Source organism: Budorcas taxicolor, chromosome 5 (assembly GCF_023091745.1).
Source record: "Budorcas taxicolor isolate Tak-1 chromosome 5, Takin1.1, whole genome shotgun sequence".
Taxonomy (NCBI): domain Eukaryota; kingdom Metazoa; phylum Chordata; class Mammalia; order Artiodactyla; family Bovidae; genus Budorcas; species Budorcas taxicolor.
This window is the reverse complement of record NC_068914.1, coordinates 158,962,403-159,103,291: the sequence shown is the minus strand read 5'-3', so window position 1 is coordinate 159,103,291 and position 140,889 is coordinate 158,962,403. Positions and strand designations below refer to the sequence as shown.

The following is a 140,889-nucleotide window of genomic DNA, read 5'->3' as shown; positions in this document are numbered from 1 at the left end:
ACGCTGAAGAAGCTGAATGTCTATGAAGACCTACAAGACCTTTTAGAACTAACACCCAAAAAAAGATGCCCTTCTCATTATAGGGGACTGGAATGCAAAAATAGGAAGTCAAGAAACACCTGGAGTAACAGGCAAATTTGGCTTTGGAGTACGGAATGAAGCAGGGCAAAGGCTAATAGGGTTTTGCCAAGAAAATGCACTGGTCATAGCAAACACCCTCTTCCAACAACACAAGAGAAGACTCTACACATGGACATCACCAGATGGTCAACACCGAAATCAGATTGATTATATTCTCTGCAGCCAAAGATGGAGAAGTGCTATACAGTCAACAAAAACAAGACCAGGAGCTGACTGTGGCTCAGATCATGAACTCCTTATTACTAAATTCAGACTCAAATTGAAGAAAGTAGGGAAAACCGTTAGACCATTCAGGTATGACCTAAATCAAATCCCTTATGATTATCCAGTGGAAGTGAGAAATAGATTTAAGGGACTAGATCTGAGAGATAGACTGCCTGATGAACTATGGACGGAGGTTTGTGACACTGTAGAGGAGACAGGGATCAAGATCATCCCCAAGAAAAAGAAATGCAAAAAGGCAAAATGGCTGTCTGAGGAGGGCTTAGAAATAGCTGTGAAAAGAAGAGAAGTGAAAAGCAAAGGAGAAAAGGAAAGATATAAGCATCTGAATGCAGAGTTCCAAAGAATAGCAAGAAGAGATAAGAAAGCCTTCCTCAGCTATCAGTGCAAAGAAATAGAGGCAAACAACAGAATGGGAAAGACTAGAGATCTCTTCAAGAAAATTAGAGATACCAAAGGAACATTTCATGCAAAGATGGGCTCAATAAAGGACAGAAATGGTATGGACCTAACAGAAGCAGAAGATATTAAGAAGAGGTGGCAAGAATACACAGAAGAACTGTACGAAAAAGAGCTTCATGACCCAGATAATCATGATGGTGTGATCACTCACCTAGAGCCAGTCGTCCTGGAATGTGAAGTCAAGTGGGCTTAGGAAGCATCACTATGAATAAAGCTAGTGGAGGTGATGGAATTCCAGTTGAGCTCTTTCAAATCCTGAAAGATGATGCTGTGAAAGTGCTGCACTCAATACACCAGCAAATTTGGAAAACTCAGCAGTGGCCACAGGACTGGAAAAGGTCAGTTTTCATTCCAATCCCAAAGAAAGGCAATGCCAAAGAATGCTCAAACTACCTCACAATTGCACTCATCTCACATGCTAGTAAAGTAATGCTCAAAATTCTCCAAGCCAGGCTTCAGCAATATGTGAACCATGAACTTCCAGATGTTCAAGCTGGTTTTAGAAAAGGCAGAGGAACCAGAAATCAAATTGCCAACATCTGCTGGATCATGGAAAAAGCAAGAGAGTTCCAGAAAAACATCTATTTCTGCTTTATTGACTATGCCAAAGCCTTTGACTGTGTGGATCACAATAAACTGTGGAAAATTCTTCAAGAGATGGGAATCCCAGACCACCTGACCTGCCTCTTGAGAAACCTATATGCAGCTCAGGAAGCAACAGTTAGAACTGGACATGGAACAACAGACTGGTTCCAAATAGGAAAAGGAGTGCGTCAAGGCTGTATATTGTCACCCTGCTTATTTAACTTATATACAGGGTACATCATGAGAAACGCTGGGCTGGAGGAAGCACAAGCTGGAATCAAGATTGCCGGGAGAAATATCAATAACCTCAGATATGCAGATGACACCACCCTTATGGCAGAAAGGAAAGAACTAAAGAGCTTCTTGATGAAAGTGAAAGAGGAGAGTGAAAAGTTGGCTTAAAGCTTAACATTCAGAAAGCTAAGCTCATGGCATCCGGTCCTATCACTTCATGGGAAATAGATGGGGAAACAGTGGAAACAGTGGCAGGCTTTATTTTGAGGGGCTCCAAAATCACTGTGGATGGTGACTGCAGCCATGAAATTAAAAGATGCTTACTCCTCGGAAGGAACGTTATGACCAACCTAGATAGCATATTAAAAAGCAGAGACATTACTTTGCCAACAAAGGTCCATCTAACCAAGGCTATGGTTTTTCCAGTGGTCATGTATGGATATGAGAGTTGGACTGTGAAGAAGGCTGAGCACCGAAGAATTGATGCTTTTGAACTGTGGTGCTGGAGAAGCCTCTTGAGAGTCCCTTGGACTACAAGGAGGTCCAACCAGTCCATCCTAAAGGAGATCAGTCCTGGGTGTTCTTTGGAAGGACTGATGCTAAAGCTGAAACTCCAACACTTTGGCCACCTGACGCGAAGAGTTGACTCATTGGAAAAGACTGTCGCTGGGAGGGATTGGGGGCAGGAGAAGGGGATGACAGAGGATGAGATGGCTGGATGGCATCACTGACTTGATGGACATGAGTTTGAGTAAACTCCGGGAGTTGGTGATGGACAGGGAGGCCTGGCGTGCTGCGATTCATGTGGTCGCAAAGAGCTGGACACAACTGAGTGACTGAACTGACCTGAAGTCCAGTTTATTTGTAAGTGAAGCAAAGTTAGGTACGCAACTAATGCAATCAGCTATATAGTACTGTACTGTAATAGGTTTATAATGCTTTTGACACAAATAATAATACCTTAAAAACAAACACAAAAAATAAAGCATTTTGAATCTTATAGTCCAGTATCTTGAAAAGTACAGTAATCCAGTACAACAGCTGGCACACAGGGGCAGGCATCAAGTGAACAGGCAAGAGGAGTTACTGACGGGAGGAGGGACAAGAGGTGGGAGATGGTGGAGCTGAAGGATCGTCAGCAACAGAGACGGAGGGCGAGCTGCTGTTTCCCTCATGCCTGACCTTGATGCCCAGGTTCTGGTTCCTGGCTGGCACCCAGATGCATGTTCATCATTCGTATCTTTGAAAATTCACAACTTGAAGGTTTGTATGTAGGGGACTTACTGTATTTCACACATTGGGGTTTTTACACGCACGGGGACATCAAGGGTGCGTTCATTCATTCATTCACTCATTCTGTGCCTACTGTGTATGTGGCATCCAGACATCTGGCTGTGGCTGGCCGGGAAACTCTGCCCTCCCCGAGCATTCGGTCCAGAAAGGAGACAGACAGTCACACACACCAACGTGGTTTACAAGCTGACAAGCGGGCGGAGAAAGCACCAGAGTTATAGACGAGAGTCTGCTGCGGAGCCTGGATATTCAAGTAGCCCACTGCCCATAACGGTGCCAGGCACACAGTAGGGCCTCAAGGACCACTTGCAACAAGGCTGGCAGTGGGCTGACAGCAGGGATGAGCCCCATAGGCTAGACCCTGCGGCCCTAAGCTGGGGGGACCGGGGCATCAGTCTTTTGATGCTCATCTCCACCACTCGCTGCCTTGTGTGTCTTTACCTCTCCGCCTCAGTCTCTCCATCCACAAAACGGGGACAATCGCAGAGCCCAGCCTGCCCCTCCTCCGCAGGATTGTTGCAAGGATTCATTGGGAAAAAACAACTCACCGTAGAAAGCCACGTGCAGCACTTGCAAGTGGAGGGAGAGACGAGGCCTGAGCGAAGCTGGGCAGAAGGCCGGAGGTTTGCAGAGGCCTGAGCTGGGGATGGGGCAGCCTGGGGTGCATGCCGGGGTGTCCTCGGTGTTCGGGGAAGGTCGTCTGAAGTGTGACGTCAGCTGCAGCGGCCTCTTCCGAGGCCCTCCTAGGTCTTCAATAAGATCCTCTGGCTGCAGTGGAGGGGACCAGATTGGACAAGGGGAAGGGCAGAAGGGAGGGGGGCGTGTACTGGGGGAGGGGCAGCCATGGGGATGGGGAGCAGGCGGATCCCAGGGTCATTTAGGGCCATGCAGGGGACGGCAGGGGGTTCGTCAGGATGACTCTGGCGTGAGTAACTGGGTGGGTGGCACTCCATTTAACCGAGGTGGGAAGAGTAGGGGAGGAGGGAGCAGAAGTGACGGGCGGAAAGCACCGAGCTTGGTTTTGGGCAGTCTTGGAGACAATCCACAGAGACTAGAAGGAAGAGACGGTGGAGGGGAAGCTGTGGAGCTTCCGGGGTTCCTGACCCAGGGGGTGTCTCCTCAACCCCCACAAATGTGAGGGGCAGAGTGGGAAGGGGGAGGGGTCCCAGCCCTTATTCCAGAAGGACTGTGATAGCATCAAGGAGAACCAGTGAAGCTGCTCAGTCGTGTCCAACTCTCTGCAACCCCATGGACTGTAGCCTACCAGGCTCCTCCATCCATAGAATTTTCCAGGCAAGAGTACTGGAGTGGGTTGCCATCTCCTTCTCCAGGAAGGTCTTTCCGACTGAGGGATCGAACCCAGGTCTCCTGCATTGCAGGCAGATGCTTTACCGTCTGAACCACCTGGGAATCATCAAAGAGAGGAACACCTAATTGAGACTCTGTCCTGAGGCCACTGGAAGAAAGAGCAGGGTTTCTGGTCACAGAGAAGAGCTGGGAGGGAGGCAGGGACAGCTACGTGTTTCTGATGGCCTCGTGCTTTGCTAAGGAACCACCTCAACTCTGCGGAAGGTTCTAGAACTGTCCTGGTTCTAGAAACTGGACCAAACTCCCGCCTAGAGGCTCCCTTCCCCGAGCACTGCAGAGGTTCTCCTAGAAACCTGGGCAGCCGCATGGCTTCACCCCTCGTCCCCATGGAACCGCGCAACTCCTGCCCAGAGCAGATTTTTCCTCTCTGGCTCCCCTTCTGCCACTTCAAGGACACTGACCAGACATACACCCCCTACGCCCCCTGACACCGGGAGGTGCTGCCAAGAAGAACCTTGTACAGCTGCCATTGCCACCTGTCCCTGCAAAACCCGCCAAAGGGCGCCTTCCCCAGGGGGCGGGTGGGAGTGGCCACCATCTCAGAGGCTGGACACTGAGGTCCACCCTGCCCCCGCCAGCTGGACGGGGTGGGGCTTCCGGGCCGGTGTCTTCAGGAGGCTGTGTGCTCCCTCCTCCTCCCCTCCTTCCTCCTCCCTTCCCCTCCTGCCCCTTCCTCCAGCTCACTCCTCCTCCTTGCACACCCCACACTCACTTCCACCCTGCTGACCATCTGCCTGGAGGACAGGCCCCCAGCTCTCCTTCTGACCATTGTGACCGCAGCTCAGCCCCGCCTCCCTGACCCTCTCCCTCCCCACTGACCTGCCTTCTTCCCTGAAATCCTCTTGCCCCGCTGCCCCCATGGATGCTGCCCCGTGTTCTCCAGGCTATGATCAGGCAGAGACCACATCCTCGGGGACTGGAAGGGCTCCTGGCACAGAGTGCTTGCTCAGTCAGTGCTGGTGGCTGCACGAATCTCTACAAACAGCCGACAAACCTGGAGTGATTAGATGATGAATGCAAAGCCACGTGGTTTATATCTGATGTGGTGGAACAAAACTATCTCTCTAGAAAGACAAAAAAAATTAAGCAGGGAGAGAGAAGACAAAGGAGTGTATAAGCCCCTGAAATCAAAGCTGTATTTGTGGAAACGTTTGGTTCACTGGAGGGTGAGAAATGAGTTACAAAACTCTGTGTGTTGTGTGAACCTCTTCCTTTGTGACGTCTGCCGAGGATCCTGGGCACGTGGAGTGAGGAACCCAGGAAGCACCTACTACAGTCGCTCACTCGGAGATTTCATCTCTTCCTCAGCGGGCGTGCAGGACCATCGCATTAAGATCTGTTGCCTGGGAAAACTGCCTTCCTCGAAAAGATCGGAGCTGTTAAATTACACCCAAAATAAAAATAAATGCTTAGAGTAGGAGCCAACGGAGGGGGGAGCCCTCTTGTGAGTTATGTGTGCGAGTCTTGGAGTTTGGGGGTGGGCATCTGTTTGGATGTTTAGGAACCTGTCTTTGCTATTTCTGGTTCTAGAGGATGTTCCAGATAGTGAGGGAGCCTGTGGCGGGTCTCCCGAGGCCAGGGGTCCCTAGGGGTTGGCCTGGCCTTGAGCCTGCGCTGGGGGCCTGGCTCCAGCCCCTGTCCTCACAGGCCCCTAGAGGAGGAACTCATGCCTGTCTTCAGCTGGCAGTGGCGCCAGCCCCGGGGAGTCGGGAGTAACCAGCCGCAGGCCGTGGGATGGCTTTCTGCTGGCTTCTGAGCTGCCCACGGTGACTAAGAATGATGTTTGAAAATAGCAGCTGAAAATGTCACCACCCACCTCCCAACTTTCCAAGAAAAAAAAAAAAAAGGAATGTTGGCCCGGGAACAGCCATTTGCGAGCAAAACGAAGAAGCAACAGTTTATTTGTGGTCAGAGAGAAGGCTCTCCTGGAATGAGCAATCTCAGGCCTGTCTTTGTTCATTACCCACAGGCCCTCGGGTCTCGTGATGGGCGTCTGTGGCCGGAGCCCAGTCCATTCCACGTGGTAAGGCCCGTTCCTCCCACTTGAGGGCGGTGTGAGTTTGTGGTGACGTGGCACGTCGACTGTGCAATGTAGGACATGCCACGTACAGTCCAGCAGCCTCCAGTCCGGCCCCAGGCTGCCTTCCAGGGTGGATGTGTTTTGTGAAGGAGGAATAATGTGCTATCAGCCCCCACCTATAAACCTCTTTATCACGACTGTCCTGTCCTTGACTGCGGACCTATCTGATGGGTGGGAAATGGGGGCCACCATGTCACCCAAGAAGCAGTCTTTTGCCCACGTTCCCCACCCCCACCCCGACGGGAACCTCCTGGTGCTCCCTGACCTGAGGACAGCATCGTGTCCTCTCCTCATGGACATGGAAAGGGCTCCTGCCAACCTGGGTCCTCCCCATGAGGCAGGACACGTGGGAATACACAGCACCCTGGCCAGCACAGACCTTCCTCATAAAGGGCCGAATAAAGTACTGAACCATGAAGAAAGCTGACTGCCAAAGAACTGATGCTTTCAAATTGTGGGGCTGGAGAAGACTCTTGAGAGTCCCTTGGACTGCAAGGAGATCCAACCAGTCCATCCTAAACGAAATCGGTCCTGAATATTCACTGGAAGGACTGATGCTGAAGCTGAAGCTCCAATACTTTGGCCACCTGTGAAGAGCTGACTCATTGGAAAAGACCCTGACTCTGGGAAAGATTGAGGGCAGGAGGAGAAGGGGACGACAGAGGATGAGATGGTTGGATGGCATCACCGACTCAATGGACATGAGTTTGGGCAAACTCTAGGAGATAGTGAAGGACAGAGAAGCCTGGCCTGCTGCCGTCCATGGGGTCACAAGGAGTCGGATACGATTTAGAGATTGAACAACGGCCACGGAAGTACTGAAAAGTGTAACTAAGTGGCTGTGAGGACCCGGTGATCTCAGAGTCTCTGTGGGGCGGGATTGTTCATGGATGCAGAGGTGTGGCTCTGAGCCCCGCCAGGTTCCCTGATGCTACGACCCACACCCTGACCTCCTTCCTGGAGAAAATCTGGAAGATTTGGGTTGTAAGATCTCTTTTTTCACCTTTAGTAAACACGGTCATTTTAAGATTTTGATCATTAGTAATAAAACCAGTCAGACTATTAACTAGAACAAAGCTGCAGGGGGCAGATAGAGCAGCAGGATGGGGAGAAGATTGTGTGAAGCAGAAGGAGCAAAAGGGAGAGGGGGAGCAGGGGAGGTGGCGGAAGCGGACAGGCGCAGAACTCGGGGAGTAATCGGAATGCTGTCTCCAGGCACGACGACGACTTTAACACCGGTGATTGCTAATCTTTATTCAGCTATTACTGTGTGCCTGGTAATAGACTCAGGATTTTCTTAGTCTGCTTTGACTATCATATTGAGAGGGTAACAGGCAGGAAGGCCAGGGGTCTCCAAACGGAGGAAATAGGCTGCAAGAGTCAGACATTTTTATCTCTCCCTTAAGCGGCAGGAAGAAAGAAACGACGAGTGTCCGATGTTTTTCCTCCTCCATACAAAATCTAAAGGAGCTTTCTCTGCGGAAATGTTTTTCTTCAGCTATGTTAATGCAACTGTATTTGTTGGCATCTGCCTTTCTTCGAAATGGTTCCACCTAAAGACTAACTTTTCTTCTTTTCTCAAACCTTGGGCTAATAATAGCTCAACAAACCAGTATTCCTATCAATTGCTTTATGGCTGGGGGATGACACACCTCCTGTCATCCTTGTCTCAAAAATGCCTCTTGTGGGAGAGGGGCCTGGTGAAACTCCATCAGCCTTGACGTGTCTCCCTTATCTGATTAACAGCTTTCGGACAGACATAAAGCCGCTTGCTGAAACTAGCAGGGGGACACTCTCCATCCCCCTTCTGATGCCTATGTCTGAAGCTTTCTGTGTCCTTTGTTAACTTTAATAAAACTCCGCTTTACAAAAGCTCTTGAGTGATCAAGCCTGGTCCCTGGACCCGAAGTTAAATCTCCTCCTTCCGAGAGCACGAATCCGACACTGTTTGCCGTAAGCTATCAATGTTGCTGCACGTTGCTTCAGAGTCATTGTGGTGATTTAGTTGCTCAGTTGTGTCATGTCTGACCCTTCGTGACCCCATGAACTGCAGCATGCCAGGCTTCCCTGTCTTTTTCTGTCTTCTGGAGTTTCCTCAAACTCATGTCCACTGAGTCAGTTATGCCATCTAACCATCTCATCCTCTGTCTTCCCCTTCTTCTCCTGCCTTTAATCTTTCCCAGCATCAGGGTCTTTTCCGATAAGTCGGCTCTTCAATTAGGTGGCCAGAGTATTGGAGTTTCAGCTTCAGCATCAGTCCTTCCAATGAATATTCAGGTTGATTTCCTTTATGATTGACTGGTCTCATAGTCATTGGATTCGGTTCAAAAACAAAAACACAGCTCTAAAGATTCAGACGCAGCACACACAGCAGGGGACCAGGCTCGACAGTGCCTCAGGAGAGCGTCTTGCCCGCGCCCCTGTTATTTGATAGCCGGGGACACTGGGGAGGCCAGGCAGAACGATGTGAAGGGACGAGGGCCTGAGGCTGAGCCAGAGTGGATCTGAAGCTGGTCCCTGGCCCCTCCTCTGGCCACGGTAGCCCCTTATTTCTGCCTCTGTCCTGAGTCCCAGCTGGAGTTTGTTTCTTTCTAGGACTGTGCCCGGTACCTGCAAACGCCGAGCAAACTTTTGTTCCTTGAATGGACATGTGGACAAGAAGGGTCTATGTCTCCTGATGCCGTGTGAAAGCCCTTCCACACCACGTCATCATGTTCTCGGTGAAGGTCGTGGGGGAAAACGTGATGTTCCCATTGTACAAGGGGCGGGGTAAGTGGGTCCGCCACACCCAGGAGTCACGCGTGTGCCTTTCTGGTCCCTCTCTGGCTGATGGTTGGACTAGAAACACCCCTGCTTGGTCCTTGGTGGGGAGTGGACACCCTGATTCAGAGGCTACTGTTGCTCACAGCCACGGAGGAGGCTGGACTCAGGGCGCTGGCCGTGGGAGTGGTGTGGGCTTGGATCCGCGCCCTGGAGTGGGCGCTCCTGCGTATGCGGCGCCTCCTGCACGCGTGTCCAGCTAAGAGGACCACGGCTTGGGGGGCAGCACCATTCCTGGATGCAGGAACTTTCAGTGAGAGATACGTCCAGTCTGGATGCATAGATTTTGAAGGTCTTGTACATACTCAATGGAGGAGGAAATGGCAACCCACCCAGTATCTTTGCCTGGAAAAATCCCATTTCCCTGGTGGGCTACAGTCCATGGGGTCACAAAGAGTTGGACACGACTGAGCGACTGAGCGTGTCACCCTCTGGTGTGAGATTTTCTGTTGACAATTGGTAGAGCATTAAGGTGCTTTCAAATCTTAGAGTCAAAAAAGTCTGTTCACATTAAACTCTGAGAACCATGAGATAACAGAACTTCATGCTCAATAGATCATAACATTGTAACATACTCAAGAAAATATCTAAATATCTTCATAAGAACATGGATGAATCTCCAAGAAATTATGTCAAATGAAAGAGACGAGACACAGAAGGGTGTGCACTCTTTTATTCATTGATGTGAGTTTCCCAGAACAGGCAAGACTGAACCATGGGCACAGAAATCAGAACAGTGATTGCCCCTTCGGGGGAGGGGGCCGGCATCGAGAAACACAAGGAAACTCTCTGTGATGACGGGAATGTTGCAGGTCGTTACTGAGCTGTGGATTCCACAAGTGTGTTCAGTTCAGTTCAGTCAGTCGCTCAGTCGTGTCCGACTCTTTGCGACCCCATGAATCACAGCACGCCAGGCCTCCCTGTCCATCACCATCTCCCGGAGTTCACTCAGACTCACGTCCATCGAGTCCGTGATGCCATCCAGCCATCTCCTCCTCTGTCGTCCCCTTCTCCTCCTGCCCCCAGTCCCTCCCAGCATCAGAGTCTTTCCAATGAGTCAACTCTTCGCATGAGGTGGCCCAAACTCACAGTACCCTTCCCTTAAGATCTGTGCGTTTCCCTGTGTGTTGATGCCTGTGCTCTGAGTCGTTTCAGTCGTGTCTGACTCTCTGTGACCCTGTGGACTGCAGCCCGCCAGGCTCCTCTGTCCGTGGGGTTCTCCAGGCAAGGGTACTGGAGTGGGCTGCTGTGCCCTCCTCCTGGGGGCCTTCCCGGGAAATTGCCCTCTACATCTTGTTTATCTCCTGCATTGGCAGGTGGGTTCTTTACCACTGGCACCACCTGGGAAGCTCTGTGTGTTGATACTTGTATTTAAAAGATAAAGAAGAAAACCTCTGGGGGTCCCCTCCCCTCTATGTGAATGTGTCCCCTTTGGGGAACCCAGTGCGTGCTTCACCACCTGGTAACAGCAGGGACCCCTCTGACATGGCCCCAGGGGTCCTGCCCGGCTCCCCCTTCGCAGCCAGCGCCCATCCAGCCGCCACGCAGGTCCTGCAGGGGCAGGAGAGCCAGGGCCGCCAGAGGCCCGAGGGACCAGCGTTATGGGTTTGAGGTGCGGGGGTGCCGTCCCTGTAGCGCTCCTGCTGTCAGCGTCTCGCACTATTTCTAGGACGCGGTGTCTTCTGTGCCGTGATTCCCCCTTTCTCTGAAGTATACCAGCTCCCTTGGAACACAGCGCATGGCATTAAAACGAGCTCTGCACGTGCAAAGGGAAGGTGTTTACACTCCAGACCAGAAGCTGGCAACTCGGAGTCCTGGAATTTCCAAGTTGGAAGTTTGGGGGCCACTGAGATCCATTCCCCCTGCAAACACACACAGCCGCATGCACACACACCAGCCTCTGCTCCTGCTCAGGGGGCCTTACAGAGCCTGCAGCATATTCAGCTGGTCTGCTCACGGTCAGGTCTTCCTTGGTGGGTAGGTGCGACATGGGGGAATAAATAATGTGGATAATGTAATGGGATGATGCAGATGGGAAAGAAACTCAAGGTGTACAACTCCACACACATGACCGAGGAGGGACCCTCTCTCCCGAGGGGACCCCAGTGGGATCGCCCAGTGGGATCCCCTCTCCTTGGGTGTAGCTGTGCCCTGGGCTTCTCCCCAGAATATGGCAAAGGAGCCCGTGTCCCTGCTGTGTTAGGACAGCCACTTGTCAAGGTGCTGGGATGGCCCTGGGTTGCACCCCCTTGCCTGAGACCCCCTCAGGCAGAGGCAGTGGGAGACCCTCCCCCACTGGCCTTGGGGAAATGGGTTGCCGAGCTGAGAGGGTCTGCAAGGGGATGTGTGGTAAGAGGGGCAGAGGCCTCTGGGAGCCGAGAGCAACCCCTGCTGACACCCAACAAGAAGACAGGACTCCAGCCCCACAGCCGCAGAGCCCTGAATGGGCCTGGAGGAGGACCCTGGCCTGATGGGAGACCCAACTACAGCGCCCACACCGCCACAGAGCCGGCTCCTCCTGCACAGGAGCTGTGAGATGGTCAGCGCAAGCATCTCTGCCAAGTTTGTGGGATTCATCACAGAGGGCTAGAAAGCGAAGACCAGCAGTTCCTCCACAGGGGCGTGGGCGTCCGTATTTGCCTCTATATAAATCCTGGGAGGTCAGAGGGGGAGCTGGTTACCAAATGTGTGTGTGGTGGGGAGGCGACGGGGTGGTGGCTGGGAATCTCTGCTCTGCACCTCTGTTTACTTGACTGACTTCACAAAAACAGTGAGTACTGAAGCCTTCAGGAAGAAAGTGGACACGTTGACATTGACTGTGGCAGCCGACAGTGAAGGAGGCCCGGTCTGATGCTCCATATGTGAGATCACTCATTTAACCTTTCACTCTCCTGTGAGGCTGGAGGCTGTTACCAGCTGCACTGCACAGACGCGGACACTGAGGCCCGAACCTCGGGCTGAGAGAACCCCAGGCTCTCCGGGGCTGGGATCTGGGTCAGCTCGCTGGGCTCCAGGCCTGCGTCCTGCTCTGCTTGGCCCCTGGCTTTTGTCCAGGTCTCCCACACGGGGGAGGTTGGTGGAGGCCCCCTGCTAGGCTTGGGGCCGGGGTGACACTATCAGAGCTCTGTGAACTCCACACTTTATAGCCTGTGGCTAACTTTCAACAATCAGACCAGAAGGACACGCCTTTGCGTTCTGGATATTTCCATGCCATGACCTTGGTAATTCACATCTCTATACGTTAGCATCCACCACTGTCCCCTTCACTCGTTCCTGAGTCTCCTTTGGTAAAAATTCCAGTCAAAAAATCTCCTTTGATTTTAAAAAAATTTGTTCTTTGAAAGGACTGTATATTTCTAACCTCATTGTTTTACATGTATGAGTTAGATTTCGTCAGCAGATTCTTGGAGTTTGTGTATTTCATTATACTATTTTTGGAAATCCATATGCAAGCATTGTTTCATAAGTACCATTTCTGATCTCAGTGTGTTTTTCTTTGGTTAATAAAAGCCACAGTTTGTAAATCAGGCATAAAAGACGGCATTTCCGTCAGCTCCCAGGATGGTGCCATGGTGAAAATCCTGCAGCTTATGTCTTCCTTGACTTCTTTTCTTTTATTTCTTTTAATTTCCCTCAGGGAAAGCCCTCTAAATAGCTTCTTTAGGAGATAAGGAGACCTATGTTTCTGGGCTTCCCTGATAGCTCAGCTGGTAAAGAATCTGCCTGCAATGCAGGAGAGCCTGGTTTGATTCCTGGGTTGGGAAGATCCCCTGGAGAAGGGATAGGCTACCCACTCCAGTATTCTTGGGCTTTCCTGGTGGCTCAGTGGGTAAAGAATCTGCCTGCAATGTGGGAAGCCTAGGTTCAATCCCTGGGTTGGGAAGATCCCCTGGAAGATGGCCCCACTCCAGTACCCCTGGCCTCGAGAATCCCATGGACAGAGGAGCCTGGCAGGCTGCAGTCCATGGGGTCACAAAGAGTCAGACACAGCTGAGCAGCTTTCACTTACGTTTCTGTGAGTTTTATTTTCATGCCCAGAAATTCTTTCGCCTGCAGAATCTCTCCACTGGGTCTCCCAGCTGCGAAGCAGCATTCTTACGTAGCCACGCCGCCCCCATCCCGCGGCGTTTTCACTGTACTCCTCTTCTCCCTCCCTTCCCCTCCCTCCCAGTGGAGCATCTTGATGGAAAGGGCAGCAGAGCAGAGGGGTGGAGAGTTAAAGACACTGAACTTCCACTCCTGGGCTTGCACTGTCTTCTTCATATTGTGTCCTTGGGTAATCACTAAACCTCTCTGGCCCTTGGGTTCCTACCGTCGGTGGGGTCATCTCTGCATCTGTACAGTGTTGCTGGGACAGAGGACCTCTTTCCATTTCATTTTTGGTTGCGCTGAGTCTTCATTGCTGACCAAGGGCTTCCTCTGTTTGCAGAGAGCAGGGCTGCTTTGTTGGGCACACAGGCTTCTCACTGCGGGGGCTCCTCTCCTGCTGAGCATGGGCTCTAGGGCACACAGGCTCGGTATTTGTGACGCATGGGCTTAGTTGCCCTTCGGCACATGGGCTCTTCCCATATCAGGGATCAAACCTATGTCCCCTGCAGTGGTAGGCGGCTTCTCAAACGCTGGACCACCAGGGAAGTCCACAGAGGGCCTCTTTACAAGCGATGGCTGTTGTCAAGATTGTTGTGAATCCTCAATCAGCGCTTGGTGCACAGAGGCCAGCTGTCAGGCAAGCCTCCTGCCGTGGATCAATTGCCAGGGTGCTCAAAGGCTCATCGTGAGACAGTCTACACAACAGTGAACAGGTGGTCACGGCCAGGCCCACACCAGTCCACTAGGTTGCCTCCTAGTGGACTCGGGCAGCTTGGAGTCCTTCTTTGTTTACTGATATGATATCTTTGTGCTTCTGCCAATGGCTAGAATCTGCTGCAGAAAAACCCAGGTGTTCAGATTCTTTCAAGCTTCAGGAGACTGCCCAAGTGCAGGTCCAAGGGGTTGCAAAGAAAACACTGTTGGTCCTTACACGTCTCGGTTATGTATTTACGATGCGGTGGAAATTTCAGGACTAGAGGAAGATACGTTCCCTGCCTGGCGTCCAAGCGCACACGCAATACTGCCACGTGTGTCTTTGTGAAAGTTTCCAGGAGCAGGTCAATCAATGACCGGTCCAGACTCACGGCTAGTGGTGGCTCCGTCCATTGGAATATCAGCAGGTTGAATGGTCCACTGCTTCACTGGGGTTCCCTTCTGGCGATAAGCCTGACACACTAGGCTGTCCCCTGGGCCCTGGGAGTGTGTCCTGTGACCTGCCTGCCTGGGCACCACAGACGGGTCCACGCAGTGACATTTCACCCCAGTTACCTCCTTTCCCTCTGCATCTACGAGGATTAGCAGTGTGCGGGGACTGGTCACCCTGGCCCTTTGCTCCGCAGTCCTGCAGGGGGCCTGCAGCCGAGCAAGTGATGTGCGTGCTGGGCCCTAGAGGACAAAAGGAGGCCAAAGGAAGAAAAGTGAACATCCCAGGATGCTGGGGAGGACGGGGTGGGAGGGTGCATGTGTGCAGAGAGGCTGGGCCCCGCACAGTGGGCTCAGCGCAGGGCAGGGTCTGACCTCCCCACAAGGCTGGCAGCACCCCAGGCAGCGGCCGCCCCAGGCCCTTGGCAGCCTGATCACCTGAGCAGCTCCTGCGGGTCACGTGTGTGCCCAGTTGCTCAGTCTTGTCTGACTCTTAGCCACCCTATGGACTGTGGGCCTGCCAGGTTCCTGTCCGTGGGATTTTTCAGGCAAGACCCCGTTTCCTCCCCCGGGGATCTTCCTGACCCAGGGATTGAACCAGCGTCTCCAGCATTGGCACGTGGATTCTTTACCACTGCCAATTACCACTGCACAAAGATATTATATCATATTATATCACTACCTTTACCGTCACTGAGCCACCTGGGAAGTTCCCCTGTGGGTCACGGGAAGGTGTGAATCCCAGAGCCTCGCACACCCACCTGCTACTTGCTCAGCGCAGCCGGGCTGGAGTCAGCGTGCTGTCTTGACGCATCTAACGCTGAGCAAGCATTCCCCACCGTCCTCTGCTCTCCCTTCGCTCCCCCCCAGCCCCCACCCCCACCTTGTGGAGCTGGCGAAGCACAGCCCCCTCGGGTGTTTTTATTCCCCTGGAAGCCAACAGAACTAATGTGTGCTGTAGCGTGTGATCTTCATAAAACCCCTAACAGTGTTATTTGAAAACCAATTTCATTTCCTTTTGAATATGGCAAAGTCAGTGGTCTTAACTCAAGGACTCCAGCGTCTGAGGTTTGACCTGGCGGGTGAGTCACAGGGAGAGACAGGAGAGATAAAAACTCTGTGTGGATGTACTGAGATGCCCCAGGGCACACTAGCGGGGAGAGGTGCTGGGGGATCTGAGGTTTTGTTTCAGGTGAAGGATGTGTTTCTAAGGTTACCCTTTGAGCAAAGGCCCTGCTGGACTGGAGCCTCGGATGGTCCTGGTCCACAGACTCCTCTGGGATTTTCTGAAGCCCCCAGCACTCTCAACCCAGTATATCCTCCCAGGGGGGCTCTCCTCATAGACAAGGGGGTCCCCAGGATGGAGTCTGTGTTACAGCCGAGTGTGTAAATGGATCTGAACTTTTCGAATCTTAGACTCAGGAGACAGGGAGGGTCCTGCCTCTTGCCCGCTGAAAAACTGGCCCCACAGCAGGGCCTCTTACACCTGGAGGTCCTGTAGCCACATTCCCCGCCACCCCCTGCACCCACACCCCCCACCCCCGCTGGCCTCTGATCCTCCCAGTGCCCCTCTTTCTGAACAGACCGAGCCTCTGTCCCATACAGGGTCTGTCCACAGCATTAGGACAAGGGTCCAGGCTCTCCTTTCTCCCAGTTCCACCCCTACCCCCGCCACCCACAGTGTTTTTCCCTGATAAACCCTCATTCTCAATTTCACTTCAGAATTTTATTTTCATGTTCTTTTTTTTTTTTTTTTTTAAGTTCCCCAACCAGCGATGGCATCCATGCCCCCTGCATTGGGAGCTCAGAGTCTTAACCCCTGGACCCCCAAGGAAGTCCTCCTTTTCTGTTCTTTTGCTCAGAACTTCTCTCCCAGACTTCTCATATTTCAAATCTCAATTTCCATGCCACTCCCCTGGGGAAACCCTCTCTGACCGTTGGGAACGGTCGAGGCCCTGGGCCAGGGGCTGCAGACACAGTGCTCCACGGGTCCACAGCCTGGCGTGGCCGACGGCGCTGCAGTGGGGTAATGACAGGACAGCGGGAGAGAGCCCCCCGCACAGGCAGGCACAGCTGAGCCCTGAGAAGGGGGCGTGTCCCTTTCCTAGGAGGCCATGAAGGCGGGTGAAGGTGGATGAGGGAGGTGCTGAGGAATGGCCCTGAAAGTGGAGGAGCCAGACGTCGGGGAAAGAGACGGAACCTGCCCTATCCACACGCTTCCGCCAGCTCCTGCTCCGAGCTGCCTGACCGCTGGGCCAGCAGCTTACTTTGCAGCCCAGGCTCTGGGTGCCCATCACCTCGGGCGCCAGTCGGCAGTCAACAAGGGGCTTGCAAACTGTGCGTGTCACAGAGCCTGGTCCTGAGTCTGAAATGCAGCGATGTCCAAAACAGAGGTGACTCTGACCACAGGTGACTCAGGAGGACGACGCTGGCCTGGCTGGAGGAGGTCAGTGTTTCCTCCTGACGCTTCTCCACTGACCATCTCCCCTTCTCCGTAATCTGCAGGAATCCTCTAAGCTGTCGCCCCCTCTAAATCCATCTCACCCCTGCAAACCCAGGCGTTAGTTCTTTCCAGGTGAACAGAGAAAAATGACACCTAATTAAGAGTAGACCTGCTGATGGGGTTCTTTGAAACTTATTTCCTTCTGCAAGCCAGTAATCTCTATCGATCACCCCTTTCAGGGCAAATAATTCACCCTGGGAGACAGTGGCAGTGTGCATTGTACCTGATTCATCTTAAATGGCTTTGAACTTTTAAAATGTCCCCCTTTAACTGTGGAGTTGAAGTAGCTCAGAATTCTTATAATGATTGTAATTATAGCTGCTGTTTAGTTAGTACCAGTAATCTCCTAGACTCTTTACAGCCATTCTCTCTGCTTCCCAGAACTCCTCTGTCAGCCAGGGATTATTATTCCTGGAGTAGAGGGAGATTGAGAGGGACTGGGGATGGACATCTCAGAGAGGTTAAATAATTTACTTAAGGTCACACAGCTGAATGGATCTGAACTAAACCTGCCAGCCCATGCCTCCTCCATGCCCTAGTGAGGCTCTGATTCAAGGATCTCAGAGCTGGGAAGGACCTTAATCACATCCTTGTTGTTTTTTTTTTTTTTTAACTTTTAATTTTATATTGGAATATAGGAGGTCGAACCAGTCAATCCTTAAAGAAAATCAGTCTTGAATATTCATTGGAAGGACTGATGCTGAAGCTGAAACTCCAGTGCTTTGGCCACCTGATGTGAAGAACTGACTCATTGGAAAAGACCCTGATGCTGGGAAAGATTGAGGGCAGGAGGAGAAGGGGACGACAGAGGATGAGATGGTTGGATGGCGTCACCGACTCGATGGACGTAAGTTTGAGCAAATTCCGGGAGTTAGTGATGGACAGGGAGGCCTGGCGTGCTGTAGACTTTCCCGACTCTTGGCGCAACTGAGCAACTGAACTGAACTGAAGAGCCAGTTAACGATCCTGTAGTTTCAGGTGAACAGCGAAGAGGCTCAGTCATACATATTCACATATCCATTCTCCTCCAAACTGCCCTCCCATCCAGGCTGCCACATAACACTGAGCAGAGCTCCTTATGCTTTGCAGTAGGTCTGTGTTGGTGATCCCATTTTAAATATAGCTGTCCCATGCTGTTGGGTTACCCAGACCTCTCTGCTCTGCCACAAAACCACCCCTTTAGCCAGAGATCAAAAAATAGAAGCGGCCAGGCAGGCAGGAGGTGGGGGAGGGAGAGAGGCAGTGCAAAGGCCCGGGGGTGAGCACGGGTGAGCTTGGGAACTGTGAGGGGCTGCTGGTGGTCCACGTGGCAGGACTGATTGGAGGCCGGGAGGGAGGGCACCAGCTCTCAGGAGCTCTCCATCCAGGGGCCGAAGACTTTGAGCCGGGGAGGGACAAGTGCCTTGTTTGATGAATGAGCTGAAAGGAGGCAGGGCTGGGGCAACAGGGCCATGGGAGGCCTCCAGGGGAGAGAAGTGCCCAGGTAGTGGTGGATGCACAGAGAGCCACCTTGTGGTGGGGCCCGGGGACCGACTGTCTGTGAGGGTGAGCACAGCATGGGGGGGCCATTCACCCAGGCCCCCCGACGCAAGGGGAGGAGAGGGCGTGGGGCTGGGGTTCTGTTCTGTTCACTTCTCCTGGTGGACGACCCCACAGAGTGGTACCTGGACAGTGCGGCTGAGGGAGGCCACCTGAACAGAGAGAGATTTGGCAGCAAACGGTCATTTGGCAAACCTGGGACAGAAGAGTCGCTTTGGCATCCAAAGGCAGAGACTGGCGATCGAGAAGGGAGAAGCTGCTGAGTGACCCTGAAATCAAGATGGGCCCTCTCAGCCAGCATCCAGTCCTGGCCCCAGCTCTGTATTCCTTCCCTGTGGCTGTTGCACTTTGGCCAGCTGATGCGAAGAGCTGACTGTTTGGAAAAGACTCTGATGCTGGGAAGGATTGAGGGCAGGAGGAGAAGGGGCGACAGAGGATGAGACGGTTGGATGGCATCACCGACTCAATGGATGTGAGTTTGAGCAAGCTCCGGGAGATGGTGAAGGACAGGGAAGCCTGGCGTTCAACGGTCCACGGGGTCGCAGAGAGTCAGACACGACTGAGCGACTGAACAACAACATGGTTGCTGTAAGACATTATCCAAAATAGTGGCTTAAAATAACACGAATATATTCTCTTACAGGTCTGAAGGTCACAAGTCAAGTCAGTTTCACTGGGTAGAGGCAAGGTGTTGGCAAGGCTGTCCGCTCAGACCCCTCTCTCCTCTCAAGGCACGTGACATTCACCATCATCACAATCTAGGGTTGAGAGCCGCAGAAGGGTGCCTACGGCAGCTTCCCAGCCATGGCAGGACTCCCCTCTTGGGGCCCTGGAAGAAATCTCTTCCTGGGACTTTCTAGTGGTCCAGTCTAATGCACAGGGTCAGGTTCAACCCCTGGGTGGGGAGCTGAGATCCTACATACCTTGTGGCCAAAAAATCAAAACATTAAAAAAAACCACACACACAGAAACAATATTTTAACAAATTCAATAAAGACTTAAAAAAAAATTCTCTTCCTTTCTTGGTCAACGGCCTGCCTCTTGGGTACGTGCCCTGGACAGTGGCATAGGCTTTGGTGCTCAGAAGGAGTCCACCCTGGATTGAACTCTCTGCTCTCACTGTCTTGAAATTCTTTATCAGTTTTTTTCATCTTAGGGTTCACTTTAATGAAGATGGTGATGTTGCACATTCTTATCAGTTTGGACAGAAGTATAATGACATATATTTATTAAAATGTCATTTGAAGTATTTTCATTGCTCATAAAACCTTCTGTACTCTGTGCATTATCTCCCTGCAAACTTCTGGCAACCACTGGTCTTTTTATTGTCTCCATAGTCTTGCCTTTTCCAGAATGGAACATAGTCAGAACCTATTTTTTTCTTTTTCTTCGCAAAGTGAAAGTCGCTCAGTCATGTCTGACTCTTGGCGACTCCATGGACTATACAGCCCATGGAATTCTCTAGACTAGAATACTGGAGTGAGTAGCCTTTCCCTTCTCCAGGGGATCTTCCCAACCCAAGGATCGAACCCAGGTCTCCCACATTTCAGGCGGATTCTTTACCAGCTGAGCCACAAGGGAACAAATCCTTTACAAGACCACTCCTGGTCCCCCCATGCCGCCAGAAAGGCTTTAAGTGGCAAATCCCCCCCTTAACACTCCCAATACCGAGCCCTGTCCCGCTGGCCCCGCCTAGCAGCCATGTGGAGGGGCAGAGGGACACGTGTTGGATATTTGTTCGTAGGAAGCCCACAAATTTTGTGCCCCTTCTTACAATGAACCCAGATTCCTGTTGAGTGTATTGTAAATATCATTTTTGAACGAGCAGCTTGCATTTTCTTTTTGTCCCAAGCTCTAAATTATGTAGCTGGTTCTGACTCAGCCCTAACCTCTCACCTCCAGCAAAGACACCTAGAAATGGACTTCATAGTTTTTTTGGACACTTGACATAATTTTAGCTAATATCCCAGTGTATTTTTCTGGCCTAACCATTCATAGACATTATTATTGCCCTGGGAATAAAGTTTCTGGCAACAAAGAATGTCCTTGTAAGATGTTCTTTTTATTAAAAGAGGCAATATTGTCGATGAAGATTCAAACACAGGCGTCGTTTGAATTAGGGAATGATTATTCCCATTAAGAAGAGGTTCTTGTTTTCAGAAAAGCATTCCGTATGGAATTCCTTAAATAGCCGGCTTTCCTAATGCATTTTTAATGTGTTTCAACGTATTAAAAGTTACTTACACGCAGGCTTCTCAGGTCCGTGCACGGAGCCAGCGCACCCTGAGCCCTGCTCTGGTCCGGCCCCGCAGGGTTCAGGAGACACTGTGGCAGAGTGGGGGAAGGCGGTCCCTCTCGGAGGAGCTCTGCCTGCTGGGGGTCACCCAAAGCAGTGAAGATGCAGACAGACGAGATTCAGTAGGATGCCCTGGAGCAGCGGCAGGAATGGGAATTCCAGAGACAGGAAGATCCTTGAAGGGGCTGAGGTTTGCAGGTGGGCAGGTGGGCGGGGACTCTGGAAAGGCCCCGGGCAGTGCGTCTGGGGGAGGGTCCCGAGAGGAGAGGCCTGGTTGGCAGCACAACAAGGGCCCTCCTGCTGGTCTGAGGAGCCAGGCCTAGGGAAGAGAGGAGAGAGGCGTGCCAGCCCCGGAGCCACGAGGTGGGGAGATCACTGCCTGCAGGAAGGCAGGTCAGAGCTCAGGATCCCGGAGCTGCGGGTGGCAGAGCGGCCCTCTAACAGCCGTCAGACAGCGGAGCAGTGGACCTGGGCAGGCAGAGGCCCTGGGAGGGGGCACCAAAGCTGGAACGCGGGGAGACTCGGGGGCGGGAGGTGCCCTGAGAAAGGTTCCCCGTGTGTAACGTGGCCATGTCCAACTCTTGTGACTCCATGGACTGTAGCCCACCAGGCTCCTCTGTCCACGAGCTTTCCCAGGCAAGGAGACTGGAGTGGATCCTACCATTTCCTACTCCAAATCAAAGCTGGAGGGAGGGTCTATGGCTGAATGTGCAGGCAAGTCACTTGGACCGGGTGCAGACATGAGGATCCAGGAGAGAGACCCGGCCAGTCCCAGTAGGCTTCTGAGAGCTGATGCTGCTGGAAGCTTCCAGCGTGGGGGCAGGAGACACTACTCGGGAGGAAGGCCAGGAGAGAAAAGTTAAATGTGAAACTGGATGAGCCTGGCGGCAGGAGGGACAGGCTGAGGCAAAGGGCTGGCTGGGGGGATGGACCCTGCAGTCCAGGAGCACAGCCCTGGAGGGAGGGAGGTTTGTGGCTACTGATGCACTGCGGGAAGATGGGAAGTGAGGCTGGGGAGGGACGGAGGTTGGAGCACAGTCCACGGTCAAGGTCAGGAACAAGCCCACGGCGGTGACAGTAAAGAGACCAGCCTGGGAGCTCCCCAGTGGCCAGTGGTTAGGACTCCTCGCTTCCTCCACGGCCTGAGTTCAATCCCTGTTTGGGGAACTGAGATTCTGAAAGCCTTGTGATGCGGCCAAAAAAAAATTAAAAATAAAAGTTAAAAAAAGAGGAAGAGACCAGTTTAAAAGCCAAGGCTCTCGCGCAGCAGGGCTGCTCCGTGCCCCCTCGGCAGGTGCCCGTTGTGACTGCTGTGTTCAGGCTGCCACCCGTGTCGTCTCTGCATCCAGGCTAGCTCCTGGGGCCGTGCCCCCATCGGCCAGGCCAGACCGCTGTTCAGTAGAAGGCCCAGCTGCAGGAACTTCTCTCTGCCCTGCTGACACGCCCCCACTGAGGCCCATCATGCCCTGGGTGAGCTGGCATCAGCATCTTCGGGGAAAAGCCCAGGAGGCTGAGTCACTCGTTTGTAGTCTCGTGGGGTAAGTGGGACTGCATGCTGAGCCTGTCCAATTCAGGACCAGCCGGGATCCTTTCCAGCACTGGGCACTTCTGCCAACACCAGTGGACCACTGCCCCCAGGAACACTGTCACCCACCCCAGTAGATGACTGACACCCACCCATGGACTGGTACCATCCATGGATGAAACATCACTTGCCAATGGAACCCCAGCACAAAGGAATAGGCACAAAGGGAAAAGAGGTTCTTTAGGATGGGTTGGCCTTGAAACTCGTGTAGGACATCCAGACAGAGATGGTTAGCAGCAGGCTCTCTGGGGATTGGAGGGATGTTGGCACGTGGCTGACCACTGAAGCCTCGGCTTCACAGAGGGTCCCCGGGGAGACTGTATGTGGGGGACCCTCAGACGCCAGGGAACAAGGAGGGCCATCTCTTCACCTGGGTGGGCAGGACCCCACCTGGCCACGGCCCGTCCATCATCAGAGATGCTGGTGGGTAGGAGCAGCGCTGTCCTCCTTGGCCATGGGAGACAGGCTGGTGGGTGGTGTCTCTTCCCTTTCCTTTTTCATTCAAAAATAGCTGCTAGACTTCCCTGATGGTCCAGAGGTTGAGAGTCCACCTGCGAATGCAGGGGACACCAGTTCAATCCTTGGCCCAGGAGGACTCCACGTGCCACAGGGTGGCGAGGCCTGAGGATCACATCGACTGAGACGGCATGCCCTAGAGGCCACGCTCTGCGAGAAGAGCAGCTACTGCAGTGGGAAGTCCCCGCTCACCCCAACTAGAGGAAGCCCCACGCACCGGTGAAGACCCAAATAACTAACTACTTAAAAAAAAACTCAGGGCGGCCAGAATTTGATATAAGAAATCAGTGAACAACTGTTGTATATTAATGCATATATATGGAATCTAGAAAAATGGTACTGACGAACCTATTTGCAAGGGCAGGAATAGGTATGCAGACGCAGAGAACACACTCATGGACACGGTGGGGGAAGGAGAGGGTGGGCCGCACAGAGAGAGTGGCATGGGAACGTGAACATTACCATGTGCAAAACCGAGGGCCGGTGGGAGTTTGCTCATTACCATATGCAAAACAGAGGGCCAGTGGGAGTTTGCTCAAACAGGCGCTCTGTGAAAGCCTAGAGGCAGGGGATGGGGTGGGAGGTGGGAAGGAGGTTCAAGAGGGAGGGGACGCATGTTTACCTATGGTTGGTTCATGCTGCTGTGTGGCAGAAACCAGCAAAATATTGTAAAGCAATTATCCTCCAACTAAAAATAAGCACATTAAAAAAAGAAATCAATGATTTCTTAAAAATGAAATTGAATAATACATTTTTAGAAAGTAGCTATTGTGGGTCCCACTGGGCCAGCACAGGGTGCCCCTTGGCAGTTCCTGAGCTCAGTTTCCCCATCGTTAGCCAGGCCGTGAGAGAAATAAAGGGCTGGCCTGCAGGGCTGGGGAGCGGGCAGCCAGTGATTTTCTGAGTGCAGGTGCGTTTGGGGGGCGGGTTGGTCTGGGAAAATAAGGCGGGATGGCTGCAGACAAGGGGAGGCTTGTGGCTGAGATCCCTTCCCCTTCATTTTACAGATGGGAGCCTGGCTTGGGGAGGAGAACAGAGCAAGGAGGGTACAGGGACCCGAGGGGCACTCGGGCCCAGGGTGAGCCCCTCCGTCCTCAGCCGTGTCCTGCAGTGGGAGGTACGGTGGCCTTGAGCTGGCAAAAGCTGGACATGGCTCCACCCCACACCTCTTATGGGCAAGGACCTTGGCAGACGCTTTCACCTCTTGAACCTCGGTGCTCTCACCTGGGCAGAGAGGCTCAGAGGCCCCTCTGGCTCTGCTGCCTTCACAGGGTCATGCAGGGATCAGACCAGGTGAGGCGCCTCTTCCAGATTGAACCCATCCAGTCCTCCGCTCAGGGGCTGGCTTCCGGCTCACTCAGCTGGGACTAGGGGACCGGCCGTGTCCTCCATTAGAAGCAATCGAACAAGAGAGAATGCAAACATTTGTTCCAGAGGGAGATGGGTGTCCCTGGCAAACCAGAGCGTTTTCTTCTTGCAAACCACAGGTCAAGGAGACCCAGGATGAGCCGCCCCGCAAGCTGCAGGCATGACGCGCATTCTGTGGCCGCCAAGGAAAACGGCCTGGACACATGGCCCAGATCAAGGTCGTTCTCCAGAGGGCCTGGAATGGGGGTCGGCATGCATCTGCTGAGGAGTGTTCTTGGCACTGGGACTGGAGACGGACGGGGAGTGGGGCCAGCGATCCGGCTTCCTTGGAGGAAGTTTGCAGAATGTGGACAGAGCTGAATTTCCTTCTGTGCGCCGAGCAGAAAGAGCTCTTGACAAGGAGGCTCCTGGTGAAGAGGCTCCTGTTCCAGTTCCTGCAGCGTCCTGGGCAGCTGGGAGCCCCGGCCCCCAGGTGAGACCCCACCATGACTGGGTAAGAGAAGTGCCTACAGATGCCACGAGCACGGGTGCCCAGGATGGCCTGGCTCAGCTCCCAGTCCTTCTTCCCCCCTTGCTGGGCATCAGGACGTGAATTCAGCGTCTGCTCCACATCTTTGAGTGCCATGGGGTTCAGCACCCCTCCCTCCCCCAAAGGGAGATGAAGCTGACCTTTTGATGAGACCCTCTTATGCAACAGGCTTCCTGCCCACTGACTTCATTTTGCAGGAGTGGACACTAGGCCTGGAGGTTTAGGAAACCCACCCAGGCCCTGGGAAGGCTGATGTCCATGGGGGGAGTGGCCCAAGGGGAGGACGGGGGTGCGGGGTCCGGGGAGGCCAGATCAGGGCCCAACCCCACCGTCCACTCACTGAGAGGAGGTGTTAGACTCCCAGGATCTCAGTGCCCTTGGATGAGGGGGGAGGGTAGAAGGAAAGAATTCCAGACGCCTTACCTCACAGAAAGTTGAGAGCCTCAAGCTTCCCAGGTGGCTCACTGGTAAAGAATCCATCTGCTAACTCAGGAGACGCCAGAGATGCGGGTTTGATCTGGATACGGGTTGGGAAGATCCCCTGGAATAGGAAATGGCAACCTGCTCCAGTATTCTTTTTTTTTTTTAATTTGATTAATTAATGTATTTAATTTTTGGCTGTGTTGGGTCTTCAATGCTGCGTGGGCTTTTTCTGTAGTTGCAGAGGGTGGGGGCTACTCTCTGGCTGCAGTGGGTGGCTGCTCTTCATGCTGACTTCTCTGGTTTTGGAGCATGGAACGTAGGTGCATGGGCTCTGGGAGCTGTGGCTCCCGGGCTCTAGAGCACAGACTCAGTATGGGGGCGCACGGGCTTCGTTGCCTCGTGGTGTGTGGGATCTTCCCGGGCCAGGGCCCGAACGCGTGTCTCCTATGTGGGCAGCTGGATCCTTCACCACTGAGCCACTAGGGAAGCCCTGTTCTGCGTTTTTAGGAGATGGGATACATCAGCAGCTGTCTAGCCCTGGGTCAACAGCTGTGTTGAAATTCTCTCGCCGCTATCAGGCAAATTTTCAGAACTTTCAAATTCACATTTTTCTTGCATCCTTACCTTTCTCATTCCTCCCTGATTTACAAACCTTGAACCATCTTCTAATTCCCCAATAAATGAGTCATTATTGCCATTAACACTGGTTCTTGGCCTGTCTCTTTGCAATAGTAATGATCCTCATTTCATCACTGGAAGTGTTATTAATAACGCATAATTCCTTAAGTCCTATGTCACCAGTGACAGCCACACGACGGCTGAAAGATTTTTCACCTGTGTCCTCCGCAGAGGGTGACAAAGCTGGGCCTGGAAGCCTGGACCCCTGCCTCCCAGCCAACAGTGTTTTCCACTGGCCACAGTGGTCAGCCTCCCGGGCAGTATTCACCGGGCATCTTCTGTGGGGAAAGCATCTCTTCATTTTTTTATTAATTTTTATTGGAGTCTAGTTTGCTTGTAATGTTGTGTTAGTTTCAGGCATACAGCAAAGTGGATCAGTTATACGTCTACATATATCCGCTCTTGTTTAGATTCTCTTCCCATAGAGGTCATTACTGGGCATCTTTTGTGAGCTCAGCAGAGCTGTGATGTGGGCGGTTGGACACCAAGCTTGGACCTGGTCTAGTTTCAGTTAGAAACCATTACGTGTCAGCTGTACCTCCTTAGCTAAATTGTTAGATGAGTTGGCCTCAGTTTCCTCATCTATATAATGGGGTTGAAGGGTGAAGGATTAAAATGAGACAACACAGAAAGCCCTTATCTTGATGTCTGCCGTTTAATATGCACTTGCTCAACAAGCCCCTCGTTATTATAACTTGAAATGCGTGTCGGGTACCTGGCGCGGGCAGGGTGCTGACAAGGACTCTCTGATTTGGACTCTATAGGTTCAGATGAGATGCAGGGAGGCAGGGTGGGTGCAGGGTAGAAAGCGAGGCACTCTGCTGATGCTCTGGCATTCAGCTAACTGAATGGGTGGAGAATAAAAGAGGTTTGTTTTGCAAGTCCTTGAAAGCTTTCAATGAACTGTGGAAAAAAATCTTTGCTGAACATGCAAATGAATAATTGAGCTCACTTTCTATGCCTGCAGACACCAGCCACTGAAGGCTGAGTAGTTGAATTTCAGGACAGTGGAGCACCAAGGTTGAAGAGGTTTTTCCCCCATCACGACCTGAGGCAGAATGTGAAACTCAACTCCCTGGGGAATAAGAGAAGCGCCATCTGATAAAGCCAGGCTGCGTGTGTGTCAGTTGCTCAGTCGTGTCCAACTCTTTGCGACCCCATGACCTGCAGCTCACCAGGCTCCTCTGTCCATGAGATTTTCCAGGCAAGAATACTGGAGTGGGTTGCCATTCCTTTCTCCAGGGGATCTTCCTGACCCAGGGATCAGACCCAGGTCTTTTTCATTACAGGCAGATTCTTTACCGTCTGACCCACCAGGGAAGACGGAGTCAGGCTGGGGTGCTACTAATTAGGAGCGTTAGGTCCAGCTCCAACCCTCCAATTGAGGAGATTTAGGACTTCAATCGGGATGGTCCCGAGAAAGAGGTGGAATTCACAATAGGATGAGGCCTGACTGAAGAAGGAAAGATGGGGAGCACGTTGGTGTCCTGGGGTGGCCGTAACAGAGTCCCAGGTTGGGCAGCTTTAAATAGCAGAAATGTGTCCTCTCAAGGTTCTGGGAGCCAGACGTTCAAGATTAAGGCACTGGCAGGGCCGTGCTCCCTCTGAAGGCTCCAGGCAGGAATCTGCTCCACACCTCCCCCTTGGCTTCCGTGTGGCCAGCAGTCCTAGGCCCACGGTCACGTGAGGCTGTCCTGCACGCCCTCCTCTCTCTCATTCTCTATGTGTGTGTCTGTGTCTCTCCCATTATGATACCAGTCTTATTGGATGAAGGGCCCACCCTACCCTGGGATGACATCATCTTGACTCAGTGAGATGGGCAATGACCCTATTTCCAAATAAGGTCACCTTCTGAGGTTCTGGGGAGGTTGTGAATTTTTCGAGGATGTATCCAACCCCATATAGGAAGGAAAGTGAAGGGAGATAGATTGAAAGGGCTGACCACAAGCCTCACTCCCCCTGCTTGCCCCTGTACTGGACCTGGCCATTTGGGGTTCACAAAGTGTCCCCAGAAGCTTGGGGGAAGGTGGGGCCTTGACACCGCCGACCTTGTCATGTCCCCAGCCTCCCCTCTCCGGCTCACCCTACCCGACTCCGGCACCCAGTGTGCCAGGCTGGAAACCCGAGGCTGTCCTGGACGCCCTCCTCTTTTTCACCCACTCCTTCCCCTGTCTACCTGCATTATGCTCACCTTTCCCACCTCGAGGGCCCCACTGCTTGGCTCCACCCTGAGTCACCGTCCCAGCCTCCAGGGTCGGAGGCTGAGACCCCTGCGTCCAGTGGTGGCTGAGTGACCACTGATGACCGGCTGCTCCTCACCCCAAACCTTCAAGGCCCCTCCTCTTGGCGCCTGATTCCAGGACCTCTTCCAGGTGGCTGCTTTGCCACGGTGTCCTGTGGGTGTTGGGGACCCAGCTGAACCCAGCATTGGCAGTTTGGGGGGACCAGGCTCTGCCTCCCCCTATGACACCCTGGGCACTTGTCGGTCCAAGCACCTGCCACATGGCTCACTTGTGTTGCCAATAGGGAGGAAGTTCACTCACTTAATACTCACTTCAGCTGGCATGTAGCACTCTGGAACTGTCTACGGGTGGATGAGCCCCGTTTTATATGGAGGGGGAGACCCAGAGCAATAGCTTGCACTACGCCATGCAGCCAGTGGGGGACAACCAAGCCCCAAACCCCTAACCTCAGGGGACTCGAAGTGATTAAAACTTCGCCTTTCAATGCAGGTGGTGCAGCTTCGATTTCTGGTCGGGGAGTTAAGATCCCACATACTTTGAGGCCATAAAACCAAAATATAAAGCAGAAGCAATATTATCACAAATTCAGTAAAGACTTTAAAATGGTCCACATCAAAAAAAAATTCTTCTTAAAAAAAAGACATTAAAAAAAACCAAAAACCCAACCTCAGCCAGCTGCCCTTCCTGCTCAGGAAAGACAGGCAAGGGACCCCAGAGGGTCATCGTGGGGCCCCATCATCAGCCTCCAAGAGCCAGTGTCCGGGCAGACTTGGGGCAGCACTTCAGGGGCCATGGAGATGCACTGAGCTCCTCTCCACGTGTTCAGACCTGCAGCTGCTGCTCCAGGTCCCCCCCGGGTGCCCCCTTGATTGCAGTCCCTCCCAGACCTGCCCCTCAGCCCATCAGCCTGGTTTGTCTCACAGTCGCTGTTCGCCCGGGCTCACAGGTTGGATGCACAAGAGTCTTGGGGAACCCTTTCTGTCCTAGCAGTCTGGCCTGGTGGCCTCCGCCCTAACCCCCACCCCATCCTCAGCCCAGCTGCCCTGGGCTGGGACCGGCCCGTCCTCCTGGGGCAGCATCCTCGCCAGGGGCCCTGGCCTGCCTCTCCCCACATCTGGAGTCTGCAGACACCGACACCATCACTGCACGTGCGTCCACGGCTCCCCATCGCTTGCCGACCGTCCCAGCTGCTTGGGAAGCACTTGGACTTTGCCTCTGCTCCTTGTACATCTCTGATCCTCTCTGGATGGAGATGCCGCCCTGCTCTGTCCCTCCGGTGCACCCGAGGCTTCTGTGACTGCCTGGGGAGGCCCCTGTCTCAGGACCTGTGGGCTCGCCCTGCTCTCTCACCATTGGGAGCCCCGTGGCCCTCCACGGTAACCTGTTCCTTAAGTCACCTTGTTTGAGATTTCTTCTCACGCCCCACAGGCACTTCCGGGGATCATCCCCAGGGGATCACCCCCAGGGATCACCTCCCGGCTCAACTCCTTCATGGGAATCCTAGTTCAGGGTCAGCTTCTGGCTCAAACCCAAGCTAAGCTACCGCCTCTCCCCTCTCCCGGCGCGCCCGTGTCCACACCTACCTGTGCACTCCTGCCTCCGCTCCAGGGCTCACTGGGGACCTTGCCCTGCGAGGCCCTGTCCCCAGAGCTACAACTGGAAAGCAACAGAGCTCAGACTCAAGGATCTCAATCCTCATTGACAACTACCAACTAGGTGACTTGTAAGTGATCCAGCTGCTTTGAGCCTCAGCTTCCCCACCATGTATTCCCCATGCTTTTGAGCTGTGGTGCTGGAGAAGACTCCTGAGAGTCCCTTGGACTGCAAGGAGATCCAACCAGTCCATCTTAAAGGAGATCAGTCCTGAATATTCATTGGAAGGACTAATGCTGCAGCTGAAACTCCAATACTTTGGCCACCTCATGCAAAGAACTGACTCATTGGAAAAGACCCTGATGCTGGGAAAGATTGAAGGCGGGAGAAGAAGGGGACGACAGAGGATGAGATGGTTGGATGGCATCATCAACTCGATGCACATGAGTTTGGGTAAACTCCAGGAGTTGGTGATGGACAGGGAGGCCTGGCGTGCTGCAGTCCATGGGGTAGCAAGAGTCAGACACGACCGAGTGACTGAACTGAACTGAACTTCACTGCACTTCCCCATGTATAGTGGAGGTGATAGCAATCTCCCCACCCCTACCCCAGGGTCTTGTGGGGGCCAATGAGATGACAGAGTGTGAAGCCAGCAGTGGGGAGGGGGGCTCCCTCCTCGGCGCTCCCACCCTGCGTATGCCTCTTCTAGCGTCTCTTCCGGAACCTCCTGTGGGGTGGCGGGCTGGCAGTGTGGTTCCTCCCGCGCAACCTCCGTCACGTGGAGCAGGGCCCGGCCTTTCTCACTCTGTTCCCCAGTAATCACCCCTCACTCCCCTGGGTGCACTTCGGCTTGTGCACAGAAAGAGCAACCAGACTCAGGGTCAGACAAGTGAAAAATAACTTCCACTCTTGCTCTGCAGAAAGGTTCCAGGCTCAGAATCACTGCTGGCTTGGAAGTCTGGAAGTAAACCATCACCAGGGACTTCCCCGGTAGTCCAGTGGTTAAGAATCCACCTGCCAGTTCAGGGCACATGGGGCAACTAAGCCACAAGTACTGAGCCCCTGCTCTAGAGCCTGGGCTCTGCAACGAGAAGGCGCTGCGATAGAAACGCTTGCATTGCAGCTAGAGAGTGTGCCCTGCTCTTTGCAACTGGAGAAAGACTGCACGCAACTGTTAACAAATAATTTTCAAAAGCTGTCACCAAATGAGAGAGGAAACCAGAGAACAAATTCCACTCTTGGGTTTGTTGGGTCTCCCGGGTGCAAAGGTGAGAGAGACCAGGGGCTTGTCCCCCTTCCTGCCCACCCCCCACACTGTGTGTTCCCTTCCTCCTTACAAACGGCATCCTTCATGCACGAGCAGTCTCCAACAGGAACCACACAGCTGACTTAGAGCCGCTGAAGATATGGGTGTCAAAGCACTAATTAGGATGGACGCCAATGATAGAGGCTATGGGACAGAAGCACTCTCAGCTGGGGCTGAGGCTCGACTCCCGCTGGGGGTGGAATTTGCCTTCAGGGCACCCACAGTGAGGCTTGGGCCATCGGGGACACACCCCGGGGGTGGGGGACTCTGTCCTTTCCCGGCCACTTTCTCATTTGATGCCACCTCAACCATTTTTACCAAGTAAAGTGTGACGTGAAAGTCATTCAGTTGTGTTCGACTTTGCGACCCCATGGACTGTAGCTCGCCAGGCTCCTCTGTCCATGGGATTCTCCAGGCAAGAGTACTGGAGTGAGGTGCCACTTCTTCTGCCAGGGGATCTTCCCAACCCAGAGATCAAACTCAGGTCTCCTGCGTTGCAGGCAGATTCTTTACCATCTGAGCCAACAGAGAAGCCCCCCAAACTCCCAGAGGTGAAACCAGGAGCCTGTGGGCACCTGCCAGGCCTTGAAACTGGTTTCTTAGATGGCCAGTTATCACCTCTCCACTCTATCCTTCCCAGAGAACTTCATGCTGGGAGGTGGTGCAGAGATGCTCCACTGGGGACATGGAGACCGGGGCCACACCTCCCAGACTACCGCAGGCTTGCAGGTTCCCACTGCTCAGCACCCTCTCCTCCCGTTGAGGGTCCTGAAAGTCTTCCTTCAGGGCTTCCTATCTTGAGTTACTGAGAACTGGCATCTTGGGATCCAGCAGGCCGGATTCAGATACAGGGCTCCCAACACACAAGAGAGGTGACTGGGTGACTTCACATCATTGCACCTCAGTTTTCCCATCTGTAAATGGGGCATCACGTCCTGATTTCCCTGGGCTGCTGTGAAAAGACAATCAAATAATGCAGCTAACACACCAAGTCAGGGCAGGCACTTGAAAGCCCTCTGCAAGCACTAATTCTAGTCTCCTCTGCCACCCAGCCACCACCTTCCTGGTTCCAATACTCTACCGCAGCCCACTGGACATTCCTTTGAGTGAAACAGAGGTATTCACTGGGGCTGAGACAGAGGAACCAACGTGAGCTCTGTGGTGGAACCTAGGACCTATAGTTAGCAATGCTGCTTTGAAAACAAAGTTCTGCCAGCAGGGTAGATCTTGCGTCACGTGTCCTCACCATAAAAGCAAAAAGTAAATGAAAATACGCATTTAATAAGGAGACAGGCGAGGGACTTCCCTGGTGGTCCAGTGGCTAAGACTCCAGGCTCCCAGTGTTTGATCCCTGGTCAGGGGCTTCCCTTGTGGGGAAGCTCAGCTGGTAAAGAATCTGCCTGCAATGCAGGAGACCTGGTTCGATCCCTGGGTTGAGAAGATCCCCTGGAGAAGGGCAAGGCTACCCACTTCAGTATTCTGGCCTGGAGAATTCCATGGAGTGTATAGTCCATGGGGTCACAAAGAGTCAGACACGACTGAGTGACTTTCACTTTTCACTTTCAGGAAACTAGATCCCGCATGCTGGAACCAAGATTCATCGTAGCCAAATAAATGAAAGTGAAAGTAAAATTCAATCAGTTGTGTCCGACTCTTTGTGACCCCATGGGCTGTAGCCCACCAGGCTCCTCTGTCTGTGGGATTTCCCAGGCAAGAGTACTGGAGCGGGTTGCCATTTCCTCCTCCAGGGGATCTTCCCAACCCAGGGATGGAACCTGGGTCTCCTGCATTGCGGGTGGATTCTTTACCGTTTGAACCACCAGGGAAGCCCATCCTTCCTCTTCAGCCAACTTATCAAAAGTGTGTAGTTTAGAAATGCGATGTGGATCAGCAAAAGTTTCTGCAGGCAAAAGCTTTGAGACTTCTTAGAATAACCATATTTGAAACAAAAATGTCAAACTGCAGTCAATCAATGTCTGGCTGATATCTGAGAGGGGAACCCAGGAGGACGGAGCTCCGGGCTAGCTCCCCTTACCTTGAGCGAGGGTTTCCTTTGAGAGTTGGTGCAGGAAGGACCCTTACAGGTCAGAGGATAATCACTCAAGAATCCCTAGAGACTTTGTGCAAGTCAGAGCCTTCAAGGTATCATCCTGGCCTCAGTGCCTAGGGGTCTCTGATGAGTATCTTCAGTCAGTTCAGTTAATTGGTCGTGTCTGACTCTTTGCAACCCCATGGACTGCAGCACACCAGGCCCCCCTGTCCATCGTCAACTCCTGGACCTTGCCAAACTCATGTCCATCGAGTTGGTGAAGACATCCAACCATCTCATCCTCTGTCGTCCTCTTCTCCTCCTGCCTTCAGTCTTTCCCAGCATCAGAGTCTTTTCCAATGAGTCAGTTCTCTGCATCAGCTGGCCAAAGTATTGGAGCTTCAGTTTCAGCATCAGTCCTTCCAGTGAATATTCAGGACTGATTTCCTTTAGGACTGACTGGTTTGATGTCCTTCCAGTCCAATCTAGATTGTCACTGGATTGATGTCTACCTTCACAAAATCAAAGCAGCACTATGTGGAAAAGTTTGAAACAGGATTTGAGAATAGTATGGTGGTTCAAATAGCTCTTCACTTTAAGACTTTTCAAGTCTGAGTTGAAAATTTACAAGCACTGCCTTTCTGAAGTGTTGAAAGAGATTAGAGAAAAAGATTTCTCTTTGATATAATTTTTCTCATTTTCACTGTGTGGAAAAAAAAAGAACGTATTTCCCATAAATAGGAACTCTGCCCAGTGTCTCAAGAAACGTGTATTCCAGTGACAACTGTGAGGCCCTTTTGGAGATCAAGTCCAAAATTTACTCATACTTTTAGATTATACAACAAATAAAAGCTACCTTACTTTAATTACAGTTTTCTACACATGATAATATGGACATGTTTAGGAAGCTTTTTTTTAATAAGCCTACGGTGTTGTCTTGATTTCTGCAAAGCATGATTGCCTTTTCTGTTCTCCTCAGTTCAGTGTATGACTTCTGTTTTCCTTACCATGGGTTGCATTTTTCATTTTCCAGATTGGATCTTTTCCTGGAAATGTTTTCATGTTTTAACAAATTGTTTCAAACTGAAAAAAAAAAAACAACAACAAACAACAAAAGCCAGAAGAGGTGGGAGCTGCAGGGTCACCTGGGGTCCCCAGAGTTGGACCACCTGGTGATGGAGACACTGCAGCTTGTCCTGTGGTCAGCATGGGATAGAGGAGGCTGTGCTGAAGGCCACCCCTCACTTTATTTATTTTTGTTGTTTTTTAAAAATTTATTTGTTTTAGTTGGAGGCTAATTACTTTACAATACTGTAGTGGTTTTTGCCATATATTGATATGAATCAGCCACGGGTGTACATGTCTCCCCCATACTGGACCCCCCCCCACCTCCCTCCCATCCCATCCCTATGGGTCATCTCAGTGCACCAGCCCTGAGCATCCTGTCTCATGCATCGAACCTGGACTGGCGATCTGTTTCATATATGATAATATACATGTTTCAATGCTATTCTCTCAGATCTTCCCACCCTCTCCCTCTCCCACAGAGTCCAAAAGTCTGTTCTATACATCTGTGTCTCTTTTGCTGTCTCACATATAGGGTTATCGTTACCATCTTTCTAAATTCCATGTATATGCATTAGTATATTGTATTGGTGTTTTTCTTTCTGGTTTACTTCAGTCTGTATAATAGGCTCCAGTTTCATCCACCTCATTAGAACGGATTCAAATGTATTCTTTTTAATGGCTGAGTAATACTCCATTGTGTATATGTACCACAGCTTTCTTCTCCATTCGTCTGCTGATGGACATCTAAGTTGTTTCCATGTCCTGGCTATTATAAACAGTGCTGCGATGAACATTGGGGTACACGTGTCTCTTTCATTTCTGGTTTCCTAGGTGTGTCTGCCCAACAGTGGGATTGCTGGGTCATATGGCAGTTCTATTTCCAGTTTTTTAAGGAATCTCCACACCATTCTTCATAGTGGCTATACTAGTTTGCATTCCCACCAACCGCTTAAGAGTGTTCCCTTTTCTCCACACCCTCTCCAGCATTTATTGTTTGTAGATTTTTGTATAGTAGCCATTCTGACTGGCATGAGATGGTACCTCATTGTGGTTTTGATTTGCATTTCTCTGATAATGAGTGATGTTGAGCATCTTTTCATGTGTTTGTTAGCCATCTGTATGTCTTCTTTGGACAAATTTCTGTTTAGTTCTTTGGCCCATTTTTTGGTTGGGTCATTTATTTTTCTGGAATTGAGCTGCAGGAGTTGCTTGTATATTTTTGAGATTAATTATTTGGCAGTTGCCTCATTTGCTATTCTTTTCTCCCATTCTGAAGGCTGTCTTTTCACCTTGCTTATAGTTTCCTTCGTTGTGCAAAAGCTTTTAAGTTTAATTAGGTCCCATTTGTTTACTTTTGCTTTTATTTCCATTACTCTGGGAGGTGGGTCATAGAGGATCCTGCTGTGATTTATGTCAGAGAGTGTTTTGCCTATGTTTTCGTCTAGGAGTTTTATAGTTTCTGGTCTTACATTTAGACCTTTAATCCATTTTGAGTCTATTTTTGTGTGTGGTGTTAGGAAGTGTTCTAGTTTCATTCTTTTACAAGTAGTTGACCAGTTTTCTCAGCACCACTTGTTAAAGAGATTGTCTTTTCTCCATTGTATATTCTTGCCTCCTTTGTCAAAGATAAGGTGTCCATAGGTGCGTGGATTTATCTCTGGGCTTTCTATTTTGTTCCATTGATCTATATTTCTGTCTTTGTGCCAGTACCATACTATCCCGATGACTGTAGCTTTGTAGTAGAGCCTGAAGTCAGGCAGGTTGATTCCTTCAGGTCCATTTTTCTTTCTCAAGATTGCTTTGGCTATTCGAGGTTTATTGTATTTCCAAACAAACTGTGAAATTACTTGTTCTAGCTCTGTTGATAGGGATTGCATTGAGTCTATAGATTGCTTTGGGTAGTATACTCATTTTCTCTATATTGATTCTTCCCATCCATGAACATGGTATATTTCTCCATCTATTAGTGTCCTCTTTCATCAGTGTTTTCTATATATAGGTCTTTTTTTTTCTTTCAGTAGATATATTCCTAAGTATTTTATTCTTTTTGTTGCAATGGTGAATGGAATTGTTGCCTTAATTTCTGTTTTCTCACTTTAAGACCAGTTAAGGGGTGGGGGCTGTGATTGGAGCTCTCCAGTGAGCAAGCAGCCAACATCCAGGGCCAGGAGAAACTGAGTGGGTCTGGGGGTAAGCTGTGGTTACGAAGGCTAGGAGATGTTGAGAAACTTGCCCAAGATTGGAGCCTCTTAAGGAGTAGACCCAAGACTCAAACCCAGATATCCAAGCTCCTGTTCAGATGCCCAGTACACTTGACCACAGTGCAAGTGAAGAGACATCTGGAGGCCGGGTTGAACTGCAAACACTGCTCACATCTGTGGTCATGGTTAACAGCCCACCTTTCCAAAAATGAAATGTGTCTCCCTTTTGGAGAAGGAAATGGCAACCCACTCCAGTATTCTTGCCTGGAGAATCCCATGGACAGAGGGGCCTGGCAGGCTATAGTCCACGGGGTCGCAACAGTCAGACACGACTGAGCAACTAAGCACATCTCCCTTTTAGCATTCACTCATTCACTCATCCCCTCACTCACTTATTCATCAGGGAAGCATCTACTTGGCTCTAGCCCCTACTTTCTGTTCCTCTCTTCAATATCCATATATAGTCAGCCCCTTACACATGAATGAGTTATGTTCCAAGAGCATGTCTGTAAGTCCAATTTGTTAGTAAGTCGAACAAAGTTAGCCTAGGTACCCAAGTAACATAATCGGCTACATAGTACTGTACTGTAATAGGTTGATAATACTTATCAAACAAATAATACATTAAAAAAAAACAGAAAAAATAAAGACAGCATTTTCAATCTTTCAGTACAGTACCTTGAAAAGTACAGTGGTACAGTACAACAGCTGGCACACAGGGGCTGGCATCAAACAGTCAAGAAGAGTAAGATGGTGGAGCTGAATGATTTTCAGCAATAGGAGACAGAGGCTTGTGTGCCTCCTCAGTTGTGTCCAAGTCTTTGAGAGCCCATGGACTGTTGCCCGCCAGGCTCTTCTGTCCATGGGATTTCCCAGGCAAGAACACTGGAATGGGTTGCCATTTCCTCCTCCAGGGAATCTTCCCGACCCAGGGATCAAACCCAAGTCTCTTGTGTCTCCTCACAGTAGCAGGTGGATTCTTTACCACTGAGCCACCTGGGAAAGAAGACAGAGGGCAAGCTGCAATTTTGCTCATTCCTGATGTTGATGGCACGCATGTTCACCTCTTTGAAAGTTCATGCCGTGAAGGTTCTTAAGTAGGGGCTTATTGTACTGTGTTCTGCCCACACGCCAGGCTCAGGTTCAGCTCAGGCCATAGGAGGGAAGCCATGACCTCGGTTATGGGGCAGAAGTCCCCCTTGTACATAAGTTCTTCATGGTGAGAGGGAGGAGTAAAGAACTGATGTGTAGAAGTTAGAAGTTCCCAGAAAAGGCAGCATTTGAAGTCAATCTTGGAGAACCAAGAGGACTTTAAAAGGCAGGTTCTGAGAGAAAGAGCATTCTGATGGGGCGCGTAACATGGGCCCAGGGAGGATGGGCTCATGTGCTGGTCACTTTCAGGGTGAAGTGCGTATGCAGCAGCGGCCAAGGATTCTTGCTAAGTTTCTCTCCCTCCACGTAACCAATGCCCTCTCTCTCGGAGAGCACCCAGCCCCTGGCATTTGTTGCTGGCTCAGGACCTGGGTAACTCTGAAAACAACAGAGGGGCATGTACAGGATCATCACAGTAACTTGGATTAAATAATGTAAACTTGTAAACAGGACCAGCATCTCCCAGAGTCTGTGCAGGTTATGGACAACTTGAACGTCCTCTCTGTTGATTCAATTACATACATGCCCAATGAACTTATTATGAAATTTTACTAAAACCCAGTGACATTTACAGATTACAGTAGGCATCCTGTCACTCTGGCTCTTGGAACACAGGTGCCTGGGCAGTCCACTTTACCTGGCTGCCCAGGTAAAGCGCTAGGTAGAGGGGACCCCATCCAAGCTGGGCTGAACCTGGAATGGAAGGAGCCAGAGCCAGCCTTTTTGGATTGCATTTGGTGAGCCCTGCTCGACCAAACCCATGATGGTACTTAGGCCATAGTTTTGTGAGTCTTCAGCAAAGCTCACAAAGTAATCACAGCGATTCCTCACTTAAGGGCCTCCTAAAGGCTAGTACTGGGGTCGGGGAGAAGAAGCCCCCACACTTTCGAGGCCCAACAAACACAGAAGTCACTGCCAAATGCCCTGAATAGGAGGCCAGAAGGACCTTAGGGTCCTGACTTGAAAAAAAATTCCAACAACTTCTGCTGACAATAGAAGCAAGGGAGTGGCATGTTGACATACGCTGAAAGGCATTTGTTGCCTGTGTTCGCTGGGGTATTTTGTGTGCTGCAGAGGAACGTGAACCTACAGTAATTTATCAGTGTAAACGTTTAACAGTTTAGTTTGAGTAATATGATTGCACCATTTCTCCCCAGGTTCTCTCAAACATAGTAGGATGCTACCAACACGGCACAAAGCTTTCCAACGTTAATTGATGAAGATGGTAACTCCACGATGCTATGTCCACTCATAGACGTCAACCTCCTGGCTGCGGGGCTGGGAGTTCTAAAATGGGATCTCCGCAGCTGTGGTTATAATTGTTTCATGTCACATTGACCGGGCACGTCTACGATTTTTAACATCAGTCTTAAAAAATTCCAATGACATCTGTTGAGAGTTTAATTGTGAGTGTAAAAAAAAATCATTAAAGGTACAGTCAAGAGATCAATTTTCAGACTGTTTAAACAACACGGTGGCCATCAGGCGGTGGAGGAATCTGGAGACATGACTAAGTTAATCTCCTGAGTGGCCGCGCTTAGTGTACCGGGGGCAGGAGTGGATGGAAGACAACTTAAATGAAGTACGAGAAGACGGGCAAAGAGGGATGAGGCGAGAGCCAGAGGAGACCAGGAATGGGAAAGTGGGCCATCTCCCGTCCCATTGGAAAGTGTCCCTAACCTCGGGTTGACGTGGTCCCGTTTCCCGCTGGTTTGGCTGGAGGTGGGGGCGGAGAAGAAGAGCGGCCGGGAGCGCCGCCAGGAGCCACTTTTGTTCGGCGATCCCGGCGCCGGGTCGCGGCGGGGCGGCAGTGCGCAAGCGCGGGCGGGGCGGGGTAGGGGCGGCTGGGGGCGGGGCGAGGCCAGGGGGCGGGGCCGAGCAGGGGCGGGCTCGCGGTCGGGCCCCGCCCCCCGCCGCCCCGGCCCGCTGCATCCGGGCACTGCCCGAATTAGCATCGTGCCGAGGCACAACTTTGCCGAGGCCCCAGCGAGATCCAGGCGCGCGCCGGAGGAAATATAGTCCCTGCCGCCCCGCAGCTCGCGCAGGGGCTGCGCGGGGGTTCCCGGCGCCGGGGCCGGGAGTCGGGGGGGCCATGCGCCTGGCCGCGCCCGCAGCCCCGGAACTCGGCGCAACTTGCCGGGCTGCCTAAGGAGTTGAGGGGGCGCGCGGCCGCCTTTCTCTCCCCACTCCGCTCTCCAGACCCCCCTCCCTGCCTTTTCGGCCGTGGGGGAGGGGGCTCGTGTCCACCCCCCGCGCCCCGCCCCACCATCCAGGGAGACCCGATCTGCCCGCGTCCGTCCCGACCCCCGCGGAGCCGCGCAACTCCCCGGGAGCCGGGGCCAAAGTGAGCGCAAAGTGCTGCCCAAGTTGCCGAGATGGAGCTGCAGAGCCGGCCCGAGGCGCTCGCCGTGGAACTCGCGCGCCACCAGGTAGGCGGTCGGGGGCTGCTGGCCTCGGGGGGCGGGGGTCCGGGGTCCGGGGTCCGGAGCCCGGCGTCCTTTTCGTCGCAGGGCGCGCAGAGCTGGAGAAGCCCCCTCCTTTAAGCCTGCTGCCCCAGGGATGGGGGGAGTGTGTACATGAACGGACTCCCTTTTGGGCTTCCTCTCTGCGCCGCCCCCCTCCGTTTCGTGCAATCCTGCACAGTTTGAGGGATCGGGAGCACGTGGGACCCGAACCCAGTGTCTTCTCTTTCTCGGGCAGGATCTGCAGGACGAGGGGGACGTCCCGGGAGAGGGCCCCCTGCGTGCGCTTGCCCGGTATGTGTGTGTGTGTGAGTGTGAGTGAGTACGCCCACCCCCTCCGCCCCCACCCCCCCGGTGCAATCCTGCACAGTTTGCAAAAGTAGTTTTGGCAGTTGTTGTTTGGGCGAACAGCGGCTCGGCGGCCGGAGCCCGGGCGGTGTTGCGGCGTGCGCGCGCGCGCGCGTGTGTGTGTATGTGTTGGGGAGATTAGGACGCGACTTGAATATTTATGAGCTTTGCTCGACACGGACTTGCCGTGTTTACTTGGCTCTTTGTTCCTCCCCCCTACCCCCGGCACACACTCACACTCCCTCGCACACGCACCCCGGCCTGCAAACTTGCACGGCTCGGGGCGCGCCGCCGGGTGGCCGCGGCCCCCGCCCCGCCCCGCGAGCTGCCCCGATGAGGCGGCAGCCACAGGTAAGCGGCCCCGCGCGGCACTGCCCGGCCACCTCGCGTGCGGGACGCGGCCGGGAGAACTCGGGCGGGGTGGGGGCGGCGGCCCCGCGGGGCCCCGGGCGCACTGGACCCCTCCTACCCCGGGGCGGCCGGCCTGAGCCCGCGCCTCCGTGTTTCCGCAGAACGGCGACCTCAAGAAACAGCTGCACGAGCGGCAGCCCCGGATCGCCGCGCTCAGCGACAAACAAGTAAGCGAGCCAGAGCCTGTCCCCCGTCCAGGGTGGCGGGGTGGGGGGACTAGGAGGGGGTCACCGGGCACTTGGGTAGCACCCTAAAAAGTGCTGGCCTCGGCGCCGCGCGCTCAGACTCCCAAAGGAGTCTCTGCGGTCTTCAAAGTTACCCGCCCATCCCCTGCTTCTGGGAAGAAGGGGCCAGGGTCTTGGAGGCCGAGGCGAGGGGCAGCGCGGCTCCTGCCGTGGCCGAAGGAGAGAAGCTGCCCTTAAAAGGCGGCGAGCAGCCCGGCGTCCATTTTGAGTTGGTGGACATGTTTTGGGAATGTGGACATTTCTCCCGCTCGGTGTCCCCCCCCCCACCCCCGTCCCCGGCCTCCCCCGGGCGTCAGGGGGCGGAGAGAGGGGGCGGTCATTCGGGCCTGGACACCAAACTCCTTGGAAGTGGATTGGGGGGGGTGGTTTACGGCGCAAATCTGAAAGAAATCGTTCTTCCTCCGGGCTCCCCCCTCCCCTCCCACTTCTCCGGCATCACTTTTATTCTCGGAACCTGACGCCAGCCAGCTCCCGGGGAACAAAAGAAAGGCGCCCCCGGGACCCCTCGGTTCTGCCCAACTTTGGGTCTTCGGGCATCGGGTGTCCACTGGGGCCCGCGAGGAGCTGCTCGCCGTAGAGGTGGGGGGGCGGGGGGCCCGGCCACCGACCCCTCCCGGCCCCCTCGGTGAGGAAAAGTTGTCCATTGTGACTTAGTTGCGCGGAGCTCAGCGCTAGAGGGGTTTCAGCACCGCGAACAGAGGCCGCCGCCGCCGGAGCGCGGCCAGCCGCGCGCCCCGCCCCCTCTCCCTCCCCGCCCCCGCCCCTCCCCCTCGGCGCCCCTCCCCCCACGCCCCCTCCCCACTGGCACCCCCGCCCCTTTCCCAAGCCGAGAACTTTGAGCGGCGCAGCCAATGGCGCTCCCGGGGCTCCGAGGCTGGCGGGGGCGGGGGCGCCGGCTCCGTCCCCGCGGCCCCCTCCTCCCCTCCCTCCGCCCGCCCCGCTGGCCCGCTCCCCCCGCCCCGCCCCGCCCCGCCTCGCCCCCCCTCCTGCCCCCCGGGCCTTCGATCGCGCTTCCTTCGGAATGCCGGCCGCCGGCGTCAGCTTCAAACTTGGACCGCCCCCGCCCCCGCCCCCCGATCTGGTCCCCTTCTCGCTCCCTCAACTCCGGGTCGGGGGCGGGCTAGATCCGAAGTACCCCCTGCTCCCCGGAGGGATGGTCGGTGTAGGGGCGAGACGCGGACGTGGCTGGCGGGGGTTGGCGGCGACCCCGGCGAGGGAGAACTCGGAGGCCGGGTGTGCGTTTCGAATCTTTTTAAAGTTGCAAAGTGGTGGAACGGGGGGCGTGCAGAAGAGGAGGCGGGGGCCGGGGGCTGCGGAAAAAAAGACGGCTGCGGCCGTGGGTCGGCTCCTGGTCGGGGGCGTCGGGCTGGACGCGCCGGTGGGGACGAACGCGTTAACCCCTTTCCCGCGGTGCCGCGGCCCCCCTCCCCGGCCGCGCGCCCCCGCCCGGGAGTGGAAGCTTCCATTCCCGTCGGAGAAGGGGGGGCGCCCGGCGCGCGGCTCCGGCGAAGTCGGGGAGTTCGCGGGGGGGGGGGGAGCGGGGGAGGGGACCCAGGCCCTGCATTACCATTTTGATTGCTTTGATGCCATTTTTGGAGGGGGAGGGGTTGGGAGACCCTTCTGCGCTGAGCACAAAGATGTTTAATCACTGTGTGAAATCAAATCACATACTTAAAAATAAAAAATCCATCACCAAATCTGGTACCTTGTGATAGATGAGGGTTCCTAAGCTCCTTCCCCCCCCCCCCCCCCCCGGGTAAAACGGCAAGTTGTTGACTCTTCTGCTCCGAGTAGAAGGTTTAAAAGAGAAAATTCCACTAAGCCGGCAGCTCTCCTCGCAACAATGTCTCTTTATGTGTGCTTCTACAATACGTGGCAATAGTTTCACTATTTGGAGTGGCTTTTCGGAGCTTAGGTTTGCTCCTTTCTGTATTGTAGCAACTATTTCCAGGCTGTTTTAATTTTTATGATGATAGTAAATGAGTAGCTATTTATTATCTGTCATGCCTGAATTTAGATGAGGCCGGGGAGAGAAACATTTGAAAATCGTGTTTGAAGGTTGCGGGTGCCGCTGGTGGGGGCGGGGGGTGCGGGGAGGAGCCGTCCTACGCCAGTCTGCCTTTGCCTTTAAATCTGAACTCGGAGAAGGATGCTGCTGAACGGAATGTACCTCCATCTTTTTTGTGTGTGTGAGTGTGTGTTTAAAAAAAGGAAGAAAGAGAACAAGGAAAACTTTTGTTCCCTGACCTTTTAAAAATATTTCTGTCTGAGATGACTAAAAATAACGTCTGGGAAGCGGCCAGCGTTTGTCCTGGCCATAGGAACTTGTGTTTGTCACTGTGAGCGGGTTGTTTTTCCTTTTTCCTTTGTGGCATTTTATATAGCAGGGGCTCATAAAAGAGGGAGGGAGGGAGCTGGGGCCGTGGTGTAGCATGCTAATAAAGCTGCCTCGGCTCTCCCGAGCTCCGCGGTGGAATCTTTCAGAGGTCACCTATGAAATGAGTTAGTAGACTTAACATTTACTCACCTCTGTCTCCTTGGGAGAGTTTGGTGGAGATTGGCAGCTTGGCTGGGGAAGGGGTCGGAGGAATGAGCCCTTGGAGGTGATTAAGTGCTGCACCGGGGGTCTCTCGAAGAGGGGTGATGGGCTCTGCTTGGTTATCCCAGCACCTGCCCAAGGGGCTGGAATGGACGATCAGAGCTGAAGAAGCCAGTAGTGTTTCAGAGTTTGCTTTCAACTCAACAGAAAAGTAAGGGTAGTGTTGCTTGAGAGATTTGCTTGGGGGAAAAACTCACACCATCTTCCCCTCCGGAGATGTGTTTCTGTCCTGCTGCCGCTTGGACGATGGCATATAAAGGTTAAGTTTCAATTAAAAGTGCACCCGTGAAAGTGATGAACTGGATAGTAAAATGGACGGATGACCTCATTATCCACATTTGTTAGAAATACAATAGCATCGAGTAATATCTTTTGGTGCCTAGCCATCAATTTCCCATTTGTGCCCTTGGCACTGGAATTTTTTTCAGTTACTTCTGGAAGCACGGACGAGGGCTTGGAGATGTTTTTCCAGGACTTCCTAGGAGTAGATAGGTTGTTCCTTGGTCAGAAGTAGAGAGATACAAATTGTCTGTGAGTGTCCAGCGTTTCTTCCACCATTGCTGGACTAGAGGATAAATGGGAAACCAGCATCTGTAGGACCTTGCTGTTTGAAAACAGAGTTCACTTGTTTGTTTTTTTTTAAAAAAGAGGAAGCTGTAGGAGTTGGTCAGTAGCCCTTGGTGGCCAGGCTAATTGAAAACAGAGTTTATGTTTTTTCTTTTTTTAAAAAAAAGCCGGAGCTGTGGGTAGTTGGTCAGCAGCCCTCGGTGGCCAGGCTGCGTTCCGGGGGTGGCCCCCCCACCACTGGGGTGTGACCCCCATGGAGGAAGGACCTCTTGTCTTTAACAAGATATGATGTGTGAAGTCTCCATTAGTTGCTCCAGTGGTTTTACGCCATGAATTTGTAGCGGCATGCAGAGAAGCAGTAACATTTTTATCTAAATTGTCAAGCAACAAGCACTTCCGCGTAAATAACAGGCCCATCATAAATACCGCAGGGTTTTTTTTTTTTTCCTTCTTTGGAGTTCTCAGCACAACACAAACGCCATGTGAAGCAGGCATCTTCACCCAAGTTCAGCTTCACCTTGGAGTAAGAGGATCTCCGGTATGAACTGCAGGGCATGCTGGTCAGGCAGAGACCTTACTCCCCTGCTTCCCCGCCCCCCCCCCCCCCCACCACTGCACTGCCCAGTGAACTTGGGGCCTTGCATGCTGCCCGATGCATCGATTTGATGAACTCTGGATTCCGAGGGGCTGTCCTCAAGTGCAGCAATAAAAATATGTCTTCTTGAAAGGTATTATGTATGTGGCATTTGCTCAGGCACTGAATCACGTCTTCACTGTGATTCACTAGCTCTGGTGGACACCCGAGGGGTCCCACGGTGGAAGCGTTCACCGAACAGAACTGCAGGGTGGGTCTATTCTGAATGCTTCCCAGTTGCTTTCAACCCTTCCATTAAAGGATGTTCCATTCTCCAGGCTCTGACCCCGAGTCTGTGCTAATCTAGGAGGCTAAATGTCAGTCTCCCTCACCTAGAGTTCAAGATGTCATTCTTCAAATAGCACCTTTACATGGGAAGAAGAAAACATATTCTCTCCATCTTTTACAGTCTGGAAACGAGCACAGGGTTGGGGCAGAAGGGGCTCAGTCCTGGCTTTCCCCAAGTGCCCCCTGCTTGGCCGTGACCCCTTACTCCCCCCAAACCCCCTCCACAGCCAAGGGGACCCACACTTCTCTAGGACCCACACTTTTATCCAAGCCGCGTTTTCCCGGAGTCTCTCTTCCCGTCTGGTCCCTCCCCCATTATCTCTTAGCTGGAAGATTGCTGTAGCCTTCTCACTGCAACCAGTTAAAAAACATTATTGAAATAGAATTCAGATATTTCGTACTTCACCCATTTAAAGTGTACAGTCAAGTATTTTTTATACCTTCACAGATATTTGCAGCTGATCACCACCATCAGTTTTAGAATATTTTCAGAATATTGTTGTTCAGTCTCTCAGTTATGTTAGATTCTTTTCGACCACATGGACTGCAGCGCACCAGGCTTCTCTGTCCTCGACTATCTCTCAGAGTTGGCTCAAATTAATGTCCATTGAGTTGATGTTGCTATCTAACCATCTCATCCTCTGCCTCCCCCTTCTCCTTTTGCCTTCTGTCTTACTCAGCATCAGGGTCTTTTCCAGTGACCCAGCTCTTCGTATCAGGTGGCCAGAGTATTACTTCAGAGTATTACCCAGCCGTTGTTGTTCGGTTGCCAAGTCGTGTCTGATTCTCCGCGACCCCACGGACCGCAGCACACCAGGCTCCCCTGTCCATCCCTATCACCTGGAGCTTGCTCAAACTCATGTCCACTGAGTCAGTGGTGCCATCCAACCATTTCATCCTCTGTTGCTGCTTTTTCCTCCTGCCCTCAGTCTTTCCCAGCATCAGGGTCTTTTCCAGTGAATTGGCTCTTTGCATCAGGTGGCCAAAGTATTGGAGCTTTAGCCTCAGCATCAATCCTTCCAGTGAATTTTCAGGGTTGATTTCCTTTAGGTTTGACTGGTTTGATCTCCTTGCTGTCCAAGGGACTCTCAAGAGTCTTTTCCAGCACCGCAGTTCAAAAGCAGTGATTGTTTGGCACTCAGCCTTCTTCATAGTCCAACTCTCACATCCATACATGACTAGCTTTGACTAGACGGACCTTTGTTGGTAAAGTGATGTCTCTAAGAGCAAAATAATGCCTCTTGCGGCAACGCAGATGGACCTAGAGATCGTCATAGTGAAAAATCAGTAGAAAGATAAACATATGATATTGCTTATATGTGGAATCTAAAAAATTGATGCAAATGAACTTCTTTACAGAACAGAAATAGAGTCTCAGATGTAGAAAACAAACTTATGGTTACCAGAGAGGGAAGTGTATGTATAAAATGGATAGCTAATCAGGCCTGCTGTATAGCGCAGGGAATGCTACTCAGTGCTCTATAGTGACCTGTGTGGGGAAAGAATCTAAAAAAAAGTGGAGGTGTATATATATATATATATAAAACTGATGCCCGGGTGGCTCAGTTGGTAAAGAATCCGCCTGCCAATGCAGGAGACGCGAGTTCCATCCCTGTGTTGGGAAGATCCCCCGGAGAGGGAAATGGCAGCTCACTCCAGTATTCTAGCCTGGGAAATCGCATGGACAGAGGAGCCTGGCGGGCTGCAGTCCACGGGTCACAAGGACTGGAGACGGCTTAGCGACGGCTAAGCCACAAAAGCAGCATAACTGATTCACTTCACTGTACAGCAGAGGCTAGCAGAACATTGTAGATCGACTAACAAAAATCAAGAAAAAACGTTTAGAACATTTTCATCCTCTCAGTGAGAAAGCCTTCGGGTCTCGCCCCTTGCATCCCCGTGCCAGGCCGCAGGCGTCCACTCGTTCGCTTCCTGTCTGCAGGCCTGCTTTCTGTCACTGCAGAGTTGCCTGTTCTGCACCCGCGCACAAGTGGAGTCATACCATGTGGTTTTGTCTGCTGGGCTGCGTTCACCGAGCAGAATGTTTCAAGGTCCACCCAAGTTGTAGCGTGTTGGACTTGGTTCCTTCTTAAGTCTGAATGATCTTCCGTCGTACGGGAGATCTCGTCCTGTGCCCGTTCACCAGCTGATGGGCATTTGGGTGGTTTCCACCCCCAGGCTCTTGGGAACAGTGTACTACGTTTCCTTGTGCGTCTCCGGTTCATCTTCAGTTAGCGTGAGCATCTTGGAACCGGATCGAGATCACAGTGCTCCTTGAGGAAGCCCTTCTGGTGGTTTCCCGCTGCTCTGTGGGGGGCTGGTCCTGCGCCCCTGCTCGACCTCTGCACTGGGACCCTCACCTGCCCCCCACCCCCCTACAGTGCTGCTCCTGGGCTGCTCCACAGCAGGGGCCTCGGGTACCATGAGCATCTTCCGCTCTGGAGACCGCTGGCCATTACCATCGTCATCTCTTCATGGAAGTCCACTGTCCCTGCTAGACCGGAAGCTCCCTGAGGGGCAGGGGCTGCGCTCTCCACCCCTTTGCCCAGGTTCTGAGAGCAGTGCCTTGTGGTGCTGGATGTGTGTTGGTGGAACGGGCAAATGACTAAGAAGATGGGTGTGTGGGTTGGCGGGGACCAGCAACCAGCCCCAGAGGAGTCCCAGGAGTTGTCCTCTGTAGGCGTGCAGGAAACAGGTTTTTAAAATCCTGCGTTTGGAATGAGCAGCATAGAGGTGAGACCAGCAGCTCCTCTGGTCTCGGAAACCTCACAAGAGAGTGAGGTATAGATGACCATGTGTCAAGGGAATTCCAGAAAATCCTGTGAAAACCATGCTGTGCAGGCCCCTGGAGATGAGAGACAGTTTCCTGGGGGAGAAGGGGCTTCCAGGAAGCCTGGGGTCATGTTCGGGAGGAGCTGGTGTCCCAGCTAAGAGCTAATGGCCCAAGGAGACCTGCAGGTGTGGGCAAGTTTCCAGCAGTTGAAGCATGGAAGAGAGAGAGACAGGCAGACAGCAGAGAGGGCAAGGCTGGGGCTGGAGCCAGGAAGACGCTGAATGCCAAGCAAAGGGCCTGGGTTGTGTGCCAGGTCTGGGAGACGACCTGGGGCTTTAGGGCAGCTTAAGAGGAGGGGGAGTGAGAAGGTGTGTTAGTCGCTGGGTTGTGTCCGACTCTTTGCGACCCTATGGACTATAGCCCGCTGGGCTCCTTGGTCCATGGGATTCTTCAGGCAAGAATACTGGAGTGGGTTGCCGATCACTTCTCCAGGGGATCTTCCTGATCGAACACAGGCCTCCTGCATTGTGGGCAGATACTTTTAACTTATATGCAGAGTACATCATGAGAAATGCTGGACTGGAAGAAACACAAGCTGGAATCAAGATTGCCGGGAGAAATATCAATAATCTCAGATATGCAGATGACACCACCCTTATGGCAGAAAGTGAAGAGGAACTAAAAAGCCTCTTGATGAAAGAGGAGAGTGAAAAGTTGGCTTAAAGCTCAACATTCAGAAAACGAAGATCATGGCATCTGGTCCCATCACTTCATGGGAAATAGATGGGGAAACAGTGGAAATAGTGGCGGACTTTATATTTTTGGGCTCCAGAATCACAGCAGATGGTGACTGCAGCCATGAAATTAAAAGACGCTTACTCCTTGGAAGAAAAGTTATGACCAACCTAGATAGCATATTTGAAAGCAGAGACATTACTTTACCGACTAAAGTCCATCTAGTCAAGGCTATGGTTTTTCCAGTGGTCATGTATGGATGTGAGAGTTGGACTGTGAAGAAGGCTGAGCGCCGAAGAATTGATGCGTTTGAACTGTGCTGTTGGAGAAGACTCTTGAGAGTCCCTTGGACTGCAAGGAGATCCAACCAGTCCATTCTGAAGGAGATCAGCCCTGGGATTTCTTTGGAAGGAATGATGCTAAAGCTGAAACTCCAGTACTTTGGCCACCTCATGCGAAGAGTTGACTCATTGGAAAAGACTGATGCTGGGAGGGATTGGGGGCAGGAGGAGAAGGGACGACAGAGGATGAGATGGCTAGATGGCATCACCGACTCGATGGACGTGAGTCTGAGTGAACTCTGGGAGTTGGTGATGGACAGGGAGGCCTGGCGTGCTGCGATTCATGGGGTTGCAAAGAGTCGGACACAACTGAGCGACTGAACTGAACTGAACTTTACCATCTGGGCCATGAGGGAAGTCGGGAGGAGGGTGAAGGAGGGCTGAGTTCACTCCCTGTGTGGCCCGGCCGGCCGAACGCGCGCCCTAGTGTCTGTCACCTGTGTGGGAGGTTATTGCGGGGACAGTGACACCCATGTGTGATGTGGAGAGGAGGCTGACAGGCTTGAGGGCAGGGGGCAGTGTGCGGACCCTTCTCCTCCTGCCTTCCACAGAGCTCCTTACAGCTGAGAAGTGAGTGGGGGATGTTTCTAGAAGGCGACTTGGGGCAACTCTGCTCAGTTGGTATAAGGAAGAAAAGTGCGTATGTGCGTACATAACACATGGTTGCACTTTTATTACTGATCTTATTTAGACTATTTATAAATTGTATAATAAGGAATAGTATAGTTGACCCTTGAACAAGGGGGGTCAGCATATAGTCGGTCCTCCATATAAGATAGGGACTCGGTATCATCGGGTTCAACCAGCCATCCACGTAGGACTGCAGTGTTTACTACTGAAAAGGATATGTGTGCAAGTGGACCCAAGCTGTTCAAACCCACAGTGTTCAGGGGCCATATTGATCTGCGCCAGTAAATATGCACGCTGTCTATGCAGTCTGTATAAAATTAGTTGATCATTTGTCCAGGATTATATTACGAACATGAAAGGAGGGATTTGTGAAGAAAAATAATTTACCTTTCTCCCGCTGAAGTAGACTCTTACTGAGGAAGGCAGCAGTTAACATCCTTCCTATCATCTCTGTAACATTAGGAGCTCAGGGAGAATTCTGTTTTTCACAAAGTTTTTAGTGTAAAAGCAACACCTGCTTGTTGGGGGGAAACTTCACAGCGCGGGTGTGAGGCTCGTAGACCGTGACCCCTCTTCTGCCCGCTCCGGGCATATGGGCCAGAGCAGCACTGGCTCCGGGATGTTCGTAGGCTGTGGTCTGTGCACACGCAGCCTGTGTAACACGGAGAAACATGCTTCGTGGGCACGCTCCTGAGCATACTACTGCTACGCTTGCTTGTTACCCTTGACATTGTGTGCTGGGCACCTCTTGGAAACAGCTCGGTTTAATTCCACGAGCATTTCACGAGCCCCTGCCTGGCGAGGGTGCGGGGGTGATGTTGTTAGTAACAGCGACATCTCATGGTATGAGGCTTCACCCTTCCAAAGTGGTTTCCCTGGGTCTCTGCTCACACCAAGTCTCACAGGTAGTTGGGAGACAGGTGTAACCCCCGTGACCTGTCCCGGGAGCTCTCTGCACTGGAGAGGCTTCACAGTGGGCTCAGCCGGTGGCGATGTGCTGTGATGAGGTGCCCGGGGTCGCCCTGAGAAGGTGACATCCGCGTCTGCGAGAAGCAAGAGTCTGATCGCACACCCAGCACCCAGCTGTGTCCAGCACCCGTGTTCTCCAGCGAGCCTTTCCGACACCTCTTTGATACACATGTTGTGATTTTTTGGGGTCATCTCATGACTTGGCTCAGGCTGGGTGGGTGCGTCTTTCCTGTGGCACAGGTCAGAGAAGGGCAGCTCCCCAGGGTCAGATGGCTCGGGGCCCCGAGAGGGTGCCCTCTGTTTCAGCCCCGCCCCGTCTCTAGTTGGCCCCCTGCCTCTAGAGTAGAGCACGGCGTGGCCGGGAGAGCAGAGGGCTGGAGGTGACACCAGGGTTCCTCTCCCAGCCCCCTGCCTCTGGCGGAGTAGCTTCCAGCAAGTCCTTGTGTGTCCTCCATAAAGCGGGTGTAGTGGTTAAAACTGCCTTGCCGGGTTGTTGAAATGAATCCGGATCATAGATGAGCAAGTGTATGTAAACGAACAAGCAGAGCTAAGGAGTTGATTGGAAGAGAACTGTGCTGGCTGCGGTGACGCTAGTGGTAAAGAACCCACCTGCTGATGCAGGGAGGCATGAGAGACGTGGGTGCCATCTCTGGGTCTGGAAGATCCCCTGGAGAAGGAAATGACAACCTGCTCCAGTATTCTTGCCAGGAGACCTGGGTTTGATCTCCGGGTCGGGAAGATCCCCTGGAGAAGGGCATGGCAACCCACTCCAGTAGTCTTTCGTGGAGAATCACACGGACAGAGAAGCCTGTGGGGCTACAGTCCAAGGGGTCGCAGAGAGTCAGACACGACTGAAATGACTTAGGATGCGTTGGCGGCCTTGGTGCCCCCAGGACACGCCTGCCACACCCTACCCTGTGTCTGTGGGGCTGGAACCTTCGCTCTGTTGCTGGTCGCCCTTTGGAGCCTTGCTGCTTGTCACTCCTGGTAGAGGTGGACGATGGCGGTGCCATCTCTCCCAGTCCAAGGAGCCGACTTTGTTTCGTGAGCCTCTTAAAACACCTGCTGTCGGAACAGTACCATTGATTTCAATTAACTTGGAATTTTTTTCACTGCGATGACTCTGATAATAACTTTGGTAATCCCACGATGCCTCATTAGAGCTGCTGGCTATGATGAGCAGCTCTGTGGTTTAGCAAGTTTTTTTCTCCAGCGCCTTTGTCTTTCCAGGACCGAATCACGGGTTCATTGCAGGTTTTCACCCCATTTGTGTGAGTGATGCTGAACGTGGCCGCCACCTGGTCCGCCTGTTGAAACCCATCACGGGGCCGTGCTCGTGGTGGGGGCCCTTCCGCGGGGGCAGCGTCTCAGGTCACACACGAGGAGCTTGAGGGTTGTGTGTTGGCTTGCGCTCTGAGACCCTTGCCCCAGGCACAGAAGGACTTTGGGGAAACAGACAGCTTTCTGGGGAGTGGGGGCAGCTACTGTTCACCTCCCCCACCCTGTTTGGAACTTATAGCTTTTAAGGAAATAGGACCCTGGATTTGATTTTCCTTGCAGTCTCTGAGTTTCTTTAGATCTTAGTTCTCTAACCAGGGATTGAACCTGTGCCCTCTGCAGTGGAAGCGCAGGGTCTTAAGCACTGGGACTGCCAGGGAAGTCCTCACAAGGCTTTCAGCTTTTGTCTCCAAGAGGCGTGTAAGAAACGGGTTGAGCGCAGGCTCTACAATGGGGTGGGCTGGAGTTGTAAACCCAACTCCGTGCTTCGAGGGCTGTAAAATGAAATAACCAACAGCGCAGCATGGGAGGCAGCCATGTGCTGGTGTGTGGGGAGCGCTCCGGAAACCGGGACGCGGCACCTGCCAGGATTAAATGAGACGAGACGTGAAGCTCTGGCCACGGCGAGTCTTCAACAACTGGGACCTGGGCATCACAGGTCGCAGCTTTCCCATCCAATGCTGACCCTGGGCAAGACCCTGCCAGTGGTCTCCATGGACCAACTGGGTCCCTATTCGCCCCGCCCTTTGGAGGGGGGCCTGCCTTTTTGTTTGGGAGGTGGCGGAAGCTCAGGGAGGTTGAGTGGCCTGTCGAGGTCACACAGCTGGCAAGTGGAGGAGCCGCGGGCCAGCTCAGGGTCACTGTGGCCTCTCAGTCCTAGCCCCTATGCTGGACAGCCCTTCTGGCTCTGCATACGAAGAGTTCGGAGTCATGCCATGCCTGGGCGCAGGTCCCGGTAAAAGAAAACGGAGTTAGGACGTCAGAGGGAACCGCCCGCGAGTTCTCAGCCGTTGGTGATGACGGGTGGGAGCTTCACACTGCGGTGGAAAGTCATGGAACATTGGAGGGGCTGGGCATCTGGGTGGGGAGCCTGGGGCAGGCTGGCTGCAGAGAGGGGTCTCCGCAGTGGAGAAGCTGAGTCCACGGTGGGAGGTTTGGACTTGACCCCTAGCAAGTGCACCTGCAGCCTCGCCCTCTCATCCTGCTGTGGCCTGAGCCCCTCCCTGCTTGGCTGCTTCAGTTTTTCTTCTTAATATTATTGCTGTTGTTTTGTAAGGGGGAGGCATCTTCTCGTTTTGAAATGGCCTCTGTTCTCGAAGGGAACCAACATGTTTCCTTGAGTTGGGTTCCCTGGCCCCCTCTGCCCCCGCCTCTTTGGGTTCATTACTTATTGTTTCCCGAGTGTTGCAGTTTCCTGAGTGTGGTGAGAAATTGCTGATACAGCTTCCTTCCCGTGATGACCTCTGGGTGCCACCAGCGGGCGTCCCTGAAGTCTCAGATGGGCTGCGTTTTGCTTTTAGTTGCTTTTTTTTTTTTTTTTGCTTGGCACCTGTGGTGATCTTGTTAAAGTGCAGCATAAAGAGTACGTCCATGGGGGATATTTTTCTTTTTTCTGTTCAGGGCTGAGTGGTCATCAGCCCCCAGTAGCCTAGGAGGAGCCGGTAGTCTGGGTCCTTGGTTTAAAATGGGGGCGATGCTGCTTCCCGGGCAAGGCTGTCCTGAGGGTCTTGAGGGCACGTGTCTTGCGTGCTGGGTGTGATTCCCGCCTTTACTGGGACAGCTGTTAGAGGGAGATGTTATCAACAGGATATTAACAGTCATATGAGAAGCAGGAATCTGGTGGTGTCCCCGAGACGCTACTGCCTGGGTAAGCAGCCGGGCACCTGTGGCTTTTTGTTGGCACAGAAGCCCCGAGTTGCGCTTTGTCTCCGTAGACAAAGCTGGGATTTGTGTGTGTCCACAGCTGGGACTGGGACCGAAACTTGAGATTCGGTAGAGACTGAGGGCATGAGCCCCCCAGACGTGGTCTGACGGCATAAAGTGTAGGGTAGGCGAGACCCGGAGGACTTCGCAGAGTGCCTCCCCAAGCCCCCTTCTCCCAGCTGAAACTTTGGCCCCGAGTCAGGGGGGTGATGGCACTCAGGCACCCCCCATCGTCCTGACTGCAGCGCAGCCCCACGGGAAGTCCACTATTTTTGTTTAAGCCTTGAATTCTGTTCGCTGCTGTTTCAGAGGCTGCTTGCCCACACGGGCGGCTGCTGGGTGAGACGTTCTGGGGTCCCACACATGATGTCCTTGTGCCAACAGCTGGGCTGAGGGGAGCTCGACGCAGTGGTGTTCAGGCGGTGGTGTTCAAAAGGTGATCAGACTTTCAGAGCAGTTGCTCCGCAGGACACGGTGCATTCTGGAACTGTTTGTTTTCTGGGACGTAGTCTATCAGATTGACCTTTGATCTGTAGGTGGAGGTAAATTGCAGAAAGGTCCATGCCTGCACGTAACTCCGCTCTTGGAAGTAAAGAAGCATTCACAGACAGGAAAGCGTCTGTCGGGGTTTGCCAAGTCACCCTCCAACACAGAAAAGGCAATAAAAAGACAGTAATTCGGAGAAGGGGGACGTGTAGCTCAGTCTTCAGGGGAAATGATGGCTGCCTTTCGAGCTCTTGGGTGGAGGCCTCAGAAAGTTTCTTGAGATGGCAGATGTGGGGTGTCTCTTGGGGCCTCCCTGGGGGCTGCATACCTGCAGGCTGTCTGTGGGGGATGCCATCATCAACTTGGGGGGAAGCTTTTTGCTCCAGGAAAGAAAACAAGGTGGGGGGTGGGGGGGTTGGGGAGAGGAAGGGAGGGCGCTGCGTTTCCCTTTGATGTCACTCAGGCGGAAAGCCAATCTGCACATGTAAATGAACTTGAAAATGCAATTAAAAATATATACTTATTAGAGACTGTGATCCAGAATTTAATGTGAGATGCAGGTTACCCAGTGACAAGCCGCCTTCCCTGCAATCAGTGGTACCAACTCTCCTCTGTGATGAATGCGTCTCGGAGTGATAAATGCACCCAGATGAACGCAGGATTATTCCTTAAGCTAGTTTGGCAGCCCTCACCGAGCCTTATCTGCTTATATCACCCACCTCCTTCTCCCAGCTGTCGCTGTGAAGGGGACATGGGCTCAGGAAGGTCCTTCCCTGGGCTTGTCCTGGATGGACAAGAGATCGGGCAGAACAGTCACCCGTGTTGCTGTGGACAGAGGTCAGGGGGGCCCTGGACATTGTTACAGCCGCAGGCGCTGGGTGGTGGACACGTTGCAGGGAGCCCCTGCCTGGGGCTGAGAGTAGGAGCTGGACCTGGGGGCCAGGCACGTGTGGCGTCTGGGGCTGGAAGGGAACAGGGAGGCAGAGCCCTGTGTCTCGGGCTCTTGGGTGTTTTCTCCCGGGGCGTGCCCACTGGCACGTGCAGAAGAGAACGCTCAGATGGTAAGGGCGGCAGCCTCCGCTGAGGGCTGAATGGTGACAGTTTGGCACATGCCACGTGCTGGGCGCTGGGGACACGGCGGTGGAGAGAGGCGTGCTCACAGTCCTAGAAGGGAGACAGATAACAGGCAGGAAGCGTCATAGATGGGTCCCAGGGTCCAGGGGAAGGTGATGGGTGCTCCGGCAGAGGGGGCGGGGGGAGGGAGGGGGGTCGAGAGGGCCCTCAGGCGTGGCTCAAGGCCTACAGAAGAAGCTGGAGGATGGACCCTCATGATTCTCTGCAGGAAGAGTGTCCCGGGCAGAGGGAACAGCCTCTGCAAAGGCCTTGAGACGGGTTGTGCCGGGCGTTTCTAGTCAAGGCCAGTGTGGCCAGGCGAATCAGTGACAGCTAAGCAAGGAGGTCCCAGAGTAGATGGAACAGGGCAGGGACCGACCTCTCCAGACAGCTTGCCCCTGCCTTTAAACCACCAACTGGTTGCCATGAAGAACAAAAAATGGTTCTTTCTTTCTTTTTTAAAATATTTGTTTGTTTGGTTGCCCCAGGTCTTAGTTGCAACCTGTGGAATCTAGTTCCCTGACTAGGAATTGAACCTATGCTCCTTGTACTGGGATCGTGGAGTCTTAGCCACTGGACCACCGTAGAAGTCCCAAAGCTGCCCTTTCAAGGGGCAGAATGTAGAGTAGAACCTGGAAGGTACGTTTAGAAGGCGGATTTCAGCTCCCAGGCTGGAGAATTCTCTTCCTGAGGGCTCTGCCTGGGGATTGTTTGTTCTGAGACCTTCGACCACCCGTCCGGCACCTCACAGTAAAGTGAGGGGCGGGCACCAGCAGCGGCTGGATGGGAGGCCGGGCTGGTGCTGAGGTTCTGTGTTTCAGAGATGCCCAGGCTCATCTGGAGTCCGGTCCTGGCCCAGTTACCACCTGAGATGCCCTGACTCTAGCGGGAGCGAAGACCCCGACCCTGCGGGCGGGCTGGTGAGCGCCCTGGGCCCAGGGACAGCCAGGCCCGGCAGCACCCGTGTCGTGGGGCATGGGCCCCAGGCAGCCTGCTTTTTAAATTTTTTTTTTTTTCAAGAGAGGCAGCTGCTGCTGCTAAGTTGCTTCAGTCATGCGCCACTCTGTGCGACCCCATGGACAGCAGCCCCCCAGGCTTCCCTTTCCACGGGATTCTCCAGGCAAGAATACTGAAGTGGGTTGCCATTTCCTTCTCCCCAAGAGAGGCAGAAACCCATGCTAAGAAGAAATCTGCAGTTTAGATGTGGGCGGAACATTCAGGCTTTTTCTAAATGGGCTGGCCCGAAGGACACTCCCACAGGCTGGACCACCTCTTCTGATTGCCCTTCTGCGGCCCCTCCCCAGGCCCTGGACACCTGGCTCCTCCCTCATTGTCCAGGCCCAGCCGAAGCAGGCACTTGTCCTGACCTCCCAACGGGATCTGGTGTCCGTCCGCCAGCTCCATCAGGCTGGGGCGTGACCTAGTCATTTCCTGTGTGATGCTGACGTTCAGCGCTCCAGGGTGAGTCGGAGTCCTATGGTGAGCCCTGAGGTCCAGCGAGCCCGCCACCCTGGAGCCCCCCCACCCTGAGCCACCTGCTCCCCCTGACACCCCCACCTTGGAACCCCCAGCGCTGTTAGAACAAAACAGTTGATAGTGGGGCTGGAGGGCCGTTGAGGTTCCTTAAAAGCCTTCATTTCTCATTTAGATAAAAAGTGGCCCTCAGATCTATTTCTGTAAATAAAAACAGTCCCACCCCCCTGCCCCTGCCCCCTCTCCCTGGCTTCCCAAGCCCTGGCCGAAGCCGGTGGCTTGTTGAAGTTAGTTTATTAATGAGTCTGCTGAGTGGGCCTGAATGGAGGCCGCGCTCTCATATTGCGGATCTAATTATAAACACGAGGGACGGTACCAAATAAGCAGCATTTAAAGGGAGAAGAGTCTGGCAGCTCGGTTTAAAGTGTCCTTTAATGAACTTCTTTGGCACTTGTATCTTAGCAACACATTTTATTACATCCTGGTGCAGCTGGACTCGGGCACAGTAATTTATCCACCCCCAGCTCTCCCCCACCCCCCACTCTGACTTTCTTTGGCGACTGGAGGGAGGAATGTGCTGACCCGATTTTCCAAGGCTGTATTCGCATCTCTTCTGCTTTGTTTAGTTGATGGAAAAGGCAAACGGGGTGCCCGGTGCGCACGCACGATGCTGGCCGGCAGGAGGGGGACGGTAGCTCCGGCCTGGAAGGTGGGCAGCTGCCCAGCTTGACTGGGTGCTACAGGCTGCCCTGGGGATGGGCTGAAGCTCTCCCTGGTGCTCCCTGGGTTTGGGTATTTTTATCTGGACTTCTCTCCTGTAATGATACTAATTTGGCTACCGCGGAACTGGGGACATTTACAGATCTTTCCTTGTAATCAGCAGGCCTGTAAGTGGAGATGGGAGGTGTTCTAGACGCGTGTGGCAGGGGCCGGCAAGGAGCAGAAGCAGGGCCAGGGTAGGGACCTTCCAGCCTGGCTGCTCCTGAGCCCGGGGACCTCGGCTGGCTACTTCCCTTCCCGAGTACTAACTCTCGTGTCTGCTGGGTGAGGCGCCTGCAGCCGCTGTAACAGAGCACCCTATGGCAGGCGGGTCAAACGCACTCCCTCACGATGTGGAGGCCAGAAGTCTGAAATCAAGGCACCAGCACGGCTGTGCTCTCTCCAGAGTCCAGGGGAGGCTCCTTCCTGCCCCTTTCGGCTCCTGGGGACTCCAGGGGCTCCTGGGCTCGCGACGGCATCCCTCTGGTCTCTGCCTCTGTCTCCACATGGCCGAGCTCTCTTTGAGTCTGTGTCCTCCCTTCTTACAAGGGGGCTTCCCTGGTGGCTCAGCTGGTAAAGAATCCGCCGGCAATGTGGGAGACCTGGGTTCGATCCCTGGGTTGGGAAGATCCCCTGGAGAAGGGAAAGGCTACCCACTCTAGTATTCTGGCCCGGAGAATTGCATGGACTGTATAGTCCATGGGGTCTCAGAGTCGGACACGACTGAGCGACTCACTTTCTTGCAAGGACCCCACTCATTACATTTTGGGTCCCTCCATCCAGTATGACCTCAACTAATTATATGTGCAAAGACCTGATTCCTAAAGGTCACACTCTGAGGTTCTGGATGGAAACTAACCCACTGCGTCTGCCAGTGGGAGCTAGTCACGCCTTCCTCAGATTACGGGTGGGGGTCCCACTGCCCATTTCCCTCCCCTCCCGCTGCCCCCCTCCCGCTGCCCCCCTCCCACCAGCTCGCAGAGTCTGGCTCAGGCCCTGGCTCATTAGCATCGTTCTGTACCCATCACCACCATCCTCCTGAGCCTCTGCTCTGACTCGGCAGGCAGGGCAGCACTGTCCTGACCTGTCGCGCTAGGTGGCTCTGTCCAGACTCTTGCAGAATCCTCCCCTGGAGTGGGTGCTTCCTTCCTAAGACCGCAGAGAGCGTGGGGCTGGAGGGAGTTACATGGAGCTGAATTTTGGCTTAACCTCTAAGTAAAGTCACTCAGTCGTGTCCGACTCTTTGTGACCCCGTGGACTGCAGCCCACCAGGCTCCTCAGTCCATGGGATTCTCCAGGCAAGAATACTGGAGTGGGTTGCCATTTCCTTCTCCAGGGGATCTTCCCGACCCAGGGATCGAACCCGGGTCTCCCGCATTGGAGGCAGACGCTTTAACCTCTGAGCCACCAGGGAAGCGCACTTTCTAAGGATCAGGAGAGAGTGTGTGGAGAGAGCCCACTGCCCCAGGAGGTAACAAGCTCCCGTTGGGAGTGAGGGATGCTGGGGTGTTTGCATGTGGGGGGTTTCACCAGGCCAAGTGAGGTCCCCTCTGCCCAGGAGTCAGCCTCTCCGACTCGGCCCAGCAGTCTGTCCTATGACCCGACCACGGCTCCCTCTTTTAGGTTGCTCACTGACACGTTTACGAAGGGCATTTTGGAAGGCAGGGCCCAAAGGAGGTGAAGCTCAGGGTTCTGGCAGCCCCTTCCCACCCACCCCCTGGCCAGCTCAGAAAAACCCATGGGGCTGCCGTCCCATGTCCCCTGATGAGTCCTCCTGTGGTGGGCAAGCGCAGAGGCCAGCAGAGCCAAGAGGCAGGCTGCAAGTCCTGCCTCTTGGAGGCAGGAGGGACCTGCAGCCTGCAGTCCATGGGGCCCAGCTGAGATGCGGGGAGGTGATGGAGGAGGGGGAGGTGATGGAGGTGGAGGAGGTCAGGGAGGTCGTGGAGGTGGGGGACATGGGGGAGTCGATAGAGGTGATGGAGGTGGGAGAAGTCACGGTGGAGGGGATGTGGAGAAGGTGATGGAGGTGGAGGAGGTCAGGGAGGCTGTGGAGGTCATGGAGGTGGGGGAGGTGATGAGCGGCACACAGAGCTGCCAGCTGGAACACGGCCCCGGGATGGCTCTCTCCTTCTCTGGGGAAGTTCGTTCATTTTCACTTCACCTCCACGTTGCACAGAGGGGAAAAGCACCAGCATTCCCGACTGAATCGTGCCCCGGCTGCGGTGAAGCCCGGCTGCCTTGCCCTGGACAGTGGCCGAGGTCCCCTGTGAAGGCCTGGCCTGGACGTAGGCAGGGAGCCTCTGTTGGCTTCACCATTGACTGTTGGAGCTTCCATTCGGGGGCACACAGCTCATCTTGGATGAACAGTTAGAGGACTTTTGCTTGTTCTGTTCTTAATAGCATAGATTTGTTAAGTAACACTGAATTTTCTATTGTGGTAAAGTACGTATTACATAAAATTTACCATCTCAGTCATTTTTAAGTGGGCGAGTCAGTGGCGTTCAGTATGTTCCCCATGTTGTACAGCCATCACCCTCTTCTCCTCCAGAACTGAAACTCTGTCCCTACTAAACAGACACTAACTCCTAGTTTCCCTCCCCCAGCCCCTGCCGACCACCACTCTGCTTTCTGTCTCTGAAACTGATGGCCCTCGGCCCCTCATCTGAGTGGGGTCACCCAGTGCTTGTCCTCTTGTACCTGACTCCCCGCACTGAGCAGTGTCCTTGCGGCTCATCCGTGTGGCAGCCTGTGCTGGGCTCCATTCCTTTCCGTGGCTGGATAACATTCCGACCTGTGACTACGCCGCCTCTCGCTTATCCATTCACCCTCTGATCAGCAGTGCAGTCATTTCCACTCATATGAATAAAGCTGCTGTGAACGTGGAGTGACAGGTGTCTGTTCGGGTCTTTGTTCTCACTTATTTTGAACGCACATCCAGAAGTGGGATTGCTGGGTTGCACGTTTGTTTTACACCCTAGACAGGCCTGTGGCAGAGAGAAGCCTGTGGGGTTTCCCAGGTCGTCCCCGAGTGGAGACAGTCTAGGGCTAGCCCCCTCCGTCAGACTGACATCTTGTGACCCTGGGATCCCCAATTTTGACACCATCACCTTCCAGGGAACTTGTGTCCCTGCTGGCTTCCCGGCTCCTGCCGGATCTCTGCCCTGTGGGCGTGGGCGTGAGTGACATGGGTGTGGGTCGCGTACATGCAGCAGAAGCAGCCACCAAGCCTGTTGCTACTTCATATACAGCTTTACAAAGGGGCGGGCGCAGCTGCAAGGCGCTCCCGTAGAGTTCTGTGTTGACATTAAAAACACGGACACTAACAGTGTAACCTGCTCGTGGTAGTTTGTCCAGACCTTGTAGTGTCACAGTGTGTGATTTATTTTCTGTTTTGTGTCTTATGATGGTCAGTCAGTGCAGGTGTGGCACCGATTCCCCGGAGTCCTTTCACTCATTAACAGCTCACGTTACATAGCGGCATGTTTGCGTATCTGGTATTGCCACATACGTTAACCCACTGGACGGTCATGTTTCATGGGTGAAAAAGCCATGTCCATGGGCCCCACGGATGAGAACCCAGAGACAGGAGGTCCTGTGGGCTTGGGAGGCCGCTTCTTGGAGCCACTGTCACCCACCGCCCCCCACCACGTCCGAGTCTTCCTCATCCCCTGACCCGAAGGGTTCAAGGGTGTCTGTTGACAGGCTCCCCCAGTCTGCCAATCAAGCAGCCCTGTGAGTAGCCCCCGTTCTTTGCTGGTCTGGGTTGGCGCTGGGCTGGATCAACCCAGGCTCCTCCCGAGGTGCAAGGAAGAGTAGTGACCTGCGGACTCTTCTCCGTGAGACTTCTTCTTCTGGCATTGGATTAATATTTCTTAAACTTTGGTTGTTTGGGCTCTCACAGAGGACAAAATGACATCAAGAGTAGGGGACAAAAATGTGCAGTTGGCTGTGACTATTTTGAAGATTTCGGAGGATGTCTGCCAGTGTTCCGTTTGGTGTGCGTGTGTGTGTGTGTGTGTGTGTGTGTGTGTGAAGATGACTGCAGTTCTGTTTTCTACAGTAACTCTGACCCTGAAAATTTCTTTGTGGTTTCATCTCTCAGATCCCTTCTCTGACTCTTGTTCATCCTATGATCTTGAGCAAGTTACTGATGATCCTTCAGCTTCCTTTTTACTCACCTGAGAAGTGGAGGTAATCCCAACACTTGCTTGTAGAACTTGAAGGATGAGGCAGAGTGAAGGGTGGTAGGTGCTTAGCACAGAGCTTGGTGCATGGTGGGGGCTCCAGAGAGGCGAGTTCTCCCCCTGTGTCTTGCGGCCAGACCATTATCCTCCACTGTGACGCTTCCAAGACACCCATCCTCTCTGGGTGCCCCTGGCCTCAGCTCTCGTCCCCACCCCCAGCTCCCTACCATCATCTCACCCGTTTCACCTACTACATATTCCCCTCACTTTTCTCCACCTCTGCGCCTCTGGTTCACTTGTCAGCTGCCTCCTAACTGCCTCTAGGGTCTGCCTTCCATACTATCACTAAGATTGTCTTACTAAAGCAGAGCCCTTACATGACGTTTCTGTGCTTAAAAACCATCTCCCGGTCCCCACCGCCCACAGCAAGAGCTTCACGTCTGCATTAGCCTCTTGCCCCAGTGAGTTGAGTCAGAGGAGCCGCTGTGCAGAAGCTGGGGCCAGGCCTGGAGCCCTACCCTACAGTCTGCCCTCTGGCCTCAACTCCAGGACCACTGGCAGGTGGGAGACACCCTGGGCACCAGGGAACACGGTCTGTAAGTCAGTGCCTTAAGGAAGAAGATTCAGAAAATCTTTGTAGTCAATAGACTGGACCTTTCGTGTTCTGGGTTCAGATCACTTCTTCAACCTCATCTCTTCACACAAGGCTGTTGACTATTTCCCAGACATACTAAATGCCTGTGGGTCACTGGTCTTAGCCTAGGGTGTTGCTTCTGCCTGGACTAACCCTTTTCTTTTGAACAAGACACTGCTCATCCCCCAAAGCCCAGGTCAGATCCTTACCCTCTGGAAAGGCACCTCTGGCTTCATTTAGGTTGGAGGTAATGATGGTCACAGTGGTGGTGGTGGTGGCGATGATGATGGTGATGGGGAAAAAAGGGGTGACAAGTATAGAGATGGTGGCGAGGATAGAGATGAAGGTGATGGTGAGGATGGTGATGAAGGTGATGGTGGTGAGGATAGAGATGAAGGTGATGCTGGTGAGGATGGTGATGAAGGTGATGGTGATGAAGGTGATGGAGATGAAGGTGATGGTGATGAGGATGGTTATGAAGGTGATGGTGATGAGGATCGAGATGAAGGTGATGGTGGTGAGGACGGTGATGAAGGTGATGGTGGTGAGGATAGTGATGAAGGTGAGGATGGTGAATCTGAAGTGAGGATGGTGATAAGGGCGATGAAGGTGAGGATGGTGATGAAGTGAGGATCGTGATGAAGGTGATGTCAAGATGGTGATGGTGGTGAGGATGGTGATGGTGGTGAGGATGGTGATGCTGATGGTGATAAAGTGGTGGTGAGGATGCTGATGTAATGATGCTAGTGATGGTAAAGGTTGTGGTGGTTGTGGTGATAATAATGGTAATAATGGTTACAATGATGACATCCGTGATGATCATGGTTTTCACCATCAGCCACTTCCTGTGGCAGGTCTGAGTGTTTCCAGTGTCACTTGCCATCACAGCACGTCTCTATGAGGACGCGCCATGCCCACTACACCCTGGAGGAGCAGAGACGTGGCCCAGGGGCCGGTGCCGCTCGGTCGTGTCTCTGTCTCCACACAGGCTCATGGCAGTGACGTTTGAATTGCTAGATAGCGGATGTGCCTTAGAAACTGTGAATGGGATGGACGTGCTCTTGGTGCTATTCCCTAAAGACAAGAAGACAAGATGCTTGTGTAAGGAAGCAAAAAGCTTTCAAAGTCGTGAAGTTCCTGAAGTTGGTACCCAAACAGCAGAGCGCCTTGTGTCCCAGCTGGGAACCCATCCAGAGTTGATAACAAGATGGCACAAAATGCTGCTGACACTACTTTTAAAAGCTGTGAGGCTTAGATACCACATTTCAGTACAAGTATGTCTTTCCAGGCAGTTATTTTTGTGACATCTGATGTCACTCCGTAGGTCTGAGCATCCTGGGTCAGCTCTTGGAAGCTGTCTGCTCCTCTTATGTTCTGTTGGCCTCCAGCAGATACCACTGATGTTCGGGAAGGAAATCACAGGTGCCAGAAATGGTACATGATTTTTCTTGAAATTTAAAACTTTAAATGAAAAACGACAAGATTAAGTAATCCTGCCACCTTAAAAATGTACGTGATAAACTGTGGAGCGAGTTTTAATACAGATAAGTGTATGTGTGAAGTGCTTCCACGGATGTAATGGCCACGTAACATACATTTTTTTTAAACCCTCGGGTGGCCCTTTCCTCTCCACTAGTAATTTCAGACTTTGCGAAGACTCGGGCCCTGCTTCCACCTTCAATCAGGGTCCTCAGAGGCTGCCCCTTGACCGTCAGCATCTGCATCTCCCAGGAGCTCGTCTGCCAGCAGAAACCTGGCGTCACCCCGCACTTGTGGAACCAGGAGCCCCGCCACTGGGCCCAGGGCACACTCCCTGCAAGGTTCTGGGGCCCCTGGAGTTCGAGGACCAGGGCTCTGGGTGAGGGTCACCCTTTCCCTGGCCACCTGTCCAAGTGGAAAGGTATGGACGGCATGCTTCTTCAGCCTTATTGAATCTTTTCTTCTTTGTGGTGGTGGTGATGCTGGTGATGATGGTGGTGGAGATGATGGTGATGATGGTGGTGGTGGTGATGGTGACGACAGTGATTTTGTGATGCTGGAGGTGATGGTTGTCAGCCCTTGCCAACCTCAGGGAAAGATTAAGAATATTGGAGCCTGGAGGGAGAGACCCGGCCCCAATTACTCATCTCACACACTTGGATAAGACACGGAAACTTCCTGAACCTCATTTTCCTTGCCTGCAAAGTGGAAGCAAGCAAACGCCTTTACTAGCTGTAAGGCCTCTGCAAATATCAGCAGTTTTATTATTTAAACTCAGAAGACGACACTGGATTCTCGTCTTGTGACTTCTCTATGTCCAGGTGGAAGTAGGGCTAACGGTGAATAGTCTGGTGTCAGGCTGTTTTCACCTATTTTTGATGTAGTTAGACATTTCTGTTCATCTGCATTGATCCTTTCAGGATGAATTTTAACGCATATTTCTTTTAAAACTTAAAAAAAATATATATCCCAGAAAGGGCAGAAGATAATCTCAGAGTCCTCATCACCGGCCCTGTGGCCGGGTCCCTGGTCCCCAGTCCTGGCTCTTCCAGGCTTGCCGCTGGCGTCCAGGGTCGCTGAGCTCCCTGGGCTGAGTGGCCCGGGTGGCTGCACCTGCCCGAGAATCACCAGCCAAGGCCACGGAGTAGAAGGAGCCTGGTTCTCTTTTCCCATTTTAGGTTATTAAATGAGTTTCCTCCCACTTGGCCCCATCCGAATCGGGTTCTGTTTTGTCCCCCAGAACCTCATTTCCTGCTTCCCCTGGCTTTGATCTTGTCGTTGCCGTTGTGATGTCTTCCGTTGTCGGCTCCTCCTTCACCCCAGGTGCCTCCCTCCTGCCACTGAGCCTGCTGCTCCTGTAGTACATACTCACCCCTAATGAGCTACTTAAAAAAATCAGCATTGATTTCCAGATAAAAATCACAATTAATTTTAAATGCCCTCCGTAAACCTTGTTACAAATAATTGCCAGAAACACACAAAGTCTGAAATTAATTAAAATCGACAGCCTCATTGGATGCAGGATGTGCTTCTCATGTTTTTAGTTATGTGTCTGAGCCTGTGTGTGGATATTGCTCGGGCCGAAGCTGTGGCTCGGAGATTCCAGGTGGGAAGAGGAAGGGGGTTGCTGGAGGACGCTGTGCAGGAGCGGGGAGAACGTGGGTTGGAGCTGCCCTGACCTGGCTGGCAGCTCTGCCTCCTCTTTTGGTTGTTGGATGACCTTCTGAGCCTCAGGCCCCTCATGTGTGAAATGGGTTTAGTAACAGTGTGCCTCAGTAACCTCAGATACGCAGATGACACCACCCTGATGGCAGAAAGCAAAGAGGAACTAAAGAACCTCTTGATGAAAGCGAAAGAGGAGAGTAAAAAAACTGGCTTAAAACTCAACATTCAGAAAACTGGGATCATGGCATCTAGTCCCGTCACTTCATGGCAAATAGATGGGGAAACAGTGGAAACAGTGACAGACTTTATTTTGGGGGGCTCTAAAATTACTGTAGATGGTGACTGCAGCCATGAAATTAAAAGACGCTTGCTCTTTGGAAGAAAAGTTATGACCAACCTAGACAGCATATTAAAAAGCAGAGACATTACTTTGCCAACAAAGGTCCATGTAGTCAAGGCTATGGGTTTTCCAGTAGTCATGTATGGATGTGAGAGTTGGACTATAAAGAAAGCTGAGCAACGAAGAATTGATGCTTTTGAAGTGTGGTGTTGGAGAAGACTCTTGAGAGTCCCTTGGACTGCAAGGAGATCCAACCAGTCCATCCTAAAGGAGATCAGTCCTGAATATTCATTGGAAGGACTGATGCTGCAGTTGAAACTCCAATACTTTGGCCACCTGATGTGAAGAGCTGACTCATTGGAAAAAACCCTGATGCTGGGAAAGATTGAGGGCAGGAGGAGAAGGGGACAACAGAGGATGAGATGGTTGGATGGCATCACTGACTCAATAGACATAAGTTTGAGTAAACTCCGGGAGTTGGTGATGGACAGGGAGGCCTGGCGTGCTGCGGGTCATGGGGTCGCAGAGAGTTGGACACGACTGAGCGACTGGACTGAACTGAACTGAACAGTGTGCATACGTGTGTACTCAGTCAGATCTGACTCTTTGTGACCCTGTGGACTGTAGCCCACCAGGCTCCCCTGTCCATGGAGTTTTCCAGGCAAGAATACTGGAGTGGTTGCCCTTTCCTTCTTCAGGGGATCTTCCTGACCCAGGGATCGAACCCACCTCTTTTGTGTCTCCTTCATTAACAGGTGGGTTCTCTACCGGCAGAGCCACCGGGAAAGCCCTTTATTAACAACGGCCACCTCCCAGAATCGCTGGTCGTGATGGTGCGGATATGCTGGCTTGGAGTCGGCACTCAGGGTTTGTTACTCCCTCGGTCTTCCCCCTCGCTCTCCCTTCTGCAAACCGACCTTGCCAGAGTTGCTTCATTCATTCCCTGCCTCCCTCGCTGCTGCCACCAGATAAACAGAAGCAGACCGGAAGCAGAGAGGGCAGGGACACCAGGCAGTTGCTGTCATCTGGGCAGAAGCGCTGGCCTGGGGGTGGGAAGGTGTCTTGGTCCAGGCCTGCAGACCCAGATGAGGGTCTCCTCCACCTCCCCGCTCCCCCACCCCTGTGTGTGAGGCCGGCAGGGCAATCAGGGTCAGTGTTTGCCGAGGTGAAGGGGGCTGGCAGAGCTTGCGATCGCCTGCCCTCCTGGAGCAAGCCCCTCTCTGAGCACTGGGGCAGTGTGAAGGGCGAGGAAATTCTTCTGCACGATTGCTGTAGTAACTGGACGCATTTATAAGTTGCATTCACGGTCAACTTTTTGTCAGTTTCCGTTCCAGAATTCTCAGACTGAGTCCGGTGTGGCCTTGAGTGGAGCGCTCTGTGGCCTTCACATTTCCTCGTGGCTGCCCGTGTGGCTCTTGTTTAGGCTTCTCCCCGGCCCGCTTGCTGGAGGAGCACAGGCCCAGGACTGACTCTTAGGTCGTGCTTTTCACTGGCTACAGGTGGCTCGGCGGGTGCTTAGCATCTGAGCCTCGGTTGCCTCGAGGAGAGTGGCACCTGTCTCCTCGTGAGGCCGTGTGTTGGGTGCTTGGGAGTGTTTCCTGAGATGTGAGACGCTGGGGAAGCAGCCCCGCAGCACAGAGCCCCTGCCCTTGACAAACTCGTGGGCGGGCCTGGTGGCAGATCAGAGCACCCCAACTTGGTGAGTGGAAGTAGGGGGGCTTAGACATCTGAGGGGGTCCTGCGAAGGAGCCACCAGTCCAGCCAGGGATGGCAGCGGACTGCGCCCCCGCAAGGGAGGAGGTGAATGGGAACAGACCTTGCCGCTCCAGCGTGAGTTTCTCTCCTCCCCCTCTCCCCGTCTACTTCCCGTCTTCTCTTCCAAGTCCCCAGGCATGCCTTCCCCTGTCTCCCTCTCTCTTTGGAAGCTCTGGACAGTAAAGGCTGACTCCACTTCCGATTCCTTCTGTGCCTTTGGTCCCAGAGATAAATAAATGACCCCCCCCACCCGCCATGTCTCTGCAGAGAGTGGCGACAGAGAGGAGAGAACAAAGCTCGGGAGTTATTTATTTCTTGCTTTGCAGAAATGTTTATTGGCAAGCAGCGCGGCAAGGTGGAATGGTTTGATTTGATTAGCAAGTCTAAATGTATTAGCAGCGAGACAGAAACGATATTACAATTAGTGGTAATTAGCTGTGCTGATGACTCTGGGTGGCAGTGTCGGGTGGCAGATGTTGCTTCCTGGTCCCAGGTTAGACGGAGAGGGCACTTTTACCCTTGTGAAGAGACTCAGCTCCAGGGCGGAGGTGGGGCGGGGGCGAGTGGTGCCTGAGACCTCAGCCCTATTGTCAGCAAGTCTTGAGTAATAGCTGATTAATTGGATCACAGAGACGTGTGTGTGGGTCCTCCTGGTACTGTGTAAAGTGACTTTGTGATGTTGGGGGACAGTGGGCTTGACTTGCGGGGAGCCTGAGCCCCTCCCAGCCTGCCCTGAGTTGGCACCGCTAATGACAGCAGCAGTGGCTGGCTTTGTACACCTGCATCTCTCTACAGGTCCTTGATTTAGCACAGCCCTTCCCAGCCCTGTTCACTGAGGTTTTCTTGTGGCCTCGCTCCCCACGCCCAGCGCCCAGCCAGGGCTGCAGCAAGGACCCCGGGGGTACTTTGCTAATGAGTGGTGCACGCTAATAGTGCCTTACGGTGTTGGCATAGACTCAGGAGACACTTGGAACTCTGTGACCACGCGTTTGCAAGTTAGTTGACTTGAGCGTATGTTGTCAGTGACTTTGAACAAGGTTGGAGGATGGAATGGAAATGACTGACACTCTCCGTCCTCCAGGAATTTCCAGACTTCAATGGGGACGCCAGACAAGCATCCATCCTGCAGACGTAGCCGAGGGCGCTGTGGTGAACGATGAGAATGTTTCAGAACTGGAGGGAGGTGGTGGCTGCCCAGCTCTGTGAATGGACTAAATGCCCCTGAACTGTTCACTTTAAAATGGTTATTTTTATGTCCTATCAATTTCACCTCAATTTTTTAAAAAAAGCGAAGTGCTAAGAAAGAGTTTGGAAACCCAGACACTGTAAACTGGGTACATCTCAGAGAATTCAGTGGAATAAGTTTATCTGTAGTGAGACAAAGTTTCTGAAAACTCAGAGCTGGTAAATGGAGATGATCCTGGGTGCTGAGTCTGCCTCTGAGGCTGGAAAGAGCCAGAAGGGTGAGGAGGGGAGAGGCGTGTCTGTGATGCCTGGGGCGAGGTGAAGACCCAGGCTCAGGGGTGCAGCAGCCCTTGGGGGACGGTGAAGAGAGGTGAGACCACACTTCCTGTTTGCCTCTGGCTGCTCTCCAGGGACTGCAGGGCAGGGCAGTGTGTGCCATCTGTATGGCCAGGGGGAGGCTGCCCTGATGCCCCCAGGCTACCCAGGCATGATGGAGACCACGGGAGCCTCTTGAGTGGGGCCCCCTCTCCCTTGCATCACAGGTGGACTTGGCCTCAGCAGCAGCACCCACCCAGAGAGGCAGCCCCCAGTCCGCAGCTCCTCCCTGTCCCCCGTGGCTCCCAGGCCGTCAGTGATAACAGTGAACTAAGGAATGCACATGCTCAGTTGTGTCAGCCTCTTTGCAACCCCATGGACTGTAGCGGGCTCCGCCAGGCTCCTCTGCCCATGGGATTCTCCAGGCAAGAATACATTTGTACTTGAGTCCAGAAAGGAAGTTGCAGAAAAATGCTTTGGTATGAGTCCATTTATAGAAAGTTCAAAACGTCCAAAACAATATATGTATGTTTAAATAAATGTATTTGTTCAACTCTAAAGAAAAGTCAGGGAAGGATAAACATGGAAGTTACTCAGATGTGAGAGGAAGTAGGGAAGGCAGGCAGGAGTATTTTAAAACTGGTGTTCATTTTCTTAAGCTGGGATGTTGTACACAGATGATACTGTTATTCTTTAAATGCCACACATTTTATTATTTCTTATATCTCTTCAGTGCTTAATAAAAACACACACGTGTTCTAAACGTGTACTGCCGTATGGGGCTTCCTACCTCAAACCCATTGTGAGATTGTGAACTTACGCAAACAGGGGTCAGGGCTGTCCTTGGCCATAAAACCTTGGGGAACAGGGCAGCTCCTGGTTACTAGAGGAAAAACATTGTGTAACTTTGGAGATAAGACAGAATGGTCAAAAGTGTACGAAGCCAGCTGTGGGGCACCTGCCCTGTGGTGGTACATAAGTCATCAATTTGCTTTTTTTCCCAAAGTAGCATGAAGTCCACAATTTAGACGTTTAACCAACAGGAATTCTGGAAATGAAGCAAAACTGATTAGCGCCCCCTCCTGGGCAAGGTGAGAAGGAACCTTTGCAAGCCCGGTAGGAGGGCGGCCGTGACTGCGCTGGTTCAGCACCGCGGACAGCGCTCGCGCAGCCGCTTTGGGTGGGGCCCCTTTGCCGGAGCAGGACGGCTGGAGCCTAGAGTCCGGGGTCGGAATCCTGCCTCTTGGAATTCTTAGCTGTGTGGGCTCGGGCATATTCTCAGGGCCCTGGAGCCTCAGTTCCCTCCTGCCTTCCTGGTAGGGGGCTGTGAGCAAGGAGGCTACTGCCGTGGTCCCCAGCATGTGCTCTGGGGGTGGGCAAGGGGGCTGGGGTGGGCAGGTCAGAGTGGGAGAGGCCAGATTCGTTCTGCTTGTGGGTTTCATGTCACATGGGGGAGCGGGTGCCATGAGTGGTGACTGGTGTCATCAAGCCTGTCACAGACTTCCTAGGTTGCTGGCACAGCGGGCTGGGCAAACAGGAACCCCACTATGGCCCATCCATCACCTGCACTTCCTGCTCAGGACCAGCTTCAGGGTGGCCAGAGGGGGCAAAGCCAAGCAGGTGGCAGCATCACCTCAGGCTTGTCCCAGGTGTGGGGTAGGTACGGGGAGCAGAGGTGTCTTCGCCAGGAGCTCAGACCCTTGACCCTCAGACTCTGGAGAGGGTGGCTTGATGCGCGTGGCGATGGTGGCAGCGGCTTCTGAAAAGCTCTATTTTTCCTTAGTGACACGAGGAAGCAAGCTCTCTGTCTCCTGCGTGGCTGGGAGGAGGCCTGAGGACAGAGGTGGCGTGGGGAGCCGTCCGTGCAGGAGAGGATTCTCTCCTTTTAAATTCTGGGGCGTTCGGGACTTCCCTGGCAGTCCAGCGGTTAAAACTCTGCGGTTCCACTTGCAGGGGGTGCGGGTTCGATCCCTGGTCGGGGGGTCCTGCATGCTGTGTGATGTGGTCAGAAAGTTAAAATAAATTCTGGGGCACTTGCTTCTAGTCCCAGGCACACCCGTTTGTTGACATGTTTCTTTTCTATTTGTTTAGCGGTTGGGTACTGGGAGTGTTATGTGATCTAAACTCGATAACAAGGAGCACATACCATTAATTGAAACAAGATGGGTTGGCAGCTACATCTCCATATCCACCCTGGCCTTATTAAGTCTCAGTCACATTCACACTGGGCAGCTCTGTTTCGCACTGTGAGCCCAGCGTGGGTGGAAGGATTCCCGCTGTTTGGAGAACTAGCTTTCTTTCTCCTTGATTTCTAGCCTGACATAACATACACTGGAGTCAGAGCTGGGGAGGTGGTGACAAGGGCTGGAAGCGACCAGCTGTGGGGACAGTGCATTTGTCTGGTGACAAAACTCAACCTGAGTCCAGGGCTGTGGGGGCCCGTCCTGCATGGCACCAGCGCATCTGGGTGTGCAGGTTGTGTCTGTGAGAGTGTAAGTGTGGGTGACATCAGGGCATGTTCATGAGACCCCGTGTCCTTACACATATCCGTGTTTACACCATTATACACCAACACTATGGGGCCAAGGATGGAGCTGATGTTTCATGCCTGTCTGTTCTCACACCTGCTGTGACCCCAACCCGATGCTTATGGTGCTTCTGGCCAAGAAGCGGTCAACTTAGGCCATGGCTCCAGGAACACAACTCTTCCTGCCAAACCATAGCCTTGGACGGTTCATCAGTATCCAAAACATACGCACCTGGTCTTGTTTCTGCTCATTCTGCCTGTGTCGTCCTTTCCTTTCTCCTCCAACATTCCTGCTAATCCTTTAAAAACTGGCTTTGGCACCCCCTCCGAGAAGGCTTCCTTGACTTCACCATGCTGGGCTGGGTCTTCCCCAGCTGGTTGCCTGGCTCTGGGAGCAGGGCCACACCCTCCTCCCATGACACTCCGTCCCTCTCAAGATGCCTTGCCAAAGCTGGGAACGCAGTAGGTGCTTTACATATGTTGTGTCTCAGGATAGTTACTTCTTCCCTCCCCTCACCAGGCGTGAGAGGATATTTCTTCAGGTTTGCTGTGAGAACCTGATGGGATTCCTGGAGGTAGAATCCCCAAATATGGGGCCTCCTTTTTTAGACTGGCCCCTAGGAGCTTTTCACTCTGAAGTTCTTCTCCACTGAGACTCCAGCAATTTGTTGAAGTTACCATTTAAGCGTTCCTGCCAGTGACCAATTGCCCAGCTTCTGCTCCTGGTAAGCCATGATTCTCTGGAGCTACCTGTATGTCTGTCCAGGCAGCCTCCTGCCTCCATCCCTTGCCCCCTTGACTTGTCAGGGCCCAGCCTCTCCTGGGGCCCCAGTTGTCTGGCAGCAAAGACACCATCACTGCTGAGTAAGGAGCTTCCTGTCTGTCGGAGCAAACAAACACCCACACAACTCTGGTGTGCACTGATGGAGAGGGAAAGGGCTGGGATCATGTTAGTCTCAGGGGGTCAGCTCCACCAAGGCCAGGCACCAAGGAAGTGCTCCTTCAGTGTTTGTTGAGTGACTGACTGAAGGCTTGCACAGGCCAGCTTTGTACCGATTCGCTTGAGCAGTCCTGAGCTGAGCCATGTGGAGGGCCTTAAACCAGGTGGGCCTAGGAGCCCCCACCTGTTTCCTGCCTCCACTCGGAAAGTCAGCTCAGCCAGGGCTAGGGTCCGGGCTTCTCTGGCTTTTCAAGTTTCCCCCCACCCCCCTGCCCTTAGCAAAATGATGAAATGCAGAATAGACCAAAATATGCCCGCATCCAGAACTCATTATACGTTTCCCCAAAGTTTAAAAAAAAAAGAGAGAGAGGGGAAAAAAAGAGTTCTCCTTAATCACCTTTTCGTATTTTCATTAACAGCATCAAAGCGATTAGGTCTGGAAAAAGCAATCTGAATCATAGTCATCTTGGAAGAAATTGATGAAGAATGCCAAGGCATTTGAATTTCAAAGCCCAGCCTTTCTCTCTCATTAATGTTTTCTGCTCTGAGGGCTCCCCTAAGACCCCACTGCCTGCCCCAGTCCTTCAGGGAGTTGGAGAACGTGAACGACATGGCATCGGGCTCCAAAGCTCCCCTTTGTGAGCTCACTGGACCCTCCCCCCTCACCCCCCACCCCACCCTCACCTGGCAATGGCTTAGCATTGCAGATTCTGTGTGTCAGCAGCTGTGGGGCACCTGTTCAGGGCCCAGGTGGGGCGCAAGGCGTGTAGGTTGGAGCACCTCTTAGGGTGCCCTCGGTCCAGTCAGGGAGACAGACCCAGCCCCTGTGTGGGAAGGGTCAGCGCAGACACAAGGGACAGTGCCCCAGGGAACAGACTGTCAACTGGGCGTGTGGTGGCAGAGGGACGGGTTTCTTGAGACAGAGACCCAGGCGGGCCTGTGTTCTCCAGCAGGGGGGGAGCAGACTCCCCAAAGACACTGAGCATCCTGGAGGTGATCAGGGCTGTATTGGGTCCTGGAGGCCCCCAGGGGTTCTGGGGGGCAGTGGTGGACACACAGTGGACACGCTGCTCAGGGTGGTTCACCCCTTCTTTCCATCCTCCTGACTCCGGAGGGTCTGCCTTGGGCGTAGGGTACCTCAGGCACACTGCCTCCAGCGCTGCCCCCAGGCTGGCCAGCCCTCACTGGGCCCTGCAAGAGGCTGAAATCCTGAAACCAGCCGCAGTGTGGGGAGGGGGGGCGGCCATTTCCCAGGGACTTGAGAGGCACCCACAGTGAATCGGCCTTGGGGCACGGAGTGGGGCTGCTGAATGAGGGAACGCAGTGAATGAAGGTCTCCCAGGGTGTGTTAGGAGTCCCTTCCATCCTGACTCGCCCCCGGGCAAGGCGGGAAACTCTTGAGGCAGAGGCAGAGCGCAGAGGTCGGGCGTCGTCCCCAGAGCTGCTCTGAGAGTGGGTGTATCAGAGCGTCCAGAGGAGCCTTGACCACACAGGTGCCCAGCCCACCTCTACCTGTTGAGTCCACGGCTGCAGGTCGGGCGGGTGAGTCCAGCGGGGCAATTGCTGCTGTTGAGCGTGGCAGCGGTGCAGAGGTCGCCTGTCTGTGCAGTGAGAGGTGGCCTGCAGGTGCCGTCCTGAGTTGACCCGACGGGCCAGCGTTGGTGAGTCATTGGGTCATTGGTGGTTCTGCAGCAGGCGGCAGGGCGGGGTGCGGGGGAGTGGGGGCCTGCTTCCCTCCGCACCTGGCCCTGCCCAGTCTCACCCTCACCTGTCTCAGATGCTGACTTTGGAGTTGTACCAGCATCTTCCCAGTAGCCTTGCAGAGTGGACTGGGGACTGCTGGAGTCCATTCTGAGAAAATAGAATGCAGGAAAGGAGTCCAGGGGCTCGAACATGGGGTGGGTCAGGATTTGCCAATCGTTTTGCCATTGAGTGAAGTTGCTCTTTGTGACCCCATGGACTGTGTAGCCTACCGGGCTTCTCCGTTCATGGGATTCTTCAGGCAAGAATACTGGAGTGGGTTGCCATTTCCTTCTCCAGCGGATCTTCCCAACCCAGGGATTGAACCCGGGTCTCCCACACTGGAGGCAGATGCTTTAACCTCTGAGCCACCAGGGAAGCCCCTTTTTGCCTTTCAGTTCAGTTCAGTTGCTCAGTCGTGTCTGACTGTTTGTGACCCCATGAATCATATCACGCCAGGCCTCCCTGTCCATCACCAGCTCCCAGAGTTCACTCAGACTCACGTCGAGTCAGTGATGCCATCCAGCCATCTCATCCTCTGTCGTCCCTTCTCCTCCTGCCCCCAATCCCTCCCAGCATCAGAGTCTTTTCCAATGAGTCATCTCTTCACATGAGGTGGCCGAAGTACTGGAGTTTCAGCTTTAGCATCATTCCTTCCAAAGAAATCCCAGGGCTGATCTCTTTAGAATGGACTGGTTGGATCTCCTTGCAGTCCAAGGGACTCTCAAGAGTCTTCTCCAACACCACACTTCAAAAGCATCAATTCTTCGGTGCTCAGCTTTCTTCACAGTCCAACTCTCACATCCATACATGACCACAGGAAAAACCATAGCCTTGACTAGACGGACCTTCGTTGGCAAAGTAATGTCTCTGCTTTTGAATGTGCTTTCTAGGTTGGTCATAACTTTCCTTCCAAGGAGTAAGCGTCTTTTAATTTCATGGCTGCAGTCACCATCTGCAGTGATTTTGGAACCCCCCAAAATAAAGTCTGACACTGTTTCCACAGTTTCCTCATCTATTTCCCGTGAAGTGATGGGACCAGATTGCCATTAGGACCCTTTTAATCTTCCCTCTTAGAGGTGAGCGTGCTGAGTGGTGAGGCAGGCGTGCCCTCCTAGCTTTCTGCTGTGCTGGCTGGGTGCCCTCAGGCTAGCCGCGCAGTGTCTCTGGGCTCCTGAGTATCAGACACTGGTCTCTAGGCCTCTGCTCACTTCTTGCGATTCCTTGAGATGCTTGTGCTGCCAGGGTATGTGAGGGCCACAGAGTCGTGACCCCAGTGGTTTCCAGAGCTCACGGAGACACGAGGCAGGGTTCAGGTCTCAGCTCTGCCGTTGAGCAGTGGGATGTCCTTGGGCCAGCTGGTCAGCCTCTCTGTGCCCCTCCCTGGTCTGTGACTCGGCCTCTGCAGCGCCGGTCCGCAGCCGTTTTGGCCCCAGGGGCTGGTTTTGTGGAAGACAGTTTTCCCACGGACCGGGTATGGGGGAGCATTGATGTGGGGGTGATTCAAGTGCATTACACTTATTGTGCACTTTATTTCTATTATTATTACAGCAGCTCTGCCTCAGATCATCAGATGTTAGACCCCAGATGTCGGGGACCCCTGCTCTGTGGGACTGTGGCAAGGAACAAAGAAGGCGGTGGAGATTTAGCCCATACAGGTGCACAAGGCAAGCAAACACTAAAGTTGATTATCGTCAAGCTCCTCCTGGCTTCCCGGCCGCCACACGCTGACCTCTTGTCAGCCTCAAGCAGCTCCGTTTGCTGCTGGTGAGCAGAGGTCCGGAGGTTGAAGCCTGGACCCTCTGACTCCATGGCTCATGTGCCGTGGCCAGCCTGTGACGGAGCAGGCGCTGTGGGCAGTGGGGGATCCGAGGGCGCAGGAACCCCTCAGTTGTTAGCTGGTGCCACTGCCTGCAGGGGGTCCTTGGTGCTGGAGACACCCGGTGTCTAGAGGTCTCCTGCTACCTGACGGGAGCCAGGCCAGAGCACACAACCATCGCATGGAGCCCGTGGAGCTCGGACCCTTGTCCGTCGCCTCCACGAAGCCGGGGGTGACTGGGACCACAGCAAGTTTCCTCGACCTTCAGAACATCCGGCGATAGGTACCTGGCAGCTGAGCATCGTGCAGTCCCAGAAACAGTGTCATGATGGGGGTGTGTCCAGGGGATGCAGGAGCCGATTCAGAGCATCCCGGGGCTACTGCTGGGGCTGTTTGAGTAACAAAATACGGTTTTGGGATCATAAACCTCAGTGTGAAATAAATGTCAGTCCGTGCTAATGTTAATAAGTGACTAAATAAGGGAATGAAGGAGAGGGGCTTGCCTGGTGCTCCAGTGGTTAAGAATCCCCCTGCCAATACAGGGGACGCAGGGTTGATCCCCATCTGGGAAGATCCCACGTGGCGCAGGGCAACTAAGCCCGTGAGCCACAGCTTCTGGGCCCACTCTCTAGAGCCTGTGCCCCACCCCGAAGACCCAATGCAGCCAAATAAAGAAAGATTAAAACAGTGAACGATAAAAGACCACTCTGCCCCAGGCAGAGGAACGCCAGGTAAATTACATCAATACTCTGCCCTGGAGGAGGTGGGCCCCCCCACCCCTTAACAGTGTGAGCTCTGGGTGTCGTGACCCTTCCTGATTCTGCAGCGCCGGATGCCGGACAGTCACGCCTCAGCCAGGTGAGTGAGGCCAGCATCACAGAGCTGGGTCAGGTTGATGGCACGTGCCTGATGGGAGGGGATGCGAAGGGCACCTCATCTCTGTTCATCCCCCAAATACGTGGGACCCCAATCTAAAGAGGTGAGAGAGAGCAGACAAACCCCAGACAAAGAGCCTCCTACGAAACACCTGCCCGGTTGTCCTCAAAGGCCGTATGAAGTTATTTCTGGAATCGCCCAGCCCGGCCCCGTGCGGCTTGGCTCCATTGAAGACGGCGCTGCCTTCCTGATGGACAGGTGAACGGGCCTGTTTAAGCGAGGCCCTTGGAAATTAGATTTCCAGCTGGGGCTCCCACTCCTGTGGGAGGAAGTGGTGTGTGCGGGGTGGGGGGCAGTTGGGGGTGGGGTGGGGGTGCATCCTTTCCCAGTCACTTTGTCTCCAGCACACGGATAGGAAACAGATCAGAGAGCTGAAGGCACTTGTCCAGGCTCACACAGCAGAAAGCAGTGAGTGCAGATGACAAGCTGTGCTTGAGAACCATCCAGAGAGGCGGCTTGCAAGCTCAGCGATCAGTGCGGGTCCAAAGGGCCCAGCAGGGGGTCTCCCCTGGGGGCCGCAGGTAACTCAGGCCCAAACCCGGAGATGCTGGCGGCTTTTATCCCCCGTTACTACTGCTAAGTCGCTTCTGTCCTGTCTGACCCTGTGCAACCCCATAGACGGCAGCCGACCAGGCTCCCCTGTCCCTGGGATTCTCTAGGCAAGAACACTGGAGTGGGTTGCCATTTCCTTCTCCACTGCATGAAAGTGAAAAGTCAAAGTGAAGTACCTCAGTCGTATCTGACTCTCAGCGACCCCATGGACTGCAGCCCACCCCCTCCGTCCATGGGATTTTCCAGGCAAGAGTACTGGAGTGGGGCACCATTGCCTTCTCCATTATACCCCCCCCCCAACTCCCACACAAATGAATAAATCAAGAAGACACATTTCTTATCTAAAGCCACATTAGAACTTTGCCTGCAGGCAAGAACTGTCCCCCAAAGATCTCACCCTGGGAGGTATCTCCCTTTAAAATGTAGTTATTAATCATCAAGGCTGACATTAGCATAAAGGGTTCATTTAAATGTGGGCACAGGGAACGGGGCTCTTCTGTGGAGTGGGGCAGGGGTCATTGTCTTCCTGCTGGAGAAGCGAGTATGGGAGGGACACCCAGGGGTCTCACCCTGGTGAGAAGGGCCGGGGTAGTGGGGAGGGTGGGCAGTTCATGGGGCCTGCAGACGGGCCACACGGGGTCCTCGCCTTCTCTCGGGGAGGGAGCACTCTGTTAGAAGCGGGGCTTGACTGTGGAGTGTGTCTCAGGGGGCGGGTGGGGGGGTGGTCTGTGTTTTAAGGAAAATAACGGTAAACACCATGTAGGGAGGACAAGGGGCCGGGACCTCCGTCAGGAATCGTAGAATACGGCCGCAGTCTGGCCAGATGTCTCCTCGTTGACTTCCTGGTGCTAAAGAGAAGCCGGGGCCTCCGGGTTCTGACACACTGCTGGACATGGCGGGGCTCGAGGTGGGAGCCAGTGCCCTTTCAGGGAAGAACTGTGGTGCCCTCAGTCTGCCAGGCCTTTCTCCATCACCAGGGATCCAGAGAGTTGAGCTGAGGGCAGGTCACCCTTACGATCACAGAGTTAATCTCTAAAAATGCCTTGTGGGGCTGGTCCTCTTGTCTCCTACTCCACGTGGAGAGAGAAGCCCCGAGCAGAGGGCTTGGGGGCCCCTCTTTGAACTTTGGGGGTGTTTACCCCGTACATGTTTCTGGGGCCTGGGCCTGGAGGGACATCAGTCAGAAACCCCCCTCTGTGCCCTCCCCCCACCCCGCCCCCTGTGATGGTCCTGATGTCAGGGAAAGGCCTTGGGCACTGAAATTAAAGTGAAGTCTGTGCTTCGTGAGCAGGTAGTGACTGAACTCTGCCTGGCTGCTTAGGAAGCACCTTGGTATCACTCTTTCCTTGAGCTGCCCTTTTGACCTGGGAGGACGGCGGCCGTGGTGGTGATGACTGTTATTGCCGGGAAAGGCTTAGAGAAACCCCCATCAAGCCACCTCGGGGCTACCAGACCAGCTCTCTGCAGGCGCTTTCGTACCAGTTACTTTCCTGCTGGATGCAAACAAATCCGTCGGTGCTGGAACAGCGAGTCGCTGTATCCAGAGCGCCCTGCGTGGCCGTGTTCCCTTGTGACCTCCACCGCCTGCTCATCAGCAGCTGCCTCACTCCCTGGGCCACGTCCCAGCTGACATGACCCTTCCCTTCTCATCCTCAGATGAAGCAGGGGCTGGCAGAGGGTCCCCGAGGAGGGGGCGCTTGGCTTCGAGCAAAACCTCTATTCTGTGATGAGGTGAGGCCTGGAGTGAGCAACTTGCAACCAGAGAACTCAGTTTCCTCATCTTCAGGACATCTAAGTGCAGGAGAGGGGGGCCTCGTAACCTTGGGAGAAAGAAGCCCATTTTGGTTGGAGCAGGAGATGGAAGCTTCCAGAAGGAAAAAAAGGAACTGGCACCTGGTTGTACAGAGAAGGGTTTTCGAATTCGGTCAGGGAATTTAGGAAAAGGTAGCAAGAGGATCATAGAAAACCAAGGCAGTGAAAACTCAAGGCAGGAAAAAAGCAGTTGTGAGAGGGAGCGTTGACTTGCTCATCAGTTCAGTTCAGTTCAGTCGCTCAGTCGTGTCCGACTCTTTGCGACCCCATGAATCGCAGCACGCCAGGCCTCCCTGTCCATCACCAACTCCCGGAGTTCACTCAGACTCACGTCCATCGATGCCATCCAGCCATCTCATCCTCTGTTGTCCCCTTCTCCTCCTGCCCCTAATCCCTCCCAGCATCAGAGTCTTTTCCAGTGAGTCAGCTCTTCGCATGAGGTGGCCAAAGTACTGGAGTTGCAGCTTCAGCTTTAGCATCATTCCCTCCAAAGTACACCCAGGGCTGATCTCCTTCAGATGCACTGGTTGGATCTCCTTGCAGTCCAAGGGACTCTCAGGGGACACGCGCTATTTAAATGCAAATACGGCCTTATTTGGGGGACTTCCCAGGTGGCTCAGTGGTAGAGAATCCTCTTGCCAACGCAGGAGATGAGAAGGAAAAATGGCAACCCACTCCAGTACTCTTGTCTGGAAAATCCCATGGACAGAGGAGCTTGACAGGCCACAGCCGATGGGATGGCAAAGAGTCGGACATCACTTAGTGACCAGACCACAACAGAAGTTTATTTAGACGCCCCCGGAGGTGGCGTGGAGGGGCAGGAGCAAAGTGCCTGGGGCCTTGCACACCAGCCCGTCCCCAGACTCCCACCACTCCCTGCGTGAACCTGCTTTTGGTTCATAAGGTTTTTCGTGCAAGTAATCAAGGGAAGGGCTTCCCGGGTGGCTCAGTGGTAAAGAATCCACCTGCCCGTGCAGAAGCCACAGGGGACTCGGGTTTGATCGCTGGGTCGGGAAGATCCTCTGGGGGAGGAAATGACAACCCACTCCAGTACTCTTGGCAGGATAATCCCATGGACAGAAGAGCCTGGTGGGCTACAGTCCATGGGGTCACACGAGAGGTCAGACACGACTGAAGCGACTGAGCATGCACGCGCGCAATCAGGGGGAAAACCTTTTTAAAGAGAGTTACTTCCCTGGTGGCTCAGACAGTAAAGTGCCTGCTGCAATGTGGGAGACCCAGGTTCGATCCCTCAGTCAGGAAGATCTCCTGGAGAAGACAATGGCAACCCACTCCAGTACTCTTGCCTGGAAAATCCCATGGATGGAGGAGCCTGGTGGGCCACAGTCCATGGGGTCGCAGAGAGTCGGACACGACTGAGCGACTTCCCTTTCACTTTAACCCTTGTAAAGAACTCAGTCCTGTGCTTGACCCACGAAAGCGCTGATGGGGACTTGGTTGTGCTCGCAGCCCGGGGACCTGGGGTGTGGTCCCTCTGCGGAATGGCAGAGGTGGGCCTGGAGGTGACTGTAGGTCCAGGGAAGCAGCCTGGGTGGTGGGCAGGGCGGGAGGAAGCCCAGGGAGGGAGGGGGCAGGAAGGATGTAGGGAGGGTGCCGGGCCGGGGGGCAGCACCTCCAGGCACGGCGCCCACCTGGGGAAGCAGAGTGTGGGGTGATGAAGTGACGCTCCAAGCACCTGGGGTGCTGCCCTCAGGAGAGCACTTCCTCCCGTGCTCCCTGCTCAGGGGAGACCAGGCCAGGGGATGGAGGCGGGGGCTGAGATGATCAGGAGGGACCACCCACCCCTTAATTCTTGCCAAAAAAAGGGCCCAGTGGATTCAGAAATGGGAAGCCCTGCCCTGGGAGGGTCCAGCAGTGGCCCTGCCTGGAGGGTCCTCTGGGACTCCACACCCTGGGCGGCAGCCTCACTGAGAGAGCCTGGCAATTCCAAGTCCTGTAATGCGTGATAAATCCCAATATTTCTGCCATTAAACAATAGCGTTGCGAGGGCTGAATTGCCACCTGCAATGAGTAAATTAAATATTGACGATTTCATTGACTGTTAGATTTAATTTGGAGCCATCTTGCTGGGGCCGTAATGGGGCTGGAGATGACTTTGTATTGAATCCCAGCTGTCATCCCGTTAGGAGTTGAGTGATGAGGAAAAGATGCCCTCGCGATGCTGACACGTCTCGACTCTGGCCCCGGGTCAGGCCTCCGCCCCATCAATCTGGTGCCCAGGCTGGTTGGGGCAGCTCTCTGTCTTTCCTGCTCAGCTCCTCTCCAGGCTGGTTGGTGAAGCCTGGTCCTCCTCCTCCCAGGAGACCGCACCTCAGTGTTCCCCCGAGAAGAGCCTGGATCTTCTGCCCTCGGGGCCAGCCTGTTGGGACGTTGCTTCAGGACATACATGGAGCCTGTGCCCGTTTCCCATATCGCACTTCGTGGTCACAACCGCCCGGTGGTCACAGGTCGTGATTACCCAGATCTGTAGCCCGGACAGGTTTTGGACCTTCCCGTGATCACACAGCCAAGGAGGAGTGAGCAGGACTCTGTGCCAGGCTGTCCAAGCCCAGAGCCACCCCTGCTCCTGAGCAGGGACCGTGCCACCACCCTGTGCCCACGCAGGCCTGACCCCAGCTGGATTGCCCGCCTATTCAGGGGCTGCTCTGAGCTTAGTGTGACTGTGGTTGCCGGGCTGGAAGCCCCACCCCGGCTGCTTGCCCACCTCCCCCGTGACCTTGCTGTCCCCTGTGCCGTTCACACCTCCTTGCCCTGGGCTTCCTCTGCCTATCCCTGGAGGGTAGCCCCCGCACCTTCTGTCAAGATCGGCCCCTTCTTCAAAGCCCGACTGAAGGGCCCGATCCGGTGCCTCCCCTCCAGGAGGCTGGCTCTGCCACCGCCCGTTCAGTGGGGGTGGAAGGCCCCCTCCCCAGGGCACACGCGTGAATGGATCTGGTGTCAGAAGGCCCAGGTCTGTTCAGGTCCGCTGCATTTTGCTGGATGTCCTCGGGCAGGTCATATCACCTCTCTGTGTCTATTTGAAAAGATGTTGATACTGTATGGTATATATGAAAGATACCAACCGAGTGGACCTTAAAAGTGGAAATGGGAGCAGAGGCTCCATGTATGTCCCGAAGCAATGTCCCAACAGGCTGGCCCCGAGGGCCTGAAATCCAGGCTCGTCTCGGGGAAACACTGAGGTGCCGTCTCCCCGGAGGAGGAGGACCAGGCTTCGCAAGTCTGCCTGGAGAGGAGCCGAGTAGGAAAGACGGGAATGACTTTTGAGATACAAGAAAAGAAACTCTGACTGTGTAGTGGTAGATATTCACTAGGCATTTTGGTGACCCCTCCACAATATAGACAAACGTCAAGTCATTCTCTGTACACCTGAAACTAATGTAACATTACATGTCAGTTATATTTCGGTAGCAAATAATTACCCAGCTCACAATGTCCTGAGCACGTGCCCCGCATTGGAGTCGGTCCCGGCTGCTTCGCGAACCTTCTCTTTTCCTGACTGGAGCCCTCAAGAGTAGATGCTGGGGGAGATGAGGTCCAGAGGGTATGTGTCCCCTCCGAGCCTCCCAGTTATCGAAGGACAGAGCTGGGATTCAGACCTGGGCCCATGGGATGCTTAGCCCGGGCCCTGAGCCCCCCTCACCTCTTGGTCCCGGCCGCCCTTGTTGTGTGAAAAGACCACCACCCTCCTCTGCTCTGGAGCCGCCTCTGCTTCCAGCTTCATCAGCTGTGCTGGTGTTTGCCTTCGAAACGCGCCCCTTGTGTCCCTCCTCGACACCCAGCGCCCTGGGTTCCGAGTCAGCTGACCTTTGTGTAATTGCACCTGCGCTGTAGGGGAGCTGTCCCTCTGGGTGCCCTTTCTGGGGCCCTTGGTCCAGTCAAGGCCCTTCCTCCTTCATGCGGTGGACAGTGAGCTCTAGTGACATGAGCTTTAGCTCCGTGCGACCTCCGAGTGTCCTCTGGGGACACCGGCAGGCCTAGGAAGAAACACAGCGTCCACACGTGTATATACACGCTTGGATACGGACACGGCCTTCGTCGTCGCCTAGCTGGGGGCTCGACAGTCTTCCTGGAAAGGGCCAGACGGTGTGTCTTCTGAGCTTTGTGGCTCGTAGAGTGTCTGCTGCAGCCACCCAGTGCTGCAGCCGTCGGGCAGCTGTGGACGGTGCAGAGGAAACGGACGCGGCCGTGTTCCAGTGCGACTTCGCTCCTGGACACTGACGTGTGACTGTCACGTGATTGCCACATGACACAAAATGTTATCCTCTATTTGATCTCCTCTCCTGGCAGGCTGTACCGAAATAGGCAATAGGCTCGATTTGGCCAGTGAGCCGTAGAAGCCCGCTGGCTTTCCGGGGAGCTGGACCCTCTTGTTAAAGATGGAAGGAGCAGATCAGACTGAGGGTCTCTCGCTCTCCTGGGTGTGGTCCACAGGTAAACTGCGGGAGGGTTTGAACCTGACCAGCAATAAACTCGATGGAAAGGTGTTGTTGTTGGTGCAGGGATGGTTTTGTGGGTCGTGATTTTGCTGCTCAGGTCATGTGGAGACCTGAATGGCCCCAGAAAGGTCAGACGGGTGCCTGCAGGGACTCAGGTGTGACCCCAGAGAGGCCAGATGGGTGCTCGCAGGGACTCAGGTGTGACCGGATGAAAGCTGGTACCCAGCACAGAGATACAGCCCAAGTGGCTCAGGTTGGCAGGGTTGGTGCCAGAGACCTAGGTCCCAGAGACTCTGCTGGGGAGGGGGCATCTTCGTTCCCTGACACAGTATAACTGGCATCTTCCCAGGATGGGAGGAAAGAATTCAGCGAGAATCCAGTGTGTGGGGGGCTCAGAGGGATAGATGAGTCTCTGGAACACTCAGGCTCTGGAGAGGCTCAGGAAGTCAGTGGGGATCTCAAGATGAAGGTGTTCTGGCCCAGGGAAGGGGGGCCGATCGTGGCTGCGGATTCTTCCAGGGGCCGGAAAGTGCTGAATGAGCACTGCCCTCTGCGTGTCTTCCAAGGGAATTTGAAAAGAGAGAAAGAAACTGTAGCCGTTCGGTGCGTTCAGAGAAGACCTTGACCCACTGCTTTAGCCTTGTCGGTTGTGCAGCAACTTGCACACACCCCGCAAAAGCGTGGATCCTCCAGGGCTGTGCAAGCTGCGGCTGGGGGAGGCTCCTTCTAAAGATGGACTGAAGCTGGAGCACCCAGCCTGACTCCTGAGAGGAGGGCCAGTCCCCGGGAGGAGGCAGGGGGTGGCTCTGGTGGGAACCCCAGCTGATGGGGGAGGGGCACCCTTAGAGCCTTAGTTCCAAAACAGATACGATAAAGTCAGAGCTCAGAGGCGGTGTGACCCCTGGGACCAAACCTGCACACCTGGGAGCTGCGGGTCTCGGGTGTGGGGTGGGGCTTCCCTGGGGAGGCTCCATGGTAGCAGGAAGGCTCCCGTGCCACTCCCCCGCCCTCTCCAGGACGCACCGGAAGAGAACACATTGAGAGACCATGGTTGGGTTAGAAGATCCAGGGCTGAGATTGTGTTGTGAGCAGAGGCTAATTAATAAATTAGAGCAGGAGAAATAAAGGGAACATGGGAAAGCGAGACGTGATCGCAGCATGAGAGCCCAGTGGCGCCCGTGACTGGCCCAGTCTGCAGAACTTGGGGGTGACGGGACAGGCCCGTGAAGCTTCCAAGGTGGAGCCGCTGCACTTTATAGTTTCCAGGGTCAAACTGGAAACATCAAATGTCAAACTGGTTGAGCTTCTGCTTAAAAAAAACTGGGAAACCACACCCAGACCAGCAAGTGCCTTCTGTTCGGTGTGGGGGAGCAGTGTCTCTCCCTAGTGGGGATCCTCACGGTCCCTGCGGAGGGCGAGGTGGGGCCTGTCTCCTCTGCTTCCAGAGATCAGAACCAGGCCTGGAAGGTGGGCTCCTGACACCCACCCCACCCACCCCCCAGCCTCCCTGAGCTGCTACAGAAGAAACCCCAGGGTCTCCAGAATAGGGGGGGCAGGGTCCAGGTCAGTGGGCTGGTCAGCTTTCCCAAGAACTGACCAAGGGGGCCCTGAGAGGTGCAGGGTCCCCAGGGCCAAGCCCACCGCCTCGTGGATTGAATAAATGGGTGACGTAGGCCGAGGGGAAGGATGGAGTGAAGGGGCAGAAGATGTCTGTGCCTCCAGAGGGGGCTCCAGCATCTCCCCCCAAGCTTGCTGCTGGGACCCAGAGAGTCCTGGTCCCACCTGGACCGTCAGCCTCAGTGGAGGCCCTGGGTTCTGGTGCGTCCTCCCGTGCCTGCCCACAGCTGCCTGCCACGGTCCAGTAAGCGAGAACTGGTTACCCACCCCCATCCTGCCATCGGTATTTGGGGGGAGCCTTGTCGGGTGGCAGGAGACAAGAGGTTGCCCAGAACCCCCATCACTGGCTGTGCCCCGGCTCCCGCCCTCCCAGGGGTTCGGCCTGAGCCGAGGTGAAGGAGCCTTGAGTACAGCAAAGATCGGGGGCCTGGGTCATGGACAGGGGACAAACCCAAGCTGCCGGCCGCTGTCCTGGGACCCAGCCCATGTTCACTCATGGAGCAGGGGTTCGTGGAAAGCAGAAGCTTCGTGAGCTCTGTGTTCCCTCTCGGGAGTGGAAAGGGTGCAGGTTTAGGCATGTGTCTGCGTGATTTAGGTGAGTGTCTGTGTGATTTAGGCATGTGTCAGCATGGGACGCGCCGGATACGTTGTCTGGCTGGAATGAAGTCGCCCTGTTTCACGAGGTGGTGGGGTAAGAAGCCAGGTCAGACCCCTGTCTCTGTCTTACTCTCTGGCTCCTGCAAAAACCAGGTTGCCCGTTCTTCTCGGGGAAGCATGGAGCCCACGGGCCTCCTAAGATGCGGGAAAAATATGAAAGAATTTGCTTGTGAACTAGAGCTTGATAAAAGCCCTCCTCCCAGCCCCCTTTCCACGCACGGAGGGCGTGTGCACTTACGTCTATTCACGTGTTGTCACCGGGAATTTACAGGAATTAAGGCAGGAGGAGGGAGCAGGCTAGTAGTAAGCAGCTTCTGGACACACAGACAACCCCTGATACAGAAATCTGCCATCCCGTGAGGTGAGCGTCTTGCTTCAGCTGATGGCAGAGGGAAACTGAGGCTCAGGGAGGTAGAAAGGGAATGAGCGAGGGTCCTGCTCTGCCTGCCCCCGAGCCTGACGCCCTCCTCCCCACATGCTTCTTTCCGGATCCACGGCCTTATTTCTGGCTTCAGAAGGTGTCATCCCCGAGTCACTGCTCTCAGGAGCTCTGCCCCGAGGACGCTCTCCCGACGTGGACATCCCCTGGCAGGCTGTGTCCCCACGCCCACGTCCCCGATGGGGAGCCAGGTGTGCCAGCCGAACCTGGTGCCGGGTCGGCTTGCTGGGTAGCAGGCTGGATGTGGAGCAGGCAGGGGCCGGGATTGGCTGGGCCTCCTGGGTGGCGGTGAGTACGTCTTCTAGCTCTGCTGGTGCCTGTTGCGGGTCCCCAGGTTGTCCCCGAGCTGAGGCAAGAACACAAACGTTACTGATGGCCAGGCGCATGTCAAGGCCTCCTGGCGGCCGTCACTAAGCCACGGCCACTCCCAGAATCCAAAGAGCCTTTTAAGTGACTGGGGAGGAGGAGGAACAGCTTCAAGTGCATTTCAGAGGCAAACACACGGGCTGAAGTCACAGCCCTCTCCCCGCCCTGCGCCACAGTATGGGTGCCCCTGATGCCACCAAGGCCTGGAAGTGAGATGCACGTGGAAATTAAGCCCATCTCTTCCCTGAACTTCCCTTGCAGAGATGTGGTTTCTGAGCACATTCGCTGGGCTTTTGCAGTCCAGTGATGCAAGCAGTAGGTGGAAGCTTCCTGGGTACACAGCCCTTCACAGGCCGCAGAACATCCTCACCAACCCCATCTCCATGTGGTTCCTGCCAGTGGGTGGTGGTGTCGCTCATTCACAGATGGGGAAACCAGGGCTCGAAGGGTCTCAGCCTGTTACCTACCGAAGGTGAAATACTGGGGTTCAGAGGGTGGACGGGGAGCCTGGCACACCCCTCCTCCTGTGGTGAGCCTTCAAGTTAGACCTCAGGCATTGGCCCATGGAGACGTGAGCTATGTGTTCTCTGGGCCCCACGCTCCTCACGGGAGTCGGAGCTCAGGCCCTATGGCCAGGCACCAGCTCGGCCCCCGCCGCCTTCCCCTCCCAGCCTGGACAAGTGCCCCAGCCCAGTTTCCTGTGTGGTGCGTGGGGAGGAGTCTGTGAGACGGGGCTGTCGGCGTGAGACCAGCCGTGCCCGTCGTCGTGGGCCCGAGTGTCCCCTGGACGCTGTTGGGCCCGCTGTCCCTGTGGCTGTTCTGTGGTGCTGGGCCGAGGGCACCCGTGGGGGCGGCCCGCTGCCCCTCCTGGCTGGTGCTGGCTCTGTGCGATCAGGTCCCGTGGCCAGGTTTCAGGTGCGTGTTGGCCTCTTTCTGGAGTCCAGCTGGGAAAGGGGCGTGAACCCTCAGGCAGTGCCAGCGCACATGTGGCCCTTCTGTCTCCGTCAGGCCCCATCCCCAAAGCCCCTCCTCCTGGCCAAGCCTTGGCTCACCTGTGCTCTCTTCTTCAGGCTCAGGGGCACCTCCTCTAGAAGGTGACCTGCCCCCTCTGCATCACCACCCCTCCACGAACAGGGCCGACGGTCTGTCCCCACTGAACTGTGAGCTCCCCAAGACAGGCCTCACAGATTCATGCCTGGAACAGAATGCTAAGTGGCGGAAGGAAGGAATGGATACAGCAGGGAGTGCAGCTCCAAAGGCTGGGTGGGCCTCCTCCCCGCCCCTGATACGGCCCCCAGCGCCCTGAACTTGGCCTATCACCACCGAATGGACCAAAGACCCGCCTTCAACACCCGGTCTGACACGTTAGGTGGGCAGTGCAGGTCTTTGATTGGGAGAAGGGTTCTGAGAGTCCAGGTTAGAAGGCACACTCCCACCCAACCATTAGCCTGGATGGTGGACTTGGCTGCGTTTCACCATTTTACACTCTCACCTACCACAGGGTCAAAAAAACCAGGCCGTTCTCCGCTTCCATGGGATCTGTAATTCCCAGGACCTTCTAGCCCCACTGCCTGGGTCTGCCATTGTTCTGAGCAGTTATGAAAAGTAGAGCTGCAGGAGAGGGTGAGCCCGCAGGAGCAGGGCCTGAGTCACAAGGGGGCAGGCTGGCCTGGCCCACACGGGCGGACGGCCCCTGCCGGCCGAGGTCATTGCCCCTCCTGGCCCTTACTCACTGTGAGCCCAGTGCTGTGCAGCTTGTGGGAAGGCCTGGGGCTGGGCACACGGGGAGGGGTCAGGAGGCAACCCCGCAGCCAGGACCTGGTGATCCACATGCTCCCCTGCTCCCCACCGAGGTCTCAGGGATTTCCCTCGCGTGGGTTACAGGCTCAAAGCTCACTGACCTTGGGCAGGTCACTTAGCCCTTCAGTCCTCCTGCCTGAAAGGGACTAGTAGCTGTGAGCTCTGTCCAGGGTGCTGAAGGAGTCAATTGAAGTCAGGCCCGTGTGGCGCGCAGCAAGGGCTCGATAATGCTGGAGTCATCATTCTCTAATCCCTCTGCTCATCCAACACATATTTGCTGAGCTTTTAAAAACTGGAATGAGCTGGAATGTTGAGAAGTTGACATGTGAAAGTGAAAAGTGGTAACAGCTCGGTCGTGTCCAACTCTTTGCGGCCCCAGGGACTGTAGCCTGCCAGGCTCCTCTGTCCGTGGGATTTCCCAGGCAAGAATACTGGAGTGGGTTGCTATTCCCTTCTCCAGGGAGGTCTTCCTGGTCCAAGGATTGAACCTGCTTCTCCTGCAGTGCAGACAGGTTCTTTACCCTCTGAGCCACCAGGGAAGGCATCAAATGCTGGAAATTGAATTCCCTGAATGGCAGTAAGCCGGCCAGCCCCCACTTCATAGCTCAGGTGGGCACCTTCCACCCTCCCTCTCCCCGCCACCCCTCTGTGCCTGTGGCCCTCGGGTGACCCATGAGTCATCCTCCCTGGAGGATGCGGCCCCTGGTTTGCCCCACCCCACCCTCAGCCTGGCTGATGTGAGTGGGTGGAGCCCCATGACCCCTGAGGGCAGAGAACCCCATGTGTCTGCGGCTGCCCCTGCCCAGCCAAGGCCTCCTCAGAAGGTGTCCAGGTGCTCGGAGGCCTCACATGGGAGTCAGTCTGTTCCACCCTGGTCTCCCTTCCGACGTTTTCCTTCCTCAAGTGTGGCTTGTTGCTTGTTGTTATTCTCAGCACTCCAGGGGACTCCAGGGCGCCCGCCATCTGCACTGGGGACAGGTGTGGGCACACTCAGAGGGGCTTCTGGCCGAGGGTGGGGCCTCATGGCTGAAATCTGCCCTCCTTCTCCCTGCCGAGTGAGGGCCAATGAGATGGGCTCCCTGTGAGCCGTGCCTCTCTGGCAAACCCGGGGCAGGAGTGGAGTGAGAGGCCCGCATGCCTGTGCAGCTTGAACAGAAATGCCCCCCTACCCTGAGGGCCCTGCCCGCATCCCAGCCTGGTCTGCGCCATCCTCGGCAGCCTGACTGACCCGGACAGCATCTCAGCCTCCTGCTCCAGCCCCCAGGGGTTGTCCTGCTCCTCCTCTGGTCTCCCTCATAAGTTGAGACCCCAAATCTGAAATTAAAATATCTCTCTATCCTGTGGGCCCTGCTGCTCAGCGAGGCCTAATTGTCATGGCTCACTAACCCAGGGATGCGGTCTGGGCCACGCAGCCTGGGAAGTCACTCGCAGCAGGCAGGTATCAGCAGTGCTAATGCTGGTAGTTAGAACTGCGCTGGGGACTCGGGCATCCCTGGTGGCTCAGGCGGTAAAGAATCAAGGGTCTGCCTGCAATGAGGGAAACCTGGGTTTGATCCCTGGGTTGAGAAGATCCCCTGGAGGAGGGCATGGCAACCCACTCCAGTGTTCTTGCCTAGAGAATCCCCAGGGACAGAGGGGCCTGGTGGGCTGCAGTCCACGGGCTCACAAAGAGTCGGCGGCGACTGGGGGCTTTTCTCAGCTGTAGTGCACCGGCCTCTCACTGCAGCGGCTGCTCTTGTTGCGGAGCAGAGGCTCTAGGCACGTGGACTCGGTAGTTTTTGCACGGGCTTGGTTGCTCTGCGGCATGTGAGACCTTCCCGGGCCAGGGATCGAACACGTGTGCCCTGCACTGGCAGGCGGGCTCTTCACCGCCGGGTCACCGGGGAAGCCCACTTTTAAGGTAGCTTTCCCCACCAGTGACCTCTGGGCTTTTCATGACTCGTGTCACGCCCTGATTAAACCACCGCCCCCCTCGTCCCGGTCTTCATGCCTTGTCACTCATATCCAGGGCCTCCCTGGAGCCCCCTGCACTTCCTGCCTGGCCTCCCTGCCTCCACTAGTGCAGCTTCCGGGCCCTCTCGAATCTCCAGGCTGTCCGCCCGTCGCTTACCACCGTTGACGGGTGCAGCTCTGTGCGTTTGCTGTGGGCACCGTGGCGCCGGGTCCAGGAGCCTGACTGAGGTTCGCGAACGTCCTCTGTCCCTCGTAGCCCGCAGCAGGCCACCCCTTCCCTGAAGTTCCAGGTGCTTTTCAGAGATGTGAGGACAGAAGTCTATAACAGGACAGCAACAAACCCTGTCCAGGTGGTAAGGCCTGTGTGCGCTTTATTTCCATAGATGACCCTGTCCAGTCCAGACTTTGCTCAGCGCTACCCAGAGAGCGTACCGATTTTTCTCCCGATCTCAGTCCTTCCCCCCAACCCCCAGCCCCCTGAAGCTGGGACACGCTCTTCAGGCCTTAACTGACCTAGATAGGACTGCGAATTCCTGTCCCAAAGCAGCACGCTGACTGTGAAGCCGCCAAAAGGTGGCAGGGGGATGGGTGTGGACCCAGGTTCCCCCCTCTGGGGGGTGGGTCTGGGCTCCTGCAGGTGCCCTTCCAGAGGCGCCCCTTTCCCTTCCTTCCCATAAGGGCTGGCGCTGCAGCCCTTGCCATTTTTTTAATATATAACTTTTTGCTTTGAGATATAATTTACATGCATTGACATTCACTGGTCTTCATTGTACTGTTAGATGAGTTTTGACAGTTTACACACGCAGGTAACTAACTTACACTGGGATGGAGCAAACCACCGCCCCTGGGGGCATTGTGGAGCCTGGCCACGGTGAATCAGGGTGTGCACAACACAGGGAAGGTCCTGAAACGTCTGTTCAGCCGTCCCCAAGGCGGTGGGGGAAGGAGCCATTCAGGAAAGCGCGTTGTGTCTGGGCGCGTGTCTGTCTGCGCAGAGGTGGCCCTGGCCCCTCGTGCTGCCTGCTGGGCTGCAGGGTCGTTAGCACTCCCGGGATGCCCTCTGGGCTGGGCTCTGTTAGGCAGCACCTCGAGGGAGCTTGGCAACAGGGCCTCTGGCCCCGGTGTAGCTCCCTGAGAGGTGTCTCCTCCCACCCTGTGCCTGTGGCCACAGGACAAACCTGCCCTGGGCAGACGGTCATCCTGAGGACATGGAGGCTGGTTCTGCTGAGAGCCAGCCAGCGTCCGTTTGCGTGGCTCCACCATGGCTGGCCTCGCCCGCGTCCTCTCGTCTGTGCTCTGCACGAATTGCAGCCAGGCCAGGACGCTTCCCAGAGGCGAGCTCTCAGACCACCCCGCCCCGCAGCATAAGATGGGTCTGGCACCCAGCAACCTCATGGGGAAGACTGAGCATCGCTGGGTTTCTCTCCTGTGGAATGAGCGGGTCTGCAAAGCACCTGCCACACAGGGCGCCCTGCGGCCAAGCCTCCCATGGCCTCCTCCACGCTCCCTGCCCTGGGCCTGGGTCATCTCAGCGTCAAGTTCAGAAGATACCTTCTAGGGACCTGCCTGACCATCTCCCCCCACCCCAGGTGCTAGTGGCCCTGTCCTAGAAGTGGGGAAACTTGAGTCTGGAGATGAAGGCTCTGGTCTAGAGTCTGGGTTGTTTCTCTGGCACGTGGGCGGGAGGGGTGCCGCCTGGTGCTGGGCCCCTACCTTCTGAAGCTGAGCGTGGTTCCCCTGCACAGGACCATGTGCAGAAGAGGGATCCCCGGGAATCACCACGGCCACTGGCTCCCAGGTCCCAAGGCACTGCCAGGTGTTGCAGTCCCCTCTGCCCTGCTCTGGATGGGCTCTAAGCGCCTCCTGTGCCCGGGGGACGTGGGCCACAGCAGGGCCCCACTCTCCGTGCTGAGCCCCGGGGACCCGGTGTGCCTCTCTGTGTCCTTCCCCTTCCTGTGGCCGCGTCTCATCCTGCGGGACAGGGCCGCCCTGGGGTCCCCTCCTGCTGGTGCCTCCCCAGCTGCTCTGCTGGGGCAGGTCACTTTGCTTCCTGCCACTTTCCTTGTCCACACTGGGGTCCTGAGCTCAGCTCCCAGAAGCATGGAAGCCGCCTAGACACGATGGCGCTTTGTCGGTGACGGTAAGCACTCCACCCCCGGCCCTTCTGTGCTGGCGGGACCTGCGTCTCCACTGTCTGAGCAGCCTCAGATCTCAATTCACATCCTCACATCCTGGCCTGGCACTTGCTCGGAGCCTGACCCCAAAGATGGGGATAGCCACCTTGCCTTGCTCGCTTCTGTCCACACAGGGCCTGGCACAGAGCGGCTCTCGATAGATGGTGCTGCTCCCAGTTACTGCCCACAGGTCAGAAAGGAAGATGCCTGCTAAGTCGCTTCAGTCATGTCCGACTCTTGGCGACCCCACGGACTGTAGCCCGCCAAGCTCCTCTGTCCATGGTATTCTCCAGGCAAGACTACTGCAGTGGGCTGCCATTTCCTTCTCCGGGGAATCTTCCCCACCCGGGGATCGAACTCGGGCCTCTTAATGTCTCCTGCATTGGCAGGTGGGCTCTTTACCACTAGGACTACCTGGTCAGAACGGTTCAGTCCAGTTCAGTTCAGTTCAGTCCAGTTCAGTTCAGTTCAGTTCAGTCCAGTTCAGTTCAGTTCAGTCGCTCAGTCGTGTCCGACTCTTTGTGACCCCATGAATCACAGCACGCCAGGCCTCCCTGTCTATCACCAACTCCGGGAGTTCACTCAAACTAATGTCCGTCGAGTCCGTGATGCCATCCAGCCATCTCATCCTCTGTCGTCCCTTTCTCCTCCTGCCCCCGATCCCTCCCAGCATCAGGGTCTTTTCCAATGAGTCAGCTTTGCATGAGGTGGCCAAAATGTTGGAGTTTCAGCTTCAGCATCAGTCCTTCCGATGAACACCCAGGACTGATCTCCTTTAGGATGGACTGGTTGGATCTCCTTGCAGTCCATGGGACTCTCAAGAGTCTTCTCCAGCACCACAGTTTAAGAGCATCAATTCTTGGGCGCTCAGCCTTCTTCACAGTCCAACTCTCACATCCGTACATGACCACAGGAAAAACCATAGCCTTGACTAGATGGACCTTTGCTGGCAAAGTAATGTCTCTGCTTTTGAATATGCTATCTAGGTTGATCATAACTTTCCTTCCAAGGAGTGAGCGTCTTTTAATTTCATGGCTGCAATCACCATCTGCAGTGATTTTGGAGCCCCCCAAAATAAAGTCTGCCACTGTTTCCACTGTTTCCCCGTCTGTTTCCCATGAAGTGATGGGACCAGATGCCATGATCTTCGTTTTCTGAATGTTGAGCTTTAAGCCAACTTTTTCATTCTCCTCTTTCACTTTCATCAAGAGGCTTTTTAGTTCCTCTTCACTTTCTGCCATAAGGGTGGTGTCATCTGCGTATCTGAGGTTATTGATATTTCTCCCAGCAATCTTGATTCCAGCTTGTGCATCTTCCAGCCCAGCGTTTCTCATGATGTACTCTGCATATAAGTTAAATAAGCAGGGTGACAATATACAGCCTTGACGTGAAAGGTAGTGGGGGGTTAATCCTGTTTTCCTATTGGCTGCAAGGTCGGGAAATCAAGCTGGGAGCCCATTGCCAAGAGCAGGACCCTGCCTCCCCAGGCAGACCGTCTTTGAGGCGCTCTTGGGAGCCTCTGGGGTCGCTTTCTGTGTCTCCGCCTGGGTGTTGGTGACTTGAGTGTGGACATCTGTTGAAATCGTCAAGCCACACACTCAGGCCTCGTGCTCACTATCAGTCGACCGTTTCTCTGTCTTACTGGGGTGGGGGCCTCTTTGGAGCGCCAGGCACCTCTGGGGGCCCGGGGCCCGCCCCGCCCCACCACCGCCCATGAGAGGCTCACCGCAGGGGACCTCTCTCCCCATAGGGAGCGTGTCCTGGCCGCCAGCGGGCTCCCTGGGGTGCCGTGCAGACATGCTCCCCTTAAATTAGATTCCAGGGCGTCGGAGGTGGCAGGCTAATGAGGCCAGGGCCAGTGGGCGCGGGCGCCCGCCAATCACACGTGGAAATTAGATTTCCTAAGTGACCGTTTATTTTCCAGAGGCCTGGGGTCGCGCCTGTGGATGGCGTCTTCCCGTCACTGAGGTTGGTATTGAAGGTGCACGGAGGTTGGTGGCGGCCTCTGGACCTGGGGGGCTGGGGAGCAGCTCTGGGGCCTCCTGTTAGGGGGACAGACACTACTGCGCCCCAAGTCCGGGGGTAGCCAGGGAGCGTGAGGCGAGGGGGCCGGGTGGTCCTTGGGGGCCGGGGGTCGGGGAAGGCAGGAGCCCAGCACGCTGCCCACTTCTCACCCAGGCGCCGGAGGCGGCCCCTTTGTGCTGGGAGGGAAGTGACCCCTGTGCCTCCTGCAGCGCTGGACACGGGCCCACGTCCTTCCCTACAGGATTTGCTCCATCATTCCAGGGGATGGTCAGGGGAAGGAGAGCTGGTGCAGGGTCTTCCCAGGGTGCCCGTGAGGCCACAGCCGGAGCCCCTGGCTCCTCTGCACTGACACCGCCTCACCCATCCGTCCTCAGGGCCAAGGGGCTGGCCTCCTCCCTAAGGCACCTCATTAGAAGAGGCAGCCCCTTCACTGGGGATGGTGGTGGTGGGGGGGAGCTTCCAGTCAGGAGGCGGCCATTCAGGACCGCCTACTCCCCGTGACTCTGGACGTGTCCACAGGCAGAGCTAGGCAGCATGGGGATGCCTCCTTCTCAGGGTGTGGGTACCCAGAGCACCTGAGTAGGGGAACAGGGGCCCTGACTGGCTCCAGCCTCCCCCACGTTTGGTTCTCAGACACAGCGCTGGTTTCCCAGTTGAGATGATGGGAGGTGGCCATTCTCGCTGGCCTTGTGGACACCCCCCAACCCCGGATCCCGTGTGGCTTCAGATGCTGCCGTCTGCGGGGACACGGCCAGCGTACCCCCACCCCCGCACGCCCACCGCACACCTGCGGTTGCCAGGGACTCGGGGCTGTTCTTTTCCTGCACTCTGAAGATCGCAGCCCCCGATACTTAGTCCACAATGCCATTTAGTGTGTGTATTTCCTACTAAATAGCATAAAATTACACCCTTTCAAGTTAATTAAACCACTTTGCCACGCTGGGGGCTGCTGAAAGGATGTTTTAAATGTCAGCGCGGAGTAGCCGCGTGTGTTCTCTGGGGCTCTCTGGTTAAGGATGACCTCGCCTGTAAAGACCTCTGTGTTGGTTAAGTGGCCCTGGGCAGCCCGCCTCGGCCAGCCCTGTGCGGTCGGGGTCACCGGGACCCAGCCTGGCCAGAGCATCTGGGCCAGCAGCTGATCTCCCCGGAAGCATGCAGTCAACAGCTCTGCCTCGAGTTGGGTGTTTGCAGAGCCTCCTAACAGGGCTTTAGAAAATGACTCCCCTCGTGGGGCATGAGGATGCAGGTTTTAGAAGAGGTTTCTTGTTTTAAAGAACCAGTGTTCTGGTCTCCTGAGAGACCCCGGGGTGTAGCCTCCTCTCCCCCAGGAGCTGCAGTGCCCTGGGGACCAGCCCTTGAAGCCCAGGAAGGAGCAGGATGCTCAGGGCAGGGGAGCCAGTGGGTACCTGTGGGCAACAGCCTCGCAACTTTGGCCAGCCCCAGGAGGGGAGATCACCCCGGCCTCTGTGGCACATGGGCCACTTGGACACCCTGCCCCTCCAGAGGGCAGCTGGCATGTCTCAAGAGGCGAAAATCCACCCCCAGAGGGCTCCCCACCTGACCCACAGTGGGTACCTCAGGTCCTGCCTGCACACAGCAGCTCTGCTTGGCCGGCTACACCAGCCAAGAGCCCTCCCAGGCTCCCGGTCAGTCTCAGGGAACAGCCAAGCTCTGGGTGGGGATCCAAGGCCCTGTTTGCTCGTGGACACGTATGCGGTGGTTCACGCACTCGGGCGGCCGGGAGGTTTCCCGTCTTCTGAACATTCCCATCCATCCGTCCCCTGCAGACCAACTGTCGGCTCTTCCTAGTCTTGCCCGTTGAAGGCGCTGAATGGTGCCCATGCATGTGAGCCCAGTGGCCCGAGGCACGCCCAGGCGGGGACGAGCTGATCCTCACTCCATCAGGAGCCCCCGCGGCCCTCCCGCCAGCCCTGTCCCCTGCAATCCTTCCCTCCTCCTCCCTGTCACCACACCTGGTCCCCGATGTGCATGAGTGAGCTGGAGGACCCACAGCGTGAGTCACACCGGCGGCTCAGGGCCCGATGCCTCCCAGTGTCTGACCCTCTGGTCCTGGGAACAGGCGAGGCGGTTCTCGATGCCCCAGCTTCGAGGGTGAGGATGGGTGCTTGACATGACCTAGGCCAGCAGGGGAGTGGAATTCGAGTGCAGGCTGGCTGCCTACCCCCACCCCACCCCCAGTAACTGGGGCTCCGGGTATGCATTGGGGGGTCCCAGCTGTAGACACGGGACGCGGGCTGGGAGGAGACCACAGAGGTGGGGGTGCCTTTCCCTGGGTTTTCACAGGCACCCCCAAAGGCCCCTTGATGGTCCTGTGTGGGTGAGCTCGGGGTTAGGGGAGGTGGGCCACGGGCTTGGGGGGCCGATTGGGGCTGGCAGAGTTCGCCTCAGCACAGGGAAGGACGTCTCCGGCATTCCTGAGCGTGATGGAGGCGGCAGTCAGATTTCATCTGCGAATAACAAGCTGGTGTTGCACGACTGTAAAAGTGGTGCTTAGGTTACGTTAATGTTTATTGGCACTTACGGATGTTGGAGCTCCGTTGTTATGGAACTGTCACAGCGGTTCCATAAAGATGTTAGGAAAATTGCAAGTTGGGAAGCCGCTTGGCTGCTGCAGAGTGGGCAGTTGGCCACCTTCTCTGGGGAGCCTTTCATGCTTCTCCGGGGCCTGGGGCTGCTGCACCCCTTTCAGACGGGAGCTTCACGGGGTGCAGAAAGCAGGGGCCCCCACTCTGGTCAGCTCAGCACACACTTTCCCGGCCGGGAAGAGGGGCTGGGGAAGCGGATTCTCCCTTCCACGCAGTTCTCGAAGCCGCCGCAGAGCCGATGGTGAGCGTCCGGGGAGCGTCTGGGGCCACAGCTGCCCTGCCCCGACCCCAGGGACCCCACGAGCCTCCCAGACAAGGCTCGTCAAGGTCACAGGGACTGTGCCAGGTCACAGGGACTGTGCCAGGACACAGGGGGCTTCCTCCTCCTGCCGGGAGCCTGGCTGTCAGGTGGCTCTTGCTCTGTGTCCACGGCACTGGCTGGAGCCCAGCCACCCGGGTCAGGTGGAGGGGACGGACGGACGGACGTGTGCTATCAACAGGGTAGCCTCCTTCCTCGGGGACCGCCACTGCAGTGCTGGGGTCTGAGCTCCGTAAGGTTGGGCCCTCCCCGCCCAGCCCGGAGACGCTCCAGCGCCTGCCGGTCAGGCCATGGGCATCTGGCTCCCTGGCTGTGCTCCCTGGCCCCTCCTACGTCCTGAACTCCGAGTCCCAAACCCTCCCCTCTGGCTGAGAGTCTCAGCTCAGGACTCAGCTCGCATCACAAGGGTGTGAGTGGGCATCTGAGCAGGGCAATGCGAGGGAGGGGCGGCAGCCCCCAGGATGAAGCCAGCAGACGGGTCTATGGGAACGTTTAGGGGCTCAGGACATGGTGGCCCCAGAAACCACCCCCCGACCCCCGGCCAGATGTCTGGCTTCGCACGTGGCGGCCAAGGGGTCAGGCCGTGGAGAGAGCCGGGTCCCGCCATAGGCTGGCCGTGTAACACCAGCCCCCATCTCATGCCTCGGTGTGGGGGTGGGGGAGGCCTGGCGGAATGTTCTGGCAACTAGGAGGGGAACTGGTAACACCTGCACGGCTCCCTATAGCCAAAGTGAGCTTCTGCTTCTCTTTCCTGGTGAGTGACAAGGAGACGGAAGCCCCGGCCCAGCGCCTGCCCGAGTCAAGCTTGGACAGAAATGCTGCTGCTTGGACCCAGTGACAAGCTGCTCCCAGGCACAAGACCGTATCCCCAGCCGCTCAGCATGCAGACCTCTCACGGGCGCCGATTTGGGGCTGAGCTTCTGGAAGTTTAGGTGGGGGGTGACTGAAAGTGGCCAGCCGGGCAGCTGCTTTCCTTCGCCTGGAGTGCGGGCTTTCCCAGAGGAACCGGGAGCCGCATCCTGGAGTGATCCTGGGGACACAGAGGACCTCCCCTTAACTCCTCAGCGAAGGGCAAATGCTCTGGGTCAGCAGTGGGGCCATGGCGCCCTGTCCAGTCCTGGGGCCTCAGTGGATAGAGATGCGCTGTGGGCTGCCCCGGCGTGGCAGCGGGTGAGCCGCCTAAGGAGCCGCATCCACCTTGTTCTTAACAAGAAACGTGCCGTGTGGGTGTCATGTCGTTAGGAGGGCTCCCTGTCAGTGTTTCTAGAGTTCCATCCGTGTATTTGTGTGGACGTCAACATGGTCTTCATACAGACGCAGAGAAACCCAGCTGTCCTGAGTGTCCCAGGCGGCGGCCCAGGGTGGGGCGCTCTGGAGACCAGGGGCGCTGAGCTGTGGTCACCTGACCAGTCCGTTCCCTCCCCAGGACCTGGGGGCCAGTTTCTGTGGCTTCATCACCACGCCCGTGCTGGTATTGCCCCTGCACGGAGGGGCCCTGAGACCCACGTGTGTGTTAGTCGCTCAGTCGTGTCCGACTCTTTGCAGTCCTGTGAGCTGCCGCCCTCCAGGCTCCTCCGTCCATGGGATTCTCCGGGCAAGGATACACTGGAGTGGGTGGCCATTCCTTCTCTAGGGGATCTTCCTGACCCTGAGATCGAACCCGGGTCTCCGGCATTCCAGGCAGGTTCTTTACTGCCTGAGCCACCGTGGAAGCCTGGGACCCACTCTGAACACTGACGGCTATCACTCCCAAGTCCTCAGAAGCCTGATGAGAGGGAAGGCCATGCTCCCATTTCTGTGATGGGGAAACTGAGTCCCAGGTCACCAGAGCAGCCCTTGGGGGTGGGGGACTGGAGTGCAGGCTGCACCCTCTCCACAGGAGTCCTTTAGGAGGGACCTGGCCTAGCTGGACACTCGTGTCCAGGACCTGGGAGCGTCCTGCGGGAGCGGGCCTTTTTCAGCCCTCCTTGGCTCCTCCCATCCCCACCCGAGCATCTCCTTGGCTGGGTGATCGCTTGAGGCCTGAGTCAACCACTGCTTCCAATCATCGTAGCCTCCTGATGGCCTTGCTTCCCGGGTCTGCAGGCACTCGGGTCTGAGTGGGGTCAGAGGGCAAGGAGCCGGCGTGGCTTCCTGTGTGTCCTGCACCCTGGTGTGGCCCGTTTGGGGCAGGGCAGGGCCCGGCCTTGCTGCAGAGGCACAATCCTTCTCTCCTTGTGGGCACCACCTGCTCCGGGCCAGCAAAACCCAGAAGAGACCGTGAGCTTTCAGCTGAGAGTCACGTGGCCTTGGGGGAGAACGCCTTCAGCTTCTGGGCCCGCGTGGCTCCGTCAGGAAACCGAGGAGACGTTGCATGGTGCCCAGGTTCAGACACGTGCTTCACATCATCCGGTTCTCTCGAGGGAGAGCGGAGCTCCCTTTGCAAGCCCCCTGAGCACCGACTTGGAAAGGGTCTCTCCTCCGGGTTCAGACTTATTAAGATAGAAAAGCTCCCTGGACCCTGATCCCGCAGCCTCTGAGTGGCGGCCTGTGGTCCTTTGTGCCCAGGGGCTGGGTCCTGACGTGCAGGTGGGGGGTCAGAGGGCAGGAGTGTCTCTCTGGGGACCATGGGGAAGGACGGTCACTTCCTTCGCAAGGTTGGAGCTCCGCCCCCTCCAGGTGTGGACAGGACCCCAGGGCCCCCCAGGACGCAGGAGGGTCGAGTGTCTGGCAGAAGGCAATGCAAGACCACACGTGTACTCACACAGCCATCTGCCCCACACCGCACCCCCAGGAGCCGTTGCCATGGCAGCCCCTCTCTGGTGCTGTCACGTGAGAAGGCCCCTCTGTGAGGCGGGCCCTGCCAGTCCTGAGTGGGAACAGAGGAGTTTTGAAAAATAGCTTCTGATGTCCCGAGTGCAACCGGAGGCAGGGTTGGGTCACCTCTGGGGCACCTGTCTGAGGGTTGGTGGTTTGGGTTTGGGGGCTCAGGCTGGGGAAAAGCGTGTGGAAGCCCTGGAGTCTGTAGGAACCTCCCACACACCCACCCACCATCCTCTGGCCTCCCAAACTCACACTCCAGGGAAGCCCTCTGTGCGGCAGGCATTGAATTGGAAACCTGTGAACAATTCCAGTTCTGGGATGGACGCTCACTGCAGGCCTCGGGAGAGGCCATGCGTGGCGTGCTCGACCCAGGGCTAAGCTGGGTCTACCCGATGCCTTCCCGCTCGCTGTGACACGCCGACAGCTGTCCTGGGAGAGGGTGTGTGGGGTTGTCTTTGGTTGGCAGTTGTGGAAACTGAGGCACAGAGGGGCTTAGGAGCCCCCCACAGTGCTCAGGGTTGGAGGTTGAGTTCAGGGGCAAGGTCAGCCCTGAGTTGAGTCCTGTGAGTGGAGAAAGTTCTGGAAAAGGGCGTCTGGGTGGGGTCTTAGAGGGTGCATGCTCCTCTCTCCCTCAGCTCCACCCCGTGCACTCTGTCCCCCCACTCGGCTCGCGATGACCCCCACCCTGCTCCTGGCCTCCTGCCGCCAGGAAAGAGGACTGAGTGCCCCGACCCGCTGCGCATGCCCTCCGGTCCTGCTGCTTCCTGTCCCGCTGGCTGGGACTGCCAGTCTCCTGATCCATCCGGTCAGAGTCTGGGTGAGAGACTGCCCAGCACCCCAGTTCCCAGGCCGTGCAGGGTGCTGGGGGTTCAGTGTGAGCCCCGGATGCAGACTGTCCCCAGACACTCCGGGGTCTGTCCCCTGACGCGGAGGAAGAGCTGTTGAAACGAACACAGCGGGAAGCGCGGGACACCAGGCTCTGGTCTCCTTTTCTGCATCCTCACACTTCCTCACGTTCCTGTACTTCCCTCTCGTCATTGCGGGGAGACGAGCACGTGTGCCCCACATGCGAGATGGAGAGACCGATGCTGGAGAGCAGAGCGGACTTCCGCAGGTCGGCCCAACCAGAGGGGCCTCTGCAGGACTGGCTCCTGGACGGGCTGACCCCAAGGCCGTCCCTGCTGGAGTGGCAGGCTGTACCTCCCTCCCACGCTCGGTGTCCCGGTTCCAGGCGCCAGCCCGGCCAGGTGTGACCCACTCCCTCTACATGGCGCTCGCAGAGCCAACGTGCACCAGGCTCTGTACGGATCCTGGGCGCCCACTCCCGTTAGCCCCTTGCCACAGAGACGCTCCCCGTCGTGGACAAGAAGACGGCGCAGAGAGCTGGGGGCCACACGCACCTGGTACCAGAACCAGAGCCCAGCCCGTCCTCGCCCAGGCACCGTCAGACACACCTGTCTGCTGGGCGCCTCCCACCCGCCTCGGCCGGGACTGAGCCTGGCTGAGGTTTCCCAGGCTGCCCCGGGGACGCCACCGATGCAGGAAAACGCATGAAGTTATCTTTGACTTTTATGGCCCCCTTTTCCCTATTAAAATGCTTAAAGCTGTAACTGTCGTCATAAGGAGCTCATTTATCTTGACCAGAGTGCGGCCATAAACTATCCGGGGCTGGTGGAATAGCCCCTGAGATGATTGTTTCTGCTGCTATCGATAAATTCCGACATGGAGCAGAAAGGTCAGCCCCTGCCAGATAAACTGTCTCTTCAGCCTGTTAATTAAAGGTTTATAAGGACGTGGAAGAACGTGCTCTGGGCTAAGCCTTGGAGCGAAGGGGAACAGATACCTGGTGATGGGGGGACGGACAGGGGAGGAAGGGGTCTCTGGTGTTCCTGGAGGAAACCCGCAGTTCCCGGAAATCTGCTCAGCAGCCTGTTTGATAAACTCCTTCCCAAAGGCTAGGACTTCGGGCTTTGACTTAGGGAGTCAAAGCCTCCCTCCCTACCTCTCCTGCTCTCCTGGCACCCAGGACACCCTGCAGAGTGCTCCCTGAAGAGTCAGCGGGCACCCCGAGTCCCAGGCAGTGGCGTAAACGTGGAGTCAGCGAGTGGATGACCTTTATTCTGTGATCGTCCCACAGGTGTTCACTGTTTCCCCCGTGGCGGCTCAGGTTTCTTTCTTGCTCACCGAGTATCTGAGAGTGAGGTCAAAGTAAAGTTCCGCCTGTCTCCTTCATCCTCTGACTCACCCCAGCCTCGGGGGCTCTGCCCCTCCAGCCGCCTCTGCCCATGCCTCCCCATCGTGGTCCCCTCCCCCAAGTCCCCTCCCTGGTTGTGAATTTCTCAGTGCGTGGACAGAAGTCACCGGTGTGTCTCAGGTCAGGAGAGAGGGCTGAGCATTGACCTGCAATGAAGGCGTAGATGGGCGGTAGTGCATGTGAGACACACGGACACAGAGCAAAAGAGGAACCCAGAGAGGAATTAATATAGAAACACAGGACGCATGTGCCCAAGTGGACGCCAGAGAATCAAATAGCTGGTGCAGTAACACACTCAGAATCGGATGCACGGCAACCCTCACGCCTTTCCGTGCAGATACGCATGGACTGGAAAACCATACAGGTGGCGTGCAGCGCTCGCCTGGATGGCCTGTTCCGGGATCTTAGCCAGAAGGGAGTCCCCAGGGAAGGCAGCTTTGTGTCTGTTCTCTGGCTCTGTGGGCGTTGGGTGTGGATTTGCCTTTGTGGTCCTGAGGCCCTGGGGTCTTCGCGCAGGAACCCCTGCTTCCAGGGGCCAGCACAGCCCCACCCGCGGATGGAGCCGAGTGCCCATGTGGGCCTTTTACGGCAGAACCTGCTGGAGGGACAGGCTGGTTTCTTCTCGGCCCACAGTCCCCAGGTTGGCAGAATCACCTGGGAGTTTATTTAATCAAATGGTGCTCCCTTTGTGCCTGCCGCTCACCTGTGCAGCTCTGGGCTGGGGCCCAGGGGTTGACAGCAGACAGACTCCACAGGTGATGCTGGTTGCAATGGCGGGTCCAGGGGCTGAGGGCACCACCTTCTATGTGCATCCCTCTGCGAGAGGCAGGCAGAATCTTTAAGACACGGGCATTGGACAGGTCTTGCTACACGGTGCTGGAGAGGGAAAAACGGCACGGTGGATTGAGACGCTCCCTCATAGAGTGACCGTGTTTGCTTGGATGCTCTCTGCATTGCATATAAAGCTCTATTCCAGCAAATGTCCATGGTGAATTTCCAGTTAAATGTGGATAATTTGGCTCCATGCAGAGAGGCAGGCAGCTGGCTGGAAGGACATGAACCTCAGAGCTTGTCCACTTGGGGCAGGTGGGAAATTCCAGAGGAGGGAGGGACCACCCCATCGTGACCAGGGGAAGCAGCTCTGTGGGTTGTGGAGCCTCTGTCATCTCATCTGGGGAAGGATGATACTCCTTCCAGGGACAGAGAGCTTTAAGGGCAGAAATAGGGAGGGATTTTATTTTTAGCAGCTATATTGGATATATTAGAACAATATATACAATAAAGTGTTATATTTAAAAAGTGCAAGGTGTTTGGCATAGGCATCCATCTGTGAAACCACCACTAGAATCAAGATGTTTGACATAGACGTCCATCTGTGAGACCATCACTAGAATCAAGATAGAAAACACACCCTTGACCCTCCAAAGTTTCCCTAGGCCTGTGTAGTCGCTTCCTTTCATCCCCTATCTTGATACAGTCTCTAATCCCTGTAGATGAGTTTGCATTTCCTGGAATTTCATGTAAAGGACATCATACAATAATATGTGCTCCCTTTTTTGACTGGCCCCTTTCGTTCAGCAAAACCACTTTGAGACGCATCCATGCGGTGCATATTCCTCATTCCTTCTTCATTGCTGAGTCGTATTCCTTTGGGTGGATAAGCCACAGTTTGCTCATTTGTGGACCTGTTGTGGACCCGTCGATGAACATCTGGGCTGTTTCCAGCAGAGCTGCTGGGAGTGTTCCTGAACAAGCCTCTGTATGGACATGTGCTTTCATTTCCCTTGGGTAATGTCTAGAGGCAGCGTGTTTTAGTTGGGACTGCTGCAAGAAAAACACCGTCAACCTGGGGGCTTAAACAACACACACGTATTTCTCAGAGTTCTGGAGGCTGTGAAGTCCAAGATCAAGGTGCTGGTTGATCTGGTTTGCAGTGCAAACCCTCTTCCTGATTTGCAGATGGATGTTACCTTTGTCCATTTCAGCTGCGAGAACCAAATGCTACAGACTGGGTGGTTATTGTACATAGAAACTTACTGGGACTTCCTTGGCTGTCCGGTGGTTAAGACTCTGCCCTTCCAGTGTGGGAGGCTTGTGTTCCATCCCTGGTCAGGGAAGTAAGATCCCACATGCTACACAGTGCAGCCAAAACTGAAAAAACAAAAACAAAAACAAAAAACAAGTGTTTCTTTGAATGAGCATTAAACTACACCAAGTGTCTTTGAGACATCCAGCAGAGATGATATTAAAAAAAAAAAAAAGAAAGAAGGAAACGCTTATTGCTCACAGTTCCAGAGGTTGGTAGTTGGAGAGCAGAGTGCCAACTTGGCCAGGTGAGGGCTTTTTCCAGCTGCAGACTTCTTGCCTGGAGGAAGGGGCTAGAGTTGCTGCAGCCTCTTTTACAGGCAGGAATCCCATTCATTTCATCAGGATTCCACCCTCCTGGCTGAAGGACCTCCCAAAGGCCTTGCCTTCTAACACCATCACTTCGAGCATTAGAATTCGAACAAGTGAATTTTAAGGGGACGCTAATATTCAAAAGTCTTCCCTGATGTCTGAGACGGTAAAGAATCCACCTGCAATTCAGGAGACAAAGATTCGATCCCTGGGTTGAGAGGATCCCTGGAGAAGGGAATGGCTACCCACTCCCATATTCTTGCCTGGAGAATCCCATGAACAGAGGAGCCTGCCAGGCTTCAGTTCATGGGGTCACAACTAGTCAGATATGACTGAGTGACTAACACTTTCACTTTCAACATTCGAACCATGGCAGACTCCTTGCTGTGTCCTCACGTGGCAGAGACGGGAAGGAAACCCTCTCAAATCTCTGCTTACGAGGGCACTAATTCTGGAGTGCCTATCCAGACCATCTCTAATTCCTGAAACTGAAGGGCGGGAGGGAACGAAGCCTTTTAAAATGTTCTTATTTCAATTGTTATTTACAATTAGTTTTATGTTGTGACATCTGATTCAAGACTAGGTTTAGAAAAGAAGCTAGACCTCTTGCTGTGTCTGTCTGAAGGGCTTCCCAGTGGCTCAGAGGTAAAGAATCCGCCTGCCAATGCAGGAGATGCAGGGGGTGTGGGTTTGATCCCCGAGCTGGAAAGATCCCCTGGAGAAAGTGATCACGACCCTCTCCAGCATTTTTGCCTGGAGAATCCCATGGACAGAGGAGCCTGGAGGGCTGCAGTCCACGAGGTCTCATGACTCAGACATGACTAAGTGAGCACGCACAATCCCATCAAGAGGCCTCCACCTTCATGACCTGGTCACTCTCAAAGGTTGCATCCGTGAAAGCATCACACTGAGGATTAGTGTTTCGACACGCACGTTCTGGGGGACACCGACATTCAGTCCATAGCAATACACATATATTTAACTTTTTACAAAACTGTCAAACTGTTCCTTATACCAGTTTATGCTCCCAAGAGTGGCGGTCGGACTGCGTCCCGTCCTCACCAGCCCTGGGCTCGGCCAGCTCTTCTTATCGTCACCCTCTGAATGGGTGTGTAGTGGTATCTTACTATCGTTTAATTTGCATTTCTCTAATAACTCATGATATTTAGTATCTTTTCAGTAGCTTATTTGCCATCAGCGTATCTTCTTTAGTGAACTGTTCTGTTCGAATCAGTTTTTAATTGGGTTGTTTTCTGATTAGTGCGTTTTGGCAGTTCTTTTATATATTCTGGGTACAAGTCTTTTTATCAGATAGGTGATTGGCAAAGTGTTTTTTTTCCCTTTGGCTGTGACTCATTTTTCATTCTCTTAAAAATTGTCTTTCCAACTTCAGTTGTTTCTGAAGTTCAGTTGATTAATTTCTTCTTATGTGGGGTGTATCTTTGGTGTTGTATCCAAGACTCTGTGCCTTAACCACAGCCCCCAGATTTCCCCCCGTGTCGCGTCCCCGTGCCCCGTCCCATCTGAGTGCTGCCCTCCGTTGTCTTCCAGGCTTTGGGAACCATCACTGCAGTGCCTGTCACTGGTCCTCAGGTCAGCTCCTTGCAGAGGTTGGCCGGGCAAGGAGCAGCAGTGCTACCTCAGGTAAGCAGCCTGCGGCGGGCCCTGGGGTGTCTGTCTGTCCACAGCCCCTCAGCACTGAGGTTTTAGATGCAACCACAAGGGAGTCCCTTTCCTCTCTTGCCTCCTCTGCCCACCTTCCAGAGGAGATGTTTGGACTAGACCCCATTTTTCACACACTGAAGAACTGAGAAATCAGTTCAGTGGGTCATGACCAGGATTTTTTTTTTAATGGAATAAACTGTGCTTGACTAGAATAGAGGAGATGCATCGGAAACACTGTTTTGTGGGCAGAGTTTGTTTCCGGACTGGATCACAATGTAATGAAGACTTTTGAGTATGGGCCACGGTTAAGAAAAGCGTGAGAAACTCTGGACGAGCAGGTGCCTTTGGGAGACGCTGGGCCAGGTGCCCCCGGCTCAGTCTGGGGCCCCCGAGACTGGGCTCAGCACTCTGGACCAGTCGACTGACCTCTAACCTTCCTGGGCGGAGTCTCCTCTTCTGCAGAGGGGGTGTTGCCAGTGCCTCCCTGGCCTTGAGGGCTGAATCGGGACACAAGAGCCTTTGTAGCTGGGCCAGGTCTGGAGCAGAAGCCTGCCAGTGAGGACTCAGCTTAGTGGGGCACCTGCTGCTGAGCTGCCAGCTGCCCAGGTGATGCCGGCTGCTGCCTGTCCTGGGGCTGCAGGCTGCACAGATGCCCTCAGCCGGAACCCAGTGAGGGGCAGGGGCCCAGGGCCCTCTTGTCCTCGTGGCAGCCCCTCTGAATGCCCATCTGTGCTGAATTCACCAGGATCCTGTCCCCAGCAGGCTCAGATTCCAGGAGGGGGACAGACGAGGAGTCAAGACGCTGTGAACCCAGAGTGACTGGCCTGAGTTAGAAGGATTCCCGGGGTGCTGTGGGAATAGCACCTCATAGCCTGCCTGAGGGTCAGGGAGGGCTTCCTGGAGGAGGTGGTACCGGAAGCAGGTCCCCAGTCTCTACACCGCCATCCCCTCTCCTCTAACACGGGGGTCTCTGAGCCAGGTCACGTCCCTGCCCCTGCTCTGGAGTCTTCCCCAAGTCCTGGCTCTGCTCAGGACTGCTCTTCGGCCGGGCCTGTCAGCAACCCCCTGTGTGTCTGATCATGTCCCCGACCCTCCCTTCCCCAGGTTAGGCCAAAGACTCTGATCCCAGACAGCCTCCCCGTCACCCCGGGCCGGGACCGGCCACCCAAGCAGCCCCCAACATTCCAGAAGGCCACCGTGGTCAGTATCAAGAACCCCAGCCCCGCGCTCCCCACCGCCAACAACACCGTGAGCCATGTGCCAGCGCCCGGCAGCCAGCCGCGGGCCCTGCCTGAGCCCACCGCCGTCAGCTCTCCTCTGAGCGGCGCCGGGGTGGCCTACGCCATCATCTCCACCGCCCCCAGCAATGCCGCCGCCCTGGCCCCCAGCACCGCCGTGTCCGTGGTCAGCGACAGCGTCAAAGTCCAGCCCCTCCTCATCAGCGCCGACAACAAGGTGAGGGAGGGCAGGCTCCCCGCGGGCCAGGTGGAGGGGGGCTGGGCAGCGTGAGCGACCGGCTGGCGGAACGGTCGAGGGGCCGCGTGAACGGATGGGGTGAGAGCAGAGTGAATGGACAGTGAGACTGGACGAGTCGGTAAGGGAACGGGTGGGCTGGGGCTATAAGTGAGTGGGTGAGCCGGTGGGAGGATAAACGGTGTATGAAAGAGGAGTCAAGCGAGTGAACCGGTGTGCGAAGAAGGTGGGGTGCAAAGGGAGTGAGTACGTGAGTGGAAGACTGTGTGGCCAGGGACTTGCCAGGGGGCCAGGGGTTGAGACTCCTTGACTCTACCGCAGGGGACACAGGTTCGATCCCTGGTCAGAACCTAAGATCCCGTATGCCTTGCGGTGTGCACCCCCTCCCCCAAGAAAGGCAAAAAAAGACCGTGTGGCTGAATGAATCAATACCCGTGGGAAAAGGACAATGCCTCGACGGATGAAGTATTTCATTCGTTGGAATAATTAACTAGCTAATAAAATGTGTGGCCGAGTGGGTGGCTGGAAGAGTCCCTGCTGATGGAGGGAGGGAGTCGAGGACTTTATAGGCCCCGGTTGCCCCCTCTGTGATGCCCCCCTCCTCATTCCTCTATGATCCTGCAATTCCAGGCCGCGTGCCTGAAGGGGGTGGACACACCTGGCCCCCAGTTCTGCTGCCCTGCCCGCGGGGCCCCTCCAGCCTCCCCCTCACCCCTCCACCCCGTAGTCCCTGCCCGCGGGGCCCCTCCAGCCTCCCCCTCACCCCTCCACCCCGTAGTCCCTGCCCGCGGGGCCCCTCCAGCCTCCCCCTCACCCCTCCACCCCGTAGTCCCTGCCCGCGGGGCCCCTCCAGCCTCCCCCTCACCCCTCCACCCCGTAGTCCCTGCCCGCGGGGCCCCTCCAGCCTCCCCCTCACCCCTCCACCCCGTAGTCCCTGCCCGCGGGGCCCCTCCAGCCTCCCCCTTACCCCTCCACCCTTTAGTCCCTGCCCGCGGGGCCCCTCCAGCCCCCCTCACCCCTCCACCCCGTAGTCCCTGCCCGCGGGGCCCCTCCAGCCTCCCCCTCACCCCTCTACCCCGTAGTCCCTGCCCGCGGGGCCCCTCCAGCCTCCCCCTCACCCCTCCACCCTTTAGTCCCTGCCCGCGGGGCCCCTCCAGCCCCCCTCACCCCTCCAACCCGTAGTCCCTGCCCGCGGGGCCCCTCCAGCCTCCCCCTCACCCCTCCACCCCATAGTCCCTGCCCGCGGGGCCCCTCCAGCCTCCACCTCACCCCTCCACCCCGTAAGTCCCTGCCCGCGGGGCCCCTACAGCCTCCCCCTCACCCCTCCACCCCGTAGTCCCTGCCCGCGGGGTCCCTCCAGCCTCCCCCTCACCCCTCCACCCCTTAGTCCCTGCCCGCGGGGCCCCTCCAGCCTCCCCCTCACCCCTCTACCCTTTAGTCCCTGCCCACGGGGCCCCTCCAACCCCCCTCACCCCTCCACCCCGTAGTCCCTGCCCGCGGGGTCCCTCCAGCCTCCCCCTCACCCCTCCACCCCGTAGTCCCTGCCCGCGGGGCCCCTCCAGCCTCCCCCTCACCCCTCCACCCCGTAGTCCCTGCCCGCGGGGCCCCTCCAGCCTCCCCCTCACCCCTCCACCCCGTAGTCCCTGCCCGCGGGGCCCCTCCAGCCTCCCCCTCACCCCTCCACCCCGTAGTCCCTGCCCGCAGGGCCCCTCCAGCCTCCCCCTCACCCCTCCACCCTTTAGTCCCTGCCCGCGGGGCCCCTCCAGCCCCCCTCACCCCTCCAACCCGTAGTCCCTGCCCGCGGGGCCCCTCCAGCCTCCCCCTCACCCCTCCACCCCGTAGTCCCTGCCTGTGGGGCCCCTCCAGCCCCCCTCACCCCTCCACCCTTTAGTCCCTGCCCGCGGGGCCCCTCCAGCCCCCCTCACCCCTCCACCCTGTAGTCCCTGCCCGCGGGGCCCCTCCAGCCTCCCCCTCACCCCTCCACCCCGTAGTCCCTGCCTGTGGGGCCCCTCCAGCGGCCCCTCACACCTCCACCCCATCTTCTAGGTCATCATCATTCAGTCTCAAGTGCAGCCGCAGCCCGAGAACACCACAGAGTCGCAGGCGCCCACGGAGGAGCCGTCTCGGGGGGCTCAGGCCAGCAGCAAGAGGAAGGAAGAGCGGCTCTCGAGCCAGGAGAACCCTGAGGTGGGTGGCGGTGGTGTACCGGCCGCTGTAGGATGTGCCCCGCAGGGGCTGGGGCGGAGACTGGCCCCGGGAGCCGAGGTCCCGCTGTTGCGTGCCCCAGACTTGCTGGCTGAGGGGCCGTGTGGGGCAGTGCTAAGCTCCGACCCCGGACCAGTCTGCCTGGCTTGGCCTCCCAGTCCGAATGGGGCCCCACAGGCCTCCCAGTCCTGATGCCGGGTGAGGGGAGGGCATCATGTCCGTTTCCTCGTCTGTGAGATGGGAGGGGTGAGTCTGCCTTCCCGGCAGCGTTGTTGGGAGGATCTCACGGTCTGTGTCCACTGGGGTCCCGGAAGTGAGCCTGGGCGCTGCTGGCTGTTGCCCCGCACTCCCGAGCCCGGCTGTCCCCCCATCCCGTCCCCCTGTCCTCAGGACCCCCTGTCCAGGGGACAGTCCTCCTCTTGGCAGCACGTGACCCTGAGGCCGTCCTGCTCCTCCCTCCACCCCACTGTTCACTGAACGACTGAAGGCAGCCCAGGACGACCCTGCAGGCCCTAAAAGTCAGCTGTTTATTGAACTTTTAGTCACAGCAGGTGGTGTCCTTGTGTTCCTGCTGGCATCCTCAGCTGTCCTGGGCCAAAATCACCCGCTCTGGGCCTTTTTCCCTGTGACTGCCTCTACCTGGCCCCTGTTCCTCTCCCTACTGACTGTTCTGTCTTACAAGATCACCTTCAGAAACCATCTCCTGCAGGCAGCCTTCCCTGACCACCTACCACCAACAGATCCCCCTGGGCTCCTCCAGCTCCCGTTGATTCTGTTTATCAGAGCGCTGTCATCTGAAGAAGTCATTCATCCATTCATCCAGTCGCTTATTTGTCAATCACAGTTCAGCCTTTGCTGCAGGCCAGGCTCTGGGCTGAGGATGGGGACGGTGAGACAGGGCAGACGTAGTTAGTCCGAGCGCGAGGACGCTCACTCCTACCGCCAGACACAGGCACGGCCATTCGGACTTGACTCTGGGTTAGAATAAATGGCAGGTGTCGTCAGAGAATTACAAATTCTGAGCTGTGGGAGATCCAGGAAGGCGAGCTTCCCGTGGTGCTGGTGGTAAACAACCCGCTTGCCAGTGCAGGAGAAATCAAGAATGGCGGGTGTGATCCCTGGGTCAGGAAGATCTCCTGGAGGAGGGCACGGCAACCCACTCCAGTATTCTTGCGTGGAGAATCCCATGGACAGAGGAGCCTTTGCGGGCTACAATCTGTGGGATCGCAAAGAGTCCGACACGACCGAAGCGACTTAACACACGGGGAGAGGGAGGAGGCCTTGGAGGGGAGGGGTGTGATCACGGGGATGGGAACGGAGAGGGTTTCAGGAGAAGGACGAGTGGCATGTCAGCTGGAGGACACTGCCCAGGCAGTCACGCGGACATGGGGAGAGGACTCAGCACGCCCGGAAGACTGGCCGGTCTCTGGACCCCGGGTAGCACGTGTGGGTGAGAATTTCTAGATGTTGTTCATCAGTCACTCAGTCGTGTCCGACTCTTTGCGACCCTGTGGACTGCAGCACGCCAGGCTTCCCTGTCCTTCACCATCTCCCGGAGTTTGCTCAAACTCGTCCAGAGTCAATGATGCTACAGAGAACTTCTCAACATGGGGTTAAAGATGGACAGCGGAGGCTGATTCTGGAAGACCCGGATGCAGGTGGCCAAGGGGGAACTTCATTCCTTGAGTAGTAGGAAGCCATGGAATGTCTTTGAGCAGGAGAGTGACTTGGCTATTGTCCTCTGACACATCCAGAAAGCCTGCTGGGAGTTGGTAGAGTGGACTACTCACCAAGGTTGAGATGCGGCCAGTCTTCTCTTTGGCTTCAGGCCCAATCTTGTCCCAAGAGAGACAGCCCATTCTATTTGGTGGCAATGAATGAGCACCCACTGTGTGCGAGGTGGGGCTGAGGGGCCAGCTCACAGGTCAAGCTCCCATGAGCACCCTTCTGTCCTCCGATGGGGTTCTCTGCACCCTTAATATTCAGGAAGGATCTCTGGGTGGCTTCTCTTTGTTCTTTCAAAGTATATCTTAGTCAATTATTGTGCGTTTATACAATTAGTATAATTACATCTAACTACATAATTAGCGTAAATACATGTAATGGTTTAAATAGAACGTGCAGTCACAACACGTCCTGGTGTAAAAATCCTTATTAAAGTTGCTTTTAGAAGAAGGCTGGGAGCTGTTGTGTCGCACAGACACAGGCTTCCCAGTGGCCTTTGAACCTGTTTGTGAAGAACCTAAGTCAAGAGCGCTTTAAGCCAGAGCAGCAGCTGCCCCAGAAATGTCCTCAGATGCACCAGTCGCGGACTCGGGGGGCCAGGGGTGGGCGTGGATTGGGGCTAAAGAGACACTGACTGGGGCTGGTAAGGCTCAGGTGTGTGGTGGCTTCCGGTGGCCGTTGAGGTACCAGTGTCTGTACACCCGCATACACACTTTCTTTGGAGCCCACGGCCAGGGAAACAAAAAGCACAGAAAAGGCCAGGCTCTGACTGAAGAAGCCAGGGACTCTGGGACAGGATGGAATCCGCCGAGCCTGGGGCAGGAGCCAGGCTACCTGTGAGATGAGCTGGGCTCGGACACACGACGGGACAGCACCCACACAAGGCATCGAAGGGACCCGGGGCAGTAACACCCCGCTTCCCTGCCGAGCGACCCTCCATCACTAACTACACTTCCTCCCCTGCTCGCCCGCATCCTCCCAACCGCTCTGCAAAGCGGATGGGGCAGAAATGACAGCGTTCACTATACAGACGAGAAGATGGGCTCAGAGAGGTCGGCGTGTCTGCGGTCACTGGGCTGTGCGCTCAGCCGGGACAGACCCTAGACGCCTGGCTCCTGCCCCAGGCTCAGCAGATTCCATCCTGTCCCAGAGTCCCTGCCTTCTTCAGGACAGAGCCTGGCCTTTTCTGTGCTTTTCGTTTCCCTCGCCTCGGGCAGCATCTGACCAAGCTGGTCACTCTCAGATTAGTCTGTTCCCCATGGAACGGCAGCTAGAGTAGGAGTCCTGGCCCCATTCCAGCCTGGCCCCAGCCCCAGCCCTAGACATAGCCCCAGCCCTGGCCACAACTCAACCCCGGCCCTGGCCAAACCCCAGTCACAGCCACAGTCCCGGCCCTAGACACAGTCCCAGCCGGACCACAGTCCCGGCCACACCCCCAGCCCCAGCCCTGGCCACAACTCAACCCCGGCCCTGGCCAAACCCCAGTCACACCCCCAGCCCCAGCCCAGGCCACACCCCAGCTCACACCCCCAGCCTAGGCCACACCCCCAGCCCCAGCCTAGGCCACACCCCCAACCACAGCCCAGGCCACACCCCCAGCCCCAGCCCAGGCCTTGCCCCAGCCCAGGCCATACCCCCCTCACACCCCCAGCCTAGGCCACACCCCCAGCCCCAGCCCAGGCCACACCCCAGCTCACACCCCCAGCCTAGGCCACAGCCCCAGCCTAGGCCACACCCCCAACCACAGCCTAGGCCACACCCCCAGCCCTAGCCCAGGCCACACCCCCAGCTCACACCCCCAGCCCAGGCCTTGCCCCAGCCCAGGCCATACCCCAGCTCACACCCCCAGCCTAGGCCACACCCCCAGCCCTAGCCCAGGCCACACCCCCAGCTCACACCCCCAGCCTAGGCCACACCCCCAACCACAGCCTAGGCCACACCCCCAGCCCCAGCCCAGGCCATACCCCAGCTCACACCCCCAGCCTAGGCCACACCCCCAGCCCAAGCCCAGGCCACACCCCCAGCCTAGGCCACACCCCCAGCCCCAGCCCAGGCCACACCCCCAGCTCATATCATACAGCCTAAGCCACACCCACAGCCCCAGCCTAGGCCACACCCCCAGCCACAGCTGGGCCACCTGTCTCGCAAGACCCATGCACGCAGATGCTCCTTCCCTCTCTGCCACCCCTGCTGCCACAGCCCTTGTCCCTGCCTCCCCTCTGCCCAGGCTCCCAGCCCCTAGATGTTTCCCCTCTGCAGCTAGAAGGATCTTCCCACAATTCACCAGAAATAACCAAGTCACCACCCTTTGTTTTTAAAAATGTTTTCCAGCTTTATCGAGATGTAGTTGGCATATAACCTTGCGTAAGTTTAAGGTTCACAATATAATGATTTGAGATATGTATATATTGCAACAGGAGCACCACAGGAATTGCAGTTAGCATATCCATTGTTATCCATTTTTGTGTTATCCATTGTCACCTCCATGGTTGTTTATTTTTGTGTGATGAACACCTGCTTTTCAAATCTACTCTCAGCAGCCTTCACATTTACAGTATGGTACCACTGGCTCTAGCCACAATGCTGTACGTTATTTATTGCACAACTGGAAATTTGTAGTTTGTCATTACCGTCACAGCCCAGAGGAGCTAAGGAGACAGGATGACTCATGTCCTGTGGGATCCTGGAACAGCGAAAGATCATTAGATAAAAACTAAGGAAACCCCCAAATAGAAAAGCTGGGTTAACCCTTCTCTGTTGCCTTCCCTCAGAAAATCGCCTTCATGGTGGCGCTGGGCCTGGTGACGACGGAGCACTTGGAAGGTGAGGACCCCCGCAGTGGGGCTGGGCCTGGCTGCCGGGTGGGTGGTCAGGTGGCTGACTGGGCATCAGACAGAAGCAGTGGGTCTCAGATTCCCGGTCAGATGTGACCCACCTTCCGCGAGGTCGGTGCTGAGTGCCTGGTTGTCATCACTGAGACCAAGAAGCCCACCCGCTCTCCCGGCTTGACTCTGCACAGAAACCTCTGTGTGTCAATGGAGGGACTTTGTGGGTTCTCTGCCCCATAGTTGGAGGCAGCACCGTGAAGTGATAAGATCGGGGTGCCCAGCTCTGCCATGACTGACGGCTCAAGCTTGGGCAAGTCACCCAGCTCCTCTGGGCCTTAGTTTCTCCATCTATAAAATGGGATAATAGCCAACTCTTCTTCCTGGGGTTGTTGGCTAGAACCAAGAGGAGCAGCAGCCACCTCCCCTTCTGTCAGGTTGGCCTGTGGACTCATGTCTGTCCCAGACCGGTCGGTGGAAATCAGCACACTGAACAGACAGATCATTGTGGCACTATAGGTGCCGTTTGACTTCACCGATGAGAGGGATTGCAGATGAGCTCTGTGCGTCGTCACAGAATCTCAGGGCCTAGAAAGCATAGAACCAACCGTCTCGTGGCACGTGTGGGGAAGCAGAGGCCAGAGACATTGATTCACTTGCTCAAGGTCACGCAACTAGCCACTATCAGGCCCAGGATGGCATCCATGTCTCCTGACTCATGACCCAGAGTGTTTTTTCACGATTCCAACCTCACTGCTAAAGACATTTTATAAAGTGAGAATACCCCTGCACCTCAGAGAGACCTGGATTCAGGAAGGAATTGAATACCCCGGCGCCCGAGGCGTGGACCAGCTCTCACCTCAGGTGAAGGTTGTCTCCAGGACAGCACGTGAAGCCGGGGGAGGGAAGGGCCTTGGCCAGACCACCCCATGCATGGCCGAGTCAAATGTGCCCTGGAGGTGGGTCCAGGCCTTTCCACGTCCACCTCCCCTTGCGTTCCCTGGGTCTGACTTGCTCTCTGGAAGCAGCTGGGGTGTATGTAGGTGGTGGGAAGGGACAGGGCGTGGTCCGGCCACTCAGATACCCTGCTACATGGACCTGACCCTGGTGGGGATGTCCCATGCAAGGACCCCTCCTCTCATGGCCCCCCTGCCTTCTTGGAAGGAGTTCTGTTCATGTCTGAATCCTCCTGCTTGAACCTGAGTGTAGGGAATCCGGCTGTGCATGGCGGCCTTTGAGAGCCATTTCTGCTCTGTCTTTGGAGCCGTGGAGGCAGCCTGGGGTGGTGGAACTGGCCCGAACAGTCGTGTCAGAAGTCCCATGTTCAAGTCCTGGCCATGCTGCTTAGAGCTGGGCGACCTCGGGCCAACTCCTTCCCCACTCGGAACCTCACTCTCTCCATCTACGACTTGAGGAAAGCCACTTCCTCGGACTTTGCAGGGTTGTCATGGCAACTGAGCTAAAAGCACTCTGCGAATCCATTTGTGATTGTTATAATTTGTATGAACAGTCCTCATTTTACAAACTCTGCTCCCCCCTGCTCATGATACCCCAAATATTTTTTTATTTGTGTTTATTTGCATCCTAACTTCTTCTGCAGAGGGTCTGAGGTGCCTTATGGGAAACACACAAATAATATTGGGACAGTATCAAAGGAGAAGTCAGATCCAAGAAACAGAGACTAGGATATAATGTCAAAACAGCTACAGACAGAGAGGCAGGGCCCACCTGGCAGTCAAAGCAAAAGGGGGAAAAAAATGGGAGGGAAAACCCAGTTCTCGAACTGCAGGAGGCTCGCCACGCCAGGCCCCGTAGGGAGGACGGTGTTTGTTGTCGTGAGGGCAGGCTGGCTGAGCAGAGCAGGCACCTGCCTTCCCAGGAGCCCTCAGCCTCACTCTGAAGCTCAGTCTGGCCACAGTGTGACCATCAGGCACCAGCTGTCCTAAGGTCCCAAAAGAGGCGTCCCCAGGCTGGAGGATGGCACATGGGGCCGTGCTGAGAGTGGGTGCCTGGACTCTGGATATCCCCCACCCTCTGCCCAGTCGGTCCTTCACCATGAGGCCAGCAGCTCTGTCCTGCCTCAGAGCGAACGATTCCGGGGCCCCCAGCCCACTCAGGGCCACTCTGGGGCCCAGATGCTGGGCAGAGGGGCTGCAGGGCAGGAGGCAGTGCCCAGGGTTGGTAGAGGAAGCGTCCAGGGTTCCCAGGGCAGGAAGACTCCTGTAACCACTGCATCTGGGCCTTTCCAGAGATCCAGAGCAAACGCCAGGAGCGAAAGCGGAGAAGCACAGCCAACCCCGCCTACAGCGGCCTCCTGGAGACAGAGGTGAGGGGCCCGCCAGCCGCACACGGGGCGAGGGGTGGGGGAGGCTCCGGGGGGCTGGCCTCCTCCCCTGCCCCTCCTGAGTAGAGCTCAGGCCATGACAGTGAACAGCCCTGACCTCCTGGGTTCAGAATCTGGTGAGAGACAGAGGCAGAGGACCACCGTGTCAGTGGGTTCTCAGGCGGGCTGCCCTGGGGCTGGGGCTGGATGCAGGTCGCAGCCAGCTGCCTGATTCTTCGTCCCGCTGATCCGGCATGAGGTCTGGTCGCAGGCAGTGCTGGGCTCTGGTCCTCCTGGACCCCTTGGGCCCAACCGGAGCCCAGCGGGCTCAGCCCTAGCTCCTGACTCAAGAGAGGCCACAGAGAGGAGAGCCTGGGAGGGGCTGGGCCAAGCGAGGCTGGGGAGAGGGTTGGCTGGAGGACGAGAGGGAGAGACCGTGACTTCACTGAGTTCCCTCTGGGTGGAGACATGAGGCCAACAAGGAGAGACCCGGCCTGGGATGCCCACCTTCCCCTCCCCCTAACCCCCTGAGCCCCAGTTCCATCACGTAGTGGCACCCCAGCTCTAAGACTGCTTCTTACGATGGGCAGCATGCACTCCCCTCAGATAGCCGAAACTGGTCAAATAGGATGTGACAGTTAACTCCAAAGGAGGGAATGCCCCCTTCATCCAAATCCCATGCAACACACACACCATCACCCCACCCCCCGCCCTGAGGTTGGCTGCAGCCCCCTAGGAGGTGATGAGAGTCACCAAACGCCAGTCAGTGATGCCCTTTAAGGATGCAGCTCAGGGAGCACCCAGCCCCTCTCAGCATCACGTTCCCAGGGAGGAATGGAATCCAGAATGGGATCGCCTTGCCCGTGCACATCAGAGTCCAGAATTCTCGGCTAGAACCCAGATGTCATCTCCCAGAAGCCAGGTCTGCTGGGGCTGCAGATGCTCTGGGCTTTCCTGTGAAAAACTTCCTGGAATCTTGCCCTGAAAGGGAAGCCGTTTCATGAGGGCTCTGGAGTTGGGTGGCCCTCCTGAAGTGGAGCCAAGTTTGCAGAGCCCCAGGCCCTGGCACGTCTCGGAGGCCAGCGAGGCCCTGAGGGGCCCAGAGGAGGACAGGAAGATGCTGCACTTGCTTTCCCCCTGGGGAATTCTTGAGTCGGGGCCAGTTGTCCCACATCTGTGGCTCACCAGCTGGACCTCACCGGGAGGGGATGCCCGTGGGTGCCCTGTGGGGAGAGCGCCCTGTGTCCCTGTCGCATGCTCCCCAGCCCACCTGCCTGCTCTCACTGGTACCCTCCCGACTCCTGCTCAGAGCACACGCATGTTCACACCCGCTCACTTCCTCCCTGACTTTCTGAGCACTGGGCCCCCTTTGTGAGAGGGGCTGAGCTGTTCTTCCAGCTCCAGCCACGGAAACGACATGTCCTCTGTACAGGACGGGCACTGTTCTGTTGGTTGTGCTCGCGATGGATGTGGCCCTTGCTCTGGGGGCCAGGCCATACCCTCGTCTCCGATGTCTGTGGCCTTGACCAGAAATGACCTGATTAGCGAATCAGCAGCTGATGCAAAGCCCTGTGACCTTGAGCCCTGACAACATGTAGTTCCATGGGTCTCTCTTGACCCTGAACGTGGCCCAAACACGTTGAGGGAGATGGGTTTACAACCCGTCATTCAAGTCTATAGCCGTTGTCTTGCCACAGCCAAAGCCACCTTGAACCACCAGGGTCTGAACCCATGTGGCCTGTAGTTGCTAAAGCCCAGGACTAAAGTCACCTTCTGGAATGTACTGGAAACTTCTTCTACACGTGATGAGCCAAGGGTCACTGTTTGTTGTTAGGTTCCTGGACCTCATGCTAAGAAGTGGGGTTTGGGGAGTCAGTCCCTAATACGCCTCGTTTCCCACCTGAGCCCAGAAGCTGCTGAGAAAGAAGACTTAGGAGGCAGACAGATGGACGGCCAGATGCCTGCTTTGTTACTGATTTGCCCCACCTGGACACCTCTAGCCATCCTTCCTGAAAGAAGCAGGCATGCCCACAGGAGCCGCGATGGGGCTGAGCCATTGCGGCTGTCGGGCAGAGCCTTGGCTGGCTTTTGCCTGTCGGGCAGAGCCTTTGCTGGCTTTTGCTCTGGCTGACCTGCCTCTCCCTCCCCCATGCCCACATCTGTCCCCATTTCTGCCCCTGGTCTCGAGTGTCCAGCTGGAGTCCAGAGCCCAAGGTGGGGACCCCGTCCCGGTTGAGTCCTGGGCTGGGTCTGTGTCAACTGAGGAGGACCCCCTGTGATTCGGTTTGATTTTCTGTCTCTGCAGAGGAAGCGACTGGCATCCAACTATCTCAACACACCCCTGTTCCTCACAGCAAGAGGTAAGCGCTTCTCCTGCAGGGCTGCTGTGGGGCTGGGCTCGGCCATACCTTGCTCCCCTGGCTGCCGCCCGGCTACCCAGCCTGCCCCGTCCGCAGCCACGGCCGGACAGCTGCTCTTGTGGGCAGCGCGTCACGGCTCCCTGGGCCCTCTGCTTCCCGCTGTCCTCACCCTCACCTGTCACGTGACCTCCCTGAGCCTCGGGTTGCTGGTCTGTATAAAACCGGCCCGTGACAGTGCCGGCCTCTCCGAGCTGGGCCAGGGAGAACAGGGTGAACGTGCCAGCTCTGTGTAACTGTCGAGTGCAGTGCACGCACACGAGCTGTTCTTCCCACTAGACTATATAATTTCCAGAAATTAGAAGGAAAACTATTTTTGTGATCATTAAATTATGTGGTTTGGCCATCCCTCACTGGAATGGAAGTGGGTTATGGTTGGAAATGAGTTGACAGTGAGCCACTTTGAGGGATCCCTGGAACAATGTTTTCTCCACTGGACAGCTCGCTGCTGCCATGTTCCTCAGGGAGCTTAGGGGCCATGATGAACCTCTTTTTTGGTGGGTTCTGGCCATGACCAGGGCAGAGATGTTTACTTCCATGATACCCTGGGTGAAGACCCAGGAGTTGGTGGGGCCTGAGATACTCCCAGCACGCCCCTGGTGAGGATCCAGGAGTCACTAGGGCCTGTGATACTCCCAGCATGCCCTGAGGACCCAGGAGTCACTGGAGCCTGAGATACTCCCAGCATGCCCCTGGTGAGGACCCAAGAGTCATTGGGACCTGAGATACTCCCAGCATGCCCCTGGTGAGGATCCAGGAGTCACTAGGGCCTGTGATACTCCCAGCATGCCCTGAGGACCCAGGAGTCACTGGAGCCTGAGATACTCCCACCATGACCCGGGTGAGGACCCAGGAGTGACTGGGGCTTGAGATACTCCCAGCATACCCCTGGTGAGGACCCAAGAGTCATTGGGACCTGAGATCCTCCCAGCATGCCCCGGGTGAGGACCCAGGAGTCACTGGGACCTGAGACACTCCCTTCCACCCTGGTCCTTGTGGACTCTAGTCCTGATTGGTGCTCCCCTTGGCCACTAACATGTTCTCCGCCCTTCTTCCCTGTGCTAGCCAATGAGGACCCCTGCTGGAAGGTATGTGTCCCTTGGTCTTCACACCTGGGTGGGTGGGACATGCTTTCCACAGAGTCCAGGTAGGGTCACTCCTGGCAAGGGGCCGGGTGGGGCCCCTTGGCCTGCTGCTGTGAGATGGAGCAGTGGGCCTTGGGCTCCACGCTCGGTGCTGAGGGCTTTGTACAGCACCAGTCCACTTTCCAGCCTGCCCCACAGAGTCGGGCAAAACCACAGGGCTCAGCCCACAGTTCAGGCAGGAGCCCTCCGGACATAGGGACCCCTGGAGCCGTGACAGCCCGCGTAGAAGCAGCTGATGCTGAGTGCCAGGGGGTTGTCTGGCCTCACAGTGTGACCTTGGGCAGAGTTGGCACTCTCTGGGCCTCATTCCCCACCTCATTAGGGACTGGACTCGGGTCTCAGGGTCCCACCCCACACACCTACGTTTCCATGACCTTGTGAAACCCCACCCAGCATGCAAACACTACGTCCCTGCTTCCCAGGATGCTTGCTGGTCACAGCCTTACTTGTGGGCATGTCTTCAGGGTTTATTCAGTGTTTTTCTTTACTCAGTTTCAGACCTAATTCTAAGTTTCCAGTCCCTTCATGCCACAGTCAAGCCACTAAAAAGCAATGTGTGATGACATTTCCATTAGACCGTGTTGTTTGCAGCCCTAACCCTGCGGTGTTGCAAGTCCGTGCTGGCAGGGGTAGCGTTTGTCCACAGCCACCCTGGGACAGGAGGTGCCTTGAGCCTGAGTCTTGCTGCATGGAGCCCACAGGCCTGGGGGGGCCTTGGCTTTGAGGCAGGAGACCGGGATGCTCCTCTTCCTGGTTTGCAGGCCCGCGCTCACTTCATTATCCCCCGTCCTTGGGGCTTAGTCTTGACTCCTAGAGCTGCTGAAAACCTTGGCGGAAGAGCTGGGTCCCAGGCAGGTTGAGGTGGCAGCTGCCTGCCCCCCACCCCTGCTCCCAGCCGCCTGACCTGCCTCGCACTGTCCTGTCTCTTCCAGAATGAGATCACCCACGATGAGCTCTGTGCTGCCTGCAAGCGAGGGGCCAACCTGCAGCCGTGCGGCACGTGCCCAGGGGCCTACCACCTCAGCTGCCTGGACCCGCCCCTCAAAACAGCACCCAAGGGCATGTGGGTGTGCCCCAAATGCCAGCAGAAGGTACTGGAGGCTGTGTCTGTGTGTGGGTGACCCAACCCTCACCTTCACCATCTCCCTGAACTGCAGGGCCCTCACACTGGGCAGAACATCTGAGGCTTCTCAAACCGTCCCTGCTTCCTGGGACATCCCCACCGTGGAGACGGGGAGGGCCAGGCTGGGGCGGGGTGAGAGGCAGAGGGGCTGGGTAGAGGACTAGGCTTTGCAACCTCAGCACAACTGACCTTTGGAACAGGATAATCTGTTGGGGGGTGCTGTCCTGTGCCCTGTGGGGTGTTCAATGGTGTCCCTGGCCTCCACCCAGTAGATGCCAATCACAGCCCCTATTGTGGCCATGTCAGACACCGCCAGTTGAGGACCATGGGTGTGGAGCGAGCAAAGGTGTCCCTCTGCAGCTGATTTAGCGATTCCAGCTTAGTGTACTAATAACACAAACCACAAAAAATAGCACCAGTTAACATGTTAGAAAGTCGCTCATTCGTGTCCGACTCTTTGTGACCCCATGGACTATACAGTCTGTGGAATTCTCCAAGTCAGGATACTGGAGTGGGTAGCTTTTCCCTTCTCCAGGGGATCTTCCCAACCCAGGGATCAAACGCAGGTCTCCCGCATCGCAGGCGGATTCTTCACCAGCTGAGCCACAAGGGAAACCCAGTTCTCACTGATAGCAACATGCAGTTGAAAAACCATCAAATTAGCAAAAATGATAACATTCCCTTCTGGCAATGATGTGGTGAAATGAGCACTCTTAGACGTTACCTAAAAAATGTGTACACCTTTTAAACCCGGTGTCTTGCTTTGAGTAGTAGAACCTACGGAATAGTTCAATACAGGTAAAGTTCTGTGCAGAAGGAAGTCCCTCAGCTTTTCTTTATAAAAGGGAAGAAAATAGGAACACCTGGCTTCCCCACAAAGAGTTGGTGAAATAGATTCCGGCACTTTACTCAGTGAGAGATTATGGAGTCACTGAAAATGATTTTTTTTAAAAAGGAATTTGGAATTCTTTGGGACTTGTTCACTATGTGGGATTACGTTTTTAAAAAATAAAAATTAAAAAAAGAAAACAGGTTTTGTAGCTGCTGTTTAGTTTGACCATCAGCCATTTGACTGAGAAAAACAGGGTGCAGAACAGAAAACCTGGGTGAAAATACTTGCAAGTGTTAATATTGTGTGTGGCTGGGTGGTGGGATGTTTCAGTGCTATTCTATAGAATGTGTTACTTGTAAAATCATTGGGGAATCCTCTTCATTTCAGTGAGGAAGACTCTTAATGCCGTGGGGAATCCTCTTTATTTTAGAAAACATTGAGTTCCCATCATACTGGGTTTTGTGGGGACCTGAGGAGAGGGGGCGTGGCAGCCCAGAGAGCTCGTGCCCGTGCCCCTGTCTCCCTGTCCTCCCGCCCCAGGTTCCTCAGCCAGAGCATGGCAGGCCCTGGGCTGCCTGCTGGCTCAGTCCCTCATCTGCCCTCCAGGCCTTAAAGAAAGACGGAGGTGTGCCCTGGACTGGGATGCTGGCCATCGTGCACTCCTACGTCACCCACAAGACAGGTGAGACATTGGGGCAACTGGGAAGAGGCAGCGACACCCTTCTGTTCAACCCCACCCTCGGACTGCTGGACTCACTTTGGGCTCAGCAGAGGCTATTCTGATCCAAAGCTCTGAAAAGAGGGAGCCTGGGACTAATCCTGAGTGCAGGGCAGTTACTGCGGAGGTGGAATTTCAGCCCCTGAGCATCTGGCAAGAGCCTCTGGCTCCTGCAGGAGAATGTGGCCAGAGTGACCCCTAGGGATGGACCTAGGATTCTTCTTGCCCCTCCTGCTCAGCCACGGCCCAGCTCCGGCCTACCTGCCATTCCCAGTGGGGCCTGGGACCCAGGCCCTCTCCTAGTCCTTCCTCTTTCCTAGTCAAAGAAGAGGAGAAGCAGAAGCTGCTGCAGCGGGGCAGTGAGCTGCAGAGCGAGCACCAGCAACTGGAGGAGCGAGACCGGCGCCTGGCCTCGGCGGTGAAGGTGTGCGGGGCGGGCGGGGTCTGCCCGGGGCCACGGGGTGTTGCAGATCAAAGTGTTTCTGTCTGGTCACGGACACCCCAGAAAGGGACGGACTCGGCAGGTGGGGAGGGCAGCTCTGTGGCTAAGTAGCACATAGTTAGCAAGCCGTCCGACATCTGGCTCTGCTCCTTCTCAGCTCTGTGACCTCAGCAAGGCCTTATCTCTGAACCTCAGTTTCTTCTTGTATAAAAGGAACATGATGGTTTCTTCTCTGTAGAGTGGTGGTAAATGGTGGTGCTGATGCTGGTGGTGATGGTGATGGTGGTGATGGTGGTGGTGATGGTGATGCTGGTGGTGATGGTGATGGTGGTGATGGTGGTGATGGTGGTGGTGATGGTGGTGGTGATGGTGGTGATGGTGGTGATGGTGGTGATGGTGGTGATGGTGGTGATGGTGGTGGTGATGATGGTGATGGTGGTGATGGTGGTGGTGATGGTGATGGTGGTGATGATGGTGATGGTGGTGATGGTGGTGATGATGGTGGTGATGGTGATGGTGGTGATAGTGGTGATGGTGGTGATGGTGGTGATGATGGTAGTGGTGGTGGTTATGGTGGTGATGGTGGTGGTGATGGTGGTGATGCTGGTGGTGATGGTAGTGGTGGTGGTTATGGTGGTGGTGGTGGTGGTGATGGTGGTGATGGTGGTGATGGTGGTGGTGATGGTGATGGTGGTGATGGTGGTGGTGATGGTGATGGTGGTGATGCTGGTGATGCTGGTGATGATGGTAGTGGTGGTGGTTATGGTGGTGATGGTGGTGGTGATGCTGGTGATGCTGGTGATGATGGTAGTGGTGGTGGTTATGGTGGTGATGGTGGTGGTGATGGTGGTGATGCTGGTGGTGATGGTAGTGGTGGTGATTATGGTGGTGGTGGTGGTGGTGGTGGTGGTGATGATGGTGATGGTGGTGATGGTGGTGGTGATGGTGATGGTGGTGATGATGGTGATGGTGGTGATGATGGTGGTGATGGTGATGGTGGTGATGCTGGTAATGCTGGTGCTGGTGGTGGTGGTGATGGTGGTGATGGTGGTGGTGATGGTGGTGATGGTGGTGGTGTTGGTGGTGATGGTGGTGGTGATGGTGATGGTGGTGATGATGGTGATGGTGGTGATGATGGTGGTGATGGTGATGGTGGTGATGCTGGTAATGCTGGTGATGGTGGTGGTGGTGATGGTGGTGATGGTGGTGGTGATGGTGGTGATGGTGGTGGTGGTGATGCTGGTGATGGTGGTGGTGGTGATGGTGGTGATGGTGGTGATGCTGGTGATGGTGGTGATGGTGGTGATGCTGGTGATGCTGGTGATGCTGGTGATGGTGGTGATGGTGGTGGTGATGGTGGTGATGATGGTGATGGTGGTGATGATGGTGGTGATGGTGATGGTGGTGATGCTGGTGATGGTGGTGGTGGTGATGGTGGTGATGGTGGTGATGGTGGTGATGGTGGTGATGATGGTGGTGATGGTGGTGGTGATGGTGGTGATGGTGGTGATGGTGGTGGTGATGATGGTGATGGTGGTGATGGTGGTGATGGTGGTGATGATGGTGATGGTGGTGATGATGGTGGTGATGGTGATGGTGGTGGTGATGGTGATGGTGGTGATGGTGGTGATGGTGGTGGTGATGGTGATGGTGGTGATGATGGTGATGGTGGTGATGATGGTGGTGATGGTGATGGTGGTGATGCTGGTGATGGTGGTGGTGGTGATGGTGGTGATGGTGGTGATGCTGGTGATGGTGGTGGTGGTGATGGTGGTGATGGTGGTGATGGTGGTGATGATGGTAGTGGTGGTGGTGATGGTGGTGATGGTGGTGGTGGTGATGGTGGTGATGGTGGTGGTGATGGTGGTGATGGTGATGGTGGTGATGCTGGTGATGCTGGTGATGATGGTAGTGGTGGTGGTTATGGTGGTGATGGTGGTGGTGATGCTGGTGATGCTGGTGATGATGGTAGTGGTGGTGGTTATGGTGGTGATGGTGGTGGTGATGGTGGTGATGCTGGTGGTGATGGTAGTGGTGGTGATTATGGTGGTGGTGGTGGTGGTGGTGGTGGTGATGATGGTGATGGTGGTGATGGTGGTGGTGATGGTGATGGTGGTGATGATGGTGATGGTGGTGATGATGGTGGTGATGGTGATGGTGGTGATGCTGGTAATGCTGGTGCTGGTGGTGGTGGTGATGGTGGTGATGGTGGTGGTGATGGTGGTGATGGTGGTGGTGTTGGTGGTGATGGTGGTGGTGATGGTGATGGTGGTGATGATGGTGATGGTGGTGATGATGGTGGTGATGGTGATGGTGGTGATGCTGGTAATGCTGGTGATGGTGGTGGTGGTGATGGTGGTGATGGTGGTGGTGATGGTGGTGATGGTGGTGGTGGTGATGCTGGTGATGGTGGTGGTGGTGATGGTGGTGATGGTGGTGATGCTGGTGATGGTGGTGATGGTGGTGATGCTGGTGATGGTGGTGGTGGTGATGGTGGTGATGGTGGTGATGGTGGTGATGGTGGTGATGATGGTGGTGATGGTGGTGGTGATGGTGGTGATGGTGGTGATGGTGGTGGTGATGATGGTGATGGTGGTGATGGTGGTGATGGTGGTGATGATGGTGATGGTGGTGATGATGGTGGTGATGGTGATGGTGGTGGTGATGGTGATGGTGGTGATGGTGGTGATGGTGGTGGTGATGGTGATGGTGGTGATGATGGTGATGGTGGTGATGATGGTGGTGATGGTGATGGTGGTGATGCTGGTGATGGTGGTGGTGGTGATGGTGGTGATGGTGGTGATGCTGGTGATGGTGGTGGTGGTGATGGTGGTGATGGTGGTGATGGTGGTGATGATGGTAGTGGTGGTGGTGATGGTGGTGATGGTGGTGGTGGTGATGGTGGTGATGGTGGTGGTGATGGTGGTGATGATGGTGGTGATGGTGGTGATGGTGATGAATTTGGTGGTGATGATGGTGACAGCAGTGTCAGGACCTGGTAAAAACTTCTTAAATGTCATATTTCATTTAATCCTCTCAATAACTCTATGAAGAGGCCCTGTGATTATTCCTATCTTGGAGTTTTGGACCTAGTCTCAGGAAGTTGAAGTTATTTGCCCAAGCAGCAAATGATTCAAATTCTAACTTGAGGCATCAGTCCTTAACCACTGTACTGTGATGCCATGAAACCTAAAAGGCTAGAAAAAGCCGCGAACACAGCAGGCAAGAGAAAGAGCAGAGAACCGGCCAGCAAGCTCAAGGTCTTTCCGAGGGGCTGCAGTTGAGCCAGAGCAGACTCCGAGCTTCCTCCAGCAGGAGGGGACGGTGTGGTCAGCTGGGAGCCCCCAACCACAAGGGAGCACACTCCCACATCGCTGCACACATACCAGTTCCAGCCCTGAATCTTAAACCAACTTCTCCTGTGGATCTGACTGCCATGGTATTCCGTTTTTTGCTTCTGGCTCATGTGTGATGCCCTCTTCCTGGTTTCTTTCAGCCTCTGCGAGGCAAGGGAGGGACTTTAGGAGAAGGGGCTGCCCTGCGTGGCATGCATTGCTAAATGCTGAGACCTTTCTCTCTGACACCTTCCCCAAACAGAAATGCCTGGAGCTCAAGACGAGCCTGCTGGCCCGGCAGAGGGGCACCCAGTCGTCCTTGGACCGCCTGCGGGCCCTCCTTAGACTGATTCAGGGTGATCAGATGCTCCAGGTCACCATGACGACCACCAGCCCCGCCCCACTGCTGGCAGGGCCCTGGACCAAGCCCTCAGCAGCAGCCATGCACTCTGCCCTCCAGCACCCCCAGGGGCACAACTGACCCCCGAGGGACCGGTCTTCACAGCCGCGGAAAGTCACTGGGACCCTGCTCGCGAGACCTGCGGGTTCTGTCAGCCTTAATTCATACACACTATGAATTTCAGACAAACCAGACAGAGACAGGAAAGAAGGGAGGAGGAGCTGAATGAGACTCCCGGAGCCAGGACTCTGGGGATGGAGTCCTGCCCGCTTCCGGTCAGACAGGATGCCCGGAATCCAGCTGGGGGCGCACAGTCAGCTCCCCGCTGCTGGGGGGCTTGTCCAGGCCTTGGGTTTCTGGGCACAGCTGTCTCCTCGGCTTCGAGTCAGCCCCGCGCCCGACAGAAGGGCCGAGGCGCCCCACGTGCTTGCGGGAGGGGCGCCGGGGACACGACGTAGCTGAGTAGTAGAGCTAGTTGGAGCAAGAGGTGGTAGACTCTAGGTAGACTCCGCCGCCCGTCCGCCCTCACGGGCCGCCTGGCGCGCGCCAGGCCTTCCAGACGCCCCCACATCAGTGTTACTAGCGTTCAGAATTGCAGCTGTTTAACTTGAAGGACGCCCCCGAGGGGTCAGACGCTGCTGTCGGCGGGCCTCTGTCTGGCCCCTGATCTCGGGGGGTACCCTCACCACGCGCCTCCTCCCCACCTCTGCTGACTTTTTGGATTCCTCTTGCCCTCGGTCTTTTTCTCACGGAGTTTCTGGGCGAGGTGGGGCTGCAGCCATGCTGGGGAGGCGTTTGGCAGGTTTTCCATCTGGGGTTGAATCGTTCAACCTAACGACCGAAGCCTTTTCTTTTCTCCTTTCAAAGAGCCGATAAAGTATTCCATTCCTCTTTTCTTGCCAGTACAGACACTATGCCAAAAAATAACTTTACATTTTTGTATGGCGTTTTTATTGTGAGAGGATTTAATGTGAAGGGGACTTGGTGACTTTGCTTCCCGCTCACCGGGGTCTCCGCTGCCAGGGATGAACAGGAGCCCCCTCGGGCGGAGGGGGAGGCTGCCAAACTGGAGGGACCCAGAGCAGCTTTTAAGAAGTGGGGGGAGGGGGGAGGGAGAGACCAGTGGCCTCGGGAGACTGGAGGGTCCCTCTTCTTGCAGTCTCCCCAAAAGTGGAGGGAGGGCGCCCGCCATCGTCAAAGGGCTCCTGTGTCTGGGGTGGGCTGTGCAGGCTTGTCAAGCCTTGCGGCTTCTCCAGTCCCCGAGGGACTTAGAACTTAGCACAATAGGATGAGCATCTGGGAGCCACGGGCTCTCACCCCCAGCATATCACATGGTGCCGATCGCAGTGCACACGTGTGCGTGCGCACACGTGGCCCCAGACACGCACACACGCACGCATGATGCCAGCTGCACAGCCAGGGGGCTGGCCGGCGCCCCACACGGTCCGCTCACGGCCCCTCCTATCATTCCCATGATTCCGGGAAAACTGTGCTGTACGATACAGATCTATTTTAATACACTTAACACTGGGTTGAACAAGATTTTTATATTCTTTTATTGATGAACAAAGTGAACTGTGAGACACACGTCTTATATATTGGTTACTCTAGATGCCAATTATACATTACCACGTGGCTTGAGATGTAAATGTCTTCAGGTTCCTTTTTTTTTTTTTCAGTTGGTTGGTTTTTCTTCTCGGATGGATTGAATTATGTTTTTGAAAAAATTGTTAATGGGAGGATGTGAAAGGTTGGACCCGGGAGGGGTAGCTGCCGATGTGTCTTGAGACTTAGTTTTCTTTGGACCAGGGAGGACCGTCCGATGGCTAGTGAGGATAGAGAAACCGTGTTTGTCTTGAATATCCCGATGTAGTTTCCTTCTGTACGATGCATTAAACTCGATGGATGGTTTCAGAGCCCTGTGGTTTGTTTCCTTGCCTTCAACAGAGAGGCCTCGGGGAGCACGGGGTTGGGGGGCAGGGAGGTGGGGATTGGAGGGGGTAAAGGTCAGGGTCCTGCCCTCAGCCCACCTCAAGGGAAGGAGGGAAGAGAGAACCCTGGGCAGGGCTACCACACACAGATCCCCCAACCCCTGGCCCTTTTAGGGCTAGGATTGACAATCGAAAGTAACAGAAGCCCAGAGCAGGCTCTGTGCGGAGCCAGGGGCCACGTGCACACTGTTCCCCCCTCCTTCCCTCCCCCTCAGGATCCATAGGACTGCTGTCTCTGCCTCCTGGGCAGCATGGCCCCAGGGTCCCACAACTGCCCTGGGTCTTAGTCACACTGGGAAGCCAGACCGCCTGCATCCTTGCTCCAGATGTGATGTAGAGGCCTCTGGTTGGTCCAGCTGGGTTAGGAGCCCATCGACGGACAGTCAGCTGTGGCCAGAGAATGGAGTCCCCAGCGGGGTCTGCTGCAGCCAGAGGCTTCTGCTCCCCACCCCCACCTGCTGCCCTGCCCGGGCCCAGACTGGTCAGACGGCTTTGGCTCTGCTTTGGGGCAATCTCTGAACACTGCGCGTGGGTCCCGTGTGTGCGGCCCCCACTCCTCCTGTGTTCTCACGGGCCTCGCCTCACCTCCTGGCTTTCTGTGTATCTGTGCTGGTATCTCCCCAGCCTTCGTCTCCAGCCCAGACCTCTGCCGTGGACTCCTGCTGCCCACGGCCAGCCCCAGCGGGCATCTCGGACGGCCTGGTCTCCGCTGTCCAGGCCGTCTGCCAGGACAGCTGACATCTCAGAGGCCAGCCCCTCCGTCCCGGGGAGCTCAGCCTCCTAGTAATGGGGGCTGGCCCTCCACCGCAGTCAGTGGCCACCTGTCAGGTGCACTTCCCGAACTGCAGCAGGATGTGCTGATTAACACCTCGCTCCCCACACCGCCGCCTCGGTCTCACTGTCCGCAGCCTGGGCCACCGCCAGCACCGCCTCTGCAGTCACCTCCTCTGTCCCGCGTGGCCGGCGCGACAGCGCCTCCATTAGACCCCGGCTTTCCCTCCTCGCTCAGCAAAAGCTCAAGTCCTCAAGGCTGCAGGTCCCGCCTCCTCCAGCCCCTTCGGCGTCCCCTCCCACTCCGCTCCACTTCCACGGCTCTGTTCTGGCCACGTGGCCTCTGTACACCACCTGGAACCCATGGGGCCTGCTCCTGCCTCAGGGCCTTGGCACATGCGGTGTGCCCACCCGTGTGCCCCTTCCCCCCGCCGTCTCCCTGAGTAGCTCCCCCACTTGGGGACTTGACCACAGTCCCCTCTCAGGACAGCCATCCCCAGGTTTCCTGACCAAGACCCCGCATTTCCTCCCCTTCCTGGGTCTGACTCGGGACGTTCCTGACCTGCCGTGAGTCACCTTCCTGTGGTTTTGTCCGCTTCTCGGAGGCAGGGAGCTCGGAGGCTGGATGTCCGAGATGAAGGTGTCAGCAGCAGGGCTGGTTCCTCCTGAGGCTGCGGGACAGACTGCTTCCGGCCGCCGTAGACGCATCACCCGTCCCCTGCTCCGCCTGACACTTCTCCCTGTGGGTGTCTGTCCACATCATCCTTTTTCATCAGGACAAGTTGTATAGGATGAGGCTCCACCCCAGTGGTCACACATAAAGCTGTGTCATCCTACTTCTGAATCAGGTCACGTTCACAGATACTGGAGGGCTAGGGACTTCAGCGTCTTTTGTGGGGGACACAACCCATAACAGACACCTTCCACGGGTCCTCTGAGATCTGCTTCTCGGAGGTTTCTCCCCGCAGGACCAGCCAGGGCTGCCCCCCTGGCCTCGTCTACCCCCTCACAGCCCACGTAGTGGCGTCCTGCCCAAGACCCCGTTCCCCGACGCCCGACTGTGTGCCTGCCCCCCCGGCTCCTTCTTGGGACCTGCTCTGACATGTCAGCCCCTCCCAGGGGACTTGAAGTGCCAAGACCTAAAGGGGGACACACCCAGGTCTCACGGCCAGCAGGTGGCTTTATCCCAGTCCCTGGTTCCCGGATACTCTGCCTCTCTGGACGCTGGACACTGGTCACGTGGGGCCCGAGTGGATGGCTGGAAGCTGCCCCAACCTAGTCGCAGGCACCTGCACTCCGGACCTGGCTAGCTGGCCAGTCGGGGGCTGCAGATGGCGTCCTGGCCCCCGGGTGACTTCACCGAGCGTGAGGGGACAGATGAAGGGGCACAGGCTGGCCAAGTGCTTCTGACCACACGCTGCCCCTCCCCGCACTTTCAGCCCAGACTGCGGGTCCCATGGTGGTGGGCAGCGCTCCGTAAACCAGACTCTGCTGTGCCCCCACCCATCTCCCAGATGCCCGGGGCTCCCCGAGAACAGCGCCTGAAGGGTCTGGTGATGCTGCTCGGGAGTCCCTGGTCCCCACCTCGATGTCCTGCCCTCCGCTGTGCAGCAGCTCAGGGCGTGGCTGGGGGGCTCCGCAGGTACACCCCAGGGAGAAGTCTGAGGAGGAGGCTGCAATCTAAGACTGTGAGGCCACTCTGCCGGGCCACCCCAGCCTCAGCCTGTCCTGCTCCGGGCGGCTGCTGCTCACCCTACCCCTACCCCCTGCCTCTGGTCCCCCTGGGAGGACCCCACACCAGGCCACAGAGAGAGCTAGGTGCTGGCCGTGGCTTCTGCTACCCTCACTGGCTACCTCTTGCTTGGCGAGGCCCCAGCACCCACTCCAAGAATCCCTGGTTTCCAGACAGAACGGAAGGACTCCCACCTACCCACAGGCAGCTCTGATCGGGTCCCTGTTGTCGTCGGGTGGCAGAGACCCACTGGTTCCAGTAGCATCGGGCAGGTCCCTGCGGGACTGGGCAGCCAGGCGGGGGAAGGCTGGCCCCAGGAGGGTGTGTGTAAAGGTGCTTCCACCCCCAGCTTCCCCTACAACACGGGGTTAAGTCAGAAGGAGGAGGGGTCCCCGCCACCTCCACTGCGGGGGCTCGAGGTGGAGGCATTGCCCAGAAAGCGGGGGGCAGGGGCAGCCTGGGGTGGGCCACCTCTGGAAGCATGGCACTGGTGTCAGAGTAGGCTCACATCAGCCCCAGAGAATCACTGTGTGCGTCACTTCCAAATCCACGGTCACTGACTTCACGTTTACTTCTTGACCTTGCTATGTGGCACGCGGGATCCTGGTTCCCCAACCAGGGATAGAACTTGCACCTTCTGCAGAGGAAGCGCAGAGTTCTAAACACTGGACCACCAGGGAAGTTCCTCCAATAAAAAAATAGTGAAAGTTCCTGTATTATCACCTCCATTCTCCTCTTAAACATCACCAATGGGCTTCTTTTTCTTTTCTGTTTGTAAAAAATAGTTTTAAATACTGTATTTCACTCTTACGGAATTTCCCTGTTTTTAAAGATTTTTATTTTTGTTTTTCAGTGTGATTTCCTCTTTTCATTTACTTTAAGCATATTTTCCTTTATGAACTTGAAGGTGTGTATAATAGCTGCTTTAACATCCTTGACTGCTATTTCAACACCTGCATTATTTTAAGTTTGGTCTCCATTGATTGTTTTTTGAGGTGGCGCTAGTGGTAAAGAACCCTCCTGCCAATGCAGGAGACATAAGATACGTGGGTTCGATCCCTGGGTCAGGAAGATCCCCTGGAAGAGGGCATGGCAACCCACTCAGGTATTCTTGCCTGGAGAATCCCATGGACAGAGGAGACTGGCGGGCTACAGTCCATGGGGTCACAAAGAGTCAGACACGACTGAAGTGACTTACCGTGCACACATCATTGTTTCTTTTAGACTGGACTGCATTTTCTGTTTCATTGTATGATGAATAATTTTTAATTACATCTTGGATGTTGTGGATATTATGTTGTAGAGACCCTGGGTTCTGTTATAGTCCTTTGAAGAGTGCTGGTTTTTGCTTGCTTTAGCAGGCATTGAACTGGGCCCTAACTGGAAACTCAGTTGGTGGCTCAAACCCCAGTTCAGTTCTTTTATCATTAGCTGGTGTCTATCCCACATTCGTGACTCAGCGATCAGGTAGAACTTTAAACAGGGTTTAAATGGTCAAAATACAGACTCTCCCTGTCTGGCTCTCTCCTGTCCAGAATTCCCTACCCACCTTCTAGTGACTGTCCCAAATGCTAACCTCTGCTCTTTGAGCCAAACAGACCGCTGTTTCCTATCGTCAATGTAGCCATTCTAACGGAATTGCCGACTTTGGCCCAGATCAGATTACACGCCATGTAAAGGATGCTCGTCTCGGGCCGTCCCTTTCCAAGCGTGTCCCTCCCTCCAGCCCATCCTCACTCGTTTCCCAGGGCCTGCACATTGTCGATCTTCTCTCTGCTTACCCATGTCCTTTTGTATTTTGTCTAGAGTTTGCAGACGTTGTTGTGGAAAAGTCAAGTCCCAAGAGAGTTATTCAGCCATACTGGAAGCAGAGCACTTATTTATACTGAGTCCTTAGAAAAGCTTGTATGTATGTGTGTGCCCAGTGGCTCGGTCATGTCCAGCCCTCTGTGGCTCCATGGACCACCGGGTTCAGCCCGCCAGGTTCCTCTGTCCATGGAGATTTTCCAGGCAAGGATGCTGGAGTGGGTCCCCATGTCGTCTTCCTGGGGATCTGCCTGACCCAAGAATCGAACCCTCGTCTCTTGTGTCTCCTGCTTCGGCAGGTGGATTATTTACCACTGAGCCACCTGGGAAGCCCCTTAGAAAAACTTAGACCGAAGTAAAAGTTAAAGACCACCTTCCTACTCAGTTTTTTAAAAACTCCTTTGGGACTTGTCTGGTGGTCTGGTGGTTAAGAATCCGCCTGCCAACGCAGGGCACACCGGTTCGATCCCTGCTCTGGGAAGATCCCACATGCGCTGCAGCTATAGAAGCACACACGCATTAGAGCCTGCGCTCGAAAACAAGAGAAGCCGCTGCAGTGAGACGCCTGCGCCCCTCAACCAGAGGCTAGCAGCCCCCACTCGCTGCGGCTAGAGAGAGCCTGAGCCCAGCAACGGAGACCCAGTGCAGTCAGAAATTAAATGAAATTTGAAAACGCCTTCTGTATATTGTTCAGACATGTAATAGTTTCAGTTTATAAACTATATAGGACTGGGGCGTTTTAAAGCTTTACACAAGCGATAGCACCCTCTATCATCCTGCGACTTCTCCTCTCCGCATAATACTCAGAGATTCAGTCACATGGAAACGTACAGATCCAACTTACTCTTTACCTGCAGGACACTGTTCACTCTCATGGAAGTAACTTCCCTTCATCTGCCTTTTCTTCTACTGATGGACCCACTCAGGTCGCCTCTGATTGTCTGCTCTGGCGATAACCCTGCAGTAATGCTCCATACCTCCCTTTCTGGTTTATTTCTCTCGACTCACAGTTGCTGGATCAGCTTTAACTTCACCAGCTTGCTAAATTGTGATTGTACCAATTTACATCTCTACCAGCAGCGTAGGAAAGTGCCAGTTCCTCAAAATATTAACAATGCTTCTCCCCGGGTGGTAAAGTTTTAAATGATGCTCACTGCCTTTGTTTGCACTTTCTGTCAGTGAATTTTTTTTTCCCCCTGAGCAATTATTTTTCTGATAACAAAACAGGAAAGCTTTTTGTTATCAAACCAACAGCAGGGCTTGCCCTGCCTCTTCCACCCCGTCTATATCTGGGGAGGACCCCACTTCGGGGCCCAAATCACTCAAGCCTGGGAGCTGCCAGGACCGTCCCCTGTCTCCCACCTCTCTCCTGCACCTGCCTGAGTCCTGTTCATACTGCGGTAGCTCTAAAAAGACATATCTGGGAACTTCCTGGAGGTCCAGTGGCTAATACCTTGAGCTCCCAACCCCAGGGGTCCCAGTTCAATCCCTCGTCAGGGACTTAGATCCCACAAGCCATAACTACGAGTTCCCATGCTACAACTAAAGCTCCCACTTGCTACAACTAAGACCCAGCACAGCCAAATAAACAAAAATGGAAAAATAAAAATAAGTAAATAAATGTTTTAAGGTATTGGAAGAAAAAAAATAAATGAAAAATAATTTTAGAAATAAAAAAAGCATATTTTGTGTTTTTATTTGCTTTTCTCCCCAGCTCTTCTACAAGCCCTATGAAGGCAAGAAGTGTACCACCACCGCCCTACCACCCAACCTCTATAATTGTGAGACTGTTACTCCTGGCACAAAACAGATGCTGCAAAGCACACAGAGACCCACAGAGTGGAGACTGTTCTTCCCATTATGCAACCGAGAAACAGCTCCAAGAACTTACCCCAGCCACACTCCTACATGGAGGACAGAAACCCAAGTTGAGCCTCCTCACTTTGGACTCCCCTTGGTGGGCAACATAACTCACCTAGGGTCACAGGTCTGTGAGTCTGAGATGTACCAGAATCGGGGAACCCAGTGCCTACTCCCCCTGTGACGGCAGTCTGGGCTGATGGCAGCCCCCCATTGCTGGGCTCTTTGGAATGGACCAGCCACTTGCTCTGCCTACAGATGCTTCTACTCTGGGCAGGATTCATTAATTCCTGGTAGATGTCAGCTACAAGTCCTGGGCAGCCTGCCTAATCTCTGGAGTTACTTAAAATCTCTGTCATTTTTGCAAAAGTGAATGTTTGGGCAATTTATTTCACACGTCCTTGTCAATAGAGACACTCTGGGGCCCTCGTTCCGGCATCACGTCTCATTGTTTCAGGCTGATACGTACTGCATGGGTCTCCAACACATTATCACCATAATTGTTTTCTCTTGCCGTGGAAATGGTGCTTTGATACAAGGGAAGGGTGACAGGACCATGCGGTGCTGGCGCTGGGATTCCGCAATTATCGCTTGTGAAAGGGAGGCTGCTATCAAAGCAGCCACAGGAGAGCGTCTCGGGGCCACCTCTCGGAGTCAGAAAATTTGAAACATATATTTCACAAATGCGCTCTGCACTGTAAACCTTTCTGCATAATGCATGAGATTTGATTTAATGTCGTTGTTAATTCTGGTGTTCACAGTGGTGTGCTCTTAAGGGAGCCATCATTTTTTTTATTTCAGACTTTTTTTTCTTTTCCTGGCAGCACAACTCTGAGGCTGTTTTCATGTTGTTCTGAAGTGTTTGAGAACAAGATGCCTTCTTGGGGGCGAGAGGTGCAGATGCCAGCTGTGCTTCCAGAGGCTGGGGGGCTGGCGATGGGTTTGCCTTGGGCTCTGAACTGAACCCTTCGGGATCCGGGGAGCCCACTCAGGCTGGTCCGAGCCCCATCCCCCACCCCCTCGTGCCTGACTGTGGTTGGCTGGATCTGGAAGGTTGTGTTTTTAAAAAAAGAAAAAAAGGATATACGAGAAAAGAAACAGAGCTTTGTAGGGTAATAGAAAAGAAACAATAATACTTTTCAAGTTGTCTAAGAGCACCGTTCTGGCTGTGCTTGGCTGTGAGAGGGAAATCTGGAAGGAACAGCAAAGATGGGTAAGGAAGGATGGAGGGAAAGAAAAAAAGGTGAAAGTTGCTCAGTCATGTCCGACTCTTTGCGACCCCATGGACTGTATGTAGCCCACCAGGCTCCTCTGTCCATGGGACTCTCCAGGGAAGAGTACTGGAGTGGGTTGCCATTTCCTGCTCCAGGGGATCTGCCCAACCCAGGGATCGAACTCGAGTCTCCCGCATTGCAGGCAGACGCTTTTCTGTCTGAGCCACGAGGGAGTGAGGGGCCAGACCAGAACCAGGAGTGGGGATGTGGAGAGACGGGTGAGAAACAGGGGCTAGGAAGAGACGGGCTATGCTGCTCAGATCAGCGGGCCCTGGGGTGCTCCTGGAGCCCAGGACATGGGGCCGGAACCTGGGGCCATGAGGGCACAGGCTGCGGCCGCCCAGCTCGGGGAGGCTGGCATGGAGCGAGCACGGGCTGCAGCTGCTGGAGTCCACCCCGAGCGGAAGGCCTGAACTTCCGCTGCTTTTGTGAACATTCGCCATCTACTTAGGGTGACTGCAGCTGCTGGAGAGGTGTGCCCAGGGCTGGGTGTGGGCTGGGGAGGAGCGCGGACGACTGTCCACTGTCACCTGGGTGACCAAGACCTGTTTTAAGCCCAAAGATGTAGATGATTCTGTCCGGCCAGGAAGTGTCCAAAATACAGTTTGGCAGCAGACAAACCTTTTTTACCTCAAGTTTTATTAAGAACTAACTGATATACATCATGAAGCTTTTTCCTTTCTTTTTTAAATTTCATTTTTAATTAGAGGATAACTGTGTGTGTAAATGTCACTTAGTCGTGTCTGACCCTTTGCAACCCCAAGGACTGTATGGTCCACGGAATTCTCCAGGCCAGAATACTGGAGTGGGTAGCCTCTCCCTTCCTCAGGGGAACTTCCCAGCCCAGGGATCAAACCCAGGTCTCCTGCATCACGGGTGGATTCTTTTACCAACTGAGTCACAAGGGAAGCCTTTGAGGATAATTACTTCACAATATTGTGATGATTTCCGCCAAACATCAGCAGGAATCGGCCACAGGTATACATATGTCCCCTCCCTCTTGAACCCTCCTCCCACCCACTGGGTAAGTTTAAGGCATGTAGCCTGTGGGTCTGATGTATGTGTATCGTGAAATGACTATCATAATAGGTTCAGTTGACATTCATCATCTCATATAGACACAATAAAAAGAAAACAATTTCTCCTTGTAATGAGAACGCTTAGTATCTAGTCATCAAATTGTTAGTTATATTCCTAGTATTACTTATCTTACAGCTGAGGTTTGTAACTTTTGATCACTGTCTTCCAGTTCCTCCTTCCCCACCTCCTGTCTCTGGTAACCACAAATCTGATCTTTTTTTTCTATGACACTGGTGGTTTTTGTTTGGTTTTTGTTCTACATGTTAAATGGGATCATAGGACTTTTTCTCTTCCTCTGCCTGACTTACTTCACTTGGCACAGCATCCTCAGCGTCCATCCACGTCGTCAAAAGTGGTAGGATTTCCTTGCTTCTACAGCTAAATAATCTTCCACTGTGCACGTGGTCACAGCTTCCGGGTCCTTTCATGCACCAAGGAGCACGCAGGTGGTTTCCAAGCCTTGGCTGTTGCCGGCACTGGGCAGACAAACCCTGATGTCCACATGGGATCGTTCAAATGTGTTCAGACAGGAAGCCGGGCCAGGAGGTTGGATCTGATCAGACCTGCGGTGGAGCTGATTCAGTCTCAGGTCTCGTGGTTTCTGAGCTGGTGTCCTGGCAGCTGGAGGGGAGTGTGGAGTGTGAACACCCCCCTCCACTGTAAGGTGGGGAGACTGAGGCCCGGACCCCTCTCTTTGGCCCCCACAGCACAGGGCTGCACAGATCTGATCTCTGCTCTGCCACACGCAAGCTGTGTGACTTAGAGTAAGCTCCTTTATCTCTCTGGTCTTCCAGGTCCTCGTCTGTAGATGAGAAATGAGATGACCGGAGCAGCCCCACCTGCCCCAGGTTGGGGAGGGACTTCACCAGGGAGGACTAATCCCCCCGGCCTCTCTCCCCGCCCCCTCGCCCCTCCCGTGGGAAGAGGAGGGAATATTATGACGGTGGAACTCCGAGGTCTGGAGCCAACTGCCTGCAGAACACATGGCCTCTGGCCCGCGTCCTTCCCAGGCTCAGCGATCAGGCGGTGTTTGTCGAAATCAGGGTGACTAGTTAGCGAGCGCCCGTGGCCACAGACAGAGCACAGGCAGGCAGGGCCCTGGCCAGCTCGAAGCAGACACTTTGACCCCCAGAGCGGCTCCTGAGTCTGCCTTTTCCTCAATGTTCTCAGTCTGGGCAGGGAGAGGGCTGTTACTTAAAGCCGCTCAGGCCCCAACCATGAACGCCCACCTGGCTGGGCTCCACCAGGAGGCGGAGGCAGGTGGGAGGTGTTTCTGCAACAGCCCCCACACTGCAGGGACCAGTAAGGATGGCAAAGTCTCCTCCCACCATGTGGCCCGCGTGGCCAAGTGTCATCCTCAGAGCCCCACGGGAGGGACCCGGCGCAGCCCCTGACCATGTCCGTGTGGTGGCCATCCCAGCGCAGGTCGGAAAAGAACTTCCAGACACGGAGCATTGCAGAACGGACTGAGTTCATTAAGAACAAAGAGCAGAGACAATGTGGGCACTGCGAGCACGGCAGGCCGAGCTCTTGACCCGTCAGGGAGAGCTGACGGGATGCTGTCTGAATCGCGGGCCGGCTCCAGGGAGAGCCGACACTTTCGTGAGTTGTTCAGTCGCTCAGTCGTGTCTGACTCTTTGTGATCCATGGACTATAGCATGCCAGGCTTCCCTGCTCTTCACTATCTCGCTGAGTTTGCTCAAATTCATGTCCATCGAGTTGGTGATGCTACCCAACCATCTCATCCTCTGTCGTCCCCGTCTCCTCCTGCCCTCAGTCTTTCCCAGCATCAGGGCCTTTTCCAATGAGTCAGCTCCTCATATCAGGTGGCCAAAGTGTTGGAGTTTCAGCTTCAGCATCAGTCCTTCCAATGAATATTTAGGACTGATTTCCTTTAGGATGGACTGGTTGGATCTCCTTGCATCCAAGGGACTCTCAAGAGTCTTCTCCAACACCACAGTTCAAAAGCATCAATTCTTCAGTGCTCAACTTTCTTTATAGTCCAACTCTCACATCCATACATGACTACTAGAAAAACCATAGCTCTGACTAGATGGACCTTTGTTGGCAAAGTGATGTCTCTGCTTTTTAATACACTGTCTAGGTTTGTCACAGCTTTTGTGGGTTAGTAGCCAATTTTCATAGTCTCAAGACAAAGAAAATTCCTGCTGGAAGGGTGCTATTAGGTGATTGGTTAGGGGCTATAGGGTGAGCACAGGGTGGGCATTTTTGCCTAACTTGGGGTCAGGAAACCGGCTGGTGATGATCAGGGGGCTTTTGGCAGCAGTTACAAAGGGGCTCAGTCAGTTCTAGAGGTGACCTTGGTTCTGGGCTCTGTGTCTGTGGCCTTGGTGCAAGGCCTCACACCTGTGACCTTGGACTGGGACTCCACAGCCCACCCTGCTGGGGCTGGGCCTACCTCTCCCAAGGAGGACGTGCTGTGTCAGTGGGAGGGTCTCTTCTCCAGCACCTGCCACCAGCTCCCCCTCCTCCGCCCC

General features: G+C 55.1%; 1 protein-coding gene and 1 non-coding gene across 2 annotated transcripts; one reads left to right on the top strand and one right to left on the bottom strand.

The window, feature by feature from the left end:
- Nucleotides 1-20,200: 20,200 nt before the first annotated feature.
- LOC128049174 (small nucleolar RNA SNORA11) lies at nucleotides 20,201-20,335 on the bottom strand. Its single transcript, XR_008199534.1, has one exon. It is a non-coding gene; the product is annotated as a small nucleolar RNA SNORA11 (small nucleolar RNA).
- A 19,506-nt stretch (nucleotides 20,336-39,841) lies between these two features.
- On the top strand, nucleotides 39,842-128,046 carry PHF21B (PHD finger protein 21B). Its single transcript, XM_052639838.1, has 13 exons — nucleotides 39,842-39,895; nucleotides 40,789-40,854; nucleotides 106,801-106,893; nucleotides 108,019-108,369; nucleotides 110,434-110,574; nucleotides 115,089-115,140; nucleotides 117,392-117,468; nucleotides 119,771-119,825; nucleotides 120,948-120,970; nucleotides 121,960-122,118; nucleotides 123,589-123,664; nucleotides 124,021-124,124; nucleotides 127,740-128,046. Exons 1-13 carry the CDS (start codon nucleotides 39,842-39,844, stop codon nucleotides 127,956-127,958), a joined length of 1,470 nt encoding a protein of 489 aa, XP_052495798.1. The 3' UTR covers nucleotides 127,959-128,046.
- The last annotated feature ends 12,843 nt before the right edge of the window (nucleotides 128,047-140,889 follow it).

Coding starts and splice junctions, on each gene's coding strand:
- PHF21B (XM_052639838.1), top strand. CDS start 39,842: ATGGAGCTGCAGAGCCGGCCCGAGGCGCTCGCCGTGGAACTCGCGCGC. Junction 115,141..117,391: donor GACGACGGAGCACTTGGAAG/GTGAGGACCCCC, acceptor GGGCCTTTCCAG/AGATCCAGAGCAAACGCCAG. Junction 117,469..119,770: donor GCGGCCTCCTGGAGACAGAG/GTGAGGGGCCCG, acceptor CTGTCTCTGCAG/AGGAAGCGACTGGCATCCAA.